Here is a 144,179-nt window from a genome sequence, read left to right on the forward strand (position 1 = left end):
CAAGTATAAAGAAAATAGAATAACCACATGTGCGATATTCATAATTAAGAACCTTAGTTGAAACTAACAACATATTTTCGGCAATAAAGAAAGAACTTAAAAGTACCATAATAACATTTATGTATAATTCAAAATTCAGTTTTATTTGATATAAAGACCAAAAGTACTTTTCATGGATAATGCAGGGTGACCAAGCTCAAGTTTCAATCTTGAAATGCATTCAAGATGTGAGAAATGAACACAAACATCTTACAAATAAATAGTCAATTAATTAGTTAATCTTAAAAAAAATCTACAAAGAATATCATAAATATCTTATAAATAATTAGAAAAAGTTTAACCCACTCAAAATGAAGAGGAACATCATAAAGTCAATAAACTAAAGCATTAATCCAATGAACAAAAGATAAACTAATAAGAAACTGAAACATATTAACATGTTTTTTAAAAAAATCAAATAGTTACACTAACACATGCTTTTTACAATTGACTTTATAAATTATTCATATTTTGAAAGCCATTCATAATTGATTCTCTGATAATAATGTCAAATATATCATTCTCGATGTATAAAAAAAGCCCTAAAATTCAAAGTTCTAACTAAAGTCAAGTATTCATTCTTTATGTTTAGTGTTAATTAAAAAGAAAAATACATAATACCTTAAAAGAATAATCCAAAATTCATGTCATTTAAACAAATACAAAATCAAAACCCTAATTCTTACATCATCAATTATGCACTTATGCTAATCAAACATGTAGAATCATATTTAATGTTAATTAAAAAACACAAAATACCTATTAAATATTCATCTTATTTAAAAACAAAATAAAAATCTAAATGCTATTCGAAAAAAATACAACAAACTCTAAATATTCATGCTATTTAGCAAAAAACTAAATAAAAAACTCAATCCTAAAAAACATCATTCTTAGTTTTCATACATAATTTAATTGAAACAAAAAATCACAAAAAACTCACATTTCTAACTAAAATCAAGCCGATCATGTCTAATGTTGATTAAAAAAATACATAAATAACTAATTAATATTCATCTAATTTAAAAAAAAAACACAAAAAGCCTTAAACCCTAGTTATTGAAATGCAACCATTTAAGAAAAATAAATTAAAAACCTAAGTCTTAATATTAACAAACAACATTCATAATTTCATGTTAATTGAAAAAATTACAATAAAAACATAATTCAATACTTTTTAATTCTTTTACCAAAAATCCTAACATCCTGTGCGTGAGCCAGTGTGCTGAAGGATAATGATGGGTCAATGGTGGAGGACCATAATTAAGAGAAAAAAGCCTTACCATCCATGAACCACCCTCTATCTGAAGAAACATAGGCCTTTGTTATAATCAGATTTAAATCAACGAGAAAAATTCCCATGCTTGTTTTAAATTGTCAGGTGGCCAACCACACAGGGACGGGGCTGCACTGGATCTAGAGAGAGAGTAGGGTTGAGAAGAAATATGGTGAGAGAGGGGGGGCTCGGGCCTCTGGGGTTGGATCATCTCCCATCAAGGAGGAGGCATGGCACCAGTGCCCACCTAACTCATTCTCCGTTTGGAGTTCTTTTGGAGTCAAGGTGGGCATGTGTCGACCGTACCTATAATGTGGTTCTGCCTCTGCGCCCATGGAATTTGAACCTAGACTGCTTGACTGGCAGCCTAGGTTCTATCCCACTATGTCAAAAGTGTTGGATCGTTTTTTGGATCACGCAATTTCATAATCATCATCATGATATAAAACATGATATAAATCAGAAAATATAACAGTATGGACATCATGATCAACAGACGATCGAAACAATAACAGGGAGCAAACATGTCGGGTTCCACCATATACCAAAATCCAGACATATGCAAATGAACAAACATATGCATAGAACATAATATAAACAACAGAAGCATGTTAAAATTATGTAAAAGGCTAAGGCGTACGAAAGTACTCTCCTTAGAGAAGATTCACCCCCACGTACAGTGCAAACAGGGTCCGGCGTCCTTCCTCCAGGATACAATAGCCTCGACAATCAGAATGGTGCACTTCGATGGATCGTCCTTCAAAAACAACCTCTACGAACCAACAGATCGTCCTTCGAAAACAATCTCTACGAACCAATGTTGCAGAAAAACCCCTTTCAGGATAACTCGGGAGAGAGAGAGAGCAACATGGAAAAAGAAAATGAGCTTTTCTTCAGAATTCAGTGTGCCTAGGATCTTCGTAACCCTAGCACTAACCATGTTTTTATAACCCACGAACGGTTACAAAGCGTGAAAGGAACCCGTTAAAGCATCCAAATATCCATAGAAACTTTGAGCAAAAAGGTACTTTGGTCTTGATTGAATATGGCCCTAAAAGGTTAATTACTCGAACCCGACCCAAACCGAACCGGCTCAGCATGGCAGGCGGGCACGCGCGTGCGCACATGTCCCAACCTCTTGTTCTCAGAAACAAGTATAAGAATTTACATGTGGGTTATAAATCCCACAACAAACTCAAACACGATCAATATGGGACTATTCCACGTCATCAAAACCAACTTTTTCCAAAAAGAAAGAAAACAGCCCACGTTTCATATTTGAATTCTCTCTCCTCACCCTTCTTTTCTCTCTCCCCACCCTTCTTACACCTAACAAAAAGCACCTTTGAGGCTAACAAGAGCTAACTTTAAGGATGTTTTTGGGATGATCAATCAAAGGGTAGAGACCTTTTTGAGGAACGTAATAAGGCCAAGGATTTGTGAGTCTACAACGTACCCTCATAGGGTGAGGACCATTACAGAAAAAAAATACAACAATCAAACAAGAGAGTTAGGGTTTCATGAGAACCTGGTCATGTGCTAGCTAGAAAGAGACCAAAACAAATTCGGTGCATACAATCTAGAATTTACAAACTCATTTTCAACCATTGGCAGGCCCAAAAGAGGGCTGTGATTTGGAATCACAAGCAAACGAGAATGGTAATGTGATTTGAAATCGCTTTTGAAGTGAATGGCATGTGATTCCAAATCGCATGGTGGAATATGTGATTTAAAATGAGTGCGTATTAGGTCAGAGCACGGTAATCTGTTAGAACTCCATGCATCCCAAATACCGTGGATGGTCTCTGTGTGTTTTAGGTTCTGTTTGGGAGCCGGTGTTAGAGAGATTTGCAAGGAGTTGAGAGATGTACTAATACTGGATTCAAATGAAAGTGGTTTACAAGGGAGTTGTGGATACCTCTATTGTTTGGAAGCACTAGTAAATGATTTAGACTTTCAACTCCTTTGCTTCCTTAATTGTTTGGAGTCCAACTTGACGTAACATGGAATTTGAATAGCAAAGAATATGGATATAGTTAGATCAGAGCTAATGGACAAAAATTTGGATCCAGTTCATGGCATGTGAATCTCACAAGAGAAACATGAAAAAATAAAGGTACTAGAAATGTTTGTGATTATTGACTGAACTCATAACCTGACTCATCCTGGGTTAAGCTGGCGCTGGCCAATATCTACTATCCACCATCTTGTAGGTGACGATCTAGCTGGATCCAAGCTTGGAAGCTTGATCAACTAGAGCTATTGCCCAAATATGCTTAGTATTTAGGCCTTAGATGGTTATGCAACAAGCCTGAATGTGGGACCAAATGAACCCAGGCCTAACCTTAAATAGCTTGTGTCAACCCACAAAGTTGGATCAATCAATGTTGGTTGTGGAATAAGCTCAATTGTTTCAGCCAATTTTAAAAAAAAATGAGTGTGAATCTTTGAAGGTGATCCTACATGTTATTAGGGGATCAGTTCTGCATCCTATTCCAACCCAGGTTTTTAATGTATTATGCATAACAATAGAGTGGATCTTGACATTTGACAACACGCACTAAGGCAATCTGATCCAATCCAATATCTATGGGTGCAGGACCGAGCCATTTCCAACGTGGGTCCAACAGATTTTTACTGTAAAAGATTGTTTAAAAACAAGACATTGACCAACTTTGGTTGTATGAACCAGACGATAGGGGTTTTGATTTTAGGAAAAGACTGTTTATCCACCGGAATCCTTCTAAAACAAGGAGATGCAAATACCTCCTCGCAGTGAAGGATTTCAAAGAAAGGAAAAAGAAGGTTATGGGAGCCCCTAATTATGTGCCTAAAGTCACGGTTACCACCAAACTCCATCTCCCAAACACTTGTCAAAAAAGTTGAGTTTCATTAAACTACTGCTGTAATATTTTATATGATAGGGAATTTTTATAATGTTTTGATGCATTTATTGCTTTCACCAAAATCCTTTAAAAAGTCTTTAGTCACGTAGGTAATAATAAGAAAACTTTTTTGTGGTTTAAATAGAGTCATTCATCTACCTCTTATACTTTAGTAACCCTTGTGTCTTAGGGTGACTTATGAACATTGCTGCACAATGTACAAGAATTAATGTGTTGATCGTGTGTGTGTGCAATATGGTGCTTAGATAGTGCATCTAAGGTGCACCTAAGTCTGTTTTTTACCGTATTGAGCTCACCTTTACTTTTGACATAGCCAACTTTGACTTTTTGTTTTTGGTTTTGCTTTGGTCTGTTTGAAGGTATTTAAAATGCATTTATATGGTGTTTATAAGGTTTTGTGATTATTGTGCAATTTTGGGGTCCTTAGCCATTGGTTAAAGATGGGTGATAGTTCATAGTGATTTTCATCCAATTTTTTAAATATTAGATTTATGACCTTTTAATTTCATTTATCACCTCAAATGTATTGGCTTTCTTAAAGTTTATAAATACTTTTTATTTTCGTATTTTTGAATTATCATATTTTTTTTATTCTCAAGCTTTTTTTTTATTCTTTTGATTATGTTTGGTTGCAAGTTAGCTAGTAGGAAAGGTCACCTAATTAATCTTGTGAAACAGTGACACTTTTGAGGTTCAAACTTAGTTATTTCTTGGTAATTTAGTTTGAACAAACTCAGTTCTTATATTTGGAAATCCTAAAGTATGGTGATTGAAGTTATAAAAATAGCGATTTTAAAAAACGTGCCTCTAAGATTAGGATCTTGGTTTTTAACAAACTTAATTTTTGCCACTGTAACTGCCTTTGATTTCCTCTAGTACCATCCTCCCAAACGCTGCCTTAAATGGGCCCTTTTTTTTTTCATATCCTATCCTTTGATGCTTTAGATGAACGACACATAATGTTGGAAAAAATGAATGGCTCATACGGTATTTGGGATGTCATTCATTGCTATGAACAGCATTTGGGGATTATCGTCAAAGCATGCTTTGACCTGATATATGCTCATTTAAAATTATATGACTTTTCACCTCCATCACATGAGATGCCACCAAACATACCTAATTATTGATAATTTGATAGGGTATTATTACCATTTGACTAGATTTAGCTGAGATTTAGCGTAAGTTAGTGGTCATCTATACGAGCAAGTCTTTGTTTGTCAGTCTTTAAAAAAAACAAATAAAAAATCAGAAACATGAGGCACATTTTTGGGTTTAAAAACGAAAGGTCGGCCCTTAACGAAATTTTCCAAAAATAAAATAACCAATCTAGGGATACATTGCGGGCTGTCACCGGATCCAGTTTGTATCGGGTACCCAAACTCGAATTCCCAGGTATGGGCATGGAAGGTGCTGACCTCAATAATATCTCGGTAACCTGATTTAAACAATACAGGGTTTGGGTCATGATTTTTGTCGGATACCCGATTCAACATTTATTTTTTTATTGCCGGGTACCTGAACCGACTATATATATATATATATATATATATATTAATAAAAATAATTTTTAAATTATGTGGGTCTGCGATTTAGCGTCTACTTTCGTGACTCAACAAAACCTGAACCCGATTATTAGTTATATGGGCCCGACCCGACCCGACCCGACCCATTGACAGCCACGATTAGGCATGCAACGCATGTCTTGGAATTATCGCCTGCGGAAAAGAAATCAGACCCCCTCAAGGGAAAATTTACATAAAAAGTATGTCATCCTTTGACAAAAGACACAGAAGACGGGTTTCATCCGTCCAGCTGAAGCATCTGGATGGCTAGAATCAGTCCACATAAAGGTGAAATGTAGACCAATTATAGCCCTTGATTGGGCTGCTAGGGTTGAACGTAAGATGAAACCTATTCTACGTGGAAAGTATGGTATCCTAAAAATACTTTTTTAGTGTGCCACTGCGCCTGATCACCCTCCATCTTGTAATTAGGGCTTGTCAGTTTGAGGCCAATAAAATAATGGAGGGGTGGTCAGGTGTAGCGGGCACAATGAAAGTGTGTAATCACATTGCACCCTTTTATTCCTACTCATTTTTCCAACAAGAGCCTTAGGATCTGGTGCAATCACATGGCACAACATTCATTTGTGCATTAATTCTTTGGGTCAAACAAGTTTATCCGTAGACTATCGGACGCTCAACGAGATTACAGTAAAGAACAAGTATATGTTGTTTCACAGTGAGTACGTATCGCATCTATAAGTGTTGTTTGATCAATTTATGAGTTCAATTTGAATTCTTGAACATTGTGCCTTTGCCTCATTCGGCTGCGTGCTCGAGCACCGCTTGTTTTGTTGGCAGGTTGTTGGGCCTCTCAAATGACCTTCAATAGTTGCCTTTCATACATCGCTTTTGCTTTTTGGTGTCTTCTCTCAAAGCATCGTGTCATAATTGCTTCAGCATGCCGCTTTTGTCTTGCAGGATTGCCCAGTTCGCATCATAAGCATCGCACGGTCTTAGAAAAAGACCATGACACCGTTGGTCTCTTTGAGCCCCACATCTGACAGGCCTGGTCCCCAAGATGGAAGGTGATGAGATTTTTAATGCACAAATATTTGTCCAATTATATTGCACCTCATCTTTTCATTCTATTTTCCGTGGAAACTAAGTTCGACCAGATCTGGTATACTACTCTTATGATTTTTGGCTGTTTGGACACTACAGGGATCCAACTTTGGTATGTATTTAACTGACCTGGATCCTATTCGTTTGCATAACTTTAGGAGTCAAAAAATAGAAAGAAAGAAAGGCACGTTGTTCACGGGCCCTATAGGGATTATTTATTTATTGTTTTTCAAAAGATTTGGATTAAAGATTTGGATTATGTGTTCTGATTGTGAATCTGTGATATTTGAGCTCCAGCTTCCTCTCCCGGCGATGCTCGGCCGTTGCCCGGCGAGATTCCGGCGAAAGTAACCGCTGTGTGTCTCTCTGGGGTTCCGGAATTTTGAAATTTCGAGATCTTGGCAAGCCGGGATATTGAAAGTCGAGATTTTCTATAGCCAGACTCGATTCTGATGGGTAAAAAGGTGTGATTTTTAGAGCCTTTTGGCTCGTTATTCGTTGTAATTTCCTTCTTCGAAAAGTTATGCGTGATTTTTGTGAAGTTACCATGGTATCTTATTTGTAATCAATGTTGTAATGTTGATATTGATCCTTTCGTTCTTGCGGATTTCGTTTGAAGATGTAGAGAACGAGTTATTCATCTAAAGGGAATTCGATCAGAGTTTGAGACCATGATCATGATGTTTCATCTGATTTTTTTATGAGCATTGATGAACCGCAATTAGATCGGCGATTAAAGCTGACGAGATCGATGATCGATATGCCTTTTGCTTGTGCTTCAGTTATGTTCGATAGTTTCAGAAATGTTTCTGATGTTGATCATGTTTGCGTTTAGTATCGGCAGGATTTTAATTCACAGGTTATCGAGATCGAATTGTTCGATAATATTCCCTGCAAATTTCACCTTCTGATTTGGTTTCTTTTGTTGATCTCTCCTAGTCATTTATGCTTACATCTGTTTCCTTGAAACGTGCTTTATATCAATCTATTTAAAAATGTTGTTTGAACTTGTTAATTTTTAAAGATGAAAAAATTCACTTGATTCTTTCTGTTTATTTATTTTCAAAGTGTTTGATTAATCTGTTATCTTGTTTAACCTGTGATTTATCCTGGTTTCAGATGTTTAAATCTGAACGAACCTGCTTCACATTTTAATCTGTTTAAACCATAGTTTGCATTAAGTGAAAGTGTTACTTAAAACATCGTACATTGAGATCGGCCTTCTAGTGTTTATAAGCCAAAGACAAGGTCAAGTGAGCCATTGATCCTAGTACTATTTGTTTGATGTGGCTTCCAAATCTGGGGTTCATACATTATATATAAGCTTAAAGGTAATTTATAAGAGTGTCAACTGCTCAAATCTTAAAATTTTGATTGCACTGAAGGGCTTATTAGATGTCTTTTTCGAGGAACACATGTTGTGCTTGGCTTCTTAAATGAAAATGTCCATTTATTTCACGAGGAGCCATAGCTTTAGCATGGCCTGCTACATAGTGAAATTAATGCATAACCTTGTTGACATGAAACAGAGCGGACACAACATGAAAATATGACAAATATGGTGGTCAGCGTACCCATGGATTTATCCATCATCTTTAAATAATCTTAAGCTTTAAATTTTCTTTATTGCTGCTTGTCTTTGTATAATTTGTTAGCTGCATGACTTTATTTGTATTTCTTATTTTAAGATGTACTTGTGGGAGTGGAAGTGAATTTGAATATGAATATTGGACATCCTACTTGACCTAGGCGATCTATTCTATGTTTTATTATGTTTTTCTTTTGTTTCCTGGTGTTAAATTTCATAATCTCAAAGAATAAATTTTAATCTGATAAATACTGGACAACATCCTAATAAGTCACAGAATAAATAGGAAATTGGTGATAGCCTGTTTAACCCATCATCACAAAGGTCAAACTTGAAAACTGCTAGCCCACATTTTCCCACTATTATTTCTTAAACACTCCAGGCTTGAGTCTGACCGAGCCTGCAAAAGGCCCAATACCATAGTACATTTGTTAAGCCATACTCATGTCTTCCCAACTCATTCACACTACTTCCTTCAAGGAAATGTCCACGTATTTTGTATTCAACAAATACACAAATTTATTGTGTATGCATATGTGCATGTCTGTGTATGGAGCTTTTTTTCACTATACCCAAGCTTGTATAAATGGTAGCATGACATGATGGAAATTCTATGTCTACATACCACTGCCTTTCTTTTATTGTGTTGTAGTTGTGCCTGTAGGTTATACTTTTAGAGGAGAAACTCAGTCATTGACTATACCAGTAGTTGTATGTCTGTACATGTTTGTCCATTCGCCTTATTAACAAGTGAGAATGGTTACTCCCTTTGTTTACTTTCTCTCAAAGTATATTGGAGGAGTTTTAGAGGTAGTGAGTAAACAGGAACCTTGACATATTTTTTGAGATGATGGGCCAAATTCTGCACAGATCTGAAGCAGCATTTCATGAAAGGAATTTGGACAAGGAGTAAATACTAGCAACTTGGAGTGGTGATGAAAATTGAGAGTTGAGACAAAGTGTGTGGGGCCACTAAGTGTTAACTTTAGAGGAATGTAGAGAGAAAGAGACTAACACTCCATGTTGGGTCTTCATGATGATGAAATGAGTTTAGAAGCATTACTTCTGTAATTTAATTATTTTACTTATCTATTGGAACCTATTGATACTTGCTTTTTCCATTTTTTCTCATTACATTCAACCACAATTACCATCTCTATGTAATGAAATGAGGGATCACAAGTGGTATCCCTAAACACACAATAACTGTTAAAAGTTGTAATCTCATATGTAAATATCATATCATATGTAATCTTTTATTTGTTTTCTAGTTTAGTTACATTAGGACAACTAGTTAGTTTTATTTTTTTGGTTTTTGGACTAGTGTAAGCTTATGCTTTTTGACCAAGTCAAAAAGCAAAAAGCAAATAACTTTGGACATCCTTTAGACTTTTGCTTTTTGACTAAGTCAAAAAGCAAAAGCATGTAAGAGTTGTTGGACCCTCCAACGGCTCTTTCTAGCCCCTTCCTTTCATGTATAAATATGGGGTCATACCCCATGCATTATGTATTCTTTTTGGAGTGGGTTTTCCCCACATGAGTGATATAGTTATCCTCTTTTCCTTCTTGGTGTATATACTCTTGAGTATTTTTTGTGGTTCTTGTGAGTATATTGAATGAACTCTTGTGTTCATTAAGAGATCCTTTGTGAGCTTGTCTTCGGAGTTGCTTTTGAAGTTCTATTTCCTTACATGGTATCAGAACTGTCAAAACGTGAAGATCTCCACATTCACCTACGCAGGAAAGAAGAGAACGAAAATTGAAGAAGAGGAGGCTGCAAAACACAATAAAAAATTAAAGAGGGTAGTTTAGTCGTGTTTTTTCAACGTGTTTTTTCATTGTATTAGAGATTGATTATATAACTAATACATAATTTTAGGGTACTAAACTACCCTCTAATAAAATACATAATTATATCAGACTTTCATCATTTGGATCTGGATCCAATCCAATACAGAAATCGGGTCTGGTCATGCACAGACCCGACTTGGGTTCAAGAACCTGAAACGACTTCTTTTCAGCCTCCCTCAAGTTGTGCATGGTCTTGGACCATGAACAACTTGCCTTTTAGAAACCAGAATCTGTCCTTTGTTAGTCCTTTGGTGAATATATCTGCAACTTGCTCCTCAGTTCTCACAAACATAGGCTCAATCTCCTTTTCTTCAACCTTTTTCCTGACGAAATGTTGATCTATCTCAATATGCTTTGCTCAACTATGATAGATGGGGTTAAAGGACATATTGATGGCACTTTGATTATCACACAACAAAAGTGATCGAATAATCGGTTCTCCCATCTCTGTTAGGAGATGTCTTATTCACATAGTTTCAGCAGTGGCAGCAGCCATCGATCTATATTCAGCCTTTGTACTTGACCTAACATTTGCCTTTTGCTTTCTGCTACTCTAAGAGACCATGTTCGATCCAATGAAACAACAATAACCAGACCGTCGTTCAACTGAGTCACCCGCCCAATCAACATCAACATAGATAATGATTTCATGGCACCTTTATTTAATTCACTTTTCTTGTACACCAACCCATCACCAATTGTACCCTTTAGATAACGAAGTATTCACTTAACTGCCTCCATGTGCGATGTATGAGGTTCATGCATAAACTGAGATACTTGATTTACCGAATAGACTATGTCGGGTCTAGTGAAGGTCATATATTGTAACATGCCCACGATGCTACGATATCTAGTGGGATCTTCATATAAATCCCCTTCTTTAGAACTCAATTTTTGATGGATGATGCTTGGAGTTGCCAATGACTTACATGTAATGAAGTGCTAATCGAGAGAGGCAAGAACTCCAAGAGCAAGCACGGAAGCACGCACAAACACAAGAGGCCACACAATAAACCACAAAAGGTGGTCAAGCACACAAAGAAGAAAAAAATATATTTCATTCACTAAATGCTTCACAAGAAGCTTGAGAGATACATGGGGCCATGCCCCTTATTTATACACAGCAAGGGACCCAAGGAGGGGCTCCCATAGGGACGTTGGAGCCCCTCCAACGGTCATATTTATGACCGTTGGAGGGGGGTCCAACGTCTCTATGTGGGACCCCCTTTAACAATAAAAAGAAATAAATAAAAAAACAGAAAAAGGAAAAAGAATAAGAAAGGAAAAAGAAAAGGAAGCATATCTAGGATATGCGTGTACATGTGAAATGACATAAATACCCCTATCGGGTATTACAATATAAATATATATATTTATATATATAGATAGACATATAGACATATATATGTCAATATATATGTGTATATGTCATAATCTAAATATATAAATATATATATATATATATATATATATATATATATACAACATATTTTAACACCCCCCGTCAAACACACGGGGAAATCACCGAGAGTTTGCTAAGGAGAAATAAGAAGCGAGGCGATGGCAAGGCTTTGGTGAAGAAATCCGCCAGCTGATATTTAGTAGGAACATATGGGAGTTGAATGGTGCCCCGTAAGAACTCATCACGAACATAATGACAGTCCATCTCACTGTGCTTTGTTCGTTCATGAAAGGTGTGATTGCTAGCAATATAGATAGAGCTCTTGTTGTCGCAACACAACTTTGAAGGAGTTGAGAAGGAGACACCCATATCCTTAAGCAAGCGTCTTAACCATACAATCTCAGTTGTGGTAGTGGCCATCGCACGATATTCTGCTTCGGTAGACGAGAGAGAGACTTTATGCTGCTTCTTATACCTCCATGAGATAAGTGAATCACCAAGAAACACACAATAACCTGTGGTAGAAATACGATCATCGGGGTTACCCCCCCAATCGGAGTCAGTATACACAAGTAAAGTAAGAGGTGAAGAAGAGGATAAGAATACTCCCTTAGTTATGAAATTTTTCAAGTATCTGATAATCCTCATTACTGTTGCCATATGAATAGTAGAGGGAGCAGTCTGAAATTGGCTTGCACTATGAACTGCATGAGAAATGTCGGGCCTGGTGATAGATAAATACGTTAGAGATCCAATCAGTTGATGGTAAGGCGTGGGATCTGCTAAAGGAGTGCCATCACTGGCTCTCATCTTGGCATTGATGACTTCTGGAGTCTCCACCCTTTTGTCATCTGTCAGCCCAGACCTAGCAATAATGTCAGAGGCAAGCTTCATCTGAGATAGGACATACCCCTTGGGGGAGTATGCAACTTCAATACCTAAAAAATACCTTAGAAAACCCAGGTCAGACATATCAAAAATTTTCTTAAGAATATTTTTAATAAGGTCAATACCTTTCTTATCATTACCTGTGATAATCATATCATCAACATATAGCAATAAGATAGTTATGTATTCATTAGAGGATTTAACAAACAAAGCAGTAGCGGTGTAACATGAAGAAAAGCCATTATCAAGCACTACTTTGCTAAAAAGATCATACCAAGCTTTTGGTGCTTGTTTAAGACCATAGAGAGCTTTATTCAACTTTAGAATATTTCCTTTCCCAATTTCAAGACCCGGCGGAGGATCCATAAGAACTTCTTCACACAGATTTCCATTTAGGAACGCGTTTTTAACATCAAGTTGATATATCGGCCATTGCTTAATGGAAGCTAGAGCAATTAAGGTTCGTACACTAGTCATCCTAGCTACAGGAGCAAAGGTTTCTTCATAATCAATCCCATATTCTTGGGCGTAGCCTTTTGCAACCAAGCGAGCTTTGTATCTTTCTAGGGATCCGTCACATTTGGTTTTGACTTTATATACCCATCTACACCCAATTGTTTTTTTTCCTAGTGGTTGAGGAATAATGCTCCAGGTTTGGGCTTTATTAAGAGCCTCTAACTCAATTTTCATAGCTTCAATCCAATGTGGATGATTTTTAGCTTCCTTAAATGGCGAAGGTTCATGGTATGAATGTATTAACATAAGGCAAGACCTATAATTCGGAGAAAAGGATTCATAAGACAAATTTTTGTGGTGGCCTACTAGTACGAGAAGATCTCCTAGGTGGATTGTCGTCAATAGATTCTTCTAAGGAGAAGTCTTGAGAGTATCTGTCAATAGCAGGTTGATGTTCATTTCCTAACCGCCGGGTATATACATTTATATCATTTAGACTTTCATTTTGGGAACCATTATCTTGTTGTGAGATATCATTATAGTGTAAGATGCCATCACAAGTAGTATCACAAATAATTGCCTCAGGGGGTTCAAGTCTAGGAGCTAAGTCAAATAGAAACGAATAATCAATGTCTTCCCTAGATGTGTGGATATCGAAACCATTTTGTTCTTCAACGAAGTTCACATTTCTTGACACATACAATTTATTATTTCGAATATCATAGCATCTATAGCCTTTTTGATTCTCACCATAGCCAATGAATACACATTCAAGAGCTTTAGGAGACAATTTATCTTGTCCTTGACTAAGTACAAAGCATTTGCATCCAAAGATTCTTAGTCTATTAAAATCTGGAGTAATTTGAAATAGTTTTTCAAAAGGTGAAATATTTTTTAAAGAGGAGGAAGGCATACGATTTATAAGATATGTTGTGGTAAGAAGGGCTTCGGCCCAAAAGTTTTTGGGAACTTTTTTTGACACAAGAAGAGTTCTTGTGGTTTCAATTAAATGTCTATGTTTCCTTTCCGCAAGACCATTTTGTTGCGGAGTTTTAGGACAAGAACGTTGGTGCACAATTCCATTTATTTTAAAGTAATTTTGAAAATCTTTAGACATGTACTCTCCTCCCGAGTCTGATCTAAATATGGCTATATTGTTTTGAAATTGGTTTTGAATAAGAACATGAAATTCTTTAAAATTAGTGAAGACATCGGATTTATTTTTAATAATGTAAACCCAAGTATATCTAGTAAAATCATCAATAAAAGAGACATAGTAAGAATAACCTCCTTTGGACATAACGGGTGCCGGCCCCCATACATCGGAATGCACAAGTTCAAAAGGTCTTTTTGACACAAAATTACTATGTGAATATGGAAGAGAGTGAATCTTTCCAAGAATGCAATCATTACATGTAAATGTATTTGTATTACAAATTTTTTCCAAAAATGGAAAGAGATTTAACTTGGAAATACTAGGATGTCCAAGCCTCTTATGCCAAGTCTCAATATCTTTAGTTTGGACATGATTACAAAATGATTTGGATGGCAAAGACAAAAAATCCATATAGTAAAGATCCCCTCTTCTACGGCCTTGCCCAATCCGCTTTCCGGACCGGAGATCCTGCACATAGCAATGAGTAGGTGAAAAGGAGACATTACACTCAAAATCGGTAATTTGAGACACGGAAAAAAGATTTAGGTTAAGTTTTGGAATAATACGGATTTTGGGAACAAAAAATTCTTTATTTTGGTCATAGATTTTCTCAAGATTTCCAATGCCTTCAACACCCAAGGATGTTCCATCGGCAGTGGAGACATATGATTTAAATTTATTGAGACTTGGTTTTGACAAAAGTGATGCATTTGGGGTCATATGAAATGAGGCACCCGAGTCAAGAATCCAAGAGGTCATACCTGGAAAAGAGGAGATGGCGGCGCCGGACGTGGAGGGTGAAGACGATGATGAAGAGTTCATCTTTATGAATTGTTGGAGAGTTTCAGTTAGATGAGCGATAGACTCCTTTATGTCTCCATCCTTCTTTGAATCTTCATTGGCGCTTGGAGGAGTTTCACCAACGGAAGCCACCTTCTTCTTGAACTTGGGGCAATCCGGACGAATATGGCCCGGTTCATTACAATTATGACAAACGATTTTCCTTCCTCCACCACCATTATTCTTCCAAAAATGTGGTGGTTTATAAGTTCTTACATTGTTGCCGGGTCTAGACACGGCATGAACTTCATCAACATCTCGTTTTAAAGCCAAACGAGTTTCTTCTTGACATAAATCGGCTAAAATATCACTTAGAGGAGTAGAGGCCCTATGAAGAAGGGATCCTCTAAGTTGTTCAAATTCGGGGCGAAGCCCATGAATAAATTGAAAGAACTTTTCTTTTTCCATTTGCTCTTGCCTCATGGCAATAGCACTACCTTCCCATTGAGGTTCGAGAAGGACAAGTTCATCCCATAGAGAGGATAGGGCACTATAGTAGTCCCTAATACTCATATCACCTTGCTTGGTAGCCCTTACCTTCTCTTGAAGAAAAAAGTGTCTAGCAAGGTCTCTTTGAGTGTACATGCCTTTCATAAAAGACCAAGCTTCATTAGCCTTCTTGAATTTGGCAAGATTTGCACAAATCTTCAATTCGACATTGTTCATGAACCATGCTAATATTTTAGCATGCTCACTTTCCCAATCTTCTATTTTAGAAGAATAGTCAAGGATAGCCTTCTCCTTTTCTTCTTCATTTAATGCTTTTTCCTCATCACCTTCAAATTTAGTCAACTTCAATTGTGGTTCCGGAACGGTTCCACATACATAACCCCAAAGTTTCTTACCTTTGAGATTGTTCTCCATTGCGGCTGCCCACATGCGATAATTGGTTCCATCCAATTTGAATGAGAGATCGATTTTTGCATCCTTGTTTGCCATTTGTAGAAGAAGACTATGAAGGCAAGAAAGAGAAGGATATTGCTTGTCAAAAGAGGATCCGATGAAGCTTTTTCAACCAAGGCTTTGATACCATGTAATGAAGTGCTAATCGAGAGAGGCAAGAACTCCAAGAGCAAGCACGGAAGCACGCACAAACACAAGAGGCCACTAGAGGGCACACAATAAACCACAAAAGGTGGTCAAGCACACAAAGAAGAAAAAAATATATTTCATTCACTAAATGCTTCACAAGAAGCTTGAGAGATACATGGGGCCATGCCCCTTATTTATACACAGCAAGGGACCCAAGGAGGGGCTCCCATAGGGACGTTGGAGCCCCTCCAACGGTCATATTTATGACCGTTGGAGGGGGGTCCAACGTCTCTATGTGGGATCCCCTTTAACAATAAAAAGAAATAAATAAAAAAACAGAAAAAGGAAAAAGAATAAGAAAGGAAAAAGAAAAGGAAGCATATCTAGGATATGCGTGTACATGTGAAATGACATAAATACCCCTATCGGGTATTACAATATAAATATATATATTTATATATATAGATAGACATATAGACATATATATGTCAATATATATATGTGTATATGTCATAATCTAAATATATAAATATATATATATACAACATATTTTAACATTACAATCTTTCATGCCTGCCCTACTAAGAATATCCATCGTGTATTTGTGTTGAGTAAGAGTAAGTGCATCACACGTTTTATCAACTTCCACCCCAATAAAATATCGCAGATCACTAAGATCTTTCATTTTGAATCTATGATTTAATAGCTTCTTTACTTCCTCAATATGGCTTCTGTAGTTCCCTGTGATAATAATATCATCGATGTATATTAATAGATGAGTGGTCACATCTCGTTCATTGTAGATGAATAATGAGTGATCTAGAAGAGACCGAGAGAAACCGTGCTTCTGTATTTTCAATGAAAAACTCTCGAACCAGGACCGAGAAGCTTGTTTTAATCCATAGAGAGCTCTTTTCAACTTGCATACATAGTGATTGGTATCTTGTTCTGCATACCCGGTGGGTTTTTCCATATAGACTTCCTCTTTTAGGTCCCCATGTAAAAAAGCATTTTTTACATCTAACTGGCTCAACGTCCATCCATGTTCAATGGCTAGATCCAACACAATATGAATGGTTCCCATCTTAACAACAGGACTGAAAGTTTCATCAAAATCTTGTCCTTGTTCTTGTGTGAATCCTTTGGCTACAAGTCTAGCTTTATACCTTTCAATGCTTCCATCTGGTTTATATTTTATCTTGTACACCCATCTTGACCCAACTACATTTCTATCTAGTGGTCTAGGCACAACTTTTCATGTACCACATTCATGTAAAGCTTCCATTTCTTCATTCATTACTTCGATCCATCTTCTAGAGTTTGCAGCTTGATAAAATGTGAGAGGCTCATCCTCTTTATTTATGGATGTTAGGAACAGTTGGAAATCCAATGAATTTTTTTTATATCTTACCCACCTGTCAAGCGGATGTCGGGTCCGGGTGGATCTTCTTATGTCCAACATCTGTGGAGCAGAAGTAGAAGGACCAAGATCATTATCACAAGAAATGGATGAGGGCACTTGCTCTTTCTCTCGCCGGGTGTATACAACACCCTTATATCTTACTGGCTCCAAGTTTTGTTTAATAACCTCTTCTGGTTGGGATACATTTGATGACTCCTGACATATCTCCTTCTTGCTGCAATTTGTAGGACAATCTTCTCTAGCATTGGAGAAGAGTTCTGAATTTAACCATGGATCGTACACCTCAACACTGGGACTTGAACTAGCAATATAAAAACTTGGATTAACGGGCTGATCGTCAAAGTTCATCTCGTTAAAAACGACATTCCTCGATATTTTGACGTGTTTGCTCAATGGATCATAACACCTATACCCCTTATAGTCTTCAGCATATCTCACAAACCTGCACTTCAATGCTTTATCCTGAAACTTATTTCTCAATAAGTTGTCAACGTGAACATAGCAAACACATCCAAACACACGTAATTCATGATAATCAGGGTGTATTCCAAATAGAGAGAAAAATGGTGACTTATTTTCTAAAATGGTCATGGGCAATCGATTTATCAGATGGACTATGGAGTGGAAAGCTTCTGTCCATAGAGTGATAGGTAAATTAGTCCCGTGCATCATGCTCATTGCACTCTCAACAATATGTTGATGCTTTCTCTCTGCAATTCCATTTTGTTGAGGTGTATGTGGGCAAGACACCCTTCTCTTTATTCCATTATGTTGAAGGAAACTAACAAAATCACTGGAAGAGAACTCACCTTCTCCATCACATTGGAAATTGAGAATATTGGTAGAGAAATGGTTTTTGACAAATGAATGAAAATTTTGAAACAATCCAAAAACTTCTGATTTCTGCTTCATGAAGAATATTCAAGTATAACGTGAATAACTATCAATAAAAATGAGGTAATATCTGCTATCAGAAACAGAAGCAATTGGGGCAGGGCCCGAGACATCAGAACATATGATCTTAAAAGGCCTTAAAGCTCTCTTATTAATTGAATTGAAAGACAAAACATGACTCTTACATAAATGACAACTGGGACACTTTATTTCACTGGCTTCTGAACCCAGACTGGACTTAAGAATGAAATTGTTCGAAACAAGTTTTTCAATAAAATGACGACCACAATGACCCAAACGACTATGCCAAAGGGTTGACTTATTACATTTAGAGATGACAAACACATATTTAGAAGGAACAAAAGATGAATGTTGATGAGGCTTCAAGGGTGAATCAACAGAAGGAACAGAGAAGGAGGGATCTTCTTGGAAGATATACATGTTGACTTGTCTCTTTCCCTCAGCGAATGTCTCCCTCGTGCGAAGATCCTTGACATAAACAGAAGAGGGAGTAAATTCAACTGAGGCATTAACATCATTAACAAGTTTTGAGACAGAAACAATGTTCTTCTGGATATTAGGTGCATGAATAACATTTGAAAGATTAAGAGGAGACTTGGGCATGGGTATACTGACATTTCCAATATGTGAGATGGAGTGATGAGAACCATCTCCTGTGACTATGCTACTCTTACCGACATAAGGAGTAAGATTCAAGAGTTTACCCGCATCACCTGGGACGTATGTCGCTGCTCCAGAATCGACGTACCAAATGCCTTTATCATTTTGTTTCATATTTAAGCCTGTTAAGGCTGTCAATAGCAACTCTTTTACTTCTCTATCCTTCTTAGCCTCTGTTTGTGAAGTTTTTCCCTTATTTTGAGGGTTGAACCAACAATTTGCCTTAATATGCCTTTTCTTATTACATAGGAAACGGGTAGGAATAGGCCTTTGTACCTGTATATTGGGCGTTGGAAGTATACCACGACCACCAAAGACATTTCTCCCTTGTCCTCCCTTTCCTTGAAAAGAATTTCCTCCTCTGCCTCTACCATAAGTCAGTCCCGTGGCCAGCACATCTTGAGTTTCTGAATGAACATGGGTGTCCTCAGAGAACCCTTTGAGGGTCATTTCATACTGTAGTAGCTTTGCACGAAGATCTTCAAATTTTGGAAGCTCTGAAAGACACAACAAAGATGTCACCAGAACATGATAGTCCGGCCCCAATCCACTCAAGGTCTGCTGCACTTTGTTTTTATCACTGACGAGACATCCCACAATAGCCAGTTGATCTGTAATGCCTTTCATTTTATTCAGGTACTCCATAATATACATCGAATCTTTCTTCAACATTTGAAATTCTCGCTTGAGAGACACAATTCTTGCTTCAGAGATCTGCGAATGTCTGAACTAACTTGTCCCACAACTCTTTGGTTAAATAATCATCGGGAATGGCAACAAGAACTTTCTGTGAGAGTGTTGAGGTGATGTATGCCACTAATGCTTGATCTCTTTTCATCCAAGCAACATAATTTGGATTTTTGAGAAGAACAATGGATTATGCCCCTTTATCGTCCGTCTTTTCCTACGAGGTGAATTCTGGAGGGGTTGAGACTGATCCATTCAGATGACCGGAGAGATCCTGACTCCTTATAAAAGGAACAATCTGCCTTTTCCAAGTCAAGAAGTTGGAATTATTCAACTTTTCAGAGACCAATTGGCTAAGAAAGTTAGAAGAAAGACCTGACTGTGGGAAGGGTGAGTCCATTTTCAAAGATAGTGGAAAAGAAGAGAAAGAAAGAAAAAGGAAAAGGAAAACTCTGAATCAAACAAAAAATTCAGTCACTTGAATATCCTGCCTTTTTTTTAGGCAGATGTATTATATTCGGGTATGATCAGAAAAGTAACTGACTAAACAGTTTTCAAAACAAGACCTGAATATAAAAAATGAATCAATACCAATGTGAAAACGTGAAACAGGATCTTGCAAACTGAGGCAGCACAATATTGATCTTAGAGTGTATAGTATTCAGACTTAAATAGTTCAATAATGAATATCAAACGCAGAACTGGTTCCAGATTTGATAAATCATGAAACAGGGGTATTAATAATTCGAAAAACAGGAAATACCACAAGCATTAATCTTAACGACTGAATATGCAGATCGAGGTATCCAAAAACCCATAAAAGAGTATCACCTCTGGGATTAGTTAACTGATTATAAGAGAATCAGATCTGAAGAAGATAAGGACACATTGACGTCAAAACGAGAAGAGAAGAAGATAAACAGAAAAGGGGAGACGTTAAGGTTCTTACCCGAACCGAAACAGAAAAGAAAAAGAAGAGGACGCATGTTGAAAGGGTTTTTACCAGAGTTACCGGAAGCGCGCTTCCCCGAAGCACAAAACGTTGCGCTTTCGAAACGGGTGGGGAAGCGTCCCCCTTTTTTGGGAAGCACACTTCCCTTTTATGGGAAGCACGCTTCCCCCTCGCTTCCCCATTTTTTTTGCTTCCCCCTCGCTTCCGGTTTGCTTCCTAGGTCACTTCCGAGACAGTTCATAATTTTCTTCTAAGTGGTCCCACGCTTCCCCGCTTCCTAAAATTTTGAAAGTGCCTCGCTTCCCGCTCCTGTTTTCTTGACTGGTAACTCTGGTTTTTACCAAATCCAAAAGGAAAAGAAATGAGGAAGGAGATGTACCCAGAAATCGGGTTCTTACCAGGACTGAAATAGAATAGAGAGAGAAAGGGAAGAAGATGCACGCAGGGATCGGGTTGGATAGAGATATTTTTCCTGACTTGAAGAACTCAGATTATCTCCTTGGGCATTCTTTCTGGAAAGCAATCTCAGGCCCAACTTTCAACATTGCTCTGATACTATGTCAAAACGTGAAGATCTCCACATTCACCTGTGCAAGAAAGAAGAGAACAAAAATTGAAGAAGAGGCTGCAAAACGCGTCAAATGGTTCCAACGTGTTTTTTATTGTATTAGAGATTGATTATATAACTAATACATAATTTTAGGGTACTAAACTACTCTCTAATAAAATACATAATTACAACAGACTTTTATCATTTGGATCTGGATCCGATCCAATACAGAAATCGGGTCTGGTCATGCACAGACCCGACTTGGGTTCAAGAACCTGAAACGACTTCTTTTCAAGAACTTGGTTGAAGCAAGTTATTTCGGTGCATTGGGAAGCATGCCACACAAGTTTCTTGCAAGAAAGTGATCTTCCTTGAAGGGGTGATCGTGTGGAAGCGTAAAAAGCTTGGAGAAGTATTTTTTTACTCACTCTTGTGGTAGAGTATCCTTTCACTTTTTTTCTCTTTCTACTCTTACTTCACCAAAAATTGTAAAATGGATGACAATGATAATGTCACCATTAAGCCCATCAAACTAAATGATTTCAACTATGTCATATGGGCTTCAATCATGAAGCATCTTATATGGGGCAAGGGTTTATGGGGATTAGTAGATGGAACCGATAAGGAACCTACTCTAATTCTTACAAAAGATGAAGGAGAAAAGGAAATACCTCTCACGAAGGTAGAAATAGTTAAGGCCATATCTACATACGAGAAAAGTGGAAAGAATGGCGTATGGGACATGCCAAGATTATGTCTTGGCTTATTTCGAGTGTTGATATAAAGAAATGCTCAAGTTTAGCAAAATTTGAACATATAAATGAAGCATGAGACTATCTTAAGAGAATGTATTCTTTTAAAGATATTGCACATGTGTGTAACCTTCAAAATAAAGTAAGAAATATGGTTTAAGGGGACAAGAGTATTAGAGAGTATTATAATGGCTTGTCGGAATTATGGGAAGAATTAGCTCTTCTTGAACCAAAGTGACATTGTCCACATGATATTGAACTCCGCCAAAACCAAATCAATGTGGAGCATTTCTTTCAGTTTATTAGTGGATTGAGACCGGAATTTGAATCCACTAAGTCTATTCTTTTTCATCGTGGAAAAGTACCATTAATTGAAGATACAATAGAGGAATTGAGTATGGAAGAAAATAGACTAAAATGTAGAATTGCTAAAAGCGATGATGACTCAGTTCTAGCCGTTTTGAAACTTGAAAACTTCGTAAGGACTTATAGACCTAACTACGGTAGAAGAAATGATGATTTTGAGAGAAAGAAAATCATTTGCTACTATTGTCGTGAACCTGGACATATGAAAATTCACTATCCAAAATTAAAAAGGCCCTATGAGAAGAAAGTAGCATCTGTCGGACCACCACAAGAATCGAGTGAAACTTCCATTGAAGTATGTCTCTCACTCAATTGGTGGAAGCACTTGGACCTCTACTCAAAGGAGCATCTTCATCTATGGGAGTTGCAACCTCCTTCGTGAGCACCTCCGATCCAGGTAAAACTCTATGACTTCTTGATTCAGGTGCTTCTTTCCACATGACTCCAAATATTAATATATTATCTGAATGTCATAAATCAAAATAATCAAATGTTTTTACTGCCGATGGAACATCACTAGAAATTGAAGCAATAGGGAATTTTGAAAAGGTTTCTCAAAATTCAAAAGGATTTCATGTTCCATAAATTAGATATATTCCCAAATTAAATCTCAATCTCTTGTTTGTTTCTCAACTATGTGACCGTGGATATAATGTTTCCTTCTCTTCTCGTGATTGTCGAGTGCAGGATCGTCAGTCAAAGAAGCTGATTGGGGAAGGCCATAAAGAAGGAAGCCTATCCTACATGGATTTTTTGAAAATTCCCAAAAATACAGGGTTTTACAGTTTGAAGGAGAGCTCCACTCTTGATTCATGCTTCATGACAAAAAAAAGATAGGTAAAGACAAAGAGAAGGCAACACACTTTTGTCACGATCTTCAATCACCACTGTAATGCCCCAAAATTTTAACCCAAAATTTGAAGACTTTTTTTTTTTTTATAACAGCGGAAACAAGAAATAATATAGGGTTAAGCATTTCGAGACATTACGGTGGAGAGAAAACCCAAGCGATTCCTGGAACAATAAATCCAAAAACCTTGATCCGATGCCTCATCCCGTAGCCGCTTATAAACCACATCCTTTACCTGGAAAATAGTAAATTGATTGAAATTAGACTACCACGTCTAAGTAGGAATTACTATAAATTTGGCAAATATACTAAGTAACAAGTATGCAAAGGATTTGTTTAATTACGGACAATAAAGCATAGCAATCGAATATGAACATTACTAAACTACTGCACATTGTTGATTTAAGTTTCTAGCTAGAGTATATGAACACTACCAAGACCAAATCAACCATTGCAGGAGTACAGAATTCATTTCATGATAAGGTAATATCATTTACAGCATTTAAATATATCATGGCCACCGATTCCATTGAATGCTTAAAAGTAAGTGAAGCAGACTATGCAACAACTATAACAGACATATACATAAGCAAGTAAAGCAGATTGTGCAACAGCAGCAACATGCATATCAATCATGTAATAACCACAATATGAATTCAATTATCTCATATCTACACCTTTCAGTATTTCATTTTATCACAAGCTTAGAACATGCTGGAAGAGTATAAACATGTCTCCCTAGTAACTCCAATCACTGTGATACTCAAAATATTCTAATTGATGTTTATCTTTTCTTATCCCGCGGGTACACACGGGCCAAGGCAACCATCACAGAAGAGAACATTCGGGGGTATATTATTCAAAGTTGTTTTATTAACCCAAACATTCTAACTGTGACTGAAATCCCAAGGGAGCGGCCAGTGACCGAGAGAATCTCCCAAAGGCCAAACCAAAACAGGATGCATCCCTAACTTCTGCAGAAGAACAAAGATCTACCACCTAGGACATATTGGTAGTCCGGGTCCCCCCCCAACTCCGAGGACTGGGGACCAACGAGTCACTTTAGCTCGAAACAATTAAACACGTCCCCGGAGTTTTGTACCACCTACCCTCTCTAAGGTAAGCCCGAATCTGAGTGGGTTAATCTTTTCATTTAATAAATTTCCCGAAGTACAGGGCATTTCCCCAACTTCCTTCTACTACCACAGCAGTAGAATTCCCAACCTTAGTCATTTTACCAAGGGGTATAGAACAGTTCCCATCCTTTGTCATATTGATTGCATAACCCACTCAAAGTGCTCCGGTGCCTTTAAACCAGTCGAGCAACAAGAATTAAATTTAAGTTCTTATCAGTATTATGATCATTATTCTAAATGCTTTGGTACTTTTAAACCAATCGGACACAAATGCCCCGATATCTTTCAACCAGTCAGGCTCACAGAAATTAACCTTTAATTTTCTCACCAATGTTATTGACATTGAGTACACGTTCATTAACCGAAGTACCTGCATTAGGTACCCAATCCATATTGCCCAATTAGGCATGATTCCCAAACTCCCTATCATTCATTTTGAATTCTTAGTGGACAAGGGAAAGCAATTCACATAACTTTACATGCAACAAACAATTTCAATAAATGACATTTCATTAATATGTCTCATAGCTCTTCTACAGAAAGCAGTCAAAACTCAGACATTTCCATATTTGAATGTCAACAGTTTATATGAAAAAAAATTCAGATAAAACCAAATTGCACATACACCCATTTCTATATCAAGTTACAATTCGATTTATTACTAAAGTGTAAAACATAGTGTTTCACAAATAGGTCACATCACATATATCCAACTACAAGTAGAAAGCCCACCTACAATCTCATAACGAATTACAATTCTTAATGGCAATTAAAAACACTGTTTTTTTTTTCAGGTATCTAATATCGCCCACCTTTAGCTACCAGGGTAGCGCGCATATACAGCCAGCAAAAGGGTCGGCGGCTGTTGGGCTCTCAAAGTTTGTGCCGAAGACTATATTAAAGACTTGTTTTATTCACAGTTAGGATCACCATAGAAATACATGTTTACATCTGTGGGTGTGCGACGATAGGTGCAGCAAAATGTGTCAGAAACTGAGTGTGTGCGACTGCAGAATACAAACCTGGACATATATATCGGCTGGACACGTGAGATGCTTAACACTCCCAACATTAAGTAAATGAATCTTGTAATGGATATCTAACATGTTCTTCACCAGTAAGACAGAGGTGTTCCTTCGTACAGGAATTAATATTACAACCAAAATTTGACATTTATACACGGATTACCGAATATCCATCGTGGTGACTCAGATGAAGTTTCATATGTCCAAGGGTGCCTTGTCAGTTCAGTTCAGACCTCTCAACTGACACATCCAAAGTAAAATATACCTACTTGACTAGTAAACTATTACTCAAACTTATATTGAAGTCTGTGACGAAAGTTAATATATGCATCTAACAGAAATTCTTGGCAGAATTACAAAGTAAATTTTCACTTTATGTTTACTATCTTCAGCCCACTTCCATCAAATGCTCAACGCCACTTCTATACAGGTTATATGTTGACAAGAAGTGCAGAGCTTAAGTTCAAAGTATAATTTCTGAGGCAACTCTCACAGATACTACTAAAACATAAGAATCTTTCCAACCTAACAGTTTATGCTTACACACTTGAAACAAATCTAACTGTGTACATACTCCACTGATTTATGATATTGCATATCGCTTTAAAGAAAATTACAACTAAACAATTTAGTCTCAACATAACACATGTTCAAGAAAACGAAACTCATATACGACATGCTACAAGTAAAATCGGTAACCAGCAATACAACGTTCGATATCAATTAACATGGTAAAAATGCATTATTTTTCTTTTTGAAGTTCATAATAGAAGAGAAAATTATCAAATACAAATCAACTCTTCTCCCACTGCGCCTCTTACAATATATGTACCCTTAAATATATATAAATATATACACGATTCAAAAAAAATCCCAGATCTGGATTTAAAACATGTTCTCAACAGGCCCCTTTCGCAGTAAAACGCTTTATGCTTAATGTTCCACATGAAATACCCAAGGCATAACTGTCAAACCCGTGTTCACTCTGCCTGATCCCATGTTGATCAGTCATACAAAGGGGTATTGACCGATTTGCCTTACACGAAAAGGCCCGTAGTTGCAATCCACACGAAAACCCCTCCAAAACTTTAAAATCTTTTCGATTTGGGTGTATTACAAACCATCGCAACTTGAAACAAAATACATCCTCAACAATCGTAATAAACCCTACCCTAAATCCCAAATTTTTGATTTGGGAATTCACGGCAAACCCAAAACCCCAATTTTGTTTTCGAGTTAGGAGTTACGGCAAATCCAAAACATACTTGAAAACTCAGTAGATATGTGAAATCACAGTAAAACCTACCTTGTTTGCTGATTTCCCCTCTCGTTCTGCCGTGAATCCGGGTGCAGCCGAACTCCTGCTCACCGACGAATGTGAGAATGGAATGGGACGAGAGGAGGGTCGTCGTTGGGTGGTGCTGCCGGAAAAAGGAGAAGTGAAGGTGGCGGCGATGTTACCCGAGCTCGAACAAGAGAGAATGTTGCAGGGAGGTCGCTGGCGGCGACAACGATGACGAGAGAGGAAGGGTGCGGGAGGTAGAGAGGAGCGAGAGAGGGATGGAAGTGGAGTCCAGGGTCCCTCTTTAGTAGGAGGGTGGCCTCCCGAAAATGGAGGAGGCCGATACTCTCGCCCCCGGCGGCTGCTCTCCGGCCCACCCCCTCCCCATGCGATATCTGTTAGGGTTCACACTGAACCCTAACTTTCCTTTTTTTTTTTTTTATCGGGCAACCCATATCGGGTTGCCTTTTTCTTTTTCTTTTTTTTTTTCAATATGCAGGGTGCGGGCCTGGGTCCAAATCCGAGACCCGAGATCCAACCGCGTGTTGGATCCGTGTCCTTCAAGCGATGTGGATCCGTGACAACTTTACGGAGTGGATCCGAAGGTCAGATCCAAATAGATCCAACTATGGATCCACGCGATATGTTTATTTATTTATATATATATATATACTATTATACGTATATATATGGTTCCTTTATGGATCCTTATTCGACTTATCCGGATCTGTTCGTGGATCTGGATCTCTTTCCTAGGCAGTAAAGTATTATATTCTTAATACATTTGGTTTATTCTTCAATACGATCTTGTGGGTCTTTCATAGGTTAATATAGATCCATTTACGTTATCCAAAAATTGACATAAATTGATATGGATCCAAGATCCATTGTGCTTCGTCAATCCTTTTAATAAATTCGGATCCAGAAATCCAAAGTTTTGATCATACTCTGGTTTAGAACTATGGATCCAAATGAATTATTATGGATCCAGCTAAATGTACATTGATCTTTATGGTTTCAATACAAGGATCCAGATAAATATTGAAATTCTGATATCGAAGATCCAAATGCAATATTGTGGATCCGAACATCGCCTTAAGCTATACCAATTCCCACTAAAGTGTTGTAGAAATTTTCTCATAAAAAATCTGATTTACTTCAAGGATCCAAATAGGTTATCCAAGATCCAATTACGAATAAATAATTAAAACAATAAAATATTCGTGTATCACCTTAATGACTTAAAATCTAAATTTATTTATCTGATAAAAATTATGGGTATTACAACCACAAGCAAGACCTCTAAGATCAAGAGAATCGAATGGGCTCTGATATCATGTAATGAAAAGAGGGATCACAAGTGATATCCCTAAACACACAATAACAAGCCACTAATGAGCAAGATACATAAAGTCACAAGGCCACTAATGGGCAAAATACATAGTCACAAGATGTCTAGGCACAATAGCATAAGAGAACATAAAATAAATAATGTATTTTATTGATAAAATGCTCTTAAGAACCATACAAATAAGAGGGGACAAGGTCCCTTATTTGTTCAACAAAGGGGAGCTCAATAGAGCTGTTGGGAGCTCCATGGGTCACATTTATGACTGCTGGGGAGAATCCCAACAGTCCTATAGTATGGACAATTTAGTCCATGGTCAAAAAGTCAAAAAAGTAAAGATAGGAAAAGTAAAAAATAAAAAGAAAGAAAAGTCCCTAATGGCATGTGCTAAGTACATATGATAAGAAAGACAAAAATACCCCTGAGGGTTATGTTAATATACAACTATATACAACTATACATCATAATATACATGTATATAATAGCATACATGAATACTTAAATGCATACATTTTAACACTCTATTTGCGTCAATATACATTATATTCATCTGATTCTGCTAATTTTTTAAATTGCCTTGAAATAATTTTTTCTCTGTTCTTTGCATGAGAAATAAACCAGTTCTTCGTTTGATGATACCGAAAGTATAGATGAATGTTTTAACTCTTTCTTATTAACTGTAGTGAATTTGGTGTATTGAAGTGAAGAAATTTTTGGAATTCGTTCAGGTCAAATGGTCTACGTTGTCATAGCCTTCTTTATTTTCTGTATGTTTATTATTTGTATATGATTAACCATTATTTAAATTCATCTTTCTTTATTCAGGTTTCTATGTGTCAAAAGAGACACAGTTGTGCATACTGCATACAGAGGTACTATATGGCCTTGAGGAAGAAGGAACTGAACATGCCATAGAAAGCGCCAAAGATTTTCACTGCCCAACATTTTAAATGGGCAAGTTTGGGAGTTCATCAGTTGAAACTTGTGAAAGCTACCTTGTTTTTCGTGGAGAAACTGCCCTAGGAAATGGATTACGATCTTTTATATATCTTCTTGGACTGGCCTATTGTTTCATTGGTTTGTCAGCTATTACTGTCCGTTTCTTTCAATCAATGGAAAATATTGTTAAGCAAACAAAGTCAGTTGTTGTTATAGGCCCTTACTTCAAACTTGAGACTAAACAAGTAAAAATATGGAACTACACAATTGCTGACATTACATTGCTGGCCTTTGGCACAAGCTTTCCTCAGATATCTTTGGCTATAATAGATGCTATCCAAAACCTTGGAAGTAAATATGCTGGAGGTTGGTATCCATATTGTACTTTGTTATCTTAGTTGTTTAGCATGTCTCTTTTCCATTTTATTCATGATAATATGATACTTTAAAACCAGTTAGAGCAAAGAACTTATTTGTATTTTTGCTAAAATTCCTATTTCCGTATGCTAAGGTCATCGGTGAGCACATTTACATTTTTATTCATTCTTGGTGTACATGATGAAAATCATGGAAACAGAATTCGATTCTACTGATGTAGCAGCCTTTATTTTATTGTAGCTTCCACTTTTCCATAAAAACTACTAGATTTCTTTATAAGATGCTTTATAATTGAGAAGAACATTATTTACAAGATAAGAAAGTTACTTTCTGATTGTGGATTATCTCTAGATGGGGAAGAGATGATAGAAGGTACAACAGAAGAAAAGTTACTTTCTGATTGTGGATTATCTCTCGATGACAAGATATGATAAATGGAACTTCGTGATATGTTCTATAGATCCAGTTATTGACATTTAGCCTTTCCAAATGGAAAAATTGTACCTCCAGATGTTTCATTTACTTGTTGGTTTGAAGCGAAGACCTTTCGTTCAGATAGAGATGCTCTCAATTCTTCCAGTTGATGTTGTTTGAGGCAAGGTAATAACATAAAGTTGATTTAGTATGGAATCCCTAAGGAATAGAGATGAATGCTTTTTTTCTTTTTGGGAATTCCAATCCTGCCTCCTGCACACAGGTAATAGGGTCGTTTCTTTAGGTTGTCTTTGTGTTCACGCCTGCACCTTTTTTTACATGAACCATTAGACAACAGGTACATTTAGTATTGCCGTTGGGAAATGAGAGGGTATGATATGATTAAAAGAATACTCATAATGCAAACTGACATAGTTCAATGTGAATTTTATACAATGTATTCTAGTAGCATGTATAGTTTCCATGTACAATTATACATGCATGTGTGTGTGTGCATGTGCACGTGTGTATATATGCATCCATACAATTGTCCATATGTGTCCATAGGAACACATCTGCAAATGGGATTGGAAAGTTCAGTTCAAGATTCTTTGAAAAGGTGAAGGGAAATGTATCAAGTTCAATATTCCAATATAAAGGCATGATCTGGTATTAGAACATATGACAGAATCCTTGAAGTTTTGTTTGTGAAATGGTGGTCATTTCCTTGCCAATACAAAGAAAGTGGGTGGTTTGAGCTACACAAATTTAAGTTCAGGAATCTCTAGCCTCTTACTGGATTGAAAAGCGCCACATCAATAGGGCTTGTTGGTATGAGTTCCTTATCAAAAGCATGACAGCCAAATGGGAGAATGGCTGGACCGTGGAATTTCAGCTAGTCCATGGGTCTTGGATCACTTAGATGATAAAATTGTGAGAAAGGAGTCCTTGATCTCTACACAGACCTGTCACCGAGAGAGAGAGAGAGAGAGAGAGAGAGAGAGAGAGAGAGAGAGAGAGAGAGAGAGAGTCAGTCAATCGTGGCTGCGCCTTTCATTCTATTAATATGTTGAGTATATAAAACTAGGGTACAGAAATACCCCTTAATAACATGCTAATTTACATTATACATTGATTGGGTCTGGACCCGATCCAGTATATAAATCGGGTCGGGTCCGGCATATACATAATGACAACTTCTTTTCAGCCTCCCTCAAGTTGTGCATGGTGCTGAACAATGAACAACTTGCTTTTCAGAAACCAAAATCTGTCCTTTGTCAACCCTTTAGTGAGGATGTCAGCAACTTGTTCTTCAGTTGGCACATACATGGGCTCAATCTCTTTATCTTCAACCTTTTTTCTAATAAAATGTTGATCTATTTTAATATGTTTTGCTCGACTATGATGGATGAGATTGAAGGACATGTTGATGGCACTTTGATTGTTACACAGTAACAGTGACCAAGCAATCAGTTCTCCCATTTCTGTCAGGAGATGTCTTATCCATGTAGCCTCAGCCATGACAGCGACCATCGATCTGTATTCAGCCTCAGTGCTTGACCTAGCAACCGCCTTTTATTTTCTACTGCTCCAGGATACCAAGTTTGGTCCAATGAAGCTACAATAACCGGATACTGATCGTCGTTCATCTGGATCACCCGCCCAATCAACATCAGCATAAATGACGATCTCATGGCCCCCGCCTGGATCTAATTCTCTTTTCTTGTATACCGGCCCATCACCAACTGTACCCTTCAGGTAACGAAGTATACGTTTGACTGCCTCCTATGTGACATACGAGGTTCATGCATAAACTGGGATACCTGATTAACCAAATATACTATATCAGGTCTAGTAAAAGTCAGGTATTGCAACATGCCAACTAAGCTGCGATACTTAGTGGGATCTCCATATATATCCCCTTCCTTTGAACTCAGTTTCTGATGAATGACACTTGGAGTTGTTAACGACTTACAATCTGTCATGCCTGCTCTGCTGAGAATGTCCAACATGTATTTGTGTTGAGTAAGGGTGAGTGTATCACTTCTTTTATCAACTTCTACCCCAAGAAAATGTTGCAGCTCTCCCAAATCTTTCATCTTAAATCTCTGATTTAATAACTTCTTCACCCGCTCAATGTGGCTTTTACAGTTCCCTGTGATGATGATGTCATCTACATATATCAATAGAAGAGTAGTGACGCCTTGTTCATTGTGAATAAATAATGAGTGATCCAAAAGGGACCGAGAGAAGCCATGCCTTTGTATCTCTAAAGAAAAACTGTTGAACCAGGAACGTGAAGCTTGTTTCAAACCATAGAGTGCTCTCTTTAACTTGCATACATATTTTTTGGCGTCTCGTTTTGCATATCCAGTGGGTTGTTCCATGTAGACCTCCTCTTTTAAATCCCCGTGCAGAAATGCATTTTTTACATCCAGGTGGCTTAATGTCCATCCATGTTTAATGGCTAGACTCAACACAATGCGAATGATCTCCATTTTAACTACAGGACTAAAAGTTTCATCAAAGTCTTGGCCTTCCTCTTGTGTGAATCCCTTGGCTACAAGTCTAGCCTTATACCTTTCGATGCTCCCGTCTGGTTTATACTTTATCTTGTACACCCATTTTGACCCAACAACATTTCTGTTTAGTGGTCTAGGTACAATCTCCCATGTCCCACATTCATGTAAGGCCTCCATTTCTTCATTCATTGCTTCTACCTATCTTCTAGAGCTCTCAACTTGATATAACATGAGGGGCTCATCCTCTTTACTTATGGATGTCAAGAACAACTGAAAATCCAATGATTTTTTTTATAACTTACCCACCTGTCAAGCGGATGTCGAATCCGTGAGGATCTTCTGATATCCATCATCTGTGAAGCGGGATCAGATGGATCCGTACTTGTACAAGAAATGAATGAGGGCTCTTTGTCTCGCCGGGTGTACACGACACCCTTATACTTTGTTGGCTCCAAGTCATGTGTAACCGTCTCTTCCGTTTGAGTTTCATTGGCTGATTCCTCATGTGTCTCCTTCTGACTGCAATTTGCTGGACAATCTACTTTACCATTGGAAAAGAGTTCTGAATTTAACCATGGGTAGTATACCTCAACGATGGGGCTTGAGTTATCAGCATGAAGGGTTGAATTAGCATTCTGATCATCAAAGTTCATTTCATCGAAAATTACATTCCTTGATATTTTGACACGCTTACTCAGGGGATCATAGCACCTGTACCCTTTGTAGTCTTCTGCATATCCTATAAACCTGCATTTTAAGGCTTTATCTTGAAACTTGTGCCTTAGTGAGCTGTCAATGTGAACATAGCAAACAGACCCAAACACACGTAATTCATGATAATCAGGTTGTATGCCAAAAAGAGAGAAATATGGTGACTTATTTTCTAAGATACTCATGGGCAGTCGATTTATCACATGAACTGTGGAGTGAAAAGCCTCAGTCCATAATGATACAGGGAGAGTGCTCCCGTGCATCATGCTCATTGCAGTCTCAACAATATGTCGATGCTTCCTCTCAGCAATCCCATTTTGTTGAGGTGTATGCGGGCAAGACACTCTTCTCTTTATCCCATTATGTTGAAGGAAACTAACAAAGTCACTCAAGGAGAATTCACCTCCTCCATCACACTGGAAATTGAGAATGTTGGTAGAGAAATGATTTTGAACAAAAGAATGAAATCTCTGGAACAATCCAAAGACTTCTGATTTGTGCTTCATAAAAAATATCCAAGTATAACGTGAGTAACTATCAATGAAAATAAGATAGTATTTACTGCCAGAAAGAGAAGTAATTGGGGCAGGACCCCAGACATCTGAACAAATGACCTCAAATGGCCTTGAAGCTCTTTTATTAATGGAAGCAAATGGTAAAATATGACTCTTACATAAATGACAACTAGAACACTTTGTATCAACGACCTCTAAACTCAGATTGGACTTAGGAATGAGATTATTCAAGACAAGTTTTTCAATAAAATGGCGACCACAATGGCCAAGATGACTATGCCAAAGTCTTGGCTTATTACATTCAGAAATAGTAAATATAAAATCAGGATCAAAAAATTGACGTTGGTGAGGCTTCAAGGATGAATAGTCAGAATGAATGAAGGAAGGATCTTCTTGAAAGATGTACCTGTTGCCCCATCGTTTTCCTTCAGCGAATGTCTTCCTCGTGCGAAGATCCTTGACATAAACAGAAGAGGGAGTAAATTCAATTGAAGCATTAGCATCATCAACGAGTTTTGAGACAAAAACAATGTTCTTTTGAATATTAGGTGCATGGATGACACTTGGAAGTTTAAGAGAGGACTTTGACATGAGTATAATGGCATTTCCAATATGTGAGATTGAGTGATGAGATCCATCTCCTGTGACTATGCTATTCTTACCAACATAAGGAGTAAGAGTCAAGAGTTTACCTACATCACCCGTGACATGAGTAGCTGCTCCGGAGTCGACATACCAAATTTCTTTGTCATTTTGCTTCATATTCAATCCTGCCAAGGCTGCCAACAACAACTCCTTTACTTCTCCATCCTTCCTAGCCTCTGCTTGTGGAGCTTTCCCTTTGTTTTGAGGATTAAACCAACAATTTGCTTTAATATGCCCTTTCTTGTTGCATATGAAACAGGTGGGAATGGGTCTTTGTCCTTGTATATTGGATGTTGGAAGTATGCCACAACCTCCATAGGTATTTCTCCCTTGGCCTCCCTTTCCTCGAAAAGAACTTCCTCGTCCTCGACCATAACTCATTCCCATAGCTAGCACATCATGTGTTCCTGAATGTCCATGAGAATCTTCAGAAGATCCTTTCAGAGTCATTTCATATTGCAATAATTTCGCACAAAGATCTTCAAACTTTGGAAGTTCTGGTAAACATAGTAAGGTTGTCGTCATAACATGATAGTCTGGCCCCAATCCACTCAAGGTTTGTTGCAATTTATCTTTTTCACTGACAAGACACCCAACAATAGCCAGCTGGTCTGTGATGCCTTTCATTTTGTTCAGGTATTCCATAATAGACATGGAATCTTTCTTCAGCATTTGAAACTCTCGCTTAAGAAACATAATTCTTGCCTCAGAAATTTGTGAATATGTTTGAACTAACTTATCCCACAGTTCCTTGGCCGAACAATCATCAGAAAGAGCAATAAGGACCTCCTGTGAGAGTTGAAGTGATGTATGCCACTACAATTGATCCCTCTTCATCCAAGCAACATATTCTGGATTCTTGTGAAGAACAACAGATTGTTCTCCTTTATCGTCCTTTTTTTCCTGCGAAATGAATTCTGGAGGTGGTGGAACCGATCCATCCAGATGACCAGAGAGGTCCTGACTCTTTATAAATGGGATGATCTGTTTTTTCCAGGTTAAGAAATTGAAGTTATTCAGTTTTTCAGAGACTACTTGACCGAGAAAGCTTGAGGACAGACATGACTACGCATGAGTAAAATCCATTTGAGAGAAAACCTGAACTGACTCTTAGGTATGAGAAACAAAACAGAGGGCTTGGCTAATCAGCTTCAGATGGTAGAACCATGTCTCGGCTAACAGAGCACTCGACTAACAGGACACTCGGCTAACAGATGCTAGAAAACAAGTTCACGTGGTGATACTCGGCAGACAGAAAGAGAAAAACAAAAAAGGAATAATGCGTTTCCAGAAAATGCGATAAAAATAATTTCAGAACCCACGAAACAACAGAGATTAATAAAAATTTCAGAAGTGCATATTGTAGAAAATCAGAAGAATCACAATGATCTGAAATAAAAACAGAGGTATGATTTTCGATTAAAGGTGAAGAAGTTGACAAAGAGAGAGGAACCTACACTTTACGTTTCCAGATTCACGTGGAGGTCGAGTTTCTCACAGAAAGAGAGAGTAACCTGCACTTTACGTTTCCAGATTCACGTGGAGGTCAAGTTTCTCACAGAAAGAGAGAGGAACTTGCACTTTACGTTTCCAGATTCACGTGGAGGTCGACTTTTTTCACAGATTAAAGGTGGAGGTTGATTTTTTTTTTTACAGATTCATGTGCCTGTCATTGTGAAACCGAGATCAACCTTTTCACACCCAGACTTGGTTAGATCCACGCAGATCCACGCGCCTGTCGACTTTCACGTTGATAGGATGAAAACGAGGCAACTCTTCACTCCCAGACGTCACGCTGCTCTGATACCATGTGAGAAAGGAGTCCTTGATCTCTACACAGACCTGTCACCGAGAGAGAGAGAGAGAGAGAGAGAGAGAGGGGAGAGAGAGAGAGAAAGAGAGAGAGATTCAAGAGAAAGGGAGTCAATCAATCGTGGCTACGCCTTTCATTCTATTAATATGTTGAGTATATAAAACTAGGGTACATAAATACCCCTTAATAACATGCTAATTTACATTATACATTGATTGGGTCTAGACCCGATCCAGTATATAAATCGGGTCGGGTCCGGCATATACATAATGACGACTTCTTTTCAAAAATGTGATTTGACGTCATCAGATCTGGGTCAGATCCAGAATTCGTGCATCTAATCATGTTTAGACTGTATTCTTTTTGCAATGGCATTTGTGTTATTTGTATGTATTTTAAATCTCTTGTATAATATGATTCTTAATATAGCATTAGGGCTAACCATCTCAATAGTGGCTGCCGTTTTTTAGCATCTCCCTCTCTCTCCTCCTTCGGTTGAATGCTAACTGTGGTGATTTCTTCACCGGATATTGGTTTTTATTACATGGTATCAGTGCAAGACTTCGGTTTTCTTCGAAAAGGTATGCCCATTTAGATCGAATCTTGTTTTCTTCTGATCAAAATCCCCTCTTCTTTTCTTTTCTCTTTTGATCTTTCTTCTTTCTCCTCTTTCTCTCTATTGTCAGATTTCCTTTACTGACCAATTTTTTCCTTGGTTTTATCCATCCAATATCGTGTTTTTATTTTTGACGTCAATCCTTAAACAAAAAAAAGGGGGGAAATGTATTTGACGTCAAAATAGAGGTTGTTTGCTTCAAATATCCTAATCTGAACTCTGGTTCTAATATTCCCTAATTTGAAAATTTTCTATTTTTGATTATTTGTCCAGATTTTATTTTCTGGAATCTTGATTAATTATTGTTAATCTTGTTTTTTTTTTGTTCTGATATTTCTCTCCATTGTTTCACATATTTTTAGTCAGCATTATATTGTGGTTTGCAGGTCTGTTGCAGGAATCAGACTGAGTCCGGAATAGTGCCCTTTAAAAAAAAAAGGTGGCACGTTTTATATTATATCCTGCATCTTACCTAATCTGCTTTGTTGTGTTGTTGCATATTTTCCCTTGACTGAAATTTATTCTCTTTTTTCTTTTGCTTTCTTCTTTATCCTTTCATCTATTTTAAATGGATTCCTCTACCTATGTTGGCCTCTCTTCAAACTTTTTGAATCAGCTTGTTTCCAAAAACATTAATCATTCTAATTTTCTGACTTAGAAGAGACAAATTGTTCATTTTATAAGGAGCCAAGATCTGTTTGGGCATCTGGATGGATCAATTCCAGTCCCACCACAGTTCATTCCACAAGAATCAAAGGATGATAAAGGAGATGCTCCAGTTATCTATGTTTCAAATCCTGAATTCACAACATGGATGAAGCGCGATCAAGCATTGGTTGCATATATTACTTCCACCCTGTCTCAGGAAGTATTGATATCAATTTGAGATGATTGTACCATTAGTCAATTATGGAATAGGCTTGTGCAAACCTATTCTCAAATTTCAGAGGCAAGAGTTTTATTTCTAAAAAGGGAGTTCCAGACCCTTAAAAAGGGCTTAATGTCAGTCATGGAATTTTTAAACAAGGTGAAATCAGTTACAGATTAGCTTGCTATTGTTGGAAGTATTGTCTCTGACAAGGAAAAAGTGCAACAAACTCTCAATGAACTGTGTCCATAATATCATGTTCTCTCCATTTCTTTATCGGTTCTACCTATGTTACCTAGCTTCGAGGATCTTCAAGCTAAACTTCTTCAATATGAAATTTGCATAAAACACTTGACGGAAGGCAGTGAACGTGCAGATACTCATAATGTCTTGGCATCAGATATATCTCATGGTTTTGGGCGTGGAGGTAACAGTCTTCAAAATGGTAGAGGTCGAGGTCGCTTTGGTCAAGGAGGTTGTGGTATTCTTCCTACTCCGAGCATGCCAGGATTTTTCAGTACAGGGAATAAAAAAAGAGTGACTAGTGTAATAAAAAAGGACATGTGAAAGCTGACTGTTGGTTTAACCCTTAAAACTGTTGAGATTAAGAGGTTTTAAGTTTAAGTTTTCTTAAACTAGAGGTTATTTGATATTTAGTGTTTAATGAGGGACTTGTGTGTAAATTTTTACATTGGCCTCTCTCTATTTAAACATAGAGATTAGCCCTAATCAAATTAACGAGTTCTCTCAGCCGATCTCTCTCTCTCTCTTTCCTCTCCTCTCCTCTCGTCTCGTTTGCCTCGGCTCGGGTGCTCCTTATTCAAGTCGCAACATGGTATCAAAGCCGTGAATCTCGGGATCTTGAAAACATGATTGTTCTACACCAAATCGTAAATAGGTGTGTTTTTTTTTTTAATTGCATAGATCTGATCACCGATCTGATGTCTGACTCACGTAATGTAAAAACCAGTTAAAAAAAAAAATTATTTACAACAGATCGGACCCGGGTCGGGTCCAGACCCGACCCGGATCCAACCCGTGCCAGCCCCTCGAAAAGCCTTTTCAGAGGGGCTGGCAGCCCGCAGAGGGAGGGGGATCTCCAGCGACACAGGGGGCGGGCCCTGTGTGCGCCCCCTCCCTATAAAAAGGCGAGAGGGGAAAGGGGAAGGCTTACGAGCCTCCCCCGACTCTCTCTCTCATCTCTCGTCTCTCCCCTCACTCTTTGCTCCTGCCCCTCCTTCCTTTAAAACCCAGCAAGGGCCTCGAAGGCCCTTGCCCCTCCTTTTGAAGACTCCGCAGGGGCCAAAGGCCCCTGCCCCTCTTACTGTTATCACGGCAGGGGCCGATGGGCCCTGCACCCATCTCCTTTAACGACATGGGTCATTGGACCCTACCCCATTCTCTTTCGTATCGGTAGGGGCCGATGACCCCTGCATTGAGTTGCGGAGAAACCAAGTTTTCTCCCTACCTATATTCATTTTATGCATGCTAAACTACGTACTTTTGCAGTGTTACGCAACGGAGCCCGTTCGCGCCCCACGAACTAAACCAACGATCACCTACGTTCGTAGACGACTTCATTCTCGCAATACCCCAAGGTAGGAGAAGTTGCATAAGGACTTAAATAATTAAATCAAGCTTAAATAATTAAAGATCGAAAGGACTTAATGATATATTTATATATATATATACGTATATAAGTACACTTTTAAATCAAGGATGCGGTTTCGCGATCCTTGTCCTTTGCTTTCGCATTTCCTATTTCAGTTTGCCGTCGCGCTTTGCGCCCAGGCTTTTACTTTTGTATTTACTGCTTACTGTCTTTTAATTCAAGGACGCGGTTTCGCGGTCCTTGTCCTTTGCTTGTGCACTTCCTGTTTCTGTTGCCGTCGCGCTTTGCGCCCAGGCTTTTGCTTTCGTATTTACTACTTACTATCTTTTAATTCAAGGACGCGGTTTCGCGATCCTTGTCCCTTGCTTTCACAGTTCCTGTTTGCCGTCGCGCTTCGCGCCCAGGCACTTCCTTTTCGCATTATTGTCTTTCGTTTTTGCCTTGCCTTTGACTCAGCGTATTCGGAAGGAATACCTTTTCCTCTTTTTACCCAATATGTTTTGGGAAAACCCTCGATCTGGGGAAAGATCAAGTTGTTGGGTGATGGGTTCATTTGTGAAGCCCATTTACCAAAACCAGTGTCGTGACTTGCATAGCACCTAGACTCTGCGTCATCAGTTGTCAGATTCGAGAAAATCACATGTCATATGTTGGCAAGTTGTGTGTCGTTTCGAAAGATTTGAAATGTTAAAATAGCTTTTTAAAAACATTATATCTTTGCGAAACACACTCCCGAGGCTCCTATTAAGGACCTGTATCCCTTTCCTCGTAAGTGTACTCTTGAACATGCGAGGCATGTTAGTACTACGACGATTGGATGAGAGAGTCTTATGACCTCGATTAGTGCTTTGTGCGCGTTGTTGAAAACACATATAAAAAAAATGGGATCGCCTTCATAGGCAAGATGCTCGTTTCGGTCTAAGGGACCAGAGCATGAAGAATGAGGCAACGGCTAAGAAACCCCGTCGCGCTCAATTCAACTTGGCTTCGTTAAGAGAGAGGACGAAGGGTACCAACTCCGATGGACAGACCATTTATGGCTTTTTAAATGGGCAAAAGGCCCGTTTTTTCCCAGTCATCGGAGGTTAGGGGGAGGGATAAGGGCTACATAGGTTAGCCTAACACTTCTGCAGAAGTTTGGATGCATCCCTATCAGGCCTTGGGGACTTACTCTCTCGACCATCGGTCGTCTCCATAGGAATAGGATTCAGTCAGCCAACCGAGGTATCTTAAAATACTTAACATAATGAACACTCGGCTTGGTCTCGGCTGTTTCGACTCACGTGCCATGTATGTACCCGCATGGCCGGTTATCAAGTAATAATTAAATTGAGCATGCACACCCTTTTTAGTTTATTGTACTTAGCTTATTCCTCCAGTCTATCTGTTTAAGTTTTCTCGTTACTACCTGCTGCATAAATTATTTATGCCTAATTTAGTTCTTTCTGTCTTTGTACTCTCCTACTAGTTTTTCGCAAAACTAACCCATTTCATGGGTACAGGTGACGATTAGGTGCATCAGGCGATGGCGCGACTGCGAGATGATTTAAGGATCCACTGTTTCTGCTCGTAGTTCTTCTCCTAGACATTTTGGTTTTTGATACGGTTTTCCCTTGAGGAAACCCAAATTTTGTACAAACTTGATACTTTCTTTAAATAGAAGAAATGGTTTCCTAAGTATTATTACAGATCGTCCATGGTAAATCTTTGTTTTCTCGCTAAAGTGCCCAAGGCTGTCAAACCTGTCCTTTTTCTTTTAAGGAAATCGTTTCCGCTGATTTTAGAAATAAACTCTGTAAAGAAAAGGAATTTTCTAACTATTTTAAGGAAATTATAAGGTTTGAAATCTTGGGGTGTTACACGTCATGACACAGATTTGTAATAAGATCTATAGATCGATTGCGGCTGGGAGTTACAGAAGAGTAGGCGTGCTTTTATGTGTCGTGGAAAGTTATTTTTTCTTCTCAGGCGTGATTTCTGTGTAATAGTTGCAGCCTGTTAATCAGTTTTTTTTTTGGCATTTCTGTGTCATGGAAGCAGCAGTCGTGATTCCTGTTTTCATGAAATTTTTTTTAGCAGCTGTAACATGTGTGTCGTGGAAGCAGCATGTTAATATTAGTTTTTTTTTCTGTGTCATGGAAGCAGCAGGCATGATTCCCTGCTTTGTGGAAAGTTTTTTTTTTTGTGGGAAGCTTTTATCTACTGTCGTGGGATTTATCTGTTGAGTATAGGTGCTAAAATCTGACCATGAACAAGTTGTCATGTTGGACGTTGTTCTGGCTTTCTCAGATCTATATTTCTGAGCTATTTTACCAGTTGTATCTGACGTGGGTTGAATAGTTAGGTGCGGTCGTGGTTGATGCGTGATTATGAAACATGCTATTTTCTGTGTAACGCCCCAAAAATTTGAACTTGTAAACCTTTTTAAAATGGTTTAAAAGACTCGAAAATCCTTTTTATTTCAGAGTTTATTTATAAAATCAGCGGAAGCATTTCTTTTAAAAGAAAAGAGGGTAAGTCGACAATCTTGGGCACGTTAGCTAAAAGAGCAAAAAGACAAAGGCATAACTTGCAAATATCTAGATGAAAACATTTGTATTATAAATAGTTTTTAAGTTGTACAAAATTTGGATTTCCTTAAGAAATCTGTAACAAAAACCCAAAATGATCAGGACAAGAGCTGCGAGTGGTAACAGTGGATCCTGAAGACATCTCGCAATCGCCTGCTAAGCACCTAATCATCACTTGTACCCATAAAATGGGTTAGTTTCGTGAAAACTAGTTGGTGCACAAGTAGACAGAAAAGTCTGAAAGAAGCACAAATAATTAACTATGTGTGACGGGTAACTAAACAGTTACTGAACTAACATGATCAGTTTATTAACATAAGTAAAAGTCTAACTAGCACATGCTGCACGATGTAACAAAACATTTAATAATGAATTGAAATCACTGAGCATAAAACACAATTCTATGATTCATCAAGTGGAGTGCACAAGTTACTTTATGTTCCATCATTAACTGGACTGCGGGTACGCGCAGACGCGACTCGTAGAAACAACTGAGACTAGTTCAGGTGTCTATTATTCTATATATTTTGAATAACCCGAATTGCTAGTTGAGTCCGTTCCTAAGGGGACGACCGTTAGCAGAGAGAGGATTCCCCAAAGGCGTTCGTGGCTACGGATGCATCCTACTTCTGCAGAAGTCCAAAAAGATCTACCACCTAGGATAATATCTGGTAGTCTCATCCCCTAACTCCGATGACTGGGGACACCGAGTCTTTGCTCGTAGAATGGTTGTTAACAACCTGTCCATCGAAGTGTGTGTACCAATCCATCCTCTCCCTTGACAGACAACAAGAAAACGAATGGGTGTGTCAGGGGTTACTTAACCAACGACCCATTCTACATGCTCTGGTCTTTTGACCCAATCGAGCATCTTACCTGTGAAGGCGATAATCAATCAATCTGTAATGTGGTTAACCAATGTGCTCATAGCACTGGTTGAGGTCGAATGACCATCTCAACATCCGTCGTATTACTCGCATGCCATCTATGACTATGAGCACGTTACGAGGAAGGGTTCTAGGTCCTCAATAGGAGCCTCAACAACATGATTTGCAAAGATATAATGTCATCATTCTAAACTTTTGAAATGACCAATACCATGCGCCATCTTATGGCATGTGATTTTCTCGAATCTCACATTCATTATCGTAGTGTCAATATGCAACACAAATTTTGACACTGATAACGATAAACGGTAAATGCGGATTTCGCATGAGAAAATTACGCTCACAAGCTTGCTCGAGTCCCGGATGTTGGGTAATCTCGAGCTATGTCAGAAAAGCGAACTAGAGTAGAGGAACTACTTCTGAATGCTTGATTCAGGATGACCCGCTGTGATGCTTCAAAACCAACATTGTTTGCAAAACCGTATGTTCGATATAAAAGGACTCCTTTCATCCATCGAGGTTGCAAATTTTTAAGACAGAAAGCAGCAAATGTGAAAGCAAAAGCCTGGGCGCAAAGCGCGACGGCAAACATAGAACAAGTAATGCGAAAGCAAAGGACAAGGATCGCGAAACCGCGTCCTTGAGCTAAAGACAGAAAGCAGGAAATACGAAAGTAATAGCCTGGGCGCAAAGCGCGACGGCAAATTAAAGATAGAAAGCAGGAAAATGCGTAAATAAAAGCCTGGGTGCAAAGCGCGGGGGCAAATTAAAGACAGAAAGTAGGAAAATGCGTAAATAAAGGACAAGGATCGCGAAACCGCGTCCTTGAGCTAAAAGCATACTTATATACTTATACGTATATAAATATATATTTTTGTTCTTTCGGCCTTTAATTATTTAGGCTAGCTTCAGTTATTTAAGTCATTGTGCAATTTCCCCTACCTCGGGCTATTGCGAGAAAGAGGTCGTCTACAAGCGTAGGTAATCGCCGGTTCAGTTCGCGGGGCGCGAACGGGCTCCGTTGCGTAAGCTGCAAAGGTACGTTATAAGTATGCATTTAAGTGAATGAGGAAAACAACAACAAAAGACTGGGGTCTCGGCTTTTCTGCAAAACAAGGCAGGGATCAACGGTCCCTGCTGACTTGAAACAGAACGGGGTAGGGTCCAATGAACCATGCCGAAAAAGGAAACAGGTGCAGGGGCCATCGGCCCCTGCCGGATATTTAAAGAAGGGCAGGGGCCATCGGCCCCTGCCGGGTTTATAACAAGAGGGGCAGCGCCTTCGGCCCCTGCCAGACAAATAAGAGAGGGGGGCAGGGGCCATCGGCCCCTGCTGGGTTTTCAAAAAGGGAGGCAGGAGCCGAAGGCTCCTGCTTAGTTTTAAAGGAAGGGCAGGGGCCATCAGCCCCTACCAAAAAGTGAAAGGGAGCGCAGGGGCCAAAGGCTCCCTTGCGGCTTTCCAAAAGAGAAGGTAGGGGCCAAATGGCCCCTGCCGAGCTTTGCTCGACAAAACACGTGACAGGGGCCAGAGGCCCTTGTCGATCTAGAGAGGGGCAGGGGCCATCGGCCCCTGCTGTGTTTCCAAGAAATGAGGCAGGAGCCGAAGGCGCCTGCTTCCTTTCTTAAGGGAAGGGCAGGGGCCATCGGCCCCTACTCGAAAGAGAAGGGCAGGGGCCATGGCCCCTGCCGGAACAGTAAAAAGGGCAGGGGGCGAAGCCCTCTGCCTTCTAAAGGAGATGAAGGCAAGGGGGGCGAAGCCCCCTTGCCTGTCGGAAAAGCGAAGAGGAAGGCACGGCAGGGTGCCGGCCTTCCGGCGAACCCAGAGAAAGAAGGGGGGAAAAAGAGAGGAGAAGGGGGGGGGGGGTGTTACCTGGGCTGTCGGAGGGAGAGAGGTCGCCGGGCTGCCTCGACGGAGAGGGCTCGTCGGCGTCGGTTCAGCGACGAGAGAGAGAGAGAGAGAGAGAGAGAGAGAGAGAGAGAGAGAGAGAGAGAGAGAGAGAGAGAGAGAGAGAGAGAGAGAGAGAGTCGGGGAGGGAGAGCAGGAGAGAGACAAGAGAGAGTCGGGGGAGAGGCTCAAACGCATCTTCTCCCCCTCTCTCGCTCCTTTTGTAGAGGGTGCAGGGGGTGGGCGGCCCCCTATATGCCGCTTCTTGCCAGCCCCTGAAAGCCCGTTCGACGGGCTGGGGCTGGCTCGGGTATGGATCTGAGTTGTGTCCAGACCCGACCCGGGTCCGATTTTTTTTTTAACACTTGGTTTTACATTTTGTGTCAATTGTAGCCTGTCGTGAATTTTATTTCTGGTGTGGCAAACTTTGTGTAGTCGTAGACCTGACTGACGTGTGATTATAAAACACGTTGTTCAAGTGAGTGAATCTGATTTTTTGTGGCAGTTGCAATAGCATCAAATATTCAGTATGGGTGAAACTTCGAAATGTGATTCCAAAATTGAACATATTGGGGAGTATAACGCTTTTGCAAATCCCTTCTCGTATGGTTCTTCTGTAAGGTTGAATGAAACTAACTATGCCAGGTGGTCCAGAACTTTTATGATGTCGGTATCTAGACATCGTAGAAAACATATTTTATTGGAAGATAAACCCAATGAAAAGGTGGGAAAATACGTTACTTGGGACGAAGATAATGACATCGTTATGTCATGGATCATGAATAGTGTCGAACTCCATATTGCAGATGGTTTAATTTACTACAATACAGCCAAACAGATGTGGGACAATCTTCGAGATACGTACTCACAAGAGACTAATATGAGTCGTATCCTGCAAGTCGAACAGGAGATATATAATTTGCAGCAGGGAGATCAGACCTTGGCCCAGTACTATGCCTCCGTCTAAGCTGCGTTTGGAAGACTCAATGCTCACAGGCCTCTTTGTTGTTCGAAGCAAAAGGATCATCAAGAACAGACTATGGTTGCTCGGTTTCTTACAGGTTTATCTTCAGAATTCTCTGTTGCAAAAGTCCAAATGTTGACTGGATCAGATGTACCTACTCTTGCTGATGCATAAAATCATCTGAGTAGACTTGCGATCTCTTTTCCACAATCTCATCCTGTGTCCCAGTCATCTGCTCTAGTTGTCTCATTTGGTTATGGGCGTGAAAATATTCAGAATATCAAAGGACGAGGTCGTGGGAGAGGTATGGGAGGCAAAGGAAAACTTTAATGTACATTCTGTGGAAAATCTGGACATTTAGAAGATCGTTGCTGGGATAAGCATGGTCGGCCAACCTCTTCTTCATCAAGTCATATGCTCCAAAAGCAAATGTTACTATACTAGAGGCAACAAATGTACATGATAATACCTCTGCAAGTGACAGTATCACCCTCAGTCGAGCAGAATATGATGAGCTGATAGCTCTTCGCCCTTCGAGTTCCACCTCTCCTGTAGCCGGTGTTGCCTACTCAACAGGGAATCATTTTAATCTGAATGATAGTAAGTGGATTATTGACTCTGGTGCATCCAGACATTTGTGTGGAAATTCGCTTGTCTTTTCAGATCTAAAAGATATTATTGTTCATCGAGGAGTCTCATTAGCCGATGGGAGTTCCTCACCAGTTGTTGGTTAGGGAAATATTTCTATATCCTCCACCTTATAGTTGAAAAATGTTCTTCATGCTCCCAACTTTCCTCAAAGTTTACTCTCTGTTAGTTGCCTTACAAAAGAACAAAACTGTAGAGTGATATTTGATCCGATGGGTTGTCATTTTCAGGATTTGCTGACAGGGAAGAAGATTGGTGGAGGCTATGAAGAAAATGGAGTCTACTACCTACATCATCCAGTGGGTAATGTTTATGCTGCAGTGGAACACTCATCCAGTCCTGTTCAATGGAATCGTTGTCTTGGTCATCCTTCATTGTCAAAGCTTCGTTATGTCTTTCCTCAAATTCCTTCTACTACATCATTTCAGTGTGAAGCATGTCAGTTGGGCAAGCATCATTGAAGTTCGTTCCCTTCGAGTCAGAGTCAGTCTAGTCATAAAGTTTTTGAACTTCTTCATGCATATGTATGAGGTCCTAGTAAGATTCCTATTAGGACTCACTGTCGATATTATCTTGTTATTGTTGATGATTTTTCTAAGTTGTCATGGGTGTTTTTAATAAAAGAACGATCTGAAGTTCCAAGTATTATCAAATCCTTAATTCTTGAAATAAAAACTCAGTTTGAATCTGTTGTCAAGATTGTTCGCACTGATAATGCTTTTGAGTTTAAATCAAAAGTTCTGTTACAATTTTACGAAGATCATGGCATTCAACCCCAAACTACCCGTGCCTATTCATCTCAACAAAATGGGGTGGCTGAGCGAAAACACCGATACCTGCTTGATGTTGCCCGGACCCTTATGATTCAATCCAATGTTCCTGCATTATATTGGGTGATGTGATTATCACTGCTTGTTAGCTGATCAACCGCATGCCTTCATCTTCTGTGGGTGATCAAATTCCATTACATATCCTAAAACCTAATGCCCCACTCTTCTCTTTCTCACCAAAAATATTTGGATGTGTTTGTTTTGTACACAAACTTGGCCCTGACCGTGATAAATTAGCTGCTCAAGCTACAAAATGCATATTTATAGGTTATCCAAAAAATCAAAAGGGATATCGATGTTATGATCCTATTTCTCGCCGAGAGTATGTCAGTGCGAATGTATCTTTCTTGGAATCCATTCCATATTACTCTAGTACCGGTTCCCCACTGCAGGTTGATCCAGCTGAGTCTTTTCCATTACCTATACCTCCTTTTCCTTTGGAATCTGTGCCCTCATTACCGAACCAAACTTCATCCTCTTCACGATTTAATAATCCTCCATTAGTATATGTGCGTAGAGCTCCACCTCCACAAGTGCCTTCATCCTCTTCTTCTCCTGAGGTAAGTACTACTGACAATAGTGATCTTCATGATGATGATAACAGGCCTATCGCTCTACGAAAGGGGACACGACAATGTACCTTATATCCCATATCTCATTTTGTCTCCGATGTCAGAATTGGAAATCAGATGAAAACTTTTATTTCAGCCTTATCTACTGAAACTATTCCTCTGAACTATCAACAAGAAGAGCTAGATAACCGGTGGAAGCTGGCTATGCAAGAAGAAATGGATGCTTTATTGTCTCAGCATACATGGGATCTAATTGATTCCCCAGTGGATGTTGACATTGTTAGACCCAAATGGGTATATATAATAAAGTACAAATCGGATGGTTCTATTGAAAGGTACAAGGCCAGATTAGTAGCAAAAGAGTATACTCAGACTTATGATATTGATTTCTTTGAAACCTTTTCTCCTGTTGCACGGATGGGCACCATTCGTCTTGTTCTCTCAGTAGTTGTTCATCATGGTTGGAGCTTGTGTCAATTAGATGTGAAAAATGCATTCCTATATGGGGATCTATGTGAGACAGTTTACATGCAACAATCTCCAGGATTCGAGGTTGAGGGAGAGTGTCAGAAGGTGTGTAGATTGAGAAGGGCGATTTATGGCTTGAAACAAAGTCCGCGTGCATGGTTTCAAAAGTTGTTTGAAGTGATGTCACGCTTTGGCTTTAATAGGTCAGCGGCAGACCATACACTATTTATCAAGAAAACTAACTCAGGTATAGTTGTTATGGTGGTATATGTGGATGACATCATTCTTACAGGAGATGATGTGAAAGATATTGAAGCCACAAAGGCTCATCTTCAAAAACACTTTGTTACAAAAGACCTTGGTTCACTTAGATATTTTCTGGGTATAGAAGTTGCCAGGAGCCGTGAAGGGATGGTTTTGTCTCAACGGGAGTATGTTCTTGACTTATTAAAGGAAACTGGAATGTTGGGAGCTAAACCAACAAATATTTTCATGGATCATAAAGTTCAGTCGTTTGAAGAAGGGTCAAAACCAGTTGATAGCAAAAGCTATCGCTCACTAGTAGGGAAGCTACTTTATGTAACTGTGACCAGGCCGGATATTGCTTTAGCAGTAAGCAAAGTTAGCCAATTTATGGACAAACCAACTGAGGTACACTGGAATGCAGCTATAATGATTCTCAGGTATTTAAAATCTTCTCCTGGAAAAGGGTTATTATTCAGGAAAGTTGGAACTCTGGAGATAGTTGTAACGCCCCAAAATTTCGAACCTTATAAATTCCTTGAAATAGTTGGAAAATACCTTTTCTTTACAGAGTTTATTTCTAAATCAGCGGAAACGATTTCTTTTAAAAGAAAAAGACGGGTTTGACAACCTTGGGCACGTTAGCGAGAAAACAAAGATTTACCATGGACGATCTGCAATAATACTTAGGAAACCATTCCTTCTATTTGAAGAGAGTATCAAGTTTGTACAAAATTTGGGTTTCCTCAAGGGAAAGCCGTATCAAAAACCAAAAATGTCCAGGAGAAACACTACGAGCAGAAACAGTGGATCCTTAAATCATCTCGCAGTCGCGCCATCGCCTGATGCACCTAATCGTCACCTGTGCCCATGAAATGGGTTAGTTTTGCGAAAAACTAGCAGGAGAGTACAAAGACAGAAAGAACTAAATTAGGCATAGATAATTTATGCAGCAGGTAGTAACGAGCGAACTAAGCAGATAGACTGGAGGAATAAGCTAAGTACAACAAACTGAAAAGGGTGTGCATGCTCAATTTAGTTATTACTTGATAACCGACCATGCGGGTACATACATGGCACGTGAGTCGAAACAGTCGAGTCCAAGCCGAGTGTTCATTATGTTAAGTATTTTAATATACCTCGGTTGTCTGACTGAATCCTATTCCTATGGAGACGACCGATGGTCGAGAGAGTAAGTCCCCAAGGCCTGATAGGGATGCATCCAACTTCTGCAGAAGTGTTAGGCTAACTTATGTAGCCCCTATCCCTCCCCCTAACCTCCGATGACTGGGGAAAAACGGGTCTTTTGCCCTTTTTGAAAGCCATAAATGGACTGTCTATCGGAGTTGGTACCCTTCGTCCTCTCTCTTGACGAAGCAATGTTGAATTGAGCACGACGGGGTTTCTTAGTCGTTGCCTCATTCTTCATGCTCTGCTCCATTAGACCGAAACGAGCATCTTGCCTATGAAGGCGATCCCACTCTTATATGTGTTTTCAACAACCTGCACTAAGCATTAATCGAGGTCATAAGACTCTCTCATCCAATCGTCGTAGTACTAACATGTCTCGCATGTTTAAGAAGTACACTTACGAGAAAAGGGATACAGGTCCTTAATAGGAGCCTCGAGAGTGTGTTTCGCAAAGATATAATGTTTTATAAAAACTATTTTAACATATCAAATATTTCGAAACGACACACAATCTTGCCAACATAAGGCATGTGATTTTCTCGAATCTGACATCCGATGACGCAGTGTCTGGGTGCTATGTAAGTCACGACACTGGTTTTGGTAAATGGGTTTTACAAAGGAATCTATCACCCAACAACTTGGTCTTGCTCCCGATCAAGGGTTTTCCCAAAACGTATCGGGTGGAAAGAGGAATAGGCATTCCTCTCGAATACACTGAGTCTATGGCAAGGAAAAGAAACAAAAGATAATAATGCGAAAAGGAAGTGCCTGGGCGCGAAGCGCGACGGCAAACAGGAACTGCGAAAGCAAGGGACAAGGATCGCGAAACCGCGTCCTTGAATTAAAAGACAGTAAGTAGTAACTATGAAAGCAACAGCCTGGGCGCAAAGCGCGACGGCAACAGAAACAGAAAGTGCGTAAGTAAAGGACAAGGACCGCGAAACCGCGTCCTTGAATTAAAAGACAATAAGCAGTAAATACGAAAGTAAAAGCCTGGGCACAAAGCGTGACGGCAAACTGAAATGCGAAAACAAAGGACAAGGATCGCGAAACCGCGTCCTTGATTTAAAAGTGTACTTATATACATATAAGTATATAAATATATCATTAAGTCCTTTCGATTATCAATTATTTAAGCTTGATTTAATTATTTAAGTCCTTGTGCATCTTCTCCTACCTTGGGGTATTGCGAGGATGGAGTCTTCTACGAACGTAAGTGATTGTCGGTTTAGTTCGCGGGTCGCGAACGGACTCCGTTGCGTAAACTGGGCTGCCGAGGAGAAAGGAGGTTGTCGGGGAGGGGCTCGCCGGCGAGTGGATGCCGTGAAGGGGAGGGGTTGGCCTGCGTCGGCAAAAAGGGAGAGGGAGATGGAGTCGGGGGAAGAGAGAGCAGAGGGGAGAGAGACGAGAGATGAGAGAGAGAGTCGGGGGAGGCTCGTAGGCCCTCCCCTCTTCCCTCTCATCTTTTAAATAGGGAGGGGGCGCACACAGGGCCCGCTCCCTGTGTCGCCGGAGAGGCCCCCTGCCGTGGGCTGCCAGTCCCCTCGAAAAGGGTTTTCGAGGGGCTGGCACAGGTTGGATCCGGGTCGGGTCTGGACCCGACCCGGGTCCGATCTTAATTAATTTTTTTTTAACTGGTTTTACAATAGTGGCCTACTCTGATGCTAACTATGCAAGATTTGTAGTGGATAGAAAATCTATCACATGATTCTCTGTGTTTTTGGGAGACAACTTAATTTCATGGAGAAGTAAGAAGCAAAATGTGGTTTCTAGGTCGAGTGCAGAATCAGAATATAGGGCTATGGCCCAAACAACTGCTGAATTAATGTGGGTTCGTACTGTTTTTCATGATCTTCAGGTGAAGGTTTCCTCTCCTATGACCATGATGTGTGATAACAAGGTTGCCACATATATAGCGAACAATCCTGTCTTTCATGTGAGAACAAAGCACATTGAGGTTGATTGCCACTATGTAAGATATGGTTCAAGCTGGTCTTATCACTACCAAATATCTAAAGTCGGAGGACCAAGTTGCAGATATGTTTACAAAGCCTCTTGCTAGACCAAATTTCTTAAAATGTTGTGACAAGCTGAGCATGATTGATATCTATGCTCCAGCTTGAGAGGGAGTGTTGAGATTAAGAGGTTTTAAGTTTAAGTTTTCTTAAACTAGAGGTTATTTGATATTTAGTGTTTAATGAGGGACTTGTGTGTAAAATTTTACATTGGCCTCTCTCTATTTAAACATAGAGATTAGCCCTAATCAAATTAACGAGTTCTCTCAGCCGATCTCTCTCTCTCTCTGCCTTGGCTCGGGTGCTCCTTATTCAAGTCGCAACAAAAAACAAAGGAAAGAATAATAAATCAGGAAACAAAAGGCAATCTGATGGTCAGAGATCTTTTGGAGATATGAAACAACTTTTGTTGGCATCTTTATCTCAAATAAGTATTAAGCAAAATGAACAAGGTGAATGGTATGTGGATTCTGGAGCGGCCACTCATGTCACAAAAAATACTGGTAAGCTCTCGAATTTATCCCCTTATTTCGAAAAAGGTAGTATAGTCACTGGAGATGAAACACATCACATTTCTCATGTTGGAAGTGCACAAATCCCTTTGTCTAGTGCCTCTCTTAACCTGTCTAATGTTCTTTTTTCTCCTAATATTAAAAAGAATATTGTTTCTGTATCCAAACTTGTTGATGATACAAATTTTTCTGTCGAATTTACTCCATCTTCTGTATGTTAAAGGATCTTTAAACGAAGGAGACATTCACTAAAGGGAAGCGATGAGGAAAAATGTATATCTTCAAGGAGGATCCGATATCTCATTTTTCTTCTACCTTGAAATCATCATTTTTGAAGCCGACATCTCAGAGTTTCAAGTCTTGTCATACATATGTTTTTAGTCTTTCTAAATGTAATGAGCCAAATTTGTGGCACAGTCGGTTGGGTCATTATAGTCATGGTTTCATTAAGAAACTTGTATCAGAAAATTTGATTCCAGAGTCCTGTCTACATTCTGTTTTAGATGCTAAAAAATGTTCAAGCTGTCAGTTATCTATCGTGTTCTCTTTAATCTTGTTAATGAAAGAGCCTCAAAAGCTTTTGAAATTGTGTACTCTGATGTATAGAGACCAACTCTTATATGTTCTTCATTTGGAAGTCAGTATTATGTTTTATTCATTGACAATTATTCTTGTTTCACCTGGATGTACTTCATGAAACACAAGTCCGAAGTTTTTAGATTGTTTCAAGATTTCTGTGCTCTCATTAAGAATAATTTTTCTTCTAATATTGTGCATTTCCAATGTGATGGTGGAGGTGAATATTCTTTAAATGACTTTCTTGATTTTCTTTGAAATAATGGGATAAGTAGGCATGTGTCCTGTCCACATACTCCTCAACAAAATGGAGTGGCTGAACGAAAACACTTCCATATCATAGAAAGTGCCATGAGTATACTTCATGAAAGTAATATTTCTATTAATCTCTAGACAGAAGCTTTTCATACTGCAGTACATGTGATTAATAATTTGCCTATGGGAATCTTAGAAAACAAGTCTTCATATTTTACTCTTCTTGGAAAACATCCTGATTATAATGACTTGCACGCCTTTGTTTGCGTTTATTATGTTCATATTGACAAGTCTCTGAGGAATAAATTTTAGGATAAAGCAATGAAGTTCAGATTTGTTGGATATGCGGATGATTATAAGGGATACATATGTTATGATCCGGTAACCAAGCGTATCAAGATTTCCAGAAATGTTGTTTTTAATTAACAAAATTTTGAGAGCATGTCATTATTATAAGAGCAGAACTCATCTCGAAATGTTGAAGTTTATGATCCCTGGTTGAGTGCAGAATTATTTGAGAATGAAAGGAGATCTTGTCAGCCATTTTGTGAATAATTGAGTTCAAATGGGCAAAATCCCGATCCTCCATATTCTTTTGAAAAAAATGCCTAGAGAATTTCAGAGATTTTCTGGTCAAGTTTATGTTAGAAGAGCAAGAGATCATGTCACGAACAATGTCGAGCATGATATGAGTCAACCTCTTTTGAGAAGATCAGAAAGGATACATTATCCTATTCAAAGATGGGTCAACTATGATAACTTTTCCATGGATTTTCAGTTTTTCATGTCACAAGTTGAGAAGCATGATGAACCTGTCAATTTTTATCATGCCATTAAATCACACAAATGGATAGAGGATATGAACGAGGAGATGGAAGATCTTCATGAATGCCAAACCTGGAAAATTGTTCCTAGACCTAAGAAGAAAATTGTTGTTGGATGCAAATGGGTTTATAAGATTAAGTATAAACCTGATGGATGTATTGAAAGATATAAAGCAAGACTTGTGGCTCATGGTTTCACACAAGAATATGGATAAGACTATGATGAAACATTCAGTCTTGTTGTTAAAGTGAGAACAATACGGCTGAAAAGAGCTAAGAGAGGGGGAGTCGTTGGGCTCCCAACGACTCTAATTGGAGTTGTTGGGAGTCCAACGTCTCCCAATAAATGCTTTATGCTTTATTGACTGAAAAGTCAATAAAGGCATAAGCCTATTTGAATGTCCTAAAAACAGAAAATAAAAGTTATTCTAACTAGCCTAATTCTAACTAAACTAAAAAGCTAAATTAAAGAATAAGATTATATATGATATAGTTAACTATGAGATTACAATTTTAACACTCCCCCTCAAACTTACGGTTGGACAACCGAAAGTTTGTCTAAGAGAAAATAAAACCGGGGAACACTAAGAGGTTTGATAAAGAAGTCGGCCAACTGATATTCTGAGGAGACATATGGGAGATCAATGGTGACGTGTAGAAATTCCTCTCGTATGTAGTGGCAATCCATCTCAATATGCTTTGTTCGTTCATAGAATGTCTGGTTGCTGGCGATGTAAATAGAGCTTTTGTTGTCGCAACATAGTTGTGATGGCCCCGTAGTTGTAACACTCATGTCTTGAAGCAGTCTTCTTAGCCATACTACTTTCATAGCGGTTGTAGCCATGGTTCTATAGTTAGCTTCAGTTGATGAAAGAGAGACTTTTTGTTGTTTCTTGCACCGCCAAGAAATCAAGGATTCTCCTAGAAACATACAAAGACCAGTAGTTGAGTGTCGATCATTGGGATCACCCCCCCCAATCTGCATCAGTATAAGCAGTTAATTGTAGTGAAAAAGAAGCAGACAAAAAAAGTCCTCTACAAACAGAGGTTTTAAGATATCTAATAATTCGTAATACTGCTCCCATATGAACAGTAGTGGGAGCATGATGGAATTGACTTGCTGTGTGGACAACATGTGCGATGTCCGATCGTGTGATGAAAATGTAAGACAATGTCCCAACAAGCTATCTATAAGGTGTTGGGTTCTCAAGTGGTTATCTATTATCAATCTTCATTTTGGCATTGACAACTTCAGGAGTGTCAACGTGTTTTTCATTTGTGATTCCGGACCTGTTAATAATATTAAGAGCAAATTTTGATTTAGTTAGTAAATAACCTCTAGGAGAATAAGCCACTTCGATTCCAAGGAAAAATCTTATGAAACCCAAGTCACTCATTTCAAAATTATTTTTGAGAAATTTTTTAATATTGTCAACTTTCTGTTTATCACTCCCTTTGATAATCATGTTGTCCACATAAAGGAGAATAATAATAATACCTGCATTAGATTTCTTAATAAACAAAGTTGTGTCAGTAAGACAAAATTGAAATCCAAACGCAAGCATAACTTGACTACATTTGTCGTACCAAGCCTTTGGGGCTTGTTTAAGTCCATATAAGGCCTTATGTAAACGAAAAGTTTTTCCTTGAGGAATCTTAATACCAGGTGGAGATTCCATATAAATTTCTTCAGCTAGACTATCATTGAGAAACACATTTTTGACATCCATCTGAAAGATGTGTCATTTATTTACAGAGGCAAGAGCAATCAAAGTTCTTAGGTCATTCTAGCGACCGGTGTAAAAGTTTTCTCATAGTCTATTCCATATTCATGAGAATAGCCTTTAGCAACTAGTTGAGCCTTAAAACGTTCAAGAGTGCCATCACTCTTGGTTTTGACTTTGTATATCCAACGACATCCTATAAGTTTCTTTCCTGATAGAATATCTTGAATAGTCCATGTATTCGCCTTTTCTAAGGCACATAACTCTGCTGACATGGCTTCAACCCATTCGGGATGTTCTTTTGCAGTATCATAGTTAGAAGGTTCTGTGTAGGAATGTAACAGGGCAATATACGCTTGGTACTTTGGCCAAAAAGACTCATAAGATACAAATTTTTCAGGTACTTTTGACACCCTAGATTATCTTCTTGTTTCTATACGATCATGTGCTTTAGTATATTTTTCTAAAGCACAAGGTTGCTCTAGGTTACCCCGTCTGAAGTATTGAATGCATTTTGGATGAGATGATTCAGTACTTATCACATTTTGATCTTCTTGATCAACATCTTCCTTATCAATCTCTGGAACTAAGTCCAGTAGAAAGGAATATTCATTTATTTCTGTAGAGTTTTTAATTTCAAAGAAACTTTTATTTTCTAAGAAGGATACATTTCGTGATACGTATAGCTTTCTAGTTTCAAGATCAAGGCATCTATAACCTTTTTGATTGCTTGCATAACCAAAAAACACACATGGAATAGCACGAGGTGAGAGTTTGTCATTTTTGTTGAAGAAAAAAAAATATTTACAACCAAATACCCTTAACCTTGAATAATTTGGGATTTGTTTGAAGAGTTTTTCAATAGGTGAAATATTGTTTAACACAGAGGATGACATTCTATTAATGAGATATACCGCGGTTAGAGTGGCTTCGGCCCAAAAAAATTTTGGTACTAGATGAATGACGAGTAGGGTTCTTATTGTTTGTATAATATACCTATGTTTTCTTTCTGCTAGGCCATTTTGCTGTGGGGTATACGGACATGATCTTTGATGTGAAATACCATGTAAATTTAAGTAATTATTAATTTCTTTTGAAAAAAACTTCCCCCCTAAATCAGTACAAAAAATGGAGATATTATTCTTAAATTGATTCTTAACCAGTTTATAAAATATTTGAAAATGAAAAAATACTTCAGATTTATGTTTGAGAAAATAAATCCAAGTATGTCTTGTAAAATCATCTACAAAAATGACATAATATGAAAAAAAACCTTCGGACATAACAGGTGCAGGACCCCATACATCCGAATGCACTAACTCAAAAGGCCGAGAGGCGACAAAATTTCTTTCTTGAAAGGGTAATCTCTTTATTTTTCCCAGAATACATTTTTCACATTTAAATGTTTTAGAATTACAAAAGTTTTCCATATTTGGAAAAAAACTGAATCTTGGATATGCTAGGATGACCAAGTCTCCTGTACCATAGATTCAAGTTCATTTTCTGAACATTACAACAAAGTGTATTCTTAGGAATTTTCAAAAAATCAATGTAGTATAAGCCTCCTTCTCTATGACCTTCTCCAATCAGCTTCCTTGACTGGTGATCCTGCACTCGACAACCACGAGAAGAGAAATAAATGTTATATCCATGGTCAGATAGTTGAGAAACAGACAAGCGATTGAGATTTAATTTGAGAATATATCTAATTTATAGAATATGAAATCCTTTTAAGTTTTGAGAAATTTTTTCAAAATTTTCTATTGCTTTGATTTCTAGTGATGTTCTATCGGCAGTAAAAACATTAGATCCATTTGAGTTATGACATTCAGATAATATTTCAACATTCGGAGTTATATGAAAAGAAGCACCTGAGTCAAGAAGCCATAGAGTTTTACCTGGATTGGAGGTGCTCACAGAAGTGACAACAGCTCCCGTAGATGAAGATGCTCCCTTGAGTAGTGGTCTGAATGCTTCCACCAATTGTGCAAGAGACATACTCCCAATGAAAGTTTCGCTTGATTCTTGTGGTGGTCTGATAGAGGCAACTTTTTTCTCATAAGGTCTTTTTAATTTTGGACAATGAGTTTTCACATGTTTAGGTTCACGACAATAATAGCAAATAATTTTCTTTTTCTCAAAATCATCATTTCCTCTTTCATAGTTGGGAGGTTTGTAAGTTTTGACAAAGTTTTCAGGTTTGGAGACGGCTAGAACTGAGTCGTCATCGCTCTTGAAAATTCTACTTTTTAGTCTATTTTCTTCCATACTCAATTCCTCTATTTTATCTTTTATTGACGGTACTTTTCTACAATGGAGAAGAATAGACTTAGTGGATTCAAATTCCGATCGTAATCTACTAATAAAATGAAAAAATGCTCTGCATTGATTTGATTTTGGCGGAGTTCAATATCTTGTGGACAATGCCACTTTGGTTCAAGAAGAGCTAATTCTTCCCACAATTCCGACAAGCCATTGTAGTATTCTCTAATGCTCTTGTCTCCTTGAACCATATTCCGAACTTTAGTTTGTAGATTGCACATGTGCAATATTCTTAAGAAAATACATTCTCTTAAGGTAATCCCACGCATCATTAGCATGCTCGAATTTAGCAAGACTCAAGCATTTCTTTATGTCAACACTTATAATAAGTCAAGACATAATTTTGGCATGACCTATTCGCCATTCCTTCCATTTTTTTCATAAGTGGAAATGACCTTGATCCTTTCTACCTCTGTGAGAAGTATTTTTTTCTCACCTTCATCCTTGGTGAGGATTAGTGTAGGTTTCATATCGGTCCCGTCTACTAATCCCCATAACTTCTTTCCTCGTATAAGGTGCTTTATAATTGAAGCCCATATGACATAGTTTGAATCATTAAGCTTAATGGGTTTAATGGTGACGTTATCATTGTCATCCATTTTACAAGGCTTAATAAGAAGAAAACAAAAGACTTAATGAGAGTAGAGAAGAGAGATGTACCCTATCACGAATGGTAGATACGAACACACCTCCAAGCTTGTTGATCACTCTGTTATATATACTTGAAGAAGAGCACCTCTTCTTCTCCAAAACTTGAGTGACACGCTTCCCAATGCACTGAGATAAGTAGCTTGATCGCAATCGTAGCTCTGATACCATGAAAGGAAATATAACCCTAAACGAAATTCAAAAGAAGCTCACAAAAGATCTTTCTCAATGAACACAAAGTTTTATTCAACACACTCGCAAGAACCAAAATATTCAAAAGAGTGCACACACGAAGAGAGAAAAATATATCTCATTAAAGTGGGATAAACCCACACACAAAAGTCATGAAATACAAAAAGTAAAAGCCCATATTTATAGGGATGAAAAGAGCTAAGAGAGGGGGAGTCGTTGGGCTCCCAACAGCTCTAATTGGAGCTGTTGGGAGTCCAACGTCTCCCAATAAATGCCAATAAATGCTTTATGCTTTATTGACTAAAAAGTCAATAAAGGTATAAGCCTATTTGAGTGTCCTGAAAACAGAAAATAAAAGTTATTCTAACTAGCCTAATTCTAACTAAACTAAGAAGCTAAACTAAAGAATAAGATTACATATGATATAGTTATCTCACATATGAGATTAACTATGAGATTACAATTTTAACACTAGTTGGAACTTGACTCAAGTGTAGCCGTTGACGTCTCTTTTGAGGAGAGCTCAAAATGGGCTCTCCTCTCTTGCTTCTCTTAGTATAAATAGGGATACTCCCATTCAATGTCACTCACTTCTTCAAATGCTTCTTAAGCATTTTGTGTATGAATAAAATATTATTCTTTTCAAGTGTTCTTCCATTTATACCCTTTCATGGGTTAGGTTTGTAGTGTCTTCAATAGACATTTGTTGTGAGTTTCTTCGTACATTTGTGGAAGACCACCATTTCATTACAAGCAGAACCATAAGCCTGCCTAGCCGAACCCAGGTAGGTTGGGCCTGGCAGATCATGAGCCTGTCCAGCCTCGGCTGGGCTGTGTATTAACCCAACACAGAAAAAAATTATTTTTATTATTTATTTATTTTTTCTTTTCTAACTATATTACATTTTTGTTTTTTCCTGATTCAGGCTTACCAAATCTCAGCCCAGCCGATGCAGTCGTCTAGGGCTCAATCCTGCCCAGCCGATCCAGTCGGCTGGGCCTGATTTGGGCCAACTGCCCAGCCGACAGTGGATCGGCTGGGGTCAGCAGGCCTGTTTTTTCTTTCTACGATGCTAGGGACCCAGTCCCAGCCTAACCTAGTCGGCTGGGACTGGACAACAGTCTGTCTTGTCCCATAAAAAAAAATCAGGCCTTATGGGAAATATATATATATATATATATATATATTTCTTTTCGTAGTTCTGATAATTTACGTGCATAAAAATCCCTCTTTAAATCTATCCAGATCTGCTCATCATTGCGATGATCAGATCTGTCCGTTCATCAAATGGGACTGATTTGTTCAAATATATATATATGAGCGTAGGAATAAAAAATATATATCCCAAGCATGCATATATCGATTTCCATGGATCGAGGCATGTGAATCTGAAATAAAATCCATGGTTTCCTTCAAAATATTGCCTAAAACTTATTTCGTCTCTTTTTCTCATCCGAATCAAAAGAGAACACCCGTACCTTATTCGAAGCTTGAAAAATGATCAAAAAAACTTTGGATATCCGTAGAGGAAGAGGGTCTCTTCTTCTTCCTTCTCTCTTTCTCTCTTTTCCTCTCTCTTTCTCTCTCTCTCTTTTTTTTAGTTTATATAGAGGGGATAGGGGGTGATGCCCACCCCTCTTTTCCAGCCCCTTCTAAAGTGGGTTGGAGAGAGGACTTCCCATATGGGAGTCCTTCTCCACCCTACTTTCCAATTTTTTTTTATATTCTTGTTGACTTTTTCACCTATCTTTCTTAATTCATAAAGCATTTATTCTTTTTAGATTTTTTTCTTACCTTAAGCCTCTCTCATAACTATTATGGACTCTTCTAGGGAGTCCAATTAGTTAGCTATTACTGAAATTCGGAATTAATTATAATTTAATAATAAATTAATTAATTATTATCAATTAAATATCCAGAAGCTTCCAGAGAGTACCTTATCCCTCTGAGAGTCTTTTTAACTTTAAAATTATTTTAATTTAACTTGTATAATAAATATAAAATTGTATTTTAATTGGATCTAGATTTTGGATCTAGATCAAAGATCCAAATCCATATCTAAAATCCATTTGGATCCTAAGCTGGATCAATTCTTAATTAATATGGGTCTTGGACTGAATTCAGATCTATATTAATTTAGATAATTTGTATTGGATCCAATCTGATCCAAATCCAGACCCAGCCCTTCGAGAGGGGCCTTTTTTGAAAAATTGCAATTTTCGGGCCAACCGTAGCCCAAATTCAGAAAAGTAAAATGTCGTTGGACTCAGAATTTTGAGACGCATCTAACGGTATGTACTTCGAATTTCACCTCTAAAATTCTCCTGAATTTAACCCGAATTTTGCTCGAATTTAAAGGTTGTGAATAAAACTTTTTATCACATTTCAATTGGCTCATTTAGACCTTGTCGATGAAACCTAGGCCAAGCTCAGACTCAATTAACATATTCCTAATACCAAGGGTTTATCGATTTTCCTCACTTGACAAATTTTCAGAATTCTCAAATTTGACTAAGTATGAAAATACACGATATTACAATATGTTTTATAGTTGGTGGTACATCTAAGAGGGGGAGTTTTGGATCAGTCAGACCATCCTTCTTAAGGGGACTGAGGGGCCATTACAATTACTGAACAAGCACATATACCTTGTAATAGGGGTCCCTTCCAAATTGTGTTGGCAGTAGATTGTGGAAAAAGGGCAGGATGGTGGTTTCCAGTAAAATTGTCCTATCTTGTTGCCACTTGACTCCAAAAATCTTTTTGCATTTTGGTGCCTTAGGACCATGACCTTTCAATGATCAAATGTGAAAATCTTCTTATTGGGGACATCCTACAAGCTGCCTTAGTTGACTTCAAACACTGAATGACAGATCCAAGTCTGAGCTGTTGAGACATGACCTTGGATTGGGTCTAGATCCTAGTCCAGGCCTGAGTTGTATGTCCTGTTATTATTCCTTATTTGTTTATATCTTTTGCCCCAATTGTTTAATTGTGTTGTATTTTACTCTTGAGGGCAATATTGTAATATGTCATTTATATCAATATAAAAGGAATAGAAGAGCACATGTTGCCCAATCTTTTGGACGTGTGGGATTGCAGCCTCTATCTCTCTTCATCGCACAAGTGCTTTGGTTAAACGATAATGGTACCAAAAGTTAACATGAGCATCATTTAAAATCTCCTTTCCCTTTGATTGAAAAAAGAAAAAAGCAACAAATGTGAAAATCTAGTAACATTCGGCTGTTTTTGGAAATGCAAGTTAATCAAGTATGCAACTTAACCATCAACATGTATTATTAAAAAAAATCTAGTCAGATGGTGATTTTGGTTCTGAAGATTCCTTGGATATTCATATTTACCTTGCAGATAATATCATTGATAAACGGATCACCAGCTTCCATGGCAGACTGCATGATAAGGTCATCATTGTATTGAAACTCCAAGGAGAAAAATGCTGGAAGTTTGAGTTCAGATTTGATGATAGTTTCTGCTTTTTAGTTTTGGGCATACTTGTCAGCTGAAGACATTTTATGTATTTTGTTCCGCTACATCTACATGTTGAAGAAATGAGAAGTCAGCACTTTATGCTGTTAACCTTTATATGAGTTTGGCTTCTTTAACAATTGGATTCTTGTATGCATTCTTTACATGTTATTTAATATTTCATCACTATCAGTTAATGATGCCTATGTTGTGATTCTCTTTCAATTCACTGGCCTTCTTTATTTCCTATGAAAACAATGAAAGTCACTGGATTCTTGAAGAGGCATATGGGATTGTTAGCTGCTTTGAAACTTTACTATGTCTGACTAGCATCCTGCTGTTACCTTGTGCATGGTGCAGCTACTTTTGTTATATCAATCAGTATGTTAAATCGTCCCTACTGATTTTATATAAACATAACTATTTGTAACTTCAAGAAATATTTTCTGATTTAAAAGCATGTTCCATATGCAATTTTAGTGGTAGTTAATTATTATTCTCTTGTACAATTTTCAGGTTTGGGTCCTGGAACGCTTGTTGGTTCTGCAGCATTTGATCTCTTTCCCATTCATGCCATATGTGTGGTAGTTCCAAGAGCAGGAATGGTGAAAAAGATCGCAGATGTTGGTGTATGGGTAGTGGAGCTTTTTTGGTCATTTTGGGCATATGTCTGGCTTTACATAATTTTGGAGGTATTCTATAAATGCTTATTGACCTAACCATCTAAGGTCATGCTTTTGTCCACTAGACAGATAGCATGCTTCTCTAGGTTTTCTTTTTCATACCTGTTTTCCCCATCTTTTGGTTGTTGGTCTTGCAAATTGAATTGATTTGTCTTTCTCCTACAATTTTTTCTTTATGTTTGATTTAATGGAGTTCTGCTGATTTGCACTAGATTATATTTCCCAACTGCATATTTTGTGGATCTGTATAGAAGGATGTATATACTGCATCTGTTATTCATGAGTAGCAAGGTTAGGTAGATACATCATTACACGACCAACACTGTGGTATCTGTGAGTAGGTTGGTCCTGTACCAGCATTACATGGAATAGAAGTATCTTGCTCTAGGACTTGTGTATAACATAAATAGCGGAAGTGCCATTAGTTTTTCATGATTTTATCTTGAGATACTCACATGCAGTGAAAACTCCATTAACATTACAAAATTTTTAAATATCACAGATTTCTATTGTCACTATTTTATTGCAATTTTAATTGTTTTTTATTTCATATTTTTGTATTTTACTTTTTGTAATATTTTTAGATTATAAATATTAACAATATTTTTCTGATATTTTTAGCAAATTTTTTATTGATCATGACTTTGTCCCTTGCCAAGAAAATCCTGAAAACGCGATTTTTCACTGTGATATGCACTAAGGAAAACTATAGATACCACTTATAAAATCAGAATACATTAGAGCCTATTTTCAGCAACTCTTTTAGTTTGATTTCTTTGTTACTAGCAGATACTGATCAATATTATGCTAATGTATCAACCATGTGAATGTGATGACTTCCTGATTCGTGGGTTTTTGCAAATTTGATAGGTGTGGACTCCAAATATGATAACGTTGTGGGAGGCTTTGCTAACTGTACTGCAGTTTGGGCTTTTGCTACTACATGCTTATGCTCAAGATAAACGTTTTCCCTACATTTCACTTCCACTGTATGTTCCTCACCCTATGCATTGTCAGTAGATGTGAAGTAATTCTCTGTACTTTATGTTGTTAATCAGCTGATACATTCTATAATCTAACTGATTTTCGCTTGAGAATCTAGATTAGTGGATTTTTCAATGTGTCACTTCTCCAACTCTTTTGTAGACCACAGGGGAAAAGGCCAGAGAACTGGGTCCCAGAGGAGTCTAATGTCATCAGATCTGGTGATGGTGGATCTGCAGAATCTTCTGATATATTTCAAGTTGATGAAGACCAGGAGAAGGAAATTGTTGATATATTTTCAATCCATTCTAAGAAGCTAAAAGGTAATTCTCCATTTCACAGGCTAATTTTTAAAGCTTTTTCTGTATTAGGGGAAGATCGTAGCCTTTTCCCTATTGTTCAATTCTCAAGCACCAAAAGTAACTGCAATGGGCATCTTGATTTGTATTGGCTAGAATGAGAGACTGTGCAAGATCCTGTCTGCAATGCCACCCATTAAATTTTTTTTCTTGTGTAATCTTTTTTTAAAGCATGCAATTTGCTCCACATATAGAAAGTGTTTTGATGGTGGTGATGAGGCAATACATGACAATACACCTGGTAGACTTGGAAATATTTCTTGAGCATCTACTATTTCACTTGACTGGTTGACTCTTGTACATTCTGGAGCTTGTGGGTATATTTTCACTGATGAAAATCAAGTAATTCGCTCCGCAACTTGTAACCATTTCATTCTTTCCTCCAGTTGCTTTTGTTCATTTTGATATTCACAGTTAATAAAATATTAAATATACTTCTAGTAGACATACTGAGTCTCAAGTTGTTCATTATATTGCTTAAGTTTCATATTTCCCACACTTCTCAAAAAAAAAACTGTTTCATATTTCCCACTGCTCTAATTTGATGGAACTGCTATTGCCTTTTTTTATCTATAGAGTTCATACTCATCAATGTTTTCCCAGTGAGGAAATTTCTTATGACAGTTAAAAAGTAATTGCTTTTCTTGTGAATGCTCAGAAAAACAATTTTAAAATGGAAAAAAGGAGAAAGAGGGAAAGAACAAATAAAGTGAATTTATTGATGCCTTCATTACTTCATGGTTTTGAAGAGACCAGCTTGGTTTGAGAAATTTTGCCCAACAATGATGTTTTCAAGGTTTATATGTAAGAAAATAGGTAGAAGTGTAACCCAAGAATGCACAAGCATTCACAAAGTCCAATAATGGACAAGCACTACGGCAATCAAATAAGAAGTCCACAAAGGGACAATATAAAAGCCTAAAAAGGCTACACAAGCATGAAAAAATATAATGGAATGTTTATTGAAATGAGACTTGAAAAAGGCTTACACATACAAGGGGGATAACCCCATATTTATACAAGAGAGAGGACCCAAGGAGGGGCTCCCATATAGGCGTTGGAGCCCCTCCAACGGTCATATTTATGACCGTTGGAGGGGCCCAACGTCTATATGGTGGGCCCCTCAATGCCTAAAAGAAAAAATAAACAACAACAACAACAACAACAATGCCTTCATCCCAAAACAATTGGGGTCAGCGATATGAACCAAAAAAGAAATTCATTTTGGGTCTTCCACATGAATCATTTTCTTCCAATCATTTCTATCCAATGCCATGTCCTCGGTGAGGTTCAAAGCATTCATATCCTTTCCTATCATCTCCATCCAAGTCTTCCTAGGCCTACCCCGACCTCTTTTAACTAATATATTTTCCCATTTCTACAACCTTCTAACTGGAGCATCATTAGGCCTTCGCCGAATATGTCCAAACCACCATAAACGATTCTCTCGCATCTTATTTTCAATGGGTGCAACACCTACCTTCTTACGTATCTCCTCGTTCCGAATCTTATCTTTTATTGTATTTCCACACATCCATCTAAGCATTCGCATCTCAGCTACACTCATTTTTTGAATATGATGTCTCTTGGCAGCCCAACATTCCGTACCATATAGTAAAGCGGGTCTAATAGTCGTCCTATAAAACTTTCCCTTCAACCGCAATGGCATTCTACGATCGCACAACACTCCAGTTGCACTTTTCCAATTTATCCACCCAACCTTTATCCTATGATTTACATCTCCATCAATTTCTCCATACTTTTGAATGATGGATCCCAAATATTTGAAATAATCATTCACCGGTATTTCTTGCTCACCAAGCTTCACTACACTTTCATCACTACTTCGTTGCTTACAAAACCGACATTCCATATATTCAGTCTTACTCTTACTCAACTTAAAACCTCTAGCTTCCAATGTCTGTCTCCATAATTCTAACTTAGCATTAACCCCAGCTCTAGACTCATCAATCAAAACAATATCATCAGCAAACAACATACACCACGGTACATTTTCTTGAATTGATCTCGTAAGCTCATCCATCACTATCGCAAATAGGAAAGGGCTTAAAGCAGATCCTTGATGTAACCCAACCGTTATCGGAAAATTGGTTGTCACTCCTCCACAAGTGCGGACATTGGTTACTACTCCTTCATGCATATCTTTAATTATACTAATGTACTTGAGAGAAACACCTTTCTTCATCATTGTCCACCAGAGAACGTCTCTAGGTACTCTATCGTATGCCTTCACTAAATCAATAAAAACCATATGCAAATCTTTGTTCCTCTCTCTATATCTTTCAATAAGTTGTCTAAGAAGATGTATAGCTTCCATAGTTGATCTTCCAGGCATAAAACCAAATTGATTCTCCGATATCATGACAACCTTCCTCAACCTAGACTCAATCACCCTCTCCCAAAGTTTCATAGTATGACTCATGAGTTTTATACCACGATAGTTTGTGCAATCTTGTATATCACCCTTATTCTTATATAAAGGCACCAAAGTACTCTTCCTCTACTCATTAGGCATCTTATTTGTTTGCCAAATCAAGTTAAAAAGATTTGTCAACCATTCTAAACCTTTCTCTCTCAAGCATTTACAAGCCTCGATAGGTATACCATCTGGGCCAACTGCCCTTCTTGATTTCATTTTCTTCAAAGCCTCTGCAATTTCTTTCTTTTGAATCTTGCGCATGAAGTCATGATTTATCTCATGAAAAGGAATGGAGAAGTCTCCAAGATCTTTAGCATGACTATCATTAAATAGCTTATCAAAATAATCTTTCCATCTCTCCTTAATCTCCTCATCTTTGACTAAAACCCTTTGCGTTTCATCTTTGATACATCTAACCATACCCAAATCCTTCGATTTCCTATCTCTCATCTTTGCAAGCCTATAAATATCCTTCTCGCCTTCTTTGGTATCCAACTTGTCATAAACCTCCTTATATACCTTAGCCCTCGCGTTTCGAACAACTTTTTTAGCTTCCTTTTTTGCTAACATATACTTCTCCAAATTCTCATTATCACGACTCTTACTTAGATTTCTATAACACTCTCTTTTAACCTTAATAGCTAATTTGACATCCTCGTTCCACCATGATGTATCCTTACCTAGTGGTGCACTGCCTTTAGACTCACCCAATACCTCCTTAGCCACTTTTCTCATGCCACCCGCTATCTTATTCCACATTGATTCTGAATCCTCCTCGAGACACCAATCAGCTTCCTTAACTACCTGCTCTACAAACATTCCTTGTTTAGCTCCTTTCAGTGCCCACCACTTAATTCTAGGATCTATCCTATGTCTATCCCTTTTGCGGCATTGTCTAATTCTAAGATCTAAAATTAAGACTCTATGTTGTGTAGCTACACTTTCTCCCGGTATAACCTTACAATCGATGCAACAACCCCTATCTCTCTTTCTAAGTAGGAAAAAATCTATCTGACTCGTATTAACCCCACTTTTAAATGTTACTAGGTGAGACTCCCTCTTCCTAAACCAAGTGTTAGCTAAGATCATATCATAGGACAAACAAAAATCTAAAATCCTTTCTCCACTTTCATTTCTTTCTCCTATACCATAGCCTCCATGGATACTCTCAAATCCATCCCTACTAATGCCTACATGTCCATTAAGGTCACCGCCGATGAAAAGCTTTTCTCCATAAGATATCCCTTGTACTACTTCATCTAAATCTTTCCAAAATTGATGCTTAATGGAATCATCTAAACCTACTTGAGGTGCATAAACACTAATAATATTAATAATATCCGTACCTAATACTAATTTAATAAGTAAAATTCTATCACCCTTCCTACGGACCTCCACTACATAATCTATAAACTGACGACTCATAACAATCCCTACTCCATTCCTATTCCTATTTATTCCTGTATACCAAATCTTATATCCCCAAGGTTCTATCACTTTTGCTTTCTCACCTACCCATTTGGTCTCTTGAAGACATAAAATATCAATCTTTCTCCTACACATAACATCTACTAACTCTACCAACTTACCAGTTAAAGACCCTATGTTCCAAGTGGCTAACCTAATTTTATGGTCTTGGACTAACTTTTTTAACCCCACCCGTCCAACAAAGTGAGGGAACCCTTGCCTATTTGACACCACACCCGGGAGCCGGTGTGACGCGTCGCTTCTGGGCGACGACCTAGCAACCCTTGCCCATTTATCACTGCCTCCGGGCCTAGAGAGTACAGCGCGTCGCTCAGTAGGGAACGCCCCAACGAAATTCTCATATTGGTTCATTTTCATAGGGTATGACAAAGTTTTTATGCTGGCTGTCACAGGCCTACCGCAACCCTCCTCCTTTATCTGGGCTTGGGACCGGCAGTGTATAACTAAACAGTTATACACAGGCGGAGTTAAAAGAAAAAATAAAATAAAAGGAAAAATAAAAATAAAAATAAAAATAAAAAATAGAAAAAGAAATAAAAACATATTCAAAAAATGAATATGCGAGAAATGGTAAAAAGACTATTTTACCCCTATCGGGTATTACAAATGAATTATATATATATATATATATATATATATATATATATTTAACATTATGTACCATGGTTGTCTATCTGCTGAAGTCATGTCATTATGTTCTTCTAGACATAGTTGGCAAACCCGGCGAATTGACTCCGGAATCACCCGAGTCGACCCGGATCAGACCCCAACTGGGTCACCGATTCAGGACCACCGATCCACATGTCTCTTATGTGTCTTTTATCATGCATTTCATGGTTTTAATGCATAATGCTCATAAAAGGATAATTTTTTATAAAGAATCATATATTTTTAAATCATAAAGATCAGCCATTATGTATAGTTGAATACTTATATAGCTTAGTCATTGATTTCATGTGATAAATTTTGTGATTATATAGTTTTGAGTTTGATTTTTTTCCATATCTCAACAATAAAAAATGCATAGTCATAACTTGTCTGAGTTATCGAGTCAACCCACTGACTCGCGAGTCAAGGGTCAGGCGATCCAGATCTGAGTCACGAGTTTGCCAACTATGCTTCTAGATAGTATGATTGATAAAGATCTTTTATCACTATCACATCTTCCTTTTCAGCATTTTGCAATGTTTAAGGCTTGAGTCCTGATATTGACGACATGAATATCACTCAAGGCTGCTAGGAAAGGAAATCGAAATGAGAAAACATTATTCAATGAGGTTTTTCAGGTTCTATGTAAAAAAGAAAGCAGGAAACAAGAAGGAAATAAACCTGGAAGTGTGTGGGACATGGAAAATGTTGTTCTGTTTTAAATTTTTAAAAGGCTCTAAATAATAATGGTATAACACATTTGCATTTTTTTTTCTTAAATGTTTTAACTGCTAAACCAATATACAACTATAGGTAGGCTTTTTTTTCATTGGCAAGCTGGGATAATCGCTGTGGCTTTTGAACCTGGGACACCTCAGTTATAACAGTGGGACCCAACCACCCAGCTATTCAGGACTTTACAACTATAAGCATAAGAATAATATTCCTGTAAGATTATAAATTTACATAAAATTTACTTTTGGCTGTTCTTATGCCAGTACACTTGTTTAGGTTCTTTACTTCAAGAAACTTGTTTTAGTTAGCTAATTTAAGAGTTTCCATTCCTTTTATTTGTGCAGATGACAATATTTTGTACGTTACGTTTCAGGATTCTTTGTAATAACCGCAAATTTTTAGGCATTTATTTAGATATATTATAATACAAATTTCATAACATTGTGATTTGGGCCTGGGATCCAAGTCTCGGATCCGGGACCCATAAAGGGATCTTGACGTATATATTTATCTCGTATAAACTTATATGTATATATATATATATAAGTGCAAAAATTTTAATTAATCGAATTATTCAAGTGATGGCTATTTATATAAGGCATAAATGGGCTTGGGATCCACATTCCGGATCCAAGACCCAGATAGGATCCTTATGGATATATGTAAAATACCATATATGTATATATATATGATAAAATATATATATTATACAAGTGTTTTCATGGGATCCACGATTGTATCCATTCGGATCCAATCCGTGGATCCATACCGAGTGGGAGGTGCAGGTCTAGAACCACAACTCGGTTTAGATCCCGAGTCGCAGACCCGGACCCAGGTTGTGCCTTATAAAGCAAGGAAACAAGAATCGTGCCTAGGGCACAATTCTTGCATATATCGAAGGGGGAGGAGGGGGCAGTTACAAAAGGTGTAACCAACCCCGCGCTTCTCGGAGAAGAGGAGTGGGGGGTTCGGTGTGATAAAGGGGGTGGGGGGTGGAGAGGGTTTCGCCCTCTTCACTCGGCCCTCTTTTTCTCTTTCTCTCTCGTGCGTTGTCATTCGTGCACACCGGAAGGGAGCTCTATCACCGGCAAAGCTTCGGCTATCTGCGGCCATCGAAGGCCCCTCGAGCACTCCCCTTAACGGCAGTGGAGAGGAGCGACACCAGCCAGCATTCCCCCGCAACAGTTGTCTCCGATCACCGTAAAAGGTACTGTTCTTCGTTGAATCTTGGTGAGGGATCAAACAGGGGTTCGATTTCGTGTAAGGGTTTGAGATGAGAAGCCACGAAAATCCGTTAGATGGCTACTTTCTTGGTTTTCAAGAATCAATGGGGTTATTTTGGTCTAACCCTAACCCGTAAAATCCCCAAATCAAGCCGATGTGGGGGGGAGTCGGCTGAGGTAGTGGATGGCTCCAGCCGTGGAGGTCCCGAGTTTCTTATAGGGATACCCCATACTTGGGGGTTTCCTAGTTAGGAAACGAGAAACCCAAGTGACTTGAGTTTTGCCTGTCGCTATTTTTATTTCATTCCATGATAGGCTTAAGAAGGTTCTTGAATGTTTTTTTTTTCTGTAACCTTGTTAGTAGTAGATTTGTAGAACATAACATGAAGGTCAAAATTGTTGTTAGCCGATCTTTGAGTTTTTTCTTCTTCTTGTGTCTCTGCCAAATGTTCTGATCTTGTGTTTGACAAGAAAATGTTGTTCAAGCTGACGAATACAGTCGACCTGACGTGTTGACTTCAATCTTATTTCTGTTAACCGCATGAAATTTTCTGTATTCCTATTGGGAATCTTGATTTCTGACTTCCATTTAATTTTGTTTCTTCCATTGGGGGTAGTGTATTCTTGAATTGAATGTATGACTTTGGATCTGGGTTGGATTCGTGTTATGGATGCACGTCAAGAACGTAGATATATACTACTTGTTTTCTTCTTGCTGCCTGTTTGGCACCCACTATTATATCGTGACATGCTGACTATGCACACGGTTTTATTAAGTGGCACAAGCTTGTTCTTGAGTGCAGCTTAAACCCATAACTGTAGGATGCAGTATGGGATTCTTGAATCATAACTTGAGTTGTCAGTTATATCTAATAGTGTTCAATATAACCTGTTCAAGAAGAAAGGACATGTAAATCTGAAATCCAATACATGACTTCCAGATGTGATTTGCCTTTGTTGTTTCCCTTTTTGGCATTGTATTCTTGAATAGGAGCCCATGTGTTCATTTAAAATGTTGCGTATTGGTATAACAGTGAAGTATATGATTTCATGTTGCCTGATATGAATCAGTTTGTGATGGTTCCGAAACTGGTCCAGATTTAATTGATTTTTTTTGTGTATGATCAAAATTCCGTTCTGAACAAAGGGATTTTTTTGGAACCTACATATATTTGTGTGTATGTCAAGAATCCCACACTTTGGGACTAAGGATGGCGGGTCCAGGTTTGGTAAGCCCGACCTAGCATATGTCAAAGCTTACACTTATGCTTGGTAATTATGTAAATGTTGTTTTGCATTTCATAATACTAGTTGTGAAATCTGAAATGTGCGTATGTCTCGGTTATTGATGTTTCTTCTTGAGCATGTATGCTTTATGGATATGTGAGATTTTACATGTCCACTCACACACTCAAAGGAGATATGCATTGGTTAATACCCGTATGTGATGTAGGCAACACACATAGTGAAGATGCATATGATTGAGAAATGACATGCATATGGTTGGGTTATGGTTGCATGAGTACACATGCTTTTGGCATTTTGGCCTAGTGTTATGAATAAAACACTACTTTTATTTTGTTATGTGATGCATCGATGGCCTAAATGGACCGTCATCGGCCTGAACAGTTGTGGGTTGAATTTCTTTCATATATATTTTGATTTGCATCACTTAAACCACACAAGTTGGTATGACACACTACTACACTGTTCTAATTGTCCTCACGGGCTCGAGTCCCGTAAGGGTCCCCGCAATGGAGGATGCAGGTTTTCACTTTACTTTTGCATATGGTGTTGCAAACTTAAAGAATTGACTTTAATAAAAATATAATAAATAAGAACCGTGTAATATATGTTCTGAGGTCTTCCATCTAGAGAATTGAGATCTTAGAGATCCGGTCTTGGGGAGACTGTGAGGATACAAAAAACTTCATGTGCTGAAATTTGGTCCCGTGAACCCGATATTGATGTTCCTTCTCCTGGCCACGGTTTTAGGGAGAGTCCGTCACTTTACCTGGGGGTGGTGTGTTTGTCACAACTGTAATTGTTTTGGTACCAAGCAAGTGGCACTTGTGGGCGTGTGGTGTTCTTTGTGTCCCCAACATTAGATGTGGAGGTCTAATGTTCCGAAGGTGATTCGGTCGAAGGCTAAGTTTAGAACCCAATAATAAAATACAAATTGTGTGTTAAGCTATCCTGGAAACCTAACTTGACCTCGGAGATTGTACCCGTTTGGTGTATCCGCGGGCAACAGTAATTAAAAAGGAGGAACTTAAAGTTGTATGCATTTAATAGGGCATGCATATGGAAAATGAAAACTTAAATAAAAGATAACAAAAGGAATCATGTATTGCACATAATCATGCATTTTCCTGCTATGCACTAGATCATGCATATTTGAGTGGTTCTCTAAATCATGAAATGATGGTGGGTGTATGTAATTTCCTTCCTAAAAACATGCTGAAAGATTTGGTTACTTAATGCTTGCTATATGCTACTGCTTTACTGTTCCCTACTGGTGAGTATATGAAACCTGTTGCATGTATGATTACTTAAATTCTGCACATTGTGATACTCTGCACTCACTCAAATTAGCACATGAAATCTTATCCATGTTCTTTGTCTCACCTGGTTTCTTTAGAAGTAGTTGTGCTCAAAATTTCGATTCTAATATCCTACTTTGTTGGCTTTTTACAAGAAATGGTGAGCAGTGAAATTGAACCGGCTACTGAGAATGGATGAGAGTCATACTTGTATCTTGACAGTTTCAGTAGGGGACAGAGTGACTCTTTCTTTTGTTTCAGTTCTTCTTGCTTTTTCAGTTGCTTTATTTTCAGTCGAATAAAACATTGTCTCTGAAATTTACTCTTATTCATAAATAAAGAAATTGTTTTGGTTCTTGTGGATGATGGTTGTAAGTTCGTTTGTGGTGTTTGGCTATCCAGTTGGAATTGGAACTGTGAGGACCCCGGGTCTCTGAGAAGTTTTTCACACTGTTTAAAAAAAAATATATTCTGCATTTTCAAAGGGTATGAGTTGGGGTTGTTACATTCTTGGATCATGATCTTTTGTTTTTTTTTAATCTTTCTTGGAGTAGGAGTTGATGTGAATTCATGCTTTAGATGGTTTATGAATGAGAAGATCTTCACTATGAAATTCTCTCTTGGAGTTTATGTGTTCTCTTGGAGAAGAAACAAGCAAAGAAAGTTGATAGAATCAACTACATAGGTTGAACATGGCCAGTTACCAGGGAGATTCTGTAACTAATATGGAACTCAGATGATACAGGTTTGGAGTTTGTGTTTCTCCTGGGAAAGGAAAAGGCAAAACAAAGTTGATACAAACAACTACATAGGTTGAATATGGCCAGTTACGAGGGAGATTCTGTAAACTCATATGGCTCTTAAGTAATACATGATTGCTACAAATCGGGCCTATAAGCCACGTTTTTTCCCTCAAATGACATATCCTGTCATGACGGATCCTTAGTTGCAAATGAAAGGACACGACTCTATAATCATGGTGTGGGTAATACGATTATTCTTATTAGAGACTAGCCTAGAGCCCTTAAAAAAAGGTCTTTTTAACTACTGGGTATCTGTTAAAAATTAAAATGTGTTCTAAATATATATATATATATTATATTTTTTGTAATACCCTTAAGAGTAAAACTGTAATTTCTACATTTTACACATATTCCCCTTGGAATATGATTATATTTTGTCTTCCTTTATTTTTTTTCTTTCTTTTCTTTCTTTTTTTATTTTCTTTTTATCTTTTTCCTTTTTCTAGCCTTGGGGGGCCCACATAGAGACGTTGGGCCCCTCGAACGGTCACAATTGTGACCGTTGGAGGGGCTCCAATGTCTATATGGAGACCCTCCAAGGTCTCCTTTTGTGTATTATAAATAGGGGTCTTCCCCCTTTGTATATCTTAGGCTTTTGAGCAAAAGCTTTTCCATTATTCAATAAAGATTGTTTATTTTTTATGCCTTTATGCATTGGTGATTTATTATGTGCCTTTGAGCACACTTGTTCAAGTGTTCTTCTTGTGCCTTTGTGCACATCACTCTTTGAGGAGTTGTTACTTTTTGTGCATGTTGTTTCTTTGAAGACATTTTCACATGGTATCAGAGCCAAGTTTCTAGAAGAAGAGCTCGGGTATTGCGTTATTTTGGTGGTCTCTTCGAAAAACATGCCCATTTCTCTCTCTCTCTCATTCTTTTGGCACAAAAAGCTCTTGCAAATCATTTCAACTAAAGCGCAATACATCAAGTAAGCTCAAAGAAGACCCATTGTGGTAAGATTTCAACTCTTGAAGACTCTTTCTTTCTCATAAAGGCATTTCCATGGGAGAAAAGGATTCTCATTTTTTCTTAGGTTTTAAACTCAATGGGTCCAACTATCATGTTTGGGCTGGCAATATAGAAGCCCATATTAAGGGAAAAGGCCTTTGGAGTTATGTCAAAGGCATTATTCCTGAACCGAACAAAAAATCGCCACTATTGAAAAAGGTGAAATTAAGGTTCTTGATGGGGAAGAAATAAAGAAGGCTTTTGAAGAATATAATAAGAAGCATGAGGAGTGGGAAATGAAGAATTACAAAATCCTTTTATGGATTTTCTCTTTGGTTGAAACCCGAATCAATGCAAATATTTTAAAATTTAAGAAGGCATCTCAAGTATGAGAATATACCGAGAGGATGTATACCTCAAGGGATTTGTCCCACAAAGTATTATCTTCAAAAAAGGGTTTTGAACCTTCAATAAGGCGAATTAACTATTAGAGAATATTTCGTCGAATTATCTTCTATTTGAGATGAGCTTGCTATGCTTGAACAAAAATGGAGTGGAGAAGCCATTGAGCTTCGACACAAGCAATTAGAAGATTGGTTTTTTAATTTTTTGAATGGGCTTAGACCCGAGTTCGAACAAATAAGGTCTTGTCTTCTATCTTCTTTCACTTTCCCACCACTTGAAGATGTTCTTACTAAGTTAAATGGAGAAGAAACTCGTATGGGAATGAGCAAGACCAATCCAAGTGTTCTTGCAATACCTTTAAAGTTTAAACCAAGAGGAAAAAGAAGGAACATATGCCGTTTCTAGACCGGGGAATAACTTAAAAACATACAAAGCCCCTCATTTTAAAAATCAAAATCAAGGAGCAAGAAAAATGTGAAAATGTCTATAGAGAAAATATGTGCAAAAAAGCATAATATTTTTTATATGAGAAGTGTGCACAAAGGCACAAGGAGAACACTCACAAGTGCACAAAGGCACGGATACACATACACAAAGCATAAAAAATACTTTTTTATTGAATCACCAAAGCAAGCTTTACAAAATGCTTGTCCCATTTAAAGGGGGATGACCCCTATTTATACAATGAAGGAGTCATGGCGGGGCTCCAACGTATATGTTGTGGGCCCCCTCATGGCCAATATAAAAAAAAGAAAAATAATAAAAAAGAAAGACAAATTACAAACATATTCTCAAAAAAGAATGTGTAAAAAGACTGTTATACCCCTATCGGGTATTTATACACACACACACACACATATATATATATATATTTAGATAGATACATATGCATATCTATATGAGATATATATGTATATGTATCTCTCTCTATATATAACTATATACAAAAGAGGCAATTACATATTACTATTTAACACCCCCCCCTCAAACTTAGGGTGAAATAACCGAAAGTTTGCCAAGAAGGAAGTTGAATCTAGGAGAACAAAGCGCCTTGGTGAAGAAGTCTGCCAGTTGATATTCTGATGTTACATAAGGAAGATCTATAACTTTTCTTAGATATTCTTTACGAACATAGTGGCAATTCATCTCAATATGCTTCGTGCACTCACGAAATGTGTGATTTTTGGCAATGTAGATTGCACTTTTATTATCACAACATAGTTTTATGGGCCCTTGAACTCGTATATTTATATCTTCCAGCAATCTTCGAATCCAAACAATTTCCATGGTAGTGGTTTCCATGGCTCTATATTCAGCTTTGGTGGATGAGAGAGATACTTTCTGTTGTTTCTTTGTAACGTCCCAAAATTTCAAACTTGTAAACCTTTCAGAAAAATAGGTAAGAAACTAAAAGAAATCTCTTTATTTCAGAGATGGTTTATGAAATCAACAGAAGACTATTCTTTTGTTAATTTCAGAAAGGCAAGCTGACAACTTTGGGCGCGTTAGCTAAAAGAACCAAAGCGCACAGCCCATGCTACTTGCAAACACTTGGAAAAGCTACTTTCATTTAAGAAGTTCTCCAAATAGTACAAAATTCGAATATCCCAAGGAAAATCCGTTATAAAACCCTAAACGTCCAGGACGCGAGCTAAGAGCAGGAAGAAGAAAGTCTTGAAGTCATCGCGCCATCGCCCGTGGTGTACCTAATCATCACCTGTACCCATAGAATGGGTTAGTTTCGTGAAAAACTAGTAGGCGTACAAGAGAGACTATAGGAAACTGAATTATGTACATTTAATTTAGCAGGTTACATAGTTTAAAGCAGATATGCAGTTAAACAGGTAAGCAGTGCAAACGGGTAAGTAGTGTAAGTGAGTAAGCAGTGCAAACAGGTAAGTAGTGTAAGTGAGTAAGCAGTGCAAACGGGTAAGTAGTGCAAACGTCAAAACGTAGCAAGACAATTCATTTGATCGTAAGTCGTGAATTACCACGCAATAAGCAAGTCTCACGACCCAACAACCAGTGTGAACAAACTTTATGTTTCGATATTACTGGCCTACGGGTACGCGCAGGCAAAACGTAGAAACAATTGAGACTAATTCGGGCATCTGTTATTCTATGTATTTTAATAACCCAAATAGCTAGTTGAGTCCGCTCCTAAAGGGACAACTTTAGCCGAGAGAGGATTCCCCAAAGGCAAGTAAGCAGTGCCATGGATGCATCCAACTTCTGCAGAAGTGTTGAGCTAACTATTGTAGCCCCTATCTCCTAACTCCAATGACTGGAGAGGCCGGATCATTGTCCGTGGGGTGGTTGTTAACAACCTGTCCATTGGAGTTTTGTATCGCTCTGTCCTCTCTCTTGACAGACAACAAGAGGCGAATGGGTGCGTTAGGGGTTGCTTAACTAACGACCCATTCTATGCTGTGGTCTTTAAACCACTCGAGTATCTTGCCTGTGAAGGCGAATCAATCACCATTTAAGTGATTACAGTATTGTGCATTTAGCACTATTCGAGGTCGCACGACCGTCTCATCCGATCATCGCAATACTAGCATGTAGTGCACAACTACAAGTACTCTAGGATGAAAAGGGGTATAGCTCCTCAATAGGAGCCTCAACAGGAGTGTTTCACAAGGATGTAATGTTTCTCAAACTTTACTTTTGACCTTCTTTATCTTTTGAAACAGTCAACAGCTTTTGCCAACATTTGGCATTCAATTTTCTAGAATCTCATTCGCGATCGGGGTATCTACATGCCTCGCATGACTCGATACCGGCCTCGATAGACGGGATACATGTTTCTCAACAGACCCCCTGCTAAGAAGTTCGTTTGAACCCCAACTCATCTGCAGGACTGCGTACTCGAAGAGCCCGGATCCTTGCGAGGTACGCTAGCTCCCAACTCAACTCTCGTCGTAAGAGAGAGAGTGGTGAATGCCCCTTGCATCCTCCACGAGTATGCCTTTAAGGCATACGTAAAGAGCGAAAACCTGCGCGTCATCTGCAATAGCAAGGCAGTAACAACACATATGCAAAAGCAAGAGCCTAGGCACAAAGAGCGACGACAAAGTAAAGATGATAAGCAGAAGTGCAATGCAAAACCTTGGCGCAACGCGCAACGACAAGTAAAAATTGTAAGAAGGAGTGCAACGCAAAACCTCGATGCGATGCGCGATGGCAAGTAAAGACTGACAAAAGGTAAAGGACACGACAGAAAGTAAAGGGCAAGGATCGCGAAACCGCGTCCTTGAGTTAAGTGCATACTCGTATAAATATATATATTTGTATATATATATATTTATTTAATGGTCATTTTTAGTTAGTTGAACTTAATTCAATTGTCCAAGTCTTTAGTGCAATCTTCCCCTACCTCGGAGAGTTGCAAGCTTGCTGGCGTCTGCGGGTGTACACAATTGACGGCTCGGGTCGCGGAGCGTGAGCAGGATCAGTCGTAACTGCAAATACGCGATATTAACATGCAATCAAGACAAAAGTAAAAACAAGGAGAAGACTCGACTTCTCCAATACATAGGGTTGGGGCCAACCGTCCCAACAGACCCAATAAAAGGATGGGGCAGGGCCAAACGACCTTTGCCGCCAAAGAACAGGTGCAGGGGCTATCGGCCCCCGCTGGTTATTTAAAAAGGCAGGGGCCTTTGGCCCTTGCTGGAAAGGTACAAAAGGCAGGGGGCCATCGGCCCCTGCTGGAAAAGATAAAGGGTAGGGGCCTTCGGCCCCTGCTGGAACAATAAAAAGGGGCAGGGAACTTCGGTCCCTGCTGAAATAAACAAAAAAGCTAACATTTAAGCAGTTACGTTGTTCTTATATATATATATATATATATACTAGTTCCAAATCCTTCCTGGATTCAAAATCGGATCAACTGTAATCCAGTCTGTATCCAACCTACTTTCCCCCCTACTGCAAGGCGTTTTTCAATTGGTGGCCCAGGTCATGGATTGCATGTCAGCATACAGGTTTAAGTTGGATATCGGACTGGTGTGGGTTCGTTTTTTTGTTCGGATCTGGCATCCCAGTCAAGATCAGTTACACCATATTGGAGTTGGTTATTTCCCGAATCAGGTGCGAATTGAAACCATAGTGACCCACGACTTGTGAACGGGTCACGTATGAATATGACCCAACACCAACTAAGATCGGATTCAGTAGGGCACAAAACGATGCAGACTGACACAAACAGACGCTCATATTGGCGTTCACGCAAAACCCTGAACCCTCTCTCTCTCAGTCTCTCTCTCTCTGAAAATCCATGGCGTCCTTCCCAGAAAACCCTGACTAACGGCAAAAATCCGGCGAGAACATGGCCGAAAAATGGTTGTCTACATTCCTCTTCGCCGTTGCCTTCTTCCTCACCGTCGCGTCTCTTAGATCGGCCTCCTGGGCGTCGACAGCAGAAAACACAGTGGTCCACGCCACACCCCCAACCCATCGTCGGCATTCTCCTCCAGATTCTGGAAAGGGAACAACGATACACTCGAGAAGACCTTCGATCGAGCTCGAATCCCTCCAGAGATCGGAGGTTGCAGAAAATTGGACCGAAATGACCCTGGGTGCAGTGCCGCACCCGGTGCCGCACCCGCACCCTCGTCGAGTCGCGTCGACGCGGGTGCGGCACCCAGCTAGCCAAATCCCTGTTACATAGCCCAACATGTACAGGACTCGACGCGGGTGCGGCACCCTGCTAGCCAAATCCCTGTTACATAGCCCAGCATGTACAGGAAATTTGATGTTGTTGGCTTTGCACTTTTATCTGAAACAAACTCTCTTCCATGGATCAGGCTATATTTTTCGTTACAAAAGACTTACCTCACTCCATGCTTTTCCTATATTACTTTCGATCTCCGATGTTTTCAATTGATGCCTCTAGAGCTTGAAAGTGAGTCTGAAAGCTTGCTACTTATATTGTACTCATTGTGTAGTTCTTTTGTTCCTGTAAAGGTTTTGTATAGTTTTTGACATGTCATCACGTTTCTCACCTTAGTCATTGAGGGGGCTATCAATCTTGAGAGTTAATGTTGGAAGTGCTTAGATTTTATATGCTGTCTCCAGTTGCATATTCACTTTATAACCATTCATTTGCCCTGCAACCCATACCAGCATTACATGTTGTATAAGTCAAGAATCTTGGTAATTTGCATGCTCATTTTCCAGGTTTAAAATCGTTTCTTATTGCTATCAAAACTTCCAATCAGAAATTCTAGTTCAACTGCTTATAGCCTCAAGCATATTATTCTGCCTTACAGAGTTGCCACAAAATTAAGAAAAAAAAAGATCCATGCAAGAATTTTTTACATCATTTCTTTTACATTTAAGATCTCTTATTAGTTTCTTCATAAGCTCTGGATGAGGTTTGAGTTGCAATTTTAAGTTTATAAACAGTCAGTGAATGCTATTGACTAAATATAAATTGGAGAAAGACCACATGTTAACATTTCAAAGTTATGTTGCTCGATAATCTTTGGTACTACGTTGTACTCTAACTTAATATTGTGCATTTCTATGATATGTTTATCTGTATGATATTGGACATGTATAATATTGTTTTATGCAATTTTATTTCAGGCCCTCTCTATCATAACATTCCAGATGAAGATTTGGGAGAACCATCTTATGAAAATTCCTGCAAGAAACTAGACAGAGACGGATATGACATTCTTTCAGACTGGAGAAGGCAGTTTCTTGGTGCATTCATGGTAGTTCTCCAACTCGCTGGCTCTGATAATATTGTAAAATGGCTGCTAGATGGTAACTTTCATAGTTGCATATAGAATGCTGAGTTGGGTATTATTTGCAAATAATGAAGATTTTTACATTACAAAATGGATGTGAAGTTTAAGCTCTTATTTTTCTCAGCACAAATTTCACATCATATTGCTTTGAATTTAACAGAAGTAGATCAAGCTTTCTTACATGCAAAAATTCCCAATGGGGAGAATAGCTAGTTGTCCAGGAGCATCTTTTTGCAGTTTAAACCTATTCCTCCACTAATATAAAGAATTTTCATGTTTGGCTTACATGTATTGTCCAATATTTGCACATTGCTTGTTTATTTTGCCTGTGCAAGTTGCTGAGGGTGGTGCTCTAAGATTGTCTATTTTGTCATTTAAGGGAGGGAGACTGTTCTGAGGAAGCAGTCATTATGTATGTAAGAAACGCATAAGCACCCATTTGGTTCCAGTGTTCTGAAAATTGTAGGATTTTAAAGAATCCCATGTTTGATGATTGTTAGGATTCACCAAGAATGAAATCCCAAGGATTAGTATAATCCCATTTTTTTGGGAAGAGGAAGCAGAAAACGATAAGGGAAGCGAAAGCGAGAAGCGATGCATTTTAAAATCTATATGAAGCGAGAAGCGAGGAATAAAAAAAAAGAAATATAAGAATTAAATGGGAATCAAAATGAAACACAAATAAAAACTAAAATAAAAGTGTCTAATATTAAATTTCATGATTTTTTAGTGTCAAAATTATATTTTTAACAAAATCTAAAAATGATGACTTCCAATTTAGAAAAAGCACATGGAAGTTAGTGAGAAGAGTGAGAGAAAACACATAAAAAAACATGAAAAGTTGAGTAAGAAAACATATAAGAAGAATATATGAACCATGTGGAAAGCATAGAAGCGTGGGGGAATCAAGGCTCTCATCAAGTTTCGGAAGCGAGGAGTATCGTGCTTCTTAAGCGAGCTTCCCACCTATCTAAGAAGCTTCTGGTAACTCTGGGTCAACCCATACAAGAAAATTTTATGTTGTGTTCAATATTCATCATATTCAATTATGATCAATGTACACTACAGAATGATTGAACCATTAGATAAATCCCATTCAAAACAGGTAGAAGCAATAGAATAGATGTTTATAAATATTGCAGAGCACCCACAAAGACATGGTGTTTTCAGCAATACATATGATTAAGAGCAAACAAATTCATAACAGCCTTCCTTTCGATTCACAAAAGACTGTCTGGAACGGGCACAACATGGACTACTTGTTTCGTCTATGTGATTTGAAACTGAGCATGTTGATAAATTGGTCCGTGTGAGAGTGCCATCAATCTTATAACTTCTCTTTGTTTATTCAAAGTCATAAAATTAAACATTCTTCTTCACATCATTGTATAGGTGTGTTAGGTGTTTTTGTTGGTCAAAAATTTTCCAATCTTCATATACATTTCCAAACTGTTGCTTCCTATGTCACACAGACTCTTCTAACAGGGCACCGCACCAGCATCGCACCCGCACCCGCACTCGCACCCGCACCCATGTGGGTGCGACACTTGGACACAACTTCCTTTGTGTTAGGTGAAGTCATCCACACTGAGGTCCATTTCTATCCAAAAGTAGATTCAGTTAACCCTAATCAAGTCCATTTATATATATATATATATATATATATATATATATATATATATATATATATACATAAATGCACGTAGTGCTATGTCACATGGGTGCGGGTGCGGGTGCAGGGATTCAGCACTTCCAAAAAAACCGGGTGCGGGGGTGCGGCAGGGGCAAAAATGTAAATATATATATATATATATATATATATATATATATATATATATATCATGTATATGTATGAATGTATGGTAGCTGTTAAGGTCCATGACATTTATGCCCAACTTACTTTTTACCATTTTTTTATCTTATATGGTTGTCCCCAAAGATGAAAGTGATGAGTTGTGGAGCCTGATTCATTGTTTTTGCCCTTGCAGGAAGGGGGGTTCGGGGGCTCCCCCCGGCAAGGGTCCCGCAGCCCATTTCATAGGGCAATTTTTTTTTAAAAAAAATCCAAAAAAATGGACAAAAATGACCCTGGGTGCGGTCAATGCACCCAGGGTCGGGTTGACCGCACCCGCGTCGAGTCGCGTTGACGCGGGTGCGGCACCCTGCTAGCCGAATCCCTGTGACATAGACGTAGTGTTAACTTAAAACTGTTAAAATTTATATATATATATATATATATATCCTCCCCGCACCCAAGTTTTTTTAAAGTGCCGCATCCGCATCTGCACCCACGCCCGCACCCATGTGACATAGGTTGCTTCTTTTATGTCCTGGAACTTTATGTCTGAGAAATTGATATTCAAGCAATTGCAATATATGCATTAAGCAGTTTCTCTTTTACAGACACAGCTATGGTGACATTCAACTAATATTTGTTTTTTCCTGCTCTGAGTTGATCTCTTTAACAGTTCATGAACGTTAAGTCTAGAAAAGAAGATGCTATCATTGTGCAACTTGGGACAATTTTCTGGGAATTGATTTTAGCTCCCTGGCGGCTTTTCTTTGCCTTTGTTCCTCCATATCAGATTGCTCATGGATGGATTTCATTTATATGTTCTCTAGCCTTCATAAGCAGTATAGCATATGTTGTTACAAAGCTCACAGATATTATAAGCTGTGTTACAGGTTCTCTTCCTGCACCACTAGATATTTGTAAATAAAGCGGGTCCAATGAAAATTTTCTTCCAAGAATTTGATGTTTGTTTTGCTTCTTTGGTCAGGAATAAATGCATATGTCTTAGCATTCACAGCATTAGCAAGTGGAACCTCATGGCCAGACCTAGTTGCGAGCAAGATCGCTGCTGAACGCCAAGTAACAGCAGACTCTGCCATTGCAAACATCACTTGCAGGTCAAACATTTTTACAAATTTCTTTCTGGAATACTTAAGTAGGAGTTTCCCATTTTTTTTAATCCAATATGGAGTTTCTTCCTCTTGTTGGTTATGTGCACCATTTCCTGGTTATTAACCGTTTCTTTTCCCCACATGAATCAATCAGAATAGAAAATCCTTCAGACAGATTTCTGCAATATTATTTTTGCACCACACATTGTGTTTCCCATAGTTTAAATCATTAGCTGCTATCTAGTTACTGTTGTAATAACTTTACGGAGGAATAGAGGGAAATAAAAAGAAGAAGAGAGTGATGGATGTGTGATGTAGACTCTCATAGTCCCAAATGTTTTGCAATTCAGTGAGGGGGGACATGTTATGAGGGTATTTACACTGAAAACTTGATTAGTGTTATTACAGCATTCTTTCAACTATATTACATATGTAGTTATGAGGTAGTGCCACCCATGTTGTAAATATTACCCAACTACCATGCCACCTATAGAGCAAATGTTAAAAAAATGCCACTCAAAGGTTTGATTAGTCGAGTAATACTCCCCTCAAGTTGTCACAAAGACACGTGGACTGGACACGTGACGCAGGTTCGACTCGCAAGTTTGATTTTTTTTGGAAAATAGGACACAAGGACACGGATTTTATTAATTTTTAATCAATAAAAACTAAATTTTGATATTTTAATATTAAAATGCATTTCTATTGAAATAATACTTAAAAACATTAAGATAATATTAAAAATATTATCCATATGTGTCCCTGTCCGAGCATGTCCACTCTTGTCACCAGGGACATGCCACCAAAATGGTGTGTCCTTGTGACATAGCCCTCAAGCTGTACATCTGGGGCCATCAAGTACAACTTCACTTTTAAATTGTTAGATCAGATCTGTCCTTAGAAAGCCCTTTAGCAGAAACAGCATTGTATAGGAAGAGGTGACAATTAAAACTTGGAAACTATTGGCCGACATATCCATCTGTTTGCACCCAACTGAAAGAAACGTATGGTTCCTAAAAAAAATTGGGTATCTATTTTCCAATATGTTCTTCCATCTCCCCTGGTTTTAAAATATTTATGACTACATCTGCTCTTTGATCTCCAGATTTGTGTGCATCAAACAATTTACTCCTTTAGCTCTTTTGATTCAAGTGGCAAGGTACTAAGTGCAATACATAAAAGATTCTGTGTGGGGTTCAGCCTTCACTGCAGAAACTGAGAAAAGAGAGAGAGAGAAGAGGGAGATTCACAATGGCTGGGGGCGGCGCATGTTAACCCAACCTCCCAGCCCTAAACTTTATAAATAGGTAAAAATACAATAGCTGGAAAAATTACAGACATGCCATTAATGAAATGGCATTGAGCATGTGTTAAAAGTTAAAACATAACGTGCGTATGGATCTGGATCCAGATCCATACGCATACCATATTTTAACAGTACATATATATATATATAGATAGAGAGAGAGAGAGAGACTAGAATACGAGAACTGCCATGTAGACTAGGCATTTCCAATGCTTTTTTTACAAATCCAACCGTGTAGATATGGTTGGCATGGTGAATTTTCTAGGAATCAACTGTTAGATAGTGTATTTTCGATGAAAAATACGATTTTTTGATGCTTTGATATTTATGAAGATTATGAGTCATTGATTTTAAAGTCTTAAAAAATCTTGTTTATGCATCATAATCGTATGATTCAAGAGCTGGTCCTTATAAAACCAAGCATGTAGATCACATCCGCATGGTTAGATTTAAGAGGAAAAAAAAAAACAAAAATACCATGAAAATCGCAGTTCACACGGTAGTTTGAATATTTCTGGTTCCCATATTCTAGTGACTATATATATATATATATATATATATATATATATATATATATATATATATATATATATATATATATATATATATATATATATATATATATATAGAGAGAGAGAGAGAGAGAGAGAGAGAACTGAACATATTAGGCCCTCTTTTCTCGTTCTGCCCTGTTAGGTCACATAGTTTGAAGTGTTTTATGATAGATCTGAACCGTTAGATGTGTTTAGCATGCTCAATTTAGTGGGAATCAACTCTTGGATCATGTTTTTTCGACGAAAAAATGTATTTTTATGAGCCGGGAAAATTGATGCCTTCATAGCCATTGGTTTTGGATCACCAGAAAAACCTGTATACAGGTCAGATTTCGGTGATCCAAAAGCTGGTTCCCATTAAAAAAAACTTGTAGATCACATCTACGGTGTTAGATAGAAAAAATACCAAAAACTATGATTTTTGAATGGGCCTAACGGGGCAAAATGAGCACATTACTCATATATATATATATATATATATATATATATATATATATATATATATATATATATATATATATATATATATATATATTGTAACGACCCCAACTCATCCCCTTTGAAAATGCAGAATTTTTTTTTTCTAAAACAGTGCGGAAAACTTTCCAGAGACCCGAGGTCCTCACAGTTCCAATTCCAACTGGATAGCCATAAACCACAAAAGAACTTGCAATTAACATCCATAAACTAACCATTACCTGTATTCATGAATTAAAAGCTAATCTCAAAAATAAAGTGTCTGACTCAAGTAACCACTGATGACAATAAGCAAATAACAAAAACACTAGACTGAAAAACCAAAATAAAGAGCCACTCTGTCCACAAAGAAGACTGTCAAAACTCGTTGTGACTCTCGCGCCCTCGCAGTAGCTGTTGACTTCACTGATCACCTGTTCTTGCGAAAAACCAATGAAGTATGGTGTCAGAATCGAAATCCTGAGCACAGCTACTTCTTAATGAAGCAAGTGAGATAAAGAGTCAAGATGAGATATCATGCAACAATTAAGGGAAAAACATACAAGACAGTTTATAGCATTTGAGAATTTATTCATGCAACTATCATAAATGCTAAGCATGCAAAGACAGTAAAGCAGTAGCATCTACTAAAATTTCAGCATGCAACAAGAATTAAACATTCAACACTTACCCTCATGTATTGAGTAAGGAAACCATTAAAGTATGCATGATCTAATGCATAATAGGAAAAATGCATGTCCTTTGTGCAATGCATGAATCATTTTATTATTTTCCATTAAGTCTTTTGTTTCCTTATGCATGACCTATTAAATGCATACAGCTTTAAGTTTCTCTTTTTAATTACCGTTGCCCGCAGATACACCAAACGGGTACAAACCCCGAGGTTAAGTTAGGTTCCCAGGGTAGCTTAGCACACAATTTATATTTTATTACTGGGTTCCAACTTAGCCCTCCACCGAATCACCTTCGGAACATTAGACCTTCACATCTAATGTCGGGGACACAAGGGACACCCCACACCCACAAGTGTCACTTCCTTGGGACCAAAAACAACAGCTGTGTCAAACACACCACTCCCGGGTAAAGTGGCAGACTCTCCCTAAAACCGTGGTCAGGAGAAGGAACCTCCATATTGAGTTCAGGGGACCAAAATTACGCACACGGAGTTTTGTATCCTCACAGTCTCCCCAAGACTGGATTTCTAAGATCCCCATTCTCCAGATGGGTGATCCCAGAAGGTATATTACACTGTGCTTTGTTATTACTTTTTAATTAATTTCTTAAGTTTTGCAACATTATATGCAAAAAGAAAGATAAAAGCTCGCATCTACCTCACGAGAGCCATCACAGGACTCCGGCCTGTGGAAACATATAGAACAGTGCAATAAAGCTGAAATATTAATCAAGCATGATCTTTGCAATGCATTGAAATGAATGAGGGAAAATAATTCCACAGCTCGGGTTTACCAAACCCTCGATGATTCATTATGATCACCGAAGCACTGATGCAAGAATCATAATCATATGTATGCAGTGGTATTAACATGCTTGCAAGGTATAATCATATATGTACCAAATTAACCCATTGATAATAAACATGAAATATGATATTCCCATATGCAAATTACACAACCCATGTTATACCCCCTTTTTCTGCGCATATGCATGGTATGCGCATGCATGCATCTTTATGCAATTATCACTACATATGGTTCTAATCATGAATTGTAATGAGGTGAACAAAAGAGCATTCATGTGTTTATGTATATACAACCACACCTGTTAAGTCCATCAATAAGTAAGCACTCAAAACAACCTTGTCATGGAGTAATGTGTAAGCATGTTCCAACACACATATGAACCACATCCACGCCTAACATATGTGGAAATTAAAATTTCAGGTACATGACTTATTCCCAAGGTTTAACATGCAGTAAGAGATTTAAAATCCTAACTTTACTAATCGCAGCCCGCCCTGTTTTCATAATTTAACACACTTATGTCACTAGCATGCTACAATACCTACATGAGAAAAAAAATTTATGTATCTAACAGCGCAGCCCAGCCGACCCGGTCGGCTGGGTATGACAGGGTATTCACAGGCCCATTTTGGGCCTGTGTATGCTGTCAGGAAGCCCCTTCTATACAAAAAAAAAATTCTGTATCAAGTATAACAAAAGAATTTTCTCAAGGCCAAGACCCAGGCCAACACCTACTGACGGGGTCGACTGAGCCTGCCCCAGCCCTGCCACAGCCAACCACACACCCAGCCAAGCACTTGGCTGGGCCTGTCGGTTCGGCCAGCAGCTGGCAGTCAGCCGAGAGCCACTTGGCTGGCTGCCAGCCAGCCAATCCAACAGCCGATACTTCAAACAAAACGGATTTCAAAGTTCTAGTTGTTTAATTTATTTATTATAAAATTTTTCTTTGAAAGGACAATGCCCAGCCCAGCCGACCCTGTCGGCTGGGTCCACCAGCATGTACACAGGCCCAGTTTGGGCCTGTGTATGCTGTCAAAAAGAACAACATACCTGTTACAAGAAAACTAATTTTTTTATTACTCATATACCCTTTTTGAAAATAGCTAGGCACAATCCCTTTTTGTCTTAGGTTTTCCTAAATGCCCAGTTGGTTAAGCTTTAACAGTTGCTAAGCAACGATCACAAATTCAATACCATATTTAATTTCTAAGACATATCAGAATTAAACAATGGATGAATTATCATCTCATCCTAACCATTCATGTTCAAATAAAAGATGCCTATCAACATGATAATTCTGATGCAAAACTTCATTAAACAATATCAACTTATTCTAACCATTCAAGTTAAAATAAAAATGCCTAACAACTTGATAAATCTGATGTCGACTTCCTTAAACAATATCAACTTATTCTAACCATTCAAGCTCAAATAAAGGATTTCGAATAAAGACTCAACTAAAACTGGGTCTAGCACCCAGCCAGGACCACCCAGCCGACCCAGTTGGCTGGGTCTGGTACACAGCCCAGCCGACTGCATACCTGGGCCCCAAATCATGAAGGTAAAGCTTTTAGTTCTGTTTTTTTTTTGAACAACAAGAGCACAGAAGGTGCAAGGGAGTAATAGTGGAAACTGTTCTCCATGAGATTCCATCGACTGTTGCATGGAGATCTAATCTCCACCGATGCCCCATTTGAATCAAGAAGAGGTACCCGTACCTCGTTTCGCAAATCCGGATGATCGGAGGCAGCTTAACTAAAGAGAGATCGGCTGAGGTCGATCCCACCCCCACTATCGAGCTCCGGCTGAAGGGAAACAACGAGGAGGAGGGAGGACCATCGCTTGCCAAGGGTGGTGCGCACGTCTGCCGCAATTGGGGAGTTGCCGGTGGTGTGGCTCCAGCAACGTGCACAAAAACTAGGAGAGTGAGAGAGATTTGGGGCAAAAATAGAGAGGTAAAGGGGAAGGGGATACCAACCTGCCATTTTAAAGGAGGAAGCCTCCCGAATTTGGTGGAGGTCGTTCCCCTTTCACCGGAGGCTGCGGCTCACCTTTCCCCTTTTTCCCCCTCACACGATAGGGGTTAGGGTTTTCTCTCAGCACCCTAACCCTCCCCCTTCTCACTTTCCCCTTTTTTCAGAAAAATCGGGCAACCCTTATCGGGTAACCCCCTTTTTCTTTTACTCGATACACAGGGGCGACCCGGGTCCGGACCCGGGACCCGGTAACCGACCCCGAGTTGGGTCTACGCCTATTTCTCAACGAAAATGGGTCCACAAGTTGGATCCAAATGGATCCAACTGTGGATCCGCGAGTTCGCCATACATATCTCGCTTTATTATAAATGTTAATATATATATATATATATATATATATATATATATATATATATATATATATATATATATATATATATATATATATATATATATATATATATATATATATATTTAATGCCCTAAGCTATGCATCAATACCCATTTATGGGTCCGAGATCCGAAATATGGATATAAGGTCCAAATTGCATGTTTCCCGAAAAAAATTTAAATGGCAAAACTTACGGTTTTTACATCCTTACCCCCTTAAAAGAATTTCGTCCCCGAAATTAGCACGTACCAAATAAAAGAGGGTAATGATGACGCATGTCTGACTCAGGCTCCCAAGTGCATTCATCTAGCCCATGATGCTGCCATCGCACCTTTACGAACGGAATCGTCCTACTGCGTAGTACCCTTTCCTGGCGTTCTATAATTTCTATCGACTTCTCATCCGTAGTTAAATCAGGTTGTACCTCGATCGCCTCATAATGAATTACGTGTGAAGGGTCAGGTACGTACTTTCTCAACATCGAGACATGAAAAACATCGTGAATCTGCGAGAACTGAGGAGGAAGTGCTACCCGATATGTCGTCTCTCCGACACGTCCAAGGACTTTGAAAGGTCTGACTTACCTAGGACTCAACTTTCCTTTCTTTCCAAACCGGAAGATACTTTTCGTAGGCGAGATTCGAACAAACACGTGATCGCCTACTTCAAAACTGAGCTCTCTACGCCGCTGATCGGCATAACTCTTTTGCCTACTTTGAGCTGCAATCAACCTTTGCCGAATTAAACGCACCTGATCCGCATAGTGCTGGACGATTTCTGGAGACTCTACTGCTCTCACTCCAACCTCATCCCAACAAACCGGAGATCTACACGGTCGGCCATATAGTGCCTCATATGGAGCCATACCAATACTAGCATGAAAGCTATTGTTATATGAAAACTCTGCAAGCTTCACATGTTTGTCCCAATCACCTGCCCAATCCAAAGCACATGCTCTCAACATATCCTCGAGCGTTTGAATCCTCCGTTCTGACTGCCCGTCTGTCTGTGGATGAAAAGCAGTACTAAACTTCAAGGTAGTGCCAAGGGCTTTCTGAAGCTGGCACCAGAATCGATATGTGAACCTCGGATCCCGATCTGACACTATCGAACGAGGCACTCCGTGAAGCCTAACAATCTCCTCTACGTAGAGTTCGGCCAAGCTCTCCAAGCTTTGACTAATCTTGATCGGAAGAAAATGAGCACTCTTTGTCAAATGATCCACAATCACCCATATGGCATCTCGTTGTCGTCGGGTCTTAGGCAGCCCTACGATGAAGTCCATTGAGATATCATCCCACTTCCATTCTGGAATCTCAAGAGGCTGCAAAAGTCCACCTGGTCTCTGGTGTTCAATCTTTACTTGCTGGCAAGTAAGACACCGAGATACGAACTCCGCGATGTCCCGTTTCATCCCATTCCACCAATACGTCCTCTGAAGATCTTTGAACATCTTGGTGGAACCAGGGTGAACAGAATACTTCGACCTGTGAGCTTCACTCATCAACTCTTCCCGTAACGCTTTTGGAACCCACCATCGGTCTCCGAACATAATGGTTCCGCCCTCCTCCCGACGAAACTGCGCTTCTGGCTTCTGAGCGCTTTCGCACAACTTTTCGAAGTCCGGATCTTCTGATTGGAGTTCCTCAATTCGATCTATGATCTCTGGTCGTGCCTGCATCCCGGCACAAAGGATGCGCTCGGAGTCGTCAGAAAAAGGTTGCCATCGTACGAACTCCTCGACCAGATTCCAACTGCGTCCAATCAAGCTAGTTGCTGTGACTGACGCCTTTCTACTAAGTGCATTAGCCACCACATTCGCCTTACCCGGATGGTAAGCGATGGAGAAGTCGTAATCCTTTAGGAATTCCAACCACCTACGTTGCCTCAAATTTAAATCCCTCTGGGTGAAGATATATTTGAGGCTCTTGTGATCGGACATGACCTCAAACGTTTCCCCATAAAGGTAGTGGCGCCAAATCTTCAGCGTGTACACTACTGCCGCTAACTCCAAGTCATGTGTGAGATAATTCTTCTCATGCACCTTTAGCTGTCGGAAAGCGTATGCTATGACCTTTCCATGCTGCATAAGAACGCAACCCAGTCCAGTCCCCGACGCATCACTGTATACCACAAAATCACCCGTACCAGAAGGCAATGTCAAAACCGGCGTTGTGGTCAACCTCTTCTTTAACTCTTGAAAACTGTCTTCGCAGCGAGAGGACCACTCGAACTTCACTCCTTTCTGCAACAACCGAGTCATCGGAGCCGCTATACGCGAGAAATCTTGAATGAATCGACGATAATAACCCGCCAATCCCAAGAAACTCCTAATGTCTGTCACCGTCTTCGGTTGTTCCCATGACAAAACGGCTTCCACCTTGGCTGGATCAACCTCTACACCTCTCTCGGATATCACGTGACCAAGAAACATCACCCTATCGATCCAAAACTCACACTTTGAGAATTTAGCGTAAAGCTGGTGTTCTCTCAGTGTCTGCAGCACGAGTCGTAAATGCTCTCGGTGATCTTCCACACTCTCCGAATATATTAGAATGTCATCTATGAACACGATGACAAAAGAATCCAGCCACAACCTGAAAACCCGGTTCATCAGATCCATAAATGCCGCAGGGGCATTTGTAAGTCCAAAGGACATCACTAGAAACTCATAATGCCCGTATCTGGACCTGAATGCTGTCTTAGGAATATCTTCGGTTTTAATCCTCAGCTGATGATATCCCGAACGAAGATCGATTTTTGAGAACACCTTGGCCCTTCTCAACTGATCAAACAAATCATCGATCCTAGGCAAAGGGTACTTGTTCTTCACCGTTACTTGATTCAACATTCGGTAGTCAATACAAAGTCGCATTGAACCATCCTTCTTCTTAACAAAGAGGACCGGGGCATCCCAAGGGGATACACTCGGTCTAATAAATCATTTGTCAAGAAGCTCCTGCAACTGCTTTTTCAGTTCCCCTAACTCAGCAGGTGCCATGCGATACGGAGCGCGAGAAACTGGTGCTGTACCAGGCACTAGCTCGATCGAGAACTCAATTTCTCGATGCAGAGGCAAACCCGGCAAATCCTCGGGAAAAACATCCGAGAATTCGCGGACAACGTCTAACTGCTCCAAGGACGGCGCCTGACTGTTTTGAGCAGAAACACTGGCCAAGAATACCATGCAACCCTTCTTGTGGTACTTGGAGACCTTCAAAGCTGACACGATCTTCACCCCATCGGTTGGTCTCGTCGAATGGCACAACAATGCAGACAATTTGGGGTGCTCCAAGATTACCTTCCTGCCCCGACACTGGAGGGTCGCATTATGCTTGGACAACCAGTCCATGCCCAAGATGACATCATAGAATGTCATATTCAAAATGACCAAATCGGCCGACAACTCATGGCCTTCTATCACCACGCATACGGATGGAAAATATTTCCCGCAGGAAGAGGATGCACCCATAGGTGACATCACATCAAGAGCCCTCTCGAGGCTAGATGGAACTAAATCAAGCAACTTTGCAAACGAGGAAGAAATAAAGCTGTGTGTTGCACCCGAATCAAACATAACACGTGCAAAGTGTTCGGCAACTAAAAATATACCTTCGATCAAATCAGCCTGATCATCCTGGGAGGTTGCTGTCGCTGCGTAGACCCGTCCATTGGTCTTGCGCTGACCCTGCTGCTGTTGAGGCCTCTGCTGCTGCTGTCCACCCGGAACCGCAGGCTTGTTCGGACAGAAGGGGGCAATGTACCCTGGCTGCTGGCACTGGTAGCAGACCCCCTTGAACGATGGGCAAAAACCTAGTGGATGGTTCTTGCCGCATCTGCGACATGCCGGCTGGGCCTTCCCCTGTTGTCTCCGCGGCTGAGGTCGGCCCTGTTGCGCGCCCTGCTGTCGCCCGTCATGGGTACGCTGCTTCTTCCCATTCTGCACTCCCCCTCCTGTTGGAGGATTCTTCCTGGTCCCTCCTGAAGAACCTCCTCCGTTGCCACCCTTCTTCTGAAAACTACCTTTGGATCGTTCCCAGTCTTCGGTCAGTACAGTGGCTGACTCGATCGCCTCGGCCAGGGTAGAAGGACAACCCCCGAGCACACGAGTCTGTAACCCATCTTTCAGTCCACGCACGAATCTAGCTGCCCTTGCCTTCTCATTCTTAAAGAGGTTTGGGCTATACTTCTCAAGACTCCGGAACCTAGTAGTGTATTCCACGAGACTCATGGTCCCCTGAGTCAGATCGAGGAACTTTTGTTGCATCTGCTCCTCGGCGTAAGTGGGAAAGTAGGCGTCCAGAAACTCCTTCCTGAACGTCTCCCAAGGAATCTCATCCCAATCAGCAAATTTCACCCTTCGCAGGGTGTCCCACCAGTTCTTGGCATCGCCCTTCAAGCGGTACGTGCCAAAATGTGTCTTTCTCTCCTCAGGGACAAGTAAGACGTCAAACACCCGCTCAATCTCCTCGACCCATCTCTCGGCAGCCTCTGGGTCTGCCTTTCCTGAAAAGGAAGGCGGGTCCAACTTCAGAAACCTCTCGAACGAAACGCCACCTGCGTTGGGAACAATATTGACCGGAGGGTCACGAGTCGCTGCCTGCGCGGCTGCCTGTGCAGCCTGCGCTGTTTGTGCAGCTTGTACTGCCTGAAGGTTCTGAGTCGCTTGCAGCGCCTGCGCTGTCTGTGTCGCTTGAGCCGTCATAGTCTCTGTCAGGGTATGGATGACCTCCATCATGAAATCTCTTTGCTCCTGTCAGTTCGTGGGAGCAGCAGTAGAAGACGAAGCGCCTCTACGGGTATAGTGCGTCATCTACAATGCACTACCTTTTACGAATTAGACTATTATTGATACTACCCCCTTAGGGTTGATCACGAACAGTATTCGTTCCCGAATCACATCAGACTTTTAAAATTCACACCAAAGAGCATGGAAATATAATTACCATAATCACACAGAACTTATATAAATTAAGTAAAAGTATTAAACAACCATACCAGTGAAGAAGACTGCTCTGGAGGACGAGTCACAACTTGTTGACGCTTCAGGACAGGGCTCACATACCAATTATGAAAATTAAACACTCAAAGACGATAAAATTGCAAGTTTTTTGTGGACGCTCTAATACCAAACCTGTAACGACCCCAACTCATCCCCTTTGAAAATGCGGAATTTTTTTTTTCTAAAACAGTGCGGAAAACTTCCCAGAGACCCGGGGTCCTCACAGTTCCAATTCCAACTGGATAGCCATAAACTACAAAAGAACTTGCAATTAACATCCATAAACTAACCATTACCTGTATTCATGAATTAAAAGTTAATCTCAAAAATAAAGTGTCTGACTCAAGTAACCACTGATGACAATAAGCAAATAACAAAAACACTAGACTGAAAAACCAAAATAAAGAGCCACTCTGTCCACAAAGAAGACTGTCAAAACTCGTTGTGACTCTCGCGCCCTCGCAGTAGCTGTTGACTTCATTGATCACCTGTTCCTGCGAAAAACCAATGAAGTAGGGTGTCAGAATCGAAATCCTGAGCACAGTTACTTCTTAATGAAGCAAGTGAGATAAAGAGTCAAGATGAGATATCATGCAAAAATTAAGGGAAAAACATACAAGACAGTTTATAGCATTTGAGAATTTATTCATGCAACTATCATAAATGCTAAGCATGCAAAGACAGTAAAGCAGTAGCATCTACTAAAATTTCAGCATGCAACAAGAATTAAACATTCAACACTTACCCTCATGTATTGAGTAAGGAAACCATTAAAGTATGCATGATCTAATGCATAATAGGAAAAATGCATGTCCTTTGTGCAATGCATGAATCATTTTATTATCTTCCATTAAGTCTTTTGTTTCCTTATGCATGACCTATTAAATGCATACAACTTTAAGTTTCTCTTTTTAATTACCGTTGCCCGCGGATACACCAAACAGGTACAAACCCCGAGGTTAAGTTAGGTTCACAGGGTAGCTTAGCAAACAATTTATATTTTATTACTGGGTTCCAACTTAGCCCTCGACCGAATCACCTTCGGAACATTAGACCTTCACATCTAATGTCGGGGACACAAGGGACACCCCACGCCCACAAGTGCCACTTTCTTGGTACCAAAAATAACAGCTGTGTCAAACACATCACTCCCGGGTAAAGTGGCGGACTCTCCCTAAAACCGTGGCCAGGAGAAGGAACGTTCATATCGGGTTCAGGGGACCAAAATTACGCACACGGAGTTTTGTATCCTCACAGTCTCCCCAAGACCGGATTTCTAAGATCCCCATTCTCCAGATGGGTGATCCCAGAAGGTATATTACACTGTGCTTTGTTATTACTTTTTAATTAATTTCTTAAGTTTTGCAACATTATATGCAAAAAGAAAGATAAAAGCTCGCATCTACCTCACGAGAGCCATCACAAGACTCCGGCCTGTGGAAACATATAGAACAGTGCAATAAAGCTGAAATATTAATCAAGCATGATCTTTGCAATGCATTGAAATGAATGAGGGAAAACAATTCCACAGCTCGGGTTTACCAAACCCTCGATGATTCATTATGATCGCCGAAGCACTGATGCAAGAATCATAATCATATGTATGCAGTGGTATTAACATGCCTGCAAGGTATAGTCATATATGTACCAACTTAACCCATTGATAATAAACATGAAATATGACATTCCCATATGCAAATTACACAACACATGTTATACCCCCTTTTCCTGCGCATATGCATGGTATGCGCATGCATGCATCTTTATGCAATTATCACTACATATGGTTCTAATCATGAATTGTAATGAGGTGAACAAAAGAGCATTCATGTGTTTATATATATACAACCACACCTGTTAAGTCCATCAATAAGTAAGCACTCAAAACAACCTTGTCATGGAGTAATGTGTAAGCATGTTCCAACACACATATGAACCACATCCACGCCTAACATATGTGGAAATTAAAATTTCAGGTACATGACTTATTCCCAAGGTTTAACATGCAGTAAGAGATTTAAAATCCTAACTTTACTAATCGCAGCCCGCCCTGTTTTCATAATTTAACACACTTATGTCACTAGCATGCTACAATACCTACATGAGAAAAAAAAATTATGTATCGAACAGCGCAGCCCAGCCGACCCGGTCGGCTGGGTATGACAGGGTATTCACAGGCCCATTTTGGGCCTGTGTATGCTGTCAGGAAGCCCCTCCTATACAAAAAAAAAAATCTGTATCAAGTATAACAAAAGAATTTTCTCAAGGCCAAGACCCAGGCCAGCACCTACTGACGGGGATGACTGGGCCTGCCCCAGCCAACCACACACCCAGCCAAGCACTTGGCTGGGCCTGTCGGTTCGGCCAGCAGCTGGCAGTCAGCTGAGAGCCACTCGGCTGGCTGCCAGCCAGCCAATCCAACAGCCGATACTTCAAACAAAACAGATTTCAAAGTTCTAGTTGTTTAATTTATTTATTATAAAATTTTTCTTTGAAAGGACAATGCCCAGCCCAGCCGACCCTGTCGGCTGGGTCCACCAGCATGTACACAGGCCCAGTTTGGGCCTGTGTATGCTGTCAAAAAGAACAACAACATACCTGTTACAAGAAAACTGATTTTTTTATTACTCATATACCCTTTTTGAAAACAGCTAGGCACAATCCCTTTTTGTCTCAGGTTTTCCTAAATGCCCAGTTGGTTAAGCTTTAACAGTTGCTAAGCAACGATCACAAATTCAATACCATATTTAATTTCTAAGACATATCAGAATTAAACAATGGATGAATTATCATCTCATCCTAACCATTCAAGTTCAAATAAAAGATGCCTATCAACATGATAATTTTGATGCAAAACTTCATTAAACAATATCAACTTATTCTAATCATTCAAGTTCAAATAAAGGATTCCTATCAACATGATACGTCTGATGCAAAACTTCATTAAACAATATCAACTTATTCTAACCATTCAAGTTAAAATAAAAATGCCTAACAACTTGATAAATCTGATGCCAACTTCCTTAAACAATATCAACTTATTCTAACCATTCAAGCTCAAATAAAGGATTTCGAATAAAGACTCAACTAAAACTGGGTCTAGCACCCAGCCAGAACCACCCAGCCGACCCAGTTGGCTGGGTCTGGTACACAGCCCAGCCGACTGCATACCTGGGCCCCAAATCATGAAGGTAAAGCTTTTAGTTCTGTTTTTTTTTTTTGAACAACAAGAGCACAGAAGGTGCAAGGGAGTAACAGTGGAAACTATTCTCCATGAGATTCCATCGACTGTTGCATGGAGATCCAATCTCCACCGATGCCCCATTTGAATCAAGAAGAGGTACCCGTACCTCGTTTCGCAAATCCGGATGATCGGAGGCAGCTTAACTAAAGAGAGATCGGCTGAGGTCGATCCCACCCCCACTATCGAGCTCCGGTTGAAGGGAAACAACGAGGAGGAGGGAGGACCGTCGCTTGCCAAGGGTGGTGCGCACGTCTGCCGCAGTTGGGGAGTTGCCGCTGGTGTGGCTCCAGCAATGTGCACAAAAACGAGGAGAGTGAGAGAGATTTGGGGCAAAAATAGAGAGGTAAAGGGGAAGGGGATACCAACCTGCCATTTTAAAGGAGGAAGCCTCCCGAATTTGGTGGAGGTCGTTCCCCTTTCACCGGAGGCTGTGGCTCACCATTCCCCTTTTTTCCCCTCACACGATAGGGGTTAGAGTTTTCTCTCAGCACCCTAACCCTCCCCCTTCTCACTTTCCCCTTTTTTCAGAAAAATCGGGCAACCCTTATCAGGTAACCCCCTTTTTCTTTTACTCGATACACAGGGGCGACCCGGGTCCGGACCCGGGACCCGGTAACCGACCCCGAGTTGGGTCTACGCCTGTTTCTCAACGAAAATGGGTCCACAAGTTGGATCCAAATGGATCCAACTGTGGATCCGCGAGTTCGCCATACATATCTCGCTTTATTACAAATGTTAATATATATATATATTTTTAAATGCCCTAAGCTATGCATCAATACCCATTTATGGGTCCGAGATCCGAAATATGGATCTTAGGTCCAAATTGCATGTTTCCCGAAAAAATTTTAAATGGCAAAACTTACGGTTTTTACATATATATATATGCTACAGTGGTCATGGAGCACCTACTCCCACCTACTAAAAATCATAGTTGTAGGTTGCATCTTCTCAATCAGACCATATAGATGTACTTAACACAGTTTATTTGATAGGAAACATGTTTTGGATCATGTTTTTTTGGACATCAAAATAGGTTTTTTTAAGTCATGAAATTTTGTTACATTGTGAGCAGTTGATTTTTGAAGATATTAAAAAGCCTACATGTATGCCATAATCACATGATCCAAAACATGTTTTCCACTAACTACTGATTGTAGATCATATCTATAGGGTTTGATCAACGAAAAAAACATTCAAATTTTGAAAATTTGAATCTTTTATTAGGTGGAGTAGGAGCTCCCGGGGCACCCTATATATATATATATATAAACCCGCAAGAGTGAACGAGTTAAATGCTGGACACGCATCAAATGTGCGTCCACCGTTAATCTGAACAAGTTAATCGCCACCGCTAATTGTCATGTTTCATTAAAAAAATGTCCACCAGTAGATTATTTGCTCGTCCACTGTTATGGGCTTATATATATATATATATATATATATATATATATATATATATATGGGAATGAAAACATCTCCAATGGAAACCCTTCCAAACCTTCTCAATGAAATTTTTTTGTACTTTTTTCAAAATTCTGACCGTACAGATGTGTTCGGCATGATTAATTTACTATAAATCGATACTTGGATCATGAATTCCGGATAGAGAAAATGGTATTTGGAGCCTCAAAAATTTGTGAAAATTGTAGGCCGTTGATTTTGAAACTTATAAAAACTTATCCATGCATCGAAATCAAATACTCCATGAACTGATTCCTATAAAAACAAGCATATAGGTCACATTTGTACGGTCAAAATTTTGAAAAAAAAACACCAAAAATCCAATAACACGTCCATTGGGAAGGTTTGAGAGGGTTTTTCATTGAGGACATTTTCATATATATATATATATATATATATATATATATATATATATATAGAGAGAGAGAGAGAGAGAGAGAGAGAGAGAGAGAGCAAATGAAAAAAATGGTTTTTGGAGACTCAAGTTTTAAAAAAATTGTAAACAGTTGATTTTGGAACCTTATAAAAACCTATCCATGCATCTGAATCAAATGATCCATGACCCGATTCCTATGAAAACAGGCACTTAGAACACATTTGTAAGGTTAGAATTTTGAAAAAACACCAAAATTTTTGAGAAAAAGTCCATCTGGTACGGGTCGGCCATGGATAGAGTCGGGCAGATTCTCATTTTCTTTTATATATATATATATATATATATATATATATATATATATATATATATATATATTAGGGTTAATCTAACATTAAACTAATTGTGTTTAACATTAGATGGATTCAATCTTATGAAAATGACTAAAACACCCTTAAATAATGGCATTTTTTAATATGCAAGGTTACTTTTTGAGGTAAAAAAAGTAACTTTAATAGCTTCATAAAATTATTTTTTGGAAAAGGTGTTTGACTTTTCAATTTTCTCCAAATTCAAAAGACCTATAATGCCCAAAAAAAGTAAACTTTCATTTAAAAAAATATCATTATTTTAAGTGTGTTTTAGTGATTTTCATAAGGTTGGATCCCACTAGTTTAATGTTAGATTAACCCTATATATATATATATATATAAAGAGAGAGAGAGAGAGGGGGGGGAGAGAGAGAGAACTGAACATATTAAGCTCACTTTTCTTGTTCTGCCCCATAGTTTGAAGTGTTTTCTGATAGATCTGAACCATTAGATGTGTTTAGCATGCTTGATTTAGTGGGAATCCACTCTTGGATCACATGTTTTCGATGAAAAAAATGTATTTTTATGAGCCGGAAAAAATTGATGCCTTCATAGCCATTGATTTTGAATCACCAGAAAAACCTGTATACAGATCAGATTCCGGTGATCCAAAAGCTGGTTCTCACTAAACAAAACCTATAGATCACATCTATGGTGTTAGATATGAGAAAAAATACAAAAAACTATGATTTTGAGATGGGCAGAACCAGCGCATTACTCTATATATATAAAGTGGTTGATTCTTCTGGTGCATATGATCAATTTGTAGTGAGTTCAAATTACTTGTTTATTTTCATCTGGGTTTTAGCATGGACAAGATGAGAATGTGGGTGTAATGTAAGCAGGCTATTCAGTGATAATTATTCTCATAACTGTCACTTGAATTATTTTTTTCAGCAATTCAGTGAATATCTATATCGGCATTGGCATCCCATGGTTGATCAGCACGGCGTACAATTTTGTTGTGAAGAGGGAACCTCTCTACATAAACAACGCCGAAGGCCTAAGTTTCTCTCTCATTGTTTTCTTCATCACCTCCATATGTTGCATATCTGTCCTAGTATTGAGGCGTCTCACTCTTGGTGGTGAGTTGGGAGGGCCAAAGCCCCTGGCTTGGGCAACCTGTTTCTTTTTCCTCTTGCTCTGGTTTGTTTTTGTCCTCCTTTCATCGCTTAAAGTGTCTGGTATCATATGAAATATATTCTTTCTATATGTTTTGTTCTGTATTTTAGTAGTAAAATTAGCAGCTTAAGTGTATTATGGTCATTGATTGAATCTTCTGTATACAATATGATTTTCTTTTGGTTAGTCATCTGATTTGATCTATGATCTGCAAATAGGTGTTGTACCTGGGTTGGTTCGGGCTGGGTCTTATCAGATTCTGAATCAGGTTTAAAAGTTAGACCACAACCTTCAAGTCCAAATCCTGATTTGGGTATGGCTGAAAATTGTAGACCTATATGGATTAACGGGTTCAGGCATGTATTGGTCGGGTCTTCAATAGATCCGTTTTTTTGATCAGGTATAAGAATTGCCCCAAAGGGGTTTGGCGTAGTGGGATGGGGCCTAGGCTGCTAGTCAGGCAGTCTATGTTCAAATCTCATGGGTGTCACCCCTTGCGCAAGCCAAAGCGTGGTGACTCCCTGGGGGCAAGGGTTATGCCCATAGAGTTTTACGTTGTCAAAACAGTGATCGTGAGTGTGACTGGTAGAGCCAATGCGGCTAGGTCTCTGATTTTGGGGTGGTTTCTCTGTGTAAAATATATATAAAAAAAATGAGACCAATAAATATTTTCAATTAGTGTACTTTAGCTCTTTCAAGCGTCATCATTGACTGCATATAACAACCATGATAGTGTAATTTAACCCTTTCAATGCTTCTGCATGGTGAACCTTAGCTCTATTTTTTGTTTTAAAGACAATTTGGGGTTAGGCGAATTCCTACCAGAACTACTGCCAACACGTGGTAGGGGGATTCAATCTTGGCCTTCAACTTGACACAGGACCTCACTTACCACATGGGATACCACCTTGGTTAACCCTAGCCTCATTACACCAACATAAACAAGCAAACAATCATAAATTATCTATAATAATATATAAAATTTTATGCAAAAAATTGTAAAACATAGTAAACCCTAAACGTTAAATCTGATGGCCCAAGACGCCGATGACAAGTTGACAACACAAAGAAAATCCATAGCAACAACCAAACATAAATACGCATGAGGGTATTCAATGCTCGTGAGTTAGATCTATTCACACCCCTTATTGTAGGTTGTCATATTAAACAGTAATATACATGGAGAATATACATGGAGATACGTATATATTGTATGAAACTTACCTTTCAAACCTATAGATAGGAAAGTCAATCATAAAGATGATATTGCAACCTCCTTAGAATGCAGGAATTGTTGTAAGTCTTCTACAGAGAAGTTCTTTGCAGATACAAACGAGAAGAAACCCTAAAAAAATGTGTATATATATGATTTGATAAAATTGCAACTATTAAGAAAAAATGCATATAATAAAATTTTTGCAAATATTTAAGTAGCATATTAGTGATTTTGTTGGTTCCCTTTAATTGGAGTTTATGTGATCTCAGAATATATGTGAAACATTATGATATTTGTGAGAGGTGTTTCGCAAATATATTTATGCAATTATAAGCAAAATAATAGGATATTTGTGATTTTGGTGGTCTCAATTTTACGGAAATCTCGTAAATAAATTTATATGAGTTTGTGAGGTCTAAATTCACATTAAAAAACATGTAATTCTATATTTAAGTGGTGTTGGACATAGATGATCGGTGATACAATTTTATCGCAAAAAAGCCTAAATTTGCAATTGCGAAGAGTAAAAAGGTCCAAACAATATTAGATATCTGCGATTTTAGACATCAGGAAAATATCATAAATTGTAGGATTTTTAAGAAATCAGGTCAAATTAATCATCCAGTATGGTCATTTTTTGAATTTTGGGTCAAGTACAAACGTGTTTGGTTCTTCATTTATAATACCCATGACCCAACCCATTTTTTTTACCGGGCCTAATTTTTGGACTTGACCCAAACCCATGGGACTAATAAAATTCTCTCTCTCTCTCTCTCTCTCTCTCTCTCTCTCTCTCTCTCTCTCTCTCTCTCTCTCTCTCCATGCACTCGCGAGAATAAGCCCAGAATAGCAACTCAATTTTATGGTGGGCCATGCCCAGAATATGAGTTCAAGCTCATGTCCAACCTATACTCAAGCTTTATGTTGGACAATGAATCCAAACCGAGCTGAGTCTGCACAAGGGCTTATGTGGCACATTTCAAACTTTAACCTCTTCATTTTTTGTATTTGTGTGATGTGACAGAAAAAAATGCAACAAATCAATTAATGGAAAAATGAGTCGTGCGTACCAACGGGGCCTCCGCAGGGTCTGGTAGGAGCAGCTAGTTGGGTCTGCCTAACCCCAGCTTGGCTTTTAAAAAAAAAGTCATGAGAGAACAGAATCAGCTAGTATGATTTCAGTAAATCAAATCAGACTGAGAATTAGTTAGTCATCGATAAATAAATGCAGAAAATGCTAATTATACAATACTGGTCAAATTTATGGCTAATATTTAAAGATGAATCACGGTCAATGAAATTAAAATACAATGATGAACTCAATTTTATAGCTTAATATACAAAGTTGAATCGCAATATCTAAAAATATGCAGATGTCTTTCCAGACTGTCGATCTAGTAGATTAAACTTGAATAATCAATTGTAAATCAAAATGGTCCTTCCTCTTTTTCTTGGATATTTACGTGGAGAAACTGCCCCAAAGAGCATAGACCTAGCTGACAGAGTAAAACTCTATGGGCTTACTCCTTGCCCCCAAAGAGTCGCCACATTTTGGCTTGGGCAAGGGATGACACTCAAGGAATTTTAACCTAGACCGTCTGCCTAGAGGCCTAGGCCGCATCCCACTTCGCCAAACCCCTTTGGGGCAATGGTCCTCCCTCTACAACAAATGTTTTGGCAGACTCAAGAGGTTTGGCATAATGAGATGAGGCCTGGACCGTTTAACGGACAGTCTAGGTTCAAATCCCATGGGTGTCACTCCCTGCATAAGCCGAAGCTTGGCGACTCCGTGGGGTTAAGGGGTAAGCCCTCAGAGTTTACGCTGACATGAACAGAGACCGTAAGTACAGCAAGCTGAGCCAGCGCCACTCTGTCTCAGCGCCTAGGGCCGTTTCTCCTAGTAAAAATAAAAAAACAAATGTTTTGGCAGTTCTCAGATACAACCCGTCGTTGTTTTGCAGACATTAACTGCTTATGCAAACTACACCAAACATCTAACTCTCCTAATTTCTACTTAGGCAACATATCCTCTCTTTGATGAGTTTGGTCAACAGCTCAAGTCACATCAAAGAAACCAATTATCGTTTCATATCACACACGTTTGTCCTATGTATCAACGGGTTGGGTTTGGTTCATGTAGTTCTTATCGGGTTCTCGAATATAATTTTTCTTATAATAGACCCAATTAAACTTGGATTTGGACCCGATACCATACCAGAAAACTGGTCTAAGTCTAGTTTCACCTGGGTCTGAACCAAACCCAACCCATTGACACCCCTAGGAAAAAATCCCTACAACCGCCCACACAGTGATAGTTAGTAAAGCCATTGAGATCTCCCTGCCCACTGGAAAGTGCATCCCACTTCAGCCTTATGGCAAAAAATGTTCCTAGTGGGTTTTGAACCATGATCATCCCTAGCTAGGAAAGTGGAACCTTGGAAGCAACTTCAGTATCATTTGTTAGACATGAACAGTCCATCCAGGGTGAGTCAGTAGGGCTGCAAATGGATCAGATATGGTCGGATATTCCATTTGAGTCTATCATGTTATTTTCAGATATGGATCCTTTAAGTAACATCGTAATGTGAATTCAAATAAGATTTTGATCTGTTCATTCAGATTACTTTCGGATTTGGGTCAGATTAAAATCAGCATTTTAAGTCAAGTATGGAGTTGATCCGATTCAAAATCTAACCCAATTGCATTTTTTACATGTAAATAGCTTGTTTTTAATTTTTTTTGGATCCAGTATTACCACATGTATTTTGGATTTGGATTTAACTTTAACCCTTTGGATCTGATTTGGATCCAATTCTAGACCCAGATCTGGCACATATACGACCTGTTTGCCCCCCTAACTTAAGGGGTCGATTATTCATGGACCCATTTTAAATGATGCTTTCCTGAATGGGCAAGTTAATCATCATGATCAAACAGTCCAAGATGAGTAAACAAACACCTTGGGCCCCTAGATGCCGTTCAGAGTGCCCAATGTTGGGAAAAATCATGTGGGCCTACATATGATAAGTCACATGTTATATGTTGTCTATGATTTAGGCCCTATTTATGGGATCTAATTCGGTTGGGCCATGTAATATCTCATATGGTTTGGTGTTATTATATGAAGATACCTCTTATGTCTTTTTCTGTCAATTTTCAATTCTATGATTGGCTGAATTGAAAATAAACTCTCAGGTAATTACAATTAGGTTATAGTCCTCAAACCTTATATAGTGGTTCTCTTCTCTTCAGGCTTCCAGTCAACATCAAGAGAAATCAATACCTCTCATTAGGTTTAGAGAAATGCAAGGGCCACATACACAAGTTTTGGAAGATCATACCCGTCAAAGATCTACCAGAGTACCAATGGATTCAGGTGCGCTTCTGCATCAAGATTTAGTTTATGTTTTGCTTTCAATGATTTAACGCGAACATGTTTGGCGGTTTTTTTAGTTTTTCGGTGGATTCAAAATTCAATTACGGTATACTAGAAACATGTGAAAACTAGAAAATTTGTTGGGCATACCAAAAAAAGGGATAAACATTTCTCAACAAGCTTCTAAATGGTGTTCTTTGAGGAAGTTTCTAAGAATTTGACACTAATTAGCCCATTAAAAATAATAAAGGTTTAGAAAGTCATTGGTCATACATTGTTAACACGATTTTAACGCAGAATGTGTTTCTGTTTCAATATAACTTATCATGAGTTAACAATTGATGATGGTGATTGCAATTATGATCATCATTAACATTGCCTTGTTGCCTCCCACCTACTAAATGCTTAAAGCATAATTCTATTTCCCTATATTTTCTGTCCTAATTTAGTCTATAAACTTTCATTTTCTCCGTGAAAGCCCCATCTAATTATACTGTCGAGCATAACTATTTAAGCTTATTGTACGTGTGTGAATAAATATGAATATATGTCAAGATAATGACTTGGAGCATTTTCTTTAGTACAAAGGTTCATTATGGTGTACGTTCAACTCTTACTACCTAAATGTGAACTGCTAACAAGAACCCGATTTCTTCGTATCATTGCATTGAAATAAATACTTTGGGCTCAAACATACTGGACCAGTGAACTGATGCTTTATAATGCAGTTTCTCCATCTATTTTTTGGTGTTAATAGACCGGCCACCAATGCTAGAGACCAAACAAGCCATTTAATGGCTTGAATCTAAAATAAAGCAATTAACTTATATTCTGTTATTACTTTATAAGGGATAATTATGTTAAATTCAAAGTACAATCCTTATATTCCACCTTTTCTTTTCAATAGCAGCTTTTAATGATTTAATCTCTAAAATATTGTCTATCTCATTGTAGTTACAATGTCACCATTCTAAATTAACATAAACAAGGATTCTCTGCCAAAGCAAAGCAACCGGAAATAAAATAGGACTTGATGAATATTAAACATAATTATGATATGATGACTTTTGTTAGGAAGGGGGCGGTGTCACCCGTTCAGAAACCCGACGTCGGGCGGCGAGTTGCCGTCGTTCAGATCCTTCGGACGCCGGCAAAAGCGGGTTCACCATTTTCTTTTTTAAGACAGTCGGACGGGAGGGCCGATCGGCCCTCCCCCGATTATTTCCCTGTGGGCCCTCCTCCTCCATCAGATCACCGAATGGCGGGCAACAGAGGGTCCTGTTCCTTCTGATTGCCGGATAGCGGGAGGGCGGACGCCCATCAAGACCCGTCATTTCTGGGTCCGACGGCCATACAGAGTTATTTCTGGCCATCACTGTTTTCATTTCGGGGCCGGCGGTGACAGACTTTCGGTTCAGCCCTTCGCTGTCGGCAGACGACATCCGGTTTGGCCGTCAACGGGCGAGAACCGACAACCTTATAGAAGTCCGGACACTGCAGTGATACGCAGGGCCAGCTTCAACCATCGCCGGGCGATTCGGGTTCTGCGGCATCCAGGGCCGGCTTTGGCCATCACCGTGCGATCCGGGTTTGCTGGGGAGGCCTCTTCGTTTTAGACTACTGTCATCCGGGTCAGGTTCAGCTTTCGGTTGATCTGGCGACCTGAGACGGTTCGACCGCATGATAAGCAGGGCCGATTCGGCCATTCAGCCTAGGCCTGTTTGGCCTCTAGCCGATCGAGCCAGGGCCGGTTCGGCCAACTGCTTTGGGCCAATTTGGCACCATTCAGCCGACTCGGGTCAGGCCAGGCCGAGTTAGGTCGTTTGGGTTGACCTAGTTCGGTCCCCATTAGGTTAAGGGGACTGAACCAGATCAGATGGGCGGGCCAGACCTGTATCGTTCTAGGCTTGGCTTGACCAGCGGGTCGAGTCTGGTCAGACCCGACCCGTCAGCTCAGGCCTGGTGCCGGCTGTGGTGTTGGGGACTGACCCGTGATGAGTCAGGCTTGATTTGACCCATTGATGAGTCCGGCCCAATCCCATGGGGACCTCTGCATGTGCCTCATAATAATAATAAAAAATTTAAAGATTTTATTATTAAATTAAGGGGCGTTATGTATGCATTATGAGTCACTTTACAGGGTCGACTTCGGTTACCTTTTTGGCCCTATATGGATTGTGATCATGTTTTTTTTTGTTCATATATATGTATTGACGTATTTGAACAATGATATTCTTTTTAGAATTAAGGGTCTGATATTCTAAATTGAATTCATTGAAACAATATATTGCCAAAGTAACATCTATTGTATAGATTAGCTTATTTTGAAATATTGTGATGTTTGTGTATTTGAGGTCCATGCGAATAGTGATCGGCCCAAAGGAAAATTATTATTTGACCGAACCCAAATACATATTTTCAGTAATAAATGTGAGATAATTGTATGATTTTCCATGTGAATAATAAGTAGGTCCAAAGAAAGACTGGCATGATTAATTGTTTATGTTTGATTACTGTATTGAGAATACCACTTATAAGTTGACATTTTTGTCTAAAGACTAAATGTCAATGTTGTGCTGAATATCTTGTGATGGAGTTCACCACAATTTAAATATGTTATTTTTGTTAATGCATGTGAAAATATATGTTAATTGTGAACTTGTTTTGTTCTTGATCCAGTTAATACCTCTGCTTCTATGATATCTGCAAATATTAATTCAATTGTAGTTTTGAGTGGTTCTAATTTCAAAATCTGAAAAGAAAATGTTATGATTATTCTCGGATGTATGGATCTTGATCTTGCACTACGAGAGGATCAACTACCTGCTCTTACGAATACGAGTTTCGCTGAGGATAAAAAAAACTCTGAGCGGTGGGATCGATCTAATCGCATGAGTCTCATGATCATGAAACGTGTAATTTCTGAATCTTTTAGGGGCACTATGTCTAAAGAGGTAAATGCCAAGAGGTTCTTTGAAGAAATAGAAAAATGTTTTGCTAAAATCGAAAAGACTGAGACAATCACTCTCCTTTCAAATCTTGTTTCTATGAGGTATAAAGGTAAAAGAAATATTATGGAGTACATTAGAAAAATGTCTCATCTTACTTCAAAACTAAATGCACTAAAGTTAGAGTTGTCTGAGGACTTGCTCGTGCACTTGGTTTTGATATCTCTTCCTACATAATACAATCAATTTAAGGTCAGTTATAACTGCCAGAAGGACAAATGAACTCTTAATAAACTCATTTTCCACTGTGTGCAGGAAGATAAAAGGATGAAGCAAGAGAAGATATAATATACTCACTTGGCAGTAGCCTCTAAGGTCAAGTTTAAGAAAAAGAAAAGGACTAAGAAAGCTGGAGTGGATCCTCAATCGTAGAAGAAACAGAAAAACCATCATGACCCAAAGTCTAGTTGTTTCTTTTGCAAAGGGGAGGGTCGCATGAAGAAGGAATGTACCAAGTATCATGCTTGGCGTGAGAAGAAAAGTATGCTCCTTGTTTTTGTTTGTTCTTAAGTTAATTTAATTTTTTTGCCCGAACATACTTAGTGGATGGATTCTTGTGCTATCACTTACATAAGTGTGTCTATGCAGGGTTGCCTAAGTTGCTGACCGTCAATTGATGCTGAAAGATTCATCTATCTAGGCAATGAAAAATCAGTTCAAGTTGAGGTAATAGAGACATTTAGGTTACTTTTAAAGACTGAGAATTATTTAGATTTGAATGAAACATTTATTGTGTCATCTTTTAGGTAAAATTTGGTTTATATTTTTACTTTAGACAAATATGGTTGTTCTTGTTTATTTAGCAATAATTAATTTAAATTATTTCTTGAATCAAATCTCATTGAGACCGGTTCTTTATCTACGGTTGATAACCTTTATTTTATTAATATTGTTGCATCATATAATGAAACCTTACATTTAAGTTATCGTGGTACAAAACAAAAATTAACAAATAAAAATTCTGCTAAATTATGGCACAAGCGCTTAGGTCATATTTCTAAAGAAAGAATTGAAAGACTTATGTTGAGTGAGATTCTTGATTCCATTGATTTCACCGACTTTCAATTTTATGTTGAGTGCATAACAGGGAAACAAACAAAGATAAGAAAATTAGGCATCGAAAGGAGAATAGACGTCTTAGAACTAATTCATACAGATATTTGTGGGTCATTTCCTATGACTTCTTGAAATGGTCAATAATATTTTATTATGTTCATAGATGACTATTCTTGTATGGGTACCTATATTTAATTCATGAAAAGTCTCAGTCCCTGGATGTATTCAAATCTTTTAAGGCTGAAGTTGAAAATCAACTTGGCAAAAGATTTAATGCAACCAAATCTGACCATGGTGGTGAGTACTATAGTAGATATGATGGATCAGGTGAATAACGTCCAGGGCCCTTTGCTAAATTCCTAGAGGAATGTGGGATTATCTCTTATTATATCATGTCAGTCGCTTCTAGCATGAATGTTGTTACTGAGAGACGAAACATGACCCTTAAGGATATAGTAAGGAGTATGATTTTTCATTCTACTTTATTAGAGTCTCTCTGGGGTGAGGCATTAAAGACTGCAACTTATGTATTAAACAAAGTATCATCTAAAACCGTAACAAAGACCCCATATGAATTGTAGACAGGCAAAAAGCCTAGTATGAAGCATTTTCATATTTGGGGATGTCCAACTGAGGCTAGGCCCTACAGACCACATGAAAAGAAACTAAATTATAGAACGGTTAGCTACTACTTTGTTGGATATTCTGAAAGATCTAGGGACTATAAGTTTTATTATACTATTAATAAATCTTTTTTTGAAATGGGAAACACTTATTTCTTTGAGGATGCACAGTTTGAGGGGAGTGATAAAGTAAAAGACATTACTTTTGAAGAAGAGATGCTTTCTCTTCCTACAATTGTGGTTGACAATGATCAATTTTTTATTCCTGACATTGTTCCCATATATCAAGATCAAGGCAATATTTTAGATCTCCTTATCCAAAATCAAGCTTTTACTCCTGGAGCATAAACTCAACAACCTCAAGAACAAGCGTCGTTAAGAAAATTCACTAGAGAGAGGAGAAAGGTAATTTCAGATGATTATATTATCTTTCTAAAAGAGCATGAGGTTGATACTGACTTAAGGAAAGATGATCCAATCAACTTTCATAAAGCCACACAAAGTTCTAACTCTCAAAAGTGGATTGATGCAATGCATGAGGAGATTAAATACATGAGAGACAATGACGTGTGAGATCTTGTCCTATTGTTTAAAGGTGTGAAACTCATTGGTTGTAAATGAATATTTAAAATCAAAGGGGATTCAAAGGGTAATATAGAAAGATATAAGACCCGTCTTGTTGCAAAATGGTTTACTCAAAGAGAAGGCATTGATTACATAAAGACTTTCTCTCTAGTTTCTACAAAAGACTCTTTTAGGATTATGATAGCACTTGTAGCTCATTATGATTTGGAGCTACATCAGATGGATGTAAATACTGCATTCCTTAATGGTGACATTGATGCCACAATATATATGGTCCAACCAAAGTATTTTGTCTCAGGTGATGTCAAGAAAATAGTTTGTAAATTAAAAAAATCTATCTATGGACTTAAGTAGGCTTTCCATCAGTGGTATCATAAATTTCATCAAGTTGTCCTATCATTTGGTTTTGAGATGAATGTGGTTGATGAATGTGTATACCATAAGTTTAGTAAGAGTAAATATTTTTTCCTGGTTTTATATGTTGATGACATATTGCTTGCCAATAATGATATAGGTATACTGCATGAAACCAAGAGATTTTTGACCAACAAATTTGAAATGAAAGATCTTGGTAACAACACTTTTGTATTAGGGATCCAAATACATTGAGACCGTTCTCAGGGTATTCTTGGATTATTGTAAAAGGACTATATCAAAAGAATTCTGGATAGATATGACATGAAAGATTGTAAACTAGGTGATACTCCTATTGCTAAGGGAGACAAGTTTAGTCTCGCTCAGTGCCCCAAACACCAGTATGAAATTAAGGATATGGAACAGATTCTTTATGCATCTGTTGTGGAGAGTCTTATGTATGCTCAAGTGTGTATGCATCCGAATTTAGTGTACATTGTTGGAATGTTAGGCAGATATCTTAGTAACTCAGGTATGAATCATTGGAAAACAGCCAAATGTGTTATACGATATTTGTAGAGACCAAAAAGTTGCATGCTCACATACGAGAAGTCAAATTAACTAGAGATAATTGGGTATTCTGATTCTGGCTTTGCTGCATGCCAAGACATTCGCATATCTACGTCAGGTTATGTTTTTCTGTTGGATGAGGGAGCTATTTTCTATAGGAGTGCCAAGTAGACACTCATTGCTTCTTCACTATGGCAGCAACATTCGTAGCTTGCTATGAGGCATTCAATCATGGAATATAGTTACATAATTTTGTCACAGGGTTGTGAATTTTGGATAATGTTGATAGACCGCTAAAGTTATTTTATAACAATAATTTGGCAATGCTATATTTCAATAACAAGAGGAGCTCGTCGAGGTTAAAAAATATTGACATTAAGTTCCTTGTTGTTAAAGAAAGAGTGCAAAATAGTCAGATATCAATAGAACATATTTGCACAAACTCCATGACTGCAAATCAGCTTACCAGAGGTTTGCCACCCAAGGTCTTTCACGAGCATACTGCTCGAATGGGTGTTTTATCATTTTATGATATGTTGGTTTAGTGGGAGTTTGTATTTGGACGTTCTATGATATAATAAAGTTCATTTTACCACTTCAGAATAAAGTTAAAGTTTCAGTTTCATTCTGTACTCATATGTTGTGATCTCACTAAAATTTAAGGAAGGACTATTTGGAAATAGGCATGTTTGATCGTATTACATGTAATTTTCATGCTTCACATCCATACTTGATCCATGTCATTTGGTTATGTCAATATACGTAATCATTGATGAGTCCAATTATGTTATTTGTAATGAAGACTGCTTTGGTTTTATGTTGACATAATCAATAGACCGGATTGGTAGAGATATCATTTGATAAGACAATGTTTTTGAGCTCATAAGGTTATAACATGTGATTATAAAGTTACATATGTGGCCCAAGCGGAAGATTGTTAGGAAAAATCGCGTGGGCCTATGATAAGTCACATGTTATATGTTGTCTATGGTTTAGGCCCTCTTTATGTGATCTAATTTGGTTGGATCATGTGATATCTCATATAGTGTGATGTTATTATGTGAAGAGACCTCTTATGCCCGTTTCTCTTAATTTTCAATTCTATGATGAGCTGAATTAGAAATAGAAGGTGGTTACAATTAGGTTATGGTCCTTAAACCTTATATAGTGCCATCTCTTCAGGTTCTCCATCAACATCAAAAGAAATCAGTCCATCTCTCATTAGGTTTAGAGAAAGGCAAGGGCCACATATTAACGATTTAGCGCGAACATGTTTGACAGTCATTTTAGTTTTTCGGTAGATTCAAAATCCAACACCCAAGGCAAGAAGTTTAACCTTGAGAATAAAAAAAAATTGAGATGGTTAGGTAACAAATTAATATATTGATTGCTCAGCTAGTGGTAGGTTTCAATATTTCATCCCATTACAAATGTTACAGGCCCTTGTAGGTATTGCTGGGCATGCAGGTGAAAGATAGCACCTGGTGTTTGTGGCCATGTATATGCATAGTTTTGATGCGAACATATGTTATCGTGTGCAGTGGTTGTTGCAAGGAAACACTGTTAGCATAATCAGTCTTGTGGGTGATAGAGAACACTCAATGTTCGAGTAGGTGACGGGTGTGTTTTGCAGGAGATGTCTGTGCATTGTCGAGTACAGCGAGGGTCAAAATGTGGCAATGACATTATGAAACACCATTGAGTAGAAAATGCATTGCCCCTAGTAGTGGGCGATATGCGTTAGGCGATCGGACGTGCAATGATAGCATGACATGTGATGGGCAATGTTATTAGAGATGGTGAGAATGTGTGTGGCAGCACATACATAGCATGTTGTTCTGCATTGTGTTGGACCAATGGACTGAAGGATGTCTTTGGGGATTTGGGGATGGGACCTCTCAACTCGACATAAGATTGTCACATGTGTAGCATTTAATATGCATGAGGGTGCGTGTGGGTTAGGGTTAATTCTTCTAAAAATCACATTAGGTGGCATGCATGGTGGCACAAAACTAGGCAAATGAGTGTTTCGAGGTCAGTGAGTAATTTGGATAGTGTTGCTTACTCAGATATGTAGCTTTCAGCTGGCTGGGTTGCGGCCTTGATAGCGCGACGTTGTTTTTGGATTGATTGTTGATTCAAAGGGGCATGAGTGTAGCACTCCTCTTCGAAACTCGAACGACTACTTTCGTAAATTCAGGAAGAGTATTGTAGCATCATGGATAGGGTGGTGCGCAGAATCGTGGTTTGCGCTAGGTCCTTATGCATGATGTAGTGCATAAGGCCAAACATTTGTTTCGGCAGTCATACATGGGGTGTTATGCAGGGCTTAGGGCCGTTAAGTTGGCCAGGTTGAGTGTCAAACGGGCTCACAAAAAATTAGCCCGTGACAACACTACTCAAAGAGTGCATTTGAATACCTCACTTAATAAGTGCGTGACATAACAAAAGGACTTTAGGCCAATGGGACATTGGCCTAAAGTTTGTGAAAGAGATCAATACATTGCAAGAAAAGAGGTCGGAAGCCAAGAGGGGCTCTGCTTGGTTGGAGCTGTCACTGCACATCACCATGTGTTGGGACGTTGCAGGTTAAAAACCCAATGGTATGTAATAACTGGTGGGGGTCTGCCTAACCCCAGCTTGCCTATTAAAAACAAAAACAAAAAAAAGGTCGGAGCCATTCACGATTTCACCGTTAGGACCTGTCTGAGGATGGCCTGAAACCAAGTTACGGATTCTCTCAATCCTTCATTTTTAAATTTCCACGTTACCCACATGTCTCCAGCGAAGGAGACGTCTCGGACAAAGAGGCTTTAATCAGTCATTGAATCCTTCATTTTTAAATACGTGTGTTTAATCTAGCATGGGGCCCACGTTGAGATTCGAGGTAAAACAACTACTGAATCTAAAGGATGCAAACGGGTCGAATCCGGAACAGTACATAGAGTAGGGTCCTGTCAGATCCATAACAGCCAAAAAATTGCAAAAAAACCATCCTGGATCCCACCCATTTGCATCTCTAGAATCTCAGACTCACCCTAAAGAATCTGGGATTCATTTCTAAATCGAGATTCATGAATCGATAATGGAAACATGCATGCATCTTAAATATGCAAATCTCAAATCTGAGTTTAAGATCCAAGCATTCAAACTCACCCTAAGACATTTTTTTTTACTCGGAGAAACTGCCCCAGGCGTAGAGACCTAACTGTGTTGGCTCAGCATAAAACTCCACCTCAGGGAGTCGCCAAGCTTCGGCTTACGCTGGGGGGTGACGCCCATGAGATTTGAACTTAGGATGCTGGTTAAACGGCCAAGGCCTAGGCCCCATCCCACTACACCAAACCCCTTGTACCTAAACGCCAAAAGAACTCTAACAAGCACCAAACCGCAGCCAAGAACCCCCAACCTAAACACATCCGAGTGGTTGAGTTCCGGGTTACAAGACTTTAGTTTTGCTGGTTGCTTTCAGTACCAGCAATAAGTATGACCTGCGTGGGCCCTCCCTTCTGCAAGGCAAGGCAAGACCCTCCGTGAGGGTTGATGGGAGCACCCATAGAGTTTGACGCTGCAGGGACAGCTACCATAAGTACAGCAGGCTAAGGTCAAGGCAGCAAGGTCTCCAATCCCAGGAGCAGTAGTAAATGAAAAAAAACAAGCATACACTTTTTTTTTGTTTAGTTACACAGAAACCCACAACCTGGTAACAGGTAGATCATAAATCGATCCCGGGGAGGACTCCATGACTAGGACCCTTGCTGCCAGAGCCTAGGCTGGGTGTCAGCTTATGAAAGGTGGCACCCACAGGATTTGAACTTTGACCACCTGTCTGATAGCCAAGGCCCAACCCACTAGGCTAACCATCTTTGATGCTACTTCAGTAACAGTTTTTTCAAGAGTTCAAAGGTCCACTCAAGATCAATCGAGTATTAAAACAGGATACACATTACTACATTCTATTGTACCTCCAATCGAGCTGGAATATCATGTTGTAGGATGCTTTGACTCAATCTAACCTCATAGATGTGTTCAGCATGATCAATTTAGTAGGAATCAACTCTTGGAACATGTTTTTCCGACAAAAAACATGTTTTTATGAATCACAAGAATTTGATACGCTCATAACTGTTGATTTTTGGATTGCCAGAAAAACCTGTATACAGGCAGGATTCAGGCAGTCCAAAAGTTGATTCCCGCTAAATAAAACATGTAGATCTATGGTGTCAGATGTGACAAAAAATACTAAAAAAAAACTTTTGCTAAATCAACTGTATTTCCAAGCAACTGCAGCAAATTTTAACCCATTAAAACATGGTGTAATTATGGTAACATAAAGATTTCATTCATGCAAGTTCCTTGAACACTTAATGACTTCCTGATAATTGGAAAGGTAACAGATCAAAGCCTTTTATTTTGAGAACAAGTCCTTGCATAGACACTATTCCTGAATTTAAAAAAAAGAAATAAAACATAACAAAGCACACAAGCTCCAGAGAGAGGGAGCAGCTGCTCCTAAAACTAACCACATTGAGCCTTCTGCCTATAATCTTCACATCTACTGACTTGAAGAACCGTCTGCATCTAAACCCTTCGTTGAACATTTCCCGGTAATCGTACTGTGAGTTTATGCAAGAGCACCAGCGCAAGCAGTAGCAGGAGTAGCAGTGAGTGTCTTTGCAGCACTGTATTTTCTGGTGACAAACCTGAAACCAGCCACACAAATGAAATTAGCATAACAAGGCCTGTCATCAGAGAACCAAAAGAATCAAGAGAACTTGATTATTAACAGCAGTAATTTCAAATGCACCTGAAGAAATCCCTTGATAACAACTCAGACATCAGCCAGTTTCCATTATCAGCTGAGCTAGCACCGTTCTTCAGGGTCGCGCTCACCGTGCTGGTCGAGACAAGATCAGAATCAGATACTAGAAGTGTCTTAACAAATCAATGAAGTATGGAAAACCAGAATTATGGGTTACAGCTGTTTTTCCATTGTAAAAGCAAACATTGCTCAGACCGAAAGAAAGCAAGTGCACCTCACGGTATTCTTGAGCTCGTTGAACATATGACGCGGAGAGATACAACCGGCAGCTAGCCATGGCGAGATTTTGCTGGAGAAATTAGCACCGAATATGTTGTCCTTCGTGGCATGCTTGCCAGCAGATTGGGCCCTGCATTCTGCTGCAATTTTTTTCAGCCTTTTCAATGCCTTAGTTTCTCCTCCAAGAGAAGCATTTGCTGCAGACTTTCCACCCTGGGCAAAATGAAAGGCAATATTAAAGAAATTGCTCAACAAAGACCATGATTCAAAGGATATTTTCAAGAATAAAGGTATATAGGTCAAATAAATAACTGCAACCAAATGCAGAGAAACTTCATAGGAAAATGTTTCATGTAGTATTGAAAACACTATGCACTATTTCTACATGATCAATCATCAGTAAGCTAACTGAATGACTCCAAGTTCCTATACTAGCAAGTGACTATCGCCCAATTTTTAGCCCATAAAAGTTCACATTCTTGTGTCCCCAAATATCTCACAAAAGCCAGAAAATGACCATATTTTCAATATGGACCTATTATCAGGCAAAATGGAAAGAGAAAAACTAAAGGGCGACTCTCCAGAGGCACAACACCATCTAATGTAGAACACATAGCTCAATCACTAGATAAATGGACCTTGTTAAGTAACAAAAAACTTGCAGCCACACAACTTGAGATTGACACAGCATGAACATGATAAAGATGAACACTATGAGGTAAGTATCACGAGAAATGGGAAATTTTCAGAAAACCTTGGCATCTATTCTGAATTGTATCATATTAGCACGACCGCATTATCAGATTGATAAACAAGATTGACCCCTAAATAGGGATGTAAGAGCCAGTTAACTCATAGACAGAAAATAGGACCTACACCGAGCTTTTTAGAGTATCACGAAAACCGCACTAATCGGCATGCTAGATTTTCTATATGCAGAGCACTGCAGGTTATGTGTGTAGGCACTGTTAGTCATGGCTTCTGTGGCTTAACTATATTTAAAAAGATTTCAGCAATATCCAAACTGAGGATAAGCTAGAAGTAAAAGGTTCAAAGGAAGAACTGGAACACAAGAAGAGCACCAACTAACCAAAAACTACTCTCTAAACTCATAGATAAAGCAGAAATTCTCTTTTCTCGAACTACAGAATACTTTATGCTTTTAAAATTTGAATGTGAGCAAGTTTCCAACATTGAAATATGGACTGTGAGAATGAAGATATAACAAGTGCTTGACAAATTAAAGGAGTTGAACTGAGTTTGAGTGCAATTCAGATCAAGAATAAATAGTTTCCCAGTGCAATGCAATTGCAAACCAACCAAAGATCTCACAAATCTAAGAAAGAAGCACAAGATTTCGGAAATGCAAGAACGAGAGGGCATCCAAAAACATCAAATTTTTGAGGGAATGTATTGAAGAAAACCTTAGCTGCAAGCGGCCTGAGGCCCAAATCTGAGAGCGTCGGAATGCTGCCGGGTTCGATCTCCTCGCTCGTAGCCGGGAACCCCTTCAACCTGTCGGCCGCCTCGATCGTCTTCCTTACCTTCATCTTCTTCACCTTCTCCCTGAACCCACCACAGTTCGCCGGCATTTCCTCCAACTTGAACGGGAGGTCATCAAGATGGAACAAAGTGCTCCCCCAGAACCACTTGGTCTCCACCCCTTCCTCGGCCAGTGCCGCCTCCACGGCGGCCTCCGCCTTCACTTGCTCGAGCGATGCCTCCCGGTGCGCAAACACCGCGTCGGCACCGGCATTCCTCGCGAGCTCCACCAGAACCCGCTCCGGCTTCCCGACCCTGACCACCAGATCCGACCCACGCTTCTTGAGGCTCTGGCGCAGGTCGGCGACGGCCTGGATGAGGAATTCAGCGCAGGAGGGGGCGGCGGCTGCCGCCTTCCCGTAGTCCTGGGGGTCGAAGACGTAGACAGGGAGGAGGGACAGGGACTCCGAATCGGCGGAGCTCAGCGATTCGTTGTCATGGACCCGTAGATCATTCCTGAACCAGACGATGGTGGTCCTCCGGCAGTAAACTCCGCCGGGGGAGTTGTCGGAGTTGCCGGGAAGGTGACGGAGCGGATTGACGACGGTGGTCGACGAGAAAGAGGATCTCAGAGCGGAATTGCGCCTGAAGGAGCTCGGAGAAGGGGTGAAGGAGGAGGAGGACCTGATGGAGATGTTGGGGGTCGATGAAACGAAGGAGGGCTTGAAGGGGGCGGTTGGGGGTGAGAGGGTGGTGGGTTTGGGGATGGAGAAATGTGGGGAGATGGCAGATGAGAGGGAGAGGGAGAGAGTTCCAAATGGGAGAGTTGCTAGCGTTTGGTCACGATGGTGGTGATGATCTTGCTGCATCTCCTGCTGCTGCTCTTCTTCTTGAGGGAAGAGGGTGGCGGTGGGAACCATTGGTGTGATTGTATGAGGATATGTCTGCAAATTCTTGTGGGAGTTTTTGGGGTTGACGGGGAGGGGAGAATTGAAGGTTTTGAGCGGAGTGAGAGAGGGAGAACCGGAGAAGGTGTTTATATTAAGCATAGAGAGGGAAGGTCAGGTGGTGAATCACCAGAAGAGTCTCTCTCTCTCTCTCATTATTCCGTCTGGTGCTTTGCTTTGCCTCGCTAACTTTCTTAGTAGACAGACCGGGAAGCCTACCTACCAGGATTTCGGATCTTGGGGCAGAATCAGGCCCGGATCCGAAACCCGGGTAGTATGTAGAGATCCGTAATGTCGATGGTTAGGTGGCTGCCTGTTGCTTTCATCCATGTTACGTCACCGAGATACGGGATACGAGGACACAAGGCACGAGTTTGACTCGAAAATTCTAAATGTGTGAAAAATACCTTGCGTGGATGGGGCTGGTAAACGAGCTGAACTAAGCTTGGCTCATTCTTGTGACAGACCAAGTCGAGTTCGAGCTCAAAATGAGCTTGTGTTAAACAAGCTGAGTTTGAGCAAAAAATACATTGGTTTAGATCTAAAAAAAATAAGATTACAAAAAAATACATGTAAAATATATGTAATTTATGTTTTTTAATACCTGACAAGCTTATACGAGTCAAGACGAACTGAGTACCTATTGTTCACACTCAGCCTGCCAAGCCTATTTTACGAGTTCGAACGAGCTGAACATGAGCCGAGTCACACAGCGGCTCGGCTTGTATCCCAGCCCTAGGCGTAGATACCGATTTTTTATATTTTTTTAATTAATAAAAAGTTACATGTTAATATGTTCCAAAATGGCGTGTCCTGCAGCCATAAATTTCATGAGCCTTTGACCATGCAACAAAAATTGCTAATGTTTTCAAAAGCCTTAATGTGAAATATTTATTTTATATTTTATAAAGTCGTTATTCACATATATTATATATATTATTCAGTTTTTTATCAAGTCGGCTGCTTTATGTAGATGGGGATGAGTTTCCGAGGTCTGCTTGATTAGTTGTGGAATTGTATGCCATGACTGGGGTCGGGTTTAGTGGATATGCATCTAGGGATGGCAGTGGACCGGGGGACAAAGCTCCTTCCAGTTTGGACCGGGGATGGAGGGCATGAAACGGGGATGATCTATCCCTGTGTGAGGATGGAGGCGGGGATGAACTTACGCTTTTCCCCGCCCTGCCCCGTCCCAATCCCCGCTTAGCCCTGCCCCCATCCCCAATCCTTCAAGGGATGACTATAAACTATAGGGAAACAGAGCTGAGGTTCAGATTTTGAAACGGGGCGGGGGTGGAGACCTTATCCCCCGCTCCGGTCCACTGCCATCCCTATATGCATCTGGATTTGGCTTGCTCTAGCTTTTTGTACGAAGGCTATGTATGGAGGCTTTTTTTTCTGGAGGGCCAGGGATGGAGAAACCATATTGATTCATAGGTTTAGTAAGAGGACCCACATAGTCCTTATAAACTGGATTTTGCTCACATGCAAACTTAACTCTCTAATTATTATTGTTTTTTTTTAAAACGACAAAAATGAAATGTTCCTTGAAAGAAGTTAAAATTTCATAAATCCATATGCTACCCTAATTTATAAATACTCTTAATTTTAGGACCTATCATTTTTTAGCTTTCACACCTATCATTTTTTATATGGATTTTCTTCATATGCAAATTTTCTATATCTCCATCGAAAATGCCTTAGTCATCGCCTCAAGTCAATTAGTCATCGCCTCAAGTCAATGCTCAATCTCTATCACCCTATCAAAAATCAATTTCTCATGAATTCCTTAGTGGTATGGGTATGAAAACTCGAACTTCGAAACCTCGCAATGCACATTAAAAATTTATCAAATTCGCATAAAATAAGTGCAAGTGAATATTTTTTTAAACTTGATTCGACAAACACCGCAAATACTTGAGTTACCTCAAATAAAAAAATGTAATAACATTGTATAAAAAATTTGCAAAATTTATTTTTACTCGAATCGACAAACCTTGCAAATACTTGAGTTACCTCGCATAAACAATTTATGAAATTCGCATAAAATAAGTGTGAGAGAACTTTCTTTTAAACTCTTGAACCTCCAAATATTGCAAATATCGAAGTTACTTCGCATAAAAAAAATTTAAATTTGTATAAAAAATTTATAATTTTTTTTTTAAAATTTGAACTCACAAACTCTACAAATACCTGTGTTACTTCGTATAAAAAATGTAATACCATCATATAAAAAAATCTGCAAAATTTCTTTCAAACTCGACCCTCTAATCTACGCAAATACTTAAGTTACTTCACATAAATAATTCAAAAATGCACATAAAAAAACTTAGATTTTTTTTTTAAACTCGAACCTCCAAACCTCAAAAATAATTGAGTTATCACGTATAAAAAATTTACTAAATTTGGAAAAAATATGCGAGCAAACTTTCTTTTAAACCTGAACCTCCAAACGTTGCAAATAGCTAACATACTTTCGATAAAAAAATAAGCAATTTGCATAAAAAGTATAATACGTAGAGATGGAGAAAATTCACATATGAAGGAAATTTGCATCGAAAATGATAAATGTGAAAGTTAAAAAGGTTCTAAAAATAACAATATTTATGATTTTAGACCGCAAACAGATTTTTAAAATTTAAACGTCTTTTACAAAACATGTCATTTTTGCCTTACAGTAGGATAATTTTTTGTTTTTTTTTTTATGAGGCATGTAAGGTTGTGTAGTCATGTCTTTAACCTGGAATTTTACCTCGCATAGAGGTGGGCCCATTAAAGGGGTGTGTGCATGTCACGAAATGGGGTGCCGTGGCACCCTTTATGTGGATTCCACTGTCACAGAAAATGCACCTCCAGCATGTAAAATGGCATGCTCGTCGAGGGTTTTTTGTGAAAACGCAAGTTTTTGTTGTTATCGTGGACCCCACGAAAATCGATGCCCATCAATGCGTTTTCACGAACGTATGGAGCTCCATATCGGACCCACCACCTACCTGAGCCAACCCGTTGCCTGTTAGGCTGTTACAGCCTGACAGGCCAGCTCCCTACCCAGATCCACCACAACCCGAACCTACCCTTATCGAGAATGAGCTGAGCCCAAGCCTTATCAGATTGGATCGGGCCCTATTGAACTCGATTGTGATGGACCCCACACCATATATTTTATCTTTCTCCTGGATCCAAGCTCGACCCAATTCATTGTTCAGGTCAAGTCATAGCCCGGTCCTGTTCGGTTTCGGGCTGCGCAGAATATCCAACCCAAGTTCATTTCGGTTGGGTACCAGAAACCCGATTCCAAACCATTGGCTGGTGGGCCCTAAAATGATAGACCAAGGTGGGTTCGATGGTCAAACTCGGCCACCTTGCAGTCACAAAAACCCTTGGGGACATCTCATTCACCAAACTTGCTTGGTTGATCTCTCCTTTTTCCTCACCTATTGGTCTTGTGTTCGAACCTCCTAGACAGCACCATTGGACCATGCAGTACGGCCAGAGTCAGGGCTCACCTAACCCCCAACGAACCCGTAACTGTAGGTGCCAGTGTGATCAATGTCACGAAAATTATCGTGATATTTTTGTCAGCCACTTTAAACGGTGAAAACATCAAGATATTTTGAAGACAATTGCAATAATCGTTTTGTTTTTCAACATTACAATTTTATCATGATATTCATGTTTTTTATCAGATATATTTAAAAAATAGGCTGTTCTTTTTTATATGTTTTTATTTTTTTTATATTTAAACAGAGAAACCACCCTTTTAGGATAAGAGGCCTCTCAGACATTCGAACAACATAACCAGATATACACCTTTTGAGGATCTTAGGGGCCGTTTGTTTCACGCCCCCTCTTTCACGTGAAAGAGATTTTTCACATGAAAGCGTGAAAGAGATTTTTCACATGAAAGTGGTGCTCTTTGCTCATGGGTTGAAACAAATGCCAAGTGAGAAAGAGCAAGTGGGGTCCACACCTTTTCCTCCCAAATAAAGGCTTTTCATGGAAACCAACATCACACCTCCCTTCCCTAGAGAAGTATTTTCCACTCATGGGGCTTTGGGGATTCTCATTTTGGTTGATTTCATAAGACCCGGGTCTATAAGGATTCGTTTGGATATATTTTAGATTTTAGAGTTTTTGGTCTTTGTATTCTGGTATTTGGATCTATCCAATATCCAAAAGCAAGATTAGGGTTTTATTTTTTTTATATGTGGGAAAGATTAGAGACATTGAAGAGTTAGATGATTAAGAATTAATTTTTTTAAGTTTTATGTAATTTTCAGTTATTTCTAACTTTTTTTGGATTTTGTGCATTGGATAGCACCAACTGAGTTGGAATGCTGAACTCGCCATCCGATAACTTCTAGCTCGGGAGCAAGGGTGTCGCGGTGCAATGCACAAACTCAAGTCTGATGGCCCAAAGTTGATCGACTTGACGCATTGCGCTGCGTCTGCCTCGTGGGACATACAGAGGTGGCATGTTGCACGCTTGGAAAGGACCAACCAACGGTGTGAACCCGAGTTGAGTAAGGCTTTTGGTGTACCTGCAAGCTTGGACAATGGTTGTTGCAGTCTTAGAGTGACTGAAATCTCAAAGGGACTTCGCCAGTGATAGTGAGGGAGAAGGCCACAGAAGGTCACGCGGTGTCTTATTCTTGCTTGGGAGAATCATGCCCAAGCAAAGGATTTGCTTGGGCAAGTTTAGAGGGAAAGGAGGGAGAAAAGGAGAGAGGATAGACCTAAAATCTTTTGCATTAAAAAATTCAAACATGCTTGACGTGAAGCCCTAAGTGGCTTTTAAAGCCTTACAAAATTGAATTTGGGTTAGAGATATCCAATCCCCAATATACCCTTTACACCCTTGGACTAAAAAGTCAAAAAAAGAAGTTTTTTTCAAAAAAATACCATTTTCAAAAATAGGTCAAACAAAAAGACCATGCAAAAAGTAAAATTGCTGACTTTAAAAAAAGGTGGCGACATGTAGATCCACTCACACACAAACAAAACATTCCTAACTAAATAAAAATGAACTAAAAAATGGCTAGCCTTTTTAGAATATCCACCTTGTGACTAGTGCATGCGCCGAACCTTGTAGGATTGGATTGTGCCTTTCTTGTTGGTCCTTATCAAATCCCACCCTGCTTTCGCACTGCCTTGTCCTCAAGGTAAAAAACTCAAGAAGTCCCTTCGAAGTTAATTCTTCTACATCCATGTTGTCGATTTTGCTTCATCGTTGTTCCATTATTAGACAAGATGTACTGGATGCCATGCTTCTCCTACCCAACTCAGTTATCACTAAAACTGACAGTTATGAATCAATTCCTATGGTATGATTCTGCCTCCAAGCGTCATGTGCATCATATAGCCTAGGACCAAGTATGCAGGCCTAAAGCAGGTGGGATGGGGATAAAGTCCTTATGAGATCACAATGCAGCATGTTTATCAAAGATGGGATGGATGATGTTGCAAGCTCCTGCAAATCCGTAGGTCCGACTTATGCATTGTAAGTACCTTAAGAACTCATCTGGGTGGTTTCCAAAAGTTGTAAGTACTGGTTCCTATGGATGGGAAAATGTTTGTTATGGTTCTTCAGAAGAGTCAAGGAAACCTCAAATAGCAATTGGGTAATGGGATCCTTCCTTCTTTTTGGTTGAATCCTATTGGATCTCACATACTTCACTGATAGAACACACTAGGCTCCCTTTGAGCAAATCCTTGATCACATATCTTCAGCCCATTTGTGTCATTGAGATTCTGCAGTGTTGACAGGAACAGTGGTGGAGACGATGAGCTCTTTGTTAGAGGATCTGGATCTAATGGACTCAATGATGGGTCCAGCTTAACCCAACCAGAGGCCAATAGATTAGATCTCCTTGTGTCCAATGGAGATAAGGATGGAGATGATCAAGGCCATAGTTCTGGAAAGAAGAAATACCTATCGAATGGAATTAGAAAGATGTTTCAAGCTAAAAGAATTCCTAATGAAATAGAAGACCTGAAAGAAGGAAACTTAGCTAAGAGAATCACAAGTGAAAGAGGAAACCAAGGTTGTTAAATGCGATAAGGCGAAGCGAGGCGTTGAGCCTGTTATGAAGCGAGGCGTACGCCTCGAGGCATTGAAGCATACGCTTCATGATCAAAATAATAAAATAAAATATTTTGATCGCCGGTGGAAATACGGCAAGTAATAAAGGGGGCTTTACAGTTTACACGAAACAAAAGAAAGAAAGGGGAGGAGACGGGATTGCCAGTGGCGCCGGATTGCTCCACCCATTTCGGGGGCCTCGAGGGAGAGATCGAATCCCGGGTGGCTGAATCGGGTGAGGCAATCGAAGGATTTGCAGGAGAAGCGCGACCACCGGATGGCGGCGACGGGGAGGGAGGAGGGAAAGGGGGTGGTGGGTAGGGCGGCGGGGGGTTTGGGGGACGTGAAAAAGAAGCAGCGGCGGTGGGGAAGAGGGAAACAACCGTGGACGATGAGGCGCTCGGCGAGATCGGCGTCGTCGGGGCAGGGCTTGAAGGGGGTGTAGCTCATGAAGCGGTGGAGGAGCTCTCGCTGGCTCTGGCAGGCCGTGCCGATCGGGGAGGGAAACTCGTCCTGCTCAGTGGCGAGTGACCGGCTGAGTGGGAGGCGGCGGGTGATGGTGAAGCGGATGAGCTCCGAGGGGATGGTGGCGTTGACGGTGGTGGAGGTGGTGAAAGATCGGCGGCGGGCAAGGTAGGTGATGGTGGCCCGGATGGTGGCGAGCTCTCTGAGGTGAGACAGTTTTTCAACTTGATTAGCAGGTGTCAACAAGGTTCAAAGACTTATTTTCAACTTGATTAGCAGGTGAGACAGTTTATTGTGGGGATTCGTTTGTCTTGAGAATTTTTAAAGCGCCGAGAAAGGGGATGCTGCGGGTGAAGGTCATCGGCTGCAGAGAAAGGGGAGGAGACGGGAGTTGTTTTTTTTTATTTACATGATGCGTTAGCCTCAGAGGCGAAGCGCGCCTCGATGAGAGGCGTGCGCTTCACCCATGTGAAGCGTAAGCTTCAAGGCTCAAACGCCTCGGTACAACGCCTCAGTACCTTGAGCGTGCGCTTTGCCTCTGAGGCGTACGCTTCAGGTACTGAGGCATACGCCTCTCACAACTCTGGAGGAAACCTAGAAGAAGATAGCCTAGGAGAGAAGAAATTGTATTTTGGAAAGGACTCTCATGTAACTGGTTTCAATATAAGAAACCTCCTCTCAGTGGGCGCTGACAACAACTATTTTGTTCAAAGATCCTCAATCTTTTGGACCTATTGTGCTTTGAATTTGCTATGTGAAAATATGTTTGGATCCGTGGAGCCTGTTCTTGATTATGACCCAACTTGGGTTGACTTAGTCCAACTTAGCTAACATAACCAGCAGAGTGTACAAGGATCATCAACCCTTGGGAAAAATCTAGGGATCGGTGCAACCTAGCCTGATCTGGCCCTATTGGACCGAGAAAGACCAAAGTAGTGTTTTACTTATTGTTTACTCGACCGAAGTCAAGCAAGTGGATATGGGTGTTGGCAAGAGGCTTTTCATTTCCCAACAAACTCCGAGTCTCTAAATTAAGCAAGCCTTGCTATTGTTACTATTTGATAATGTCACTCTATTACGCATAAGCCAAGGCTACTATCCCTTCCAAGTGTTGGCACCATCTAGGTGTTGCTTATGTTGCACAATGGAAGAATCGAACCACCACCTATTCTGGTCTTGCAGTTTTGTCCAAAAGCTCTACCAGGCACGTTGGGGGATCTTCAACTAAATTGGCACAAGGATGGGGATCTAGGGCCGACCTGAGCCCAGCTCATCTATATAAAAGGCCAGGTTTCAGCCCAATAGCTAACAAATCAAGGCCTAAAACCTTGACCGAAACCAGGCCCATGATGGGCCGAGTCGGCTTGGCTCACTGGGTTGCCTGGCCCATTGGCCACCCCTACTCATATGTGAGTTGCTGAAGGTACAAACACTACAAGAAATCTGTGGATTAGCGACAGACATAATCTGTCGCTAAACAGTTTAGCGACGAACTAGCGACAAATAACTTTCATCGCAATTTCCTAGTCACTAATTAGCGACAAAACATATATGTCGCTACTTTCATCGCTAATTTACGACAAATTAGCGAATGCCATGATCTGTCATGAGGCTATCGCTAATCCACAGAGATTTAGTTTTACGATAGATACACATCTGTCACTAATTCTATCACTATTGTAGCGACGAATTACAATCCGTCGCAAAACATCGGCCAATTCAGTTTTGCGATGGATAAATATTCATCCCTAATCCGTCGCTAAATTGGAGGCCGATATTAATTAGCGACAGATATTATCCATCGCTAATTCATCATAAAAATTTAAAAAAAAATTTGTTTGAAATATAAATATAAAAAAATTATCGTTATACAATTTATATATCTTGTGTATAAAAAACAAAGTACACATAAAAAATATAAATACAAAGTAGGTGAAGCAAATTTAGCACAAGTTATAAGTGAAACAAAATTAACAACCCAGTATAATCCTGGCCAAGTTCTAATTTGTTACAAGTGAACATATACAAAGAGTTTCATTTGAAAGAAATTCAACAGATGAAGCTAATCCTCACCAAGATTCAGATCACCGTCCACTTCATTGTCTCGATCTGCCCCTCCATTCATGCCTCCATCAGCTCCTCTACGTTGATCATCTCCAACATCCTACAAGAGAACCAAAATGTTAGTATTGATAAACAAAATATAATGAAATAAATTATATGCAATGCACCTAATCTAAGACAATCAAAGTAACATGGCTGAATGATACATAGACTAGCAATAAAGTGAAGGACATTAACAGAATTCAGAGGTTGTCAAAAAAATTTTATAGTGATGAAATCATGCTTATAAGTGTTATAAGGTTGTCAAAAATCTTCCATAGTGATTCAATCATGCATATATGTGTTATAAGACAATCAAAAAAATTTCATACTGATTCAATCATTTATATATTTGTTCTAATGAAGGCTGACAAAAAAAATTCATAGTGATTCAATCATGCAATTATGTGTTCTAAGGTTGTCAAAAGAATGTCATAGTGATTCAAGCATGCATATATGTGCTCTAAGGTTGTCAAAAAAACTTTCATAGTGATTCAATCATGCATATATATGTTATAAGGCATTCAAAAAACTTTCATAGTGATGAAATCATGTATACATGTGTTCTAATGCTAGCAATAAAAATTCATAGTGATTCAATCATGCATATATGTGTTTTAAGGCAGTCAATTTTTTTTTATAGTGATTCAATCATGCATACATGTGTTCTAATGCTAGCAATAAAATTCATAGTGTTTCAATCATTTATACCTAACGAGCACCAGAGCTCATGTTGAATGCAGACGAAGTTCCTCTATCCCCAAAAAAGTTGCATAACTCATTACGGACAACGTCAGAAATGACTTCATGTAAAAAGTTACGCACTGTATCCTTAACAAGCTGGCAGACACTATCACAAGAATTAGCCGAGTCAATCGAACGCTGGGAGTTGATGCTGGCAGGAGAACTCTGAGGGCCCTGGCTCGAGAAGGCAATGAATGATGTAGTGTTCATATTACTCCCAAACCCAAACACACAACCCTTTTTGGGTTCACCGGTTGCAGTCACCCATGCTGCAGGATCAAAAGGCGGATACTGAGTGGAGTCATCGTCGTATCACTCTACCATCTGTTGCTCATATGACTCCTACAAAGTAATGATTACAGTATGAATTAATAATTAAGAATTATAATGTTTATGATAATATAATTCATGGTAACTTGTATATTATAATGTTTATTAATACAATAAATACATATTGTTGTCGCCCTCGTCTTCTTTGATACGAACTCTCCCGTGGTCTTACGTTTATGTGTTTCAACAAACACATCTTTGTAAGACACAATGCCTCTTTTTCAGCTTTCTGTACGGTTAAATGATAAAAAAATCAATTAAAAAGTATCACAGAAATACTTATAAATTTGATAATATATATATATATATATATATATATATATATATATATATATATATATATATATTGATGAGTTACCATTTTCTTCTAGTGGCTTCCAAAAGTCCTAAAACCACCTGTGTATAGATGGACATCGGGTATCTTCGCTCAGTTTTGTGCAGCCTTTGCTGAGCGGTTTCAAAATTCATGGCTCGCCCACTTGTTACATATTGCATCCCAATAATATATCCTGATAGCAGAAGGGCCATGTCCCTTTCAATGCAGTGGATCATTTATCCCACCAGCTGCTTTTATTGTTGCAGTCTTCATATTGTGAAGCATGTCAGGAAATCGACTGACAGCCACCTTCTGCCACATTATCCTCGCGTCCTGCTCCTCCTTCGCAGTCGCGAAGCGATTCAAAACCTAGAAATAATTTCAAAAAGTTAGTACACAGGACTATAACAAAAAATTAAATATGAAATATATTAGCTATGATAAACAATTGTATACCATGAATGAGGAACATAATCTTTCCAACACCTTCTTCAGGTACACTTTCCATTGAACGATCGGTCCTGGTAGATGCTGAAATAGTGACTTCCTAATTTCTCGTATTACTTCTTGTAGCTTGAACCTTGCGTTGCACATAAATTGGTACACATTAACAAACGACTATCAATACACACTATTTATAAGATAAGTATTGGACAAGTAACAATGTAATACTTACGATCGACTATCGATATACACTATTTGAATGAGTCATTGTGTGTCAGACTGAGAAGAATTTGCATCTAGTGTTGTATCGTGATGTGTATGAGTAGCTAGTATAAGTGGGTCATGTGTAGGCAAAACATCCTCTACAGAACAATGAGTTAGAAATTCACATAATGCACATATAAACTAATCAACTGTTCATTTATTCAAATGATATACCTATTGAAACATTACATAAAGATGAAGGCTAAGACTGACTATCACTAAGTTGAGATCCTATAAAGACGATTAATAAGTAATAATTTTTATATCAACATATAAGCAAAAGCATAATGATTTCCTATATTTAAATATAACACAAAAATATCTACCTAATGATATCCCATGGCCTCCACTTGGTCCTCGACCACTGGGTGTTCCACCATTGTGACCTCCACGAACCATATTCTAACAAATAAAAATGTCATTTGGATCAGTTACATAACTCTTGATCTTAGCATGAACATGACATATGCATGAAATGTAAAGATTTAAAGGTCCTACATGAATCCTCATCACTTGGTATGTATTACAAGATGTATTTCACTAGCTCGAGTATGCTTCCTCATCACTTGTTTGACTTTCATATTCTTCTTCTTCCTCCTTATTCTCTTCGTCCTCTTCGTTTTCTTCTTCATTGGGCGCCCATCCACTTGGTATATCATTTGGATCACATTCTTCCATATGTGTGTCATCAAACAATGGAGATGTGACACGCATCTCTAAGTAAGTCATAAAATCTACTAGCTATATCGTTTGGTGCTTCTTTCTCTACCCCAGTTAGTACATCACTAGGACCCATAGCAGAACACAGTTCTGGTCCTGCGACATCAAATATCAAATCTACATATGAATTATCGTGCACCACATTTACCCGTATGTCAAAATTGTTCTAAAATTCTTCACCATGAAGCATCCAATTCTGATAACCACTCACAAAACCCTTCCTGTATAAGTGATGTCTAATGCCATGAGGTTCTACAAATCAATTGTTCTTATATATCGTGCAGAAGCACCTGATCCGATCGATGAAATCCACTGTACTGACACTTGCCGTTGCAAATTCAATAAAATTGTCAACACCATCCATATATTCGAGCGACACCTTATTATCAACTATCATATGGTACATCTATTCACGGTTTGCAACTATTTTATCCTATGATGTTACAGATATTATCTTCACCAGTTAAAAAAGAATCATAATAATGTTATAATAAAGAAAATATCAATTTATCATGCATTGATGGTGGATGTAATGATTTGATATATATGTATATATATATATGATGTCATTCAATCATAAGAACTATGATACATGCATTGATAACTTAATATTTTTATATGCAAAACCATCACATCATATTTACACTCATCACAAGAATATTTAGAATGATGAAATCACATTCATCAACACGATACATTCATTTGAAGCATGTTTTCATGATACAATTTCACATGGAAGGCATAATCAAATTGAAAATAACTTTATGCAAGCATGAGTACAGTCACATCAAACATGACAATACAATCACTCATTCATACCATAACAATGTCAAACATGTATCTGCAACAAACATACTCCAATATCTCGCTAACTACTACCATGGCTAGCATGAAATCCGAACTCTAAAAATAAGTGCACTTTTATTTTCATGCATTCAAATCATGCTCAGCATGATCTCCGAACTCCAGCAAAGCAATCCTAGATATCCATAACTAAGTGAGTGTGTGAACAAAAAAGTGTTGCATCCAAGAAAGTAAATAACCCATGATGCACCTGCATCGCTTACTCACCACGGGTATTTACCCGATTTGCATGCTTTTGCCTTTGCATTTTTCTTTTTTCTTTTTTTTGCATGACATTTTTAGCTGCATGCAATGCTTAGCACTAAGCATCACACAATTAGCTCAGCTACGCACCTGCAAAGCACAAATATACAAACAGAAACTCGGTTTCTCCAAATCAAACAGGAAACCTATCCCACAAATCAAAGGAGAATAGGGACTCTGTTTGGAGACAGGAATGGGGCCAAGCACCTCATGGCAAAAGCACAACGCATAGCCATGATGGCGCTGGGTACCAAAGCCAACCCACTCATTCCCAAATCATGCACAGCAGGCCTGAAGTTCCCCCCACTAGCCAGCATAACCATTGAACGAGTGAGCAAGCAAGCCGGGGGCACAAGCACGCTGAACGTCAGAGAGGGGGAGCTCAGGGAGCAGGGAGGGTCTCGCCCTCCCCTGCTGCAATAGGGAGACAGGGAATACTGATAGGGGCTTTAGCCCCTGCCAAGCAACCATGGCTGCCGAAAAAGACAAACAGGCAGGGCTTTAACCATTGCTAGTCGACAGGACAAGAAGAAGAAGACACGCAAAGGGGAAAGAGGTTACCTACGGAGGCGGCTAGAGTTGCGGGTTACCCGACAAGGGTTGCCGTTGAGAGCACACGAGGGAGGCAAGGAGGCAGTCGAGAGGGTTGCCTACGTCGATCCTCGTAAACAAAAGAAGAGGACGAAGGAGCGGGAAGCAGTGGTGGTGGCGTTGTCGCCTGGCGATAGTGCTCATCGGTGATGGCGGGTCAAAAAAGGCAACGAGAGGTAGAGTGCTTGGGGGTCATCGGCGGTGGCACACGACGGCGAGAGAGATGGAGTGAGGGAAAAAGGAGGAGGTGAAGGAGAGGGTGGTGGGCGACGAGCGATGGGTGATGGGCGACGGGATGAAACCGAAAGAGAAAAGAAAGCGGCTCGCATTAGGGTTTTACGAGAAATTTAGCGACGGATTAGCGATAAATTTTTTTTATCGCAAATGCCATCGTAAATTTGCGACAGAATAGCGATGGAAAATTGTTGTCGCGAAGTTGCGACGAAGTTTGAGACAAAATTTTTCTGTCGCTAATTTGTGATTCATTTGCGACGAAATTTTTCCATCGCTAATTTTGCAACTAATTCCAATTTTAGGGACGAATAGTTTTCTCTCGCTAATCCATCACAACTTTGCAACAGATTATTTCCGTCACAAATTTCTGTCGCTAAATAACATTTTTCTTGTAGTGAAATTTCACTAGTGAAGCATAGGGATAACTAATTTCATTCAGGTTTGTGGAAATCCATAAATTCAAAATATAAACCTGAACTAATAACCAAATTGACTTGGGACTTAAGGATGTAAATGGTTCAGATGTGGTTCGGATGTGGTTAATACCAATCAAACTAATCAGATATTGGCTAAATGGGTTTGGACTCGGATGGTGAAACACTCATAGCAAATATGGTTTTCTTAATGCAATTACAATCAGATATCCATCAAATCTAGATATTCGTTGGATTAGGTAGCAAAAAAATCAAAACCTTATCGGAGTTCAATTATAATCAGAGATGGTCTTGGTTTACCAAATCCAACTAAATTGGGTAGCCTTCAGTAGAATATTGGATAAAATACAATTCATTGACATACCTATTTGGACTAAAAAAAACACAAGTTTCAACTGGATTGGTTGGGTTTCTGCCTAAATAGGGAATACAAACTGGATCCAATTCCAAATGATTTCAACTCTTTTTAGTTTGCAAAACAAACATAATGACATTCTTACAGGATTTCATTTAGCAATTAGCATTTTATTGTATAGACATTTCCAACAACAATAGTGATGAAGGCAATATACCTCCTAAGACTGACTTGAACAAAGCTTAGAAAGTAGAATACACAATTAATTTGATCATAAAATAAAGCCAAAACACATGTCTGCGAGCCAACATTCAGATGAGGCCCACAGATGCACGCTCCAGTTCTCCACACTCATTCGTGGTCAGTCACCCGATCACGAATCAAGTCGATCACCTGATCTGCTCTCCTAAATGTGGCTAACTAGGCCGCGAGGCCTTGTGTTTCACTGGCGTTCCTTGGCTTGAAGGGTGAAAAATTTGGCCTTGGAATTTAGCTCATGACATAGATACACTTCTATGTTTAAAATGGATAGGGAAGTCAACAAGAGACTTTTGGATTGCTTCAAAAGGTTAAACCCTGATTATAACATTTAAGTTCAAATTCATAAGGAAATGAAAACTTATGATAATGCTTTGTATGATATGGAGAGACATGTAACAATGTGAAATTGTGCCACAATGCACTCAAGTAATTTATTTTGTTTGTTTCAATTGTAATTTTATATTATTATTTAGTTATGATGTTTTGTATAATTGTATATGTTATTGTCTTATTGATTTCTCATTTTCTTATCTTTTTGAGACGTGTGGTTGACCAGGTTTGGAAGTGATGTTTCAAATTTGAAAATTTTTGTCATTCACATTTTTAGCCAAACATGTAGTGCAAGTGGATGTGAGAGAAAATGAGGTGCCTTTGAGCAAATTCATAGCAAAAGAAGAAATAGATTGAAGCATAAAAAGCTCAATGACCTCATCTACATTCGCTATAACATACAACTTCATTCAAAACCCAACTATTTTTAATTTTTCATGTCATATTTTTAGGCAAATCGAAAAGTTATCATCAAGGAAGCACAAAGAGCAATTTGTTCCCATCATATTGAAATATTTTGATAAATTAGATGCATGGGTTGAAGAAGAAGCAGAGACTCTTTTGAATGAAAAAGACATTGAGTGGATTAACATGGAAGGAGCACAAGAGGTAGATGATGAAGATCTCACGTATCTTGGAGACGATGTGGACGTCGAAAGAGGAGATGAAGAAGTTATTGATGATGAAGATGATTATTTGTGTATCATGTTTTATTTAAAAATATGGTTATTCTTATATATATATATATATCAATCTATTTATATATATAAATAATATATGAGATTTTTAAAATGTATTCATAATTTGTCTAAACTCATTTTCTCTTTTATAAGAAATGGTTGTTGAAATATTCTCATGCATTTTTCATTATGCTTTAGTTGCATGAGTTATTCCATGGTTAATTGTCTTGTATAATTTGTATGAGTATATACTTTTTTCAAGCATATATTAATTAAAGAATATATTTTTTACTTGTTTATGTTGCCCTTCGTTGGCTCTTTGTGTTGTCCCATAGTAGACTTGTGATTTTGAACTTTTGTGCTTATATTATGTCTTTGTGGCTTTGTATTATCCACTTTTGAACTTTTATGTGCTTTTGCACTTTATTTTGATGTAAATTTTGCATGTTTTATTACATACTTTTTTAAGCATTTCATTAGTAAAATCTTGTATGTGTATGCCCATAGTAGCTATTGTGTGCATTGCTCTTGAGTGCTTGGGCACTTATATTGTATTTGTGTGAATTCTCATTGGGATTCTTTTATTTTTTGCTTATTTCTAAGTATGTGATCTTGAAAGTTTGTTTATTTATTATTGGTCCATATGTGACTTATTTATTGATTCCAAATTATTGTATGGTTCATTCATATATGCATTAATGGTTAGTTTAAATATTGCTTCTAATTGATCCACGCCTATTTATATCTTTCGTGTGTAAAGATGGTTTGTTACTAAGTTATTCCTTCATAGTATTGATAATAATGAAAATTTATGATTATTATACATTAATATATCTTTTGGGATATATATATATATATATATATATATGTGTGTGTGTGTGTGTGTGTGTGTGTGTGTGTTTCATCTCTCGTAACATTATTCTATTATTGTTGAGTTTTTCAATGACTATCATGCTTGTAGTTAATGAGCGTTCAAAATTTTTACTTTAAATGATTTTAAAAATTATTAAAATTTACTTATTTTATATTTGTATGTTTGGTCATCCTCTCTCCATAATATACATACATATATATATATATATATATATATATATATATATATATATATATATATATATATTTCTTATTAGATTGCTCTTCTTTTGTGCTCTTTACATGTTCTTCAAATATTGACGATATGATTTATCCTAAAGACATTTTGAGAATATCAAGGATTGATGATATTAAAGATCCTTTATGTACTAGAGCATATGATAGAACACCTAAAGGAAGCAATGAATAAAAAAAATTGATGAGGACAAATGATATTTTATGTAATGGGTTGCTTATTTGTATTTGCAAACCTATATTGAGTCACTATAAGTTTGAGGGAGGGTGTTAAGATTAATTGTATCTTTTTGTATATATATATATATATATATATATATATATATATATATATATATATTGGGGACTAAGTCAAACAAGTTGACTTAGTCCCAATGGCTAGAAATTCTAGTCGTTGGGACTTAGTCAAACTTCTTTGACTAGCTCCCATCAACTAGAATTTTAGTCGTTGGGAGGCTTCTTTTCCCTACCTTTTTCTCCTCCTCTCCTCGATAAATAAAGGGTGAGTGTGAATGTATAAGGTTGAGAAAGTGATGGGTAGTATTAGAATTTTTCATTATTTTTGGTTGAGTGCATTGTAGTGAGACTTCAATGTAATTTTATTTTGTATTTCTTTTAATATCCATTATGAATAAAAGTATTTTTTTACATTTTGATATATCTTTTGAATGTATATTGTTTTGATTCTTGGAGACCATTATGGAGCATGTTGGGATCTGTGCCATTTCATGACAATAGCTTCATGAAATTTTCATTTGCAGAAGAGAAACCAGAACATAACAGTTTCAAAGAAGTAACACAACTCAGGATTGCTTGATAGATATTTTTCTAGTCCAAACATGTGAAAGCAACAAAGACTAAAAATGATCAAGCTGCTAGCGGATGATCATTTTGATCCAAAGTAGAAGTGGATTTTGAGAAATAAAAAATGGGATTAATGTCACAGTACCACAAAGATGCTATCTAAAATTTTGTTTTCATAGATAGAAACAGTGTACATCAATTTCTATCTAAATACAACTCTATGATTAAATAAAAATCAAACAGAAAAAGGTGCTGGTATGAAGTTATATTGGAATCTATATCACCTCCTATTGTTCCTTTTTCTATTGTTATCCTTTTTTCGTTTCAGATTCATTGAGATGGATGAGAATGACTGCTTTCAAAAGATTAGGTTTTTCATACCCATCCAATTCCTGCCTACATAATGTGTTCAAGATTAAATGAATGCTCGACTATCCTCTTTTTCTGAGGCAGAAACCAATATGCTCAACCTCCAAAATTGTTGGGAGATAGCAGAAACGGAAAAAACACTACTATTTGGGATCGGCAGCTAACATATACAACACTCATCTCGTAGGGGTGATTTGTGAATGTCACCAAGTTGAAGGGATGCCACAAGTTCAAAATCCACGGGTGGCGTCCCTTGTCGCAAGGTCAAAGCTGGTTGTACTCCCTGATGGGTAGGGGGGAACTCAAGGGTTTTACCAACCGGAGGCCAACCAATGTGCAGTAGGTGATGGAGTGGTTTTTTCCTAGATTATCCAAAATATATATATACATAAATTTCCACATTCATGATCCAACATAATGCTCACTAGGTTTTAGTTGTCATGAAATGACATTGATCCCAACACACTCTATAATTGTCTCCAAGAACATAAAACATTTGGATAAAAACATGAGAACTAAAAGGTTACATGAAAAAGAAGTGAATGAACAATTTTATTCACAATGGACATTAAGAACACAAAAAGGAAATTACATTTAATAACTCTAGTCATAATGGACACTAAAGAAACAAAAAGAAAAATTACATAAGTTACTCACTAGATAACTCTTAAAGTACACATAAAATACCTAATACTACTCATCACTCTCTCAACCTTATACATACACACACCAGAAAATGAATAAGAAGTAAAGGAGAGGAGGAGAGGAAGTCCTCTCAATAGCCAAAAAGGAGAAGCCTCTCAATGGCTAGAATTCTAGAAGCTAGTCAACCAATGGGACTAAATCAACATGTTTGACTTAGTCTCCTATATATATATATATATATATATATATATATATATATATATATATATATATATATATATATATATATATATATAGAGAGAGAGAGAGAGAGAGAGAGAGAGAGAGAAAGAGAGAGAGAGAATGGTAGGTGTCTAACACTTTTTGTGCCTAACGGGTATTTACCAAGTTTGGATAGAGGTTTTCATGTTGTTTTTCAAAAATCTGACCCTCCAGATGTGTTCTACAAGATTGATTTACTAAAAAATCACACTTGGATAATGTTTTTTAAAAACAAATAATTGTTTAAGCATTGAATATTTTTTAAAATTGTAGACCATTGATTTTTTAATCTTATAAAAACCTAACTTGGTGTTGGAATCGAACGATCCAAAAGTTGATTCCCACAGAATCAAGCATCTAGATCCCATTTGTATGGTCAGATTTTAGAAAAAATAGAAACAAACTTTCCAAAGCTCGGTAGGCACAGTAAAGCATAGGCACCTACCCCTTACTATATATATATATATATATATATATATATATATATATATATATATATACACACACACACACACACACACACAAAAGGATACATTTAATCTTAATTAACAACCCCCCTCAAACTTACAATGACTCACTCTAAGTTTGCAGATACAAATAAGTAACCCATTACATAAAATATCATCATTTGTCTTCATCAATTTCTTTCATTCATTGCTTCCTTCGGGAGGTGCTCGATCATATGCTCTATTACACATGGGATCTTTAATTATCATCAATCCTTGAAAACCTGTAAATAGAGCTAACAAAACATCCAACTATATAAAAATATATTTTAAGAAGATTTTAAAGGATAATTATATTAGTTATATATAATGGAGAGAGGATGGCCAAGCACATAATATAAAAATATTTAATTTAACATCATTTAAAGGTAAAAAAACATTAATTTCAAATCCGATAAATTTTTATCATTTTAATCATACATGAAAACATGCATTATTTAAAGTGAATACACATATATTTATCACATAAAAGACATGATTATTAAAGAAAGAACTCACAATAGAGTTAAAATCACAAGACAGTTTTACACAATGAAAAACATAAAAAACAAGAGCGTTAAAAAAATATTAATTTTTTAAAAGATAATACCAAGTGTCAAATACACACAATAGGTAATATGGTCATACACATAAGAGATTTCACTAATAAAATGCTTAGAAAAGCATGTATTAAAATATGCATAATTACAAAAAAATAAAGTGCAAAAGCACGTACAAGTCCAAGCATGGACAACACAAAGATACGAATGCACAATACAAGCACAAAAGTGCATAAGCACAAGTCCACTATGAAACAATACAAAGAGCCAACAAAGGGAAACACAAGCAAACAATAATATATATTTGTTTATTAAATATATGCTTGGAAAAACATAACCTTATGCAAATTATGCAAGGCAATTAATCATGAGATAACTCATGCAACTACAACATATACAATGCAAAAATGCATGAAAATATTTCAACAACCATTTTTCATAAAAGAGCAAATGAGTTTAGAAAAACTACAAAAAGATTTTAAAAATCTCATATATTATAATGAATGAATTTTGTAAATTAAAACATTTGTTTGACCATCGCAAGCAATCACCTTACTAGATCTTCAATCCTTAAAAATCAAGTGTGTCAGTGACTAGAACAAGAGCACAAATATAATACCACTAAATAGCCAAAGATACACATGAAGGTGTATATAAATATCATTTATCTACGTATAATAACACTCAAAATAAGTGTATCAGCGATTAGAACAAGAACATAATCACAAAACCAACGATGAGCTAAAACCACACACGATGTGAATAAACATCTCTTGTCTACATATAATAACACTTAAAAAGCAAGGGTATCAGTGACTACATCAAGAGTATAATCTTAATGTCAACAATGGGTTAAAATACACACGAAGGTGTGAACAAGCATCTCTTATCTACATATAATGATACTTAGATAAGAGGCATAAAAAAGAAAAGACGCTCGATGTAAGAAAGCTTGTAATGAAAATACACTAATGTTATCAATAAGAATATCAATTTTAACTATATTTCAAAACACATGGTTTCAAAAATAGATAGTCATCATAGATAAAATATAGTTATAAGCATCCATAATAATAATAATGAACATACAATAAATGAGTGATACAACACACTCAAATCCAGAGATCAAACAACTATCAGTTACAGTCAAACCATAAATTGACAATCTAAATTGGCATAAAATGAGGAGAACACAACTCACCCCAACAAATATCTATGAATCAACAAAAGCATATATAGATTCAGAGGCTAATCAACTATCAATCAGAACCAAGACTGGTGTCAACATGACATACATAAACTTTAAGAATTGCAGATTGATAAGATGATTTGAGGTACACACATAACTCACCCCAATGGCTAACTCGAAATACCAACAATAATGAGTTCAGAGGCATCAACCATCAATCAGACCAAAGACAAGTGACAACACGTTACTCATAACTTTTGGAAGTCTAAATTGATAAGATAACATGAGGTGCGCACACAACTCACCTCAATGACTAATCCTGACCCAACAACAAGGCCAAGAGAGATGATGCATCATATAAAATTTTGTGATGGACAATCCAAATGTCATAAAAAGACAATACATACTCACATAATTTATTTTTCAAATAAGTTAGTTCATATAAAGCATCTTATTTGAAAGAATAATTTTCAAATCAAATAAAATAAATTTAGGTAAAAAAACTTAGCATTAAAATTTGTGCAATCATATGCACAATAATATTTCAATTGATGTAATTGTATGCAATACATGATATTTTATAACAATTTTCATAAATTTTAATGAGTCATGCCTAATATAGGCACTCTACGTAGAGAAGGGATCATAAATCTACCAACAATAAATAAGTGCACTAAGCATGTCACATACAAAAAGTCAATAGGTCTCATCAAAGAGACAAGAGCACATATGATCTCTAATCATGAACCCATATATGTCATACAACAAATATGAAATTTCTAAGAAAAATATCAAAGAGTAAGAGAGAAACCATTAGAAGTTGCAAGAGTGCACAAGTTCCTGAATTAATAAATCACAAATGAACAAAAAACACATAAATCCACTAAAGACTAAAATGATAAGCATAAAAGAAAAAGTTAAGTTTTAACAATGCTCAAGAGGAAGCATAAGCATAATAATCCACTAAGAGAAGGATACAACCTATAATAGAGAAACACATTTAATATTTTAAATTATTCATTCGAGTATATGATAACAAGCCATGCTTAATACTTATAAAAAATACTTGAGGCTTATACCAAGCAATTTCACGTCATTAATTTAAAAAAATAAGTATACTTAATAAGTTGTATAATGATAGAGCCATATCACTCACACGTACATGAAATAACGCATTTATATGATGATAAAAAAGACTTCTATGAAAGCTTAATATCTTGGTCTCATCATTAAAAATAACCTAAAGAAACATCACAATATATTAACAATCTTAAGGTAGTGGGTATTATAACCTTAAAAAACTTCATATTTCAGTCTTATATTGTATGTGGTTTGAAATGTGTATATTATGTACATTTTAATTTGATTGTTATCTTTATTATAACCCCGCCCAAAGTCTTAACTATTTTTTAAAATCATTTCCTCATTATAAAATCTGATTTACTTATACTTTAAAAAAATGGTCTCAAAATTTTAATATTTGAACAATAATTAAAGTTAAAATTTTAGGAGCATTACACTGATAAATCATCTTATGAATTATGTTTTGGTAAGAAACCTAATCTTTATAATTTTCATGTTTAAGGTTGTTTAGCATATGTTAAAATTTCAGAGAATAAAAGAAAAAAAGTTGGACCTAAAGCATTCAAGTGTGCATTTGTTGGATATGCTAAACATAGTAAAACATATAGATTTTTGAATATTGCCAATGATGTTATTATTGAATCTGGAGATTTATCTTTCATAAAACATAAAAATGCATTTGATTGTCTTCTTGATGGTAGTCGTACTATAGTTGATGAACATCCCGTTAATGACATAATTTAATATTCTAATGATTGTTATGCTGAACCAGAAACTGAAGTTAAATACAGTAAACACATTAGGAAACCAAATAATTTTGGTTCTGACTTTTATAAATTTTTAATTGAGAATGATCCTGTGTCTCTTCAAGAGGCTATGTCTTCTCAAGATGCCGCCTTTTAGAGATAAACTATAAATGATGAAAATTGACTCAATTATATCTAATAATATTTGAAAATTAATAGATTTACTTGTTGGTTGCAAAACTATTAGCTACAAATGGATTTTAAAAAAGAAGTTAAAAGTCGATGGTACAATTGATAAATTTAAAGCTCATTTGGTTGCAAAATGATTTAAACAAGAAGAAGGTATTGATTATTTTTATACTTTTACTCTTGTAATTAGAATATCTACTATTAGAATTCTGATTGCCATAACTGCCATATATAAACTTGAAATCTATTAAATGGACATAAAAAACATCATTTTTTAATAAAGAATTAGATGAAGAGACATGTATGGAGCAACATAAAGGTTTTGTAGTGATAAGGCAAAAATGCAAAGTTTGCAAACTTGAGAAATCCTTATACGGATTAAAGCAAGCCCCTAAGCAATGACATAAGAAATTTGATAGTTCTCTGGTAAATAATGGTTTCAAAATACATGATAATAAGCGTGTCAATAGTAAAATAGATTATAATTCTATTATTATTATTTGTTTATATGTTGATGACATGCTTATTTTGGGTTCTAATAGTGAAAGCATAAACCAAACAAAAAGATTTCTATCTTCCATGTTGTATATGAAAGATTTGAGTGTTGCCGATGTTATTTTAAGAATCAAAATTGTGAAAAAAATAATGGCATTGCATTATGTCAATCACATTACATTAAGAAAATTCCTACAAAGTATGGATATATTGATTGTTTACCTGCATGCACTTCACATGATCAATACGTGAAATTAACTCCAAATGATGGTGTAAGTGTTTAACAATTAAAATATTCAAGTGTTGTAGGTAATCTTATGTATGTAATGAATTGCACAAGGCTTGATATAGCCTATACAATGAGCAAGGTATATAGGTATACTAATAATCTTGGACATCAACATTAGAATATTGTGAACTGGATTCTTAGATATCTTAAGCATACTTTAGACTACATAATTCACTATACCAAGTTTTTGGCTATTATTGAAAGGTAGAGTGATGCAAGTTGAAACACTGAGTTTGAATATTCTAAATCTACGAGTGCTTGGAAGAGCATGGGGGTCTAAGAAACAAACATGCATAACTCATTCTACAATGAAATCTGAGTTTATTGCTTTAGCATTTACTTGTAGAGAAGCTAAGTGGCTTAAGAATATGCTAGTGGATATTTCACTAGGTGAAAAGCTTATACTTGATATTTCACTGTTTTGTGATAGACAATTAGTTATATGTAAAATAGGTAATATGAAATACAAAGAGAAGTCTAGACATATTAGTCTAAGACACAATTTTATATGACAAATGATTGATGACAATGTTATATCTTTAAAATATGTGAAGTCATATCAAAACTTGGCAGACCCATTTACGAAAGGCCTTTCGAGAGATGTCATCAGTAAAACATCAAGGAGAATGAGAATTAAACCAATTAAGTCATCGTCTAAGGATACCCAACTTAGAAAGCTAGAGATCTCACATGCCTTGATTAA

The 144,179-nt window shown here is 38.4% G+C and overlaps 3 protein-coding genes across 5 annotated transcripts; 1 reads left to right on the forward strand and 2 right to left on the reverse strand.

Annotated features, from left to right (window-relative positions):
• The first annotated feature begins 6,901 nt into the window (after positions 1-6,901).
• MHX (magnesium/proton exchanger) lies at positions 6,902-101,723 on the forward strand. 3 transcript variants are annotated; one of them, XM_089996352.1, is made up of 10 exons: positions 6,902-6,963; positions 7,149-7,315; positions 28,836-29,315; positions 62,373-62,548; positions 63,410-63,528; positions 63,686-63,846; positions 80,705-80,835; positions 83,340-83,556; positions 83,652-83,781; positions 101,312-101,723. In XM_089996352.1, the coding sequence occupies exons 3-10, from the start codon at positions 28,961-28,963 to the stop codon at positions 101,607-101,609; spliced, it is 1,587 nt and encodes a 528-aa protein (XP_089852478.1). In that variant the 5' UTR covers positions 6,902-6,963; positions 7,149-7,315; positions 28,836-28,960; the 3' UTR covers positions 101,610-101,723. The 3 variants fall into 3 exon arrangements, with proteins under 3 accessions (XP_089852478.1, XP_089852480.1, XP_089852479.1); XM_089996354.1 differs by having other exon boundaries at positions 6,903-6,963; positions 83,457-83,556; XM_089996353.1 differs by lacking the exon at positions 6,902-6,963 and having other exon boundaries at positions 7,116-7,315.
• Positions 101,724-116,609: 14,886 nt separating this feature from the next.
• LOC149846430 (blue-light photoreceptor PHR2-like) lies at positions 116,610-119,960 on the reverse strand. The gene is made up of 4 exons (XM_089997990.1): positions 118,790-119,960; positions 117,361-117,578; positions 117,132-117,221; positions 116,610-117,027 (listed from the first exon to the last, which is right to left on the reverse strand). Exons 1-4 carry the CDS (start codon positions 119,894-119,896, stop codon positions 116,949-116,951), a joined length of 1,494 nt encoding a protein of 497 aa, XP_089854116.1. The 5' UTR covers positions 119,897-119,960; the 3' UTR covers positions 116,610-116,948.
• A 6,030-nt stretch (positions 119,961-125,990) lies between these two features.
• LOC149846431 (putative methyltransferase At1g29790) lies at positions 125,991-132,692 on the reverse strand. Its single transcript, XM_089991262.1, has 2 exons — positions 132,577-132,692; positions 125,991-126,543 (listed from the first exon to the last, which is right to left on the reverse strand). The coding sequence occupies exons 1-2, from the start codon at positions 132,690-132,692 to the stop codon at positions 125,991-125,993; spliced, it is 669 nt and encodes a 222-aa protein (XP_089847388.1).
• Positions 132,693-144,179: the final 11,487 nt, after the last annotated feature.

The sequence above is a fragment of the Nuphar pumila genome, chromosome 2 (assembly GCF_984573655.1).
Source record: "Nuphar pumila chromosome 2, dmNupPumi1.hap1.1, whole genome shotgun sequence".
NCBI classification, from domain to species: domain Eukaryota; kingdom Viridiplantae; phylum Streptophyta; class Magnoliopsida; order Nymphaeales; family Nymphaeaceae; genus Nuphar; species Nuphar pumila.

Coding starts and splice junctions, on each gene's coding strand:
- LOC149846431 (XM_089991262.1), bottom strand. CDS start 132,692: ATGGTTATGCTGGCTAGTGGGGGGAACTTCAGGCCTGCTGTGCATGAT. Junction 126,544..132,576: donor CGTTGTGCTTTTGCCATGAG/GTGCTTGGCCCC, acceptor GTCTCACCTCAG/AGAGCTCGCCACCATCCGGG.
- LOC149846430 (XM_089997990.1), bottom strand. CDS start 119,896: ATGCTTAATATAAACACCTTCTCCGGTTCTCCCTCTCTCACTCCGCTC. Junction 117,579..118,789: donor TCAGGCCGCTTGCAGCTAAG/GTTTTCTTCAAT, acceptor CATTTTGCCCAG/GGTGGAAAGTCTGCAGCAAA. Junction 117,222..117,360: donor GAGCTCAAGAATACCGTGAG/GTGCACTTGCTT, acceptor TGTCTCGACCAG/CACGGTGAGCGCGACCCTGA.
- MHX (XM_089996352.1), top strand. CDS start 28,961: ATGGGCAAGTTTGGGAGTTCATCAGTTGAAACTTGTGAAAGCTACCTT. Junction 29,316..62,372: donor TGGAAGTAAATATGCTGGAG/GTTGGTATCCAT, acceptor TACAATTTTCAG/GTTTGGGTCCTGGAACGCTT. Junction 62,549..63,409: donor GGCTTTACATAATTTTGGAG/GTATTCTATAAA, acceptor CAAATTTGATAG/GTGTGGACTCCAAATATGAT.